Source organism: Ascidia mentula, chromosome 7, assembly GCF_947561715.1.
Source record: "Ascidia mentula chromosome 7, kaAscMent1.1, whole genome shotgun sequence".
Taxonomy (NCBI): domain Eukaryota; kingdom Metazoa; phylum Chordata; class Ascidiacea; order Phlebobranchia; family Ascidiidae; genus Ascidia; species Ascidia mentula.
In genome coordinates, this window is record NC_138572.1 from 5,661,722 (window position 1) to 5,776,461 (window position 114,740).

The 114,740-nt window shown below is 37.1% G+C and overlaps 18 protein-coding genes across 20 annotated transcripts; 8 read left to right on the plus strand and 10 right to left on the minus strand.

Moving 5' to 3' along the window:
- Window positions 1–8,641: 8,641 nt before the first annotated feature.
- LOC145909385 (uncharacterized) lies at window positions 8,642–14,626 on the plus strand. The gene is made up of 9 exons (XM_082996775.1): window positions 8,642–8,819; window positions 9,471–9,632; window positions 10,114–10,302; window positions 10,752–10,819; window positions 11,840–11,956; window positions 12,204–12,341; window positions 13,340–13,426; window positions 14,082–14,271; window positions 14,502–14,626. Exons 1-9 carry the CDS (start codon window positions 8,642–8,644, stop codon window positions 14,624–14,626), a joined length of 1,254 nt encoding a protein of 417 aa, XP_082852901.1.
- Window positions 14,627–17,734: 3,108 nt separating this feature from the next.
- Window positions 17,735–27,493, plus strand: LOC145908304 (uncharacterized). Its single transcript, XM_082995555.1, has 12 exons — window positions 17,735–17,934; window positions 18,247–18,475; window positions 18,533–18,679; window positions 18,770–19,180; window positions 19,306–19,395; window positions 19,578–19,721; window positions 20,109–20,235; window positions 23,703–23,762; window positions 24,181–24,346; window positions 25,153–25,366; window positions 25,695–25,877; window positions 26,288–27,493. Exons 1-12 carry the CDS (start codon window positions 17,798–17,800, stop codon window positions 26,576–26,578), a joined length of 2,199 nt encoding a protein of 732 aa, XP_082851681.1. The 5' UTR covers window positions 17,735–17,797; the 3' UTR covers window positions 26,579–27,493.
- A 481-nt stretch (window positions 27,494–27,974) lies between these two features.
- Window positions 27,975–32,012, minus strand: LOC145907901 (clathrin light chain B-like). Of its 2 annotated transcripts, XM_082995003.1 has the most exons (6): window positions 31,856–32,012; window positions 31,451–31,546; window positions 30,983–31,189; window positions 30,783–30,894; window positions 30,387–30,416; window positions 27,975–29,201 (listed from the first exon to the last, which is right to left on the minus strand). In XM_082995003.1, the coding sequence occupies exons 1-6, from the start codon at window positions 31,962–31,964 to the stop codon at window positions 29,006–29,008; spliced, it is 750 nt and encodes a 249-aa protein (XP_082851129.1). In that variant the 5' UTR covers window positions 31,965–32,012; the 3' UTR covers window positions 27,975–29,005. The 2 variants fall into 2 exon arrangements, with proteins under 2 accessions (XP_082851129.1, XP_082851130.1); XM_082995004.1 differs by lacking the exon at window positions 30,387–30,416.
- Window positions 32,013–32,707: 695 nt separating this feature from the next.
- Window positions 32,708–34,638, plus strand: LOC145908156 (large ribosomal subunit protein uL24-like). The gene is made up of 4 exons (XM_082995353.1): window positions 32,708–32,746; window positions 32,944–33,111; window positions 34,144–34,284; window positions 34,464–34,638. The coding sequence occupies exons 2-4, from the start codon at window positions 32,944–32,946 to the stop codon at window positions 34,590–34,592; spliced, it is 438 nt and encodes a 145-aa protein (XP_082851479.1). The 5' UTR covers window positions 32,708–32,746; the 3' UTR covers window positions 34,593–34,638.
- Window positions 34,639–35,095: 457 nt separating this feature from the next.
- Window positions 35,096–38,236, plus strand: LOC145908476 (uncharacterized). The gene is made up of 9 exons (XM_082995770.1): window positions 35,096–35,856; window positions 36,163–36,285; window positions 36,344–36,498; window positions 36,558–36,720; window positions 36,809–37,038; window positions 37,323–37,437; window positions 37,511–37,634; window positions 37,892–38,024; window positions 38,095–38,236. Exons 1-9 carry the CDS (start codon window positions 35,140–35,142, stop codon window positions 38,210–38,212), a joined length of 1,878 nt encoding a protein of 625 aa, XP_082851896.1. The 5' UTR covers window positions 35,096–35,139; the 3' UTR covers window positions 38,213–38,236.
- Window positions 38,237–38,499: 263 nt separating this feature from the next.
- LOC145908477 (monocarboxylate transporter 12-like) lies at window positions 38,500–42,056 on the minus strand. The gene is made up of 8 exons (XM_082995771.1): window positions 41,834–42,056; window positions 41,342–41,485; window positions 40,724–40,902; window positions 40,544–40,654; window positions 39,902–40,070; window positions 39,621–39,748; window positions 39,028–39,256; window positions 38,500–38,670 (listed from the first exon to the last, which is right to left on the minus strand). The coding sequence occupies exons 1-8, from the start codon at window positions 42,018–42,020 to the stop codon at window positions 38,522–38,524; spliced, it is 1,296 nt and encodes a 431-aa protein (XP_082851897.1). The 5' UTR covers window positions 42,021–42,056; the 3' UTR covers window positions 38,500–38,521.
- Window positions 42,057–42,464: 408 nt separating this feature from the next.
- On the minus strand, window positions 42,465–47,743 carry LOC145908651 (monocarboxylate transporter 12-like). Its single transcript, XM_082995969.1, has 8 exons — window positions 47,417–47,743; window positions 46,720–46,863; window positions 46,255–46,433; window positions 46,084–46,194; window positions 45,595–45,763; window positions 44,993–45,120; window positions 44,288–44,516; window positions 42,465–43,829 (listed from the first exon to the last, which is right to left on the minus strand). The coding sequence occupies exons 1-8, from the start codon at window positions 47,601–47,603 to the stop codon at window positions 43,675–43,677; spliced, it is 1,302 nt and encodes a 433-aa protein (XP_082852095.1). The 5' UTR covers window positions 47,604–47,743; the 3' UTR covers window positions 42,465–43,674.
- A 2,957-nt stretch (window positions 47,744–50,700) lies between these two features.
- Window positions 50,701–54,210, minus strand: LOC145909386 (monocarboxylate transporter 2-like). Its single transcript, XM_082996776.1, has 8 exons — window positions 54,126–54,210; window positions 53,609–53,752; window positions 53,305–53,483; window positions 53,125–53,235; window positions 52,528–52,696; window positions 51,987–52,114; window positions 51,167–51,395; window positions 50,701–50,855 (listed from the first exon to the last, which is right to left on the minus strand). Exons 1-8 carry the CDS (start codon window positions 54,208–54,210, stop codon window positions 50,701–50,703), a joined length of 1,200 nt encoding a protein of 399 aa, XP_082852902.1.
- Window positions 54,211–55,537: 1,327 nt separating this feature from the next.
- Window positions 55,538–58,743, minus strand: LOC145909387 (monocarboxylate transporter 12-like). Its single transcript, XM_082996777.1, has 8 exons — window positions 58,557–58,743; window positions 57,805–57,948; window positions 57,567–57,745; window positions 57,216–57,341; window positions 56,657–56,828; window positions 56,378–56,505; window positions 55,935–56,163; window positions 55,538–55,692 (listed from the first exon to the last, which is right to left on the minus strand). The coding sequence occupies exons 1-8, from the start codon at window positions 58,741–58,743 to the stop codon at window positions 55,538–55,540; spliced, it is 1,320 nt and encodes a 439-aa protein (XP_082852903.1).
- Window positions 58,744–61,165: 2,422 nt separating this feature from the next.
- Window positions 61,166–64,874, minus strand: LOC145909389 (monocarboxylate transporter 12-like). The gene is made up of 8 exons (XM_082996778.1): window positions 64,688–64,874; window positions 64,145–64,288; window positions 63,497–63,675; window positions 62,963–63,088; window positions 62,390–62,561; window positions 62,163–62,290; window positions 61,539–61,767; window positions 61,166–61,353 (listed from the first exon to the last, which is right to left on the minus strand). The coding sequence occupies exons 1-8, from the start codon at window positions 64,872–64,874 to the stop codon at window positions 61,166–61,168; spliced, it is 1,353 nt and encodes a 450-aa protein (XP_082852904.1).
- A 1,890-nt stretch (window positions 64,875–66,764) lies between these two features.
- LOC145909390 (choline/ethanolamine transporter flvcr2a-like) lies at window positions 66,765–68,201 on the minus strand. Its single transcript, XM_082996779.1, has one exon. The coding sequence runs from the start codon at window positions 68,199–68,201 to the stop codon at window positions 66,765–66,767; it is 1,437 nt and encodes a 478-aa protein (XP_082852905.1).
- Window positions 68,202–70,920: 2,719 nt separating this feature from the next.
- Window positions 70,921–79,040, plus strand: LOC145908083 (melanotransferrin-like). The gene is made up of 17 exons (XM_082995260.1): window positions 70,921–71,269; window positions 71,493–71,610; window positions 71,973–72,230; window positions 72,584–72,736; window positions 72,953–73,109; window positions 73,906–74,014; window positions 74,379–74,534; window positions 74,799–74,918; window positions 75,222–75,333; window positions 75,512–75,622; window positions 75,969–76,103; window positions 76,380–76,535; window positions 76,887–77,067; window positions 77,487–77,628; window positions 78,045–78,128; window positions 78,207–78,260; window positions 78,373–79,040. The coding sequence occupies exons 1-17, from the start codon at window positions 71,246–71,248 to the stop codon at window positions 78,529–78,531; spliced, it is 2,229 nt and encodes a 742-aa protein (XP_082851386.1). The 5' UTR covers window positions 70,921–71,245; the 3' UTR covers window positions 78,532–79,040.
- An 86-nt stretch (window positions 79,041–79,126) lies between these two features.
- LOC145908084 (cytoplasmic 60S subunit biogenesis factor ZNF622-like) lies at window positions 79,127–82,792 on the minus strand. The gene is made up of 10 exons (XM_082995261.1): window positions 82,494–82,792; window positions 82,120–82,306; window positions 81,763–81,889; window positions 81,407–81,546; window positions 81,163–81,235; window positions 80,803–81,011; window positions 80,390–80,552; window positions 80,060–80,206; window positions 79,460–79,572; window positions 79,127–79,324 (listed from the first exon to the last, which is right to left on the minus strand). Exons 1-10 carry the CDS (start codon window positions 82,668–82,670, stop codon window positions 79,191–79,193), a joined length of 1,470 nt encoding a protein of 489 aa, XP_082851387.1. The 5' UTR covers window positions 82,671–82,792; the 3' UTR covers window positions 79,127–79,190.
- Window positions 82,793–83,072: 280 nt separating this feature from the next.
- Window positions 83,073–85,050, plus strand: LOC145907860 (UPF0193 protein EVG1-like). The gene is made up of 5 exons (XM_082994945.1): window positions 83,073–83,249; window positions 83,314–83,376; window positions 83,601–83,786; window positions 83,972–84,112; window positions 84,344–85,050. The coding sequence occupies exons 1-5, from the start codon at window positions 83,159–83,161 to the stop codon at window positions 84,523–84,525; spliced, it is 663 nt and encodes a 220-aa protein (XP_082851071.1). The 5' UTR covers window positions 83,073–83,158; the 3' UTR covers window positions 84,526–85,050.
- Window positions 85,051–85,199: 149 nt separating this feature from the next.
- On the minus strand, window positions 85,200–91,751 carry LOC145907859 (MICAL-like protein 1). 2 transcript variants are annotated; one of them, XM_082994944.1, is made up of 13 exons: window positions 91,561–91,751; window positions 91,131–91,395; window positions 90,824–90,957; window positions 89,953–90,762; window positions 89,460–89,752; window positions 89,093–89,390; window positions 88,952–89,019; window positions 88,531–88,625; window positions 88,326–88,449; window positions 87,643–87,745; window positions 87,441–87,514; window positions 87,038–87,152; window positions 85,200–86,659 (listed from the first exon to the last, which is right to left on the minus strand). In XM_082994944.1, the coding sequence occupies exons 1-13, from the start codon at window positions 91,704–91,706 to the stop codon at window positions 86,341–86,343; spliced, it is 2,844 nt and encodes a 947-aa protein (XP_082851070.1). In that variant the 5' UTR covers window positions 91,707–91,751; the 3' UTR covers window positions 85,200–86,340. The 2 variants fall into 2 exon arrangements, with proteins under 2 accessions (XP_082851070.1, XP_082851069.1); XM_082994943.1 differs by having other exon boundaries at window positions 89,093–89,752.
- A 718-nt stretch (window positions 91,752–92,469) lies between these two features.
- LOC145909029 (uncharacterized) lies at window positions 92,470–93,460 on the plus strand. Its single transcript, XM_082996349.1, has 3 exons — window positions 92,470–92,641; window positions 92,706–92,834; window positions 92,948–93,460. Exons 1-3 carry the CDS (start codon window positions 92,470–92,472, stop codon window positions 93,169–93,171), a joined length of 525 nt encoding a protein of 174 aa, XP_082852475.1. The 3' UTR covers window positions 93,172–93,460.
- A 651-nt stretch (window positions 93,461–94,111) lies between these two features.
- LOC145909062 (structural maintenance of chromosomes protein 3-like) lies at window positions 94,112–109,133 on the plus strand. The gene is made up of 30 exons (XM_082996384.1): window positions 94,112–94,269; window positions 94,433–94,547; window positions 94,814–94,881; window positions 94,982–95,053; window positions 95,354–95,433; window positions 95,504–95,582; window positions 95,651–95,761; window positions 96,336–96,518; window positions 96,715–96,897; window positions 97,045–97,229; window positions 97,478–97,691; window positions 98,273–98,401; window positions 98,637–98,711; window positions 98,922–99,062; window positions 99,352–99,480; window positions 99,729–99,817; window positions 100,025–100,116; window positions 100,449–100,606; window positions 101,038–101,181; window positions 101,641–101,790; window positions 102,325–102,441; window positions 102,805–102,913; window positions 103,549–103,691; window positions 104,017–104,121; window positions 104,380–104,515; window positions 104,747–104,823; window positions 106,132–106,278; window positions 106,829–106,992; window positions 107,667–107,787; window positions 108,578–109,133. Exons 1-30 carry the CDS (start codon window positions 94,255–94,257, stop codon window positions 108,647–108,649), a joined length of 3,603 nt encoding a protein of 1,200 aa, XP_082852510.1. The 5' UTR covers window positions 94,112–94,254; the 3' UTR covers window positions 108,650–109,133.
- Window positions 109,134–109,732: 599 nt separating this feature from the next.
- LOC145908629 (toll-like receptor 6) lies at window positions 109,733–113,430 on the minus strand. The gene is made up of 5 exons (XM_082995947.1): window positions 113,135–113,430; window positions 112,319–112,477; window positions 111,565–111,708; window positions 111,009–111,176; window positions 109,733–110,567 (listed from the first exon to the last, which is right to left on the minus strand). Exons 1-5 carry the CDS (start codon window positions 113,355–113,357, stop codon window positions 110,497–110,499), a joined length of 765 nt encoding a protein of 254 aa, XP_082852073.1. The 5' UTR covers window positions 113,358–113,430; the 3' UTR covers window positions 109,733–110,496.
- Between the last annotated feature and the right edge of the window lie 1,310 nt (window positions 113,431–114,740).

Genomic DNA, 114,740 nt, shown 5'->3' on the forward strand with positions numbered 1-114,740 from the left:
TTTGGTTTGAGAAGAGAAAGAGTTGAGGCGAAATACGTTTGAGACCGTCAGAAAAAGCATCAGATGTATGAAATCTGTACCCGTTTGCCCTTGAGATAACGACACTTAGTTCCCACTTGTTCTGTCACGTAACGTTTTGAAGGGAAGGAAGGTTAAACGCCTTTGGGTAATTCTTTGGTAAAACGAAAACAACATATCGTAGGTTATGGGTTGTATTTCAATATTATCACCTATTTCTAACACCAAAGTATATCTAGTATTCAAACAAGTGTTTCTAAAAAGGGGCAGGCTTAGAAAAGTTTTAAAGATTGTGGTAATGCGTTTTTTGAAACGAGGGCAGGTACATGATCTAAAATATCACAAGTCGCATATCACAAGTTTGAACATACGAAGACAGGAGAAGTTAACAAATCTTCGTAAAACAACATTTCAAATACAACAATCATTGCAAGATAAGTTATACTGACTTCAAAGTTCCAACGCCTCGTCTGAACTGATGCCAAAGGACAGAAAATACAGGCTGTTAATGTTGACCTTATTTGTAGCGCAACCCCGGCAATTTAGGGCGAAACCTTGAAAGGTCAGCAGGGCGTTACCTTCCACGAGTTGCCTCCAACCGATAGTTAATGTTTGCTGTGACGTGGCAAGTACAAAGTTGACATGCGACGACCTTCAAACGCTGGGAAAAAAGGCATACATGAGCCCACAGGACTGATGATCCACGAGCCAATAAAGATCGTTAAACATTTTTGAAATACATATATAGCAGTCATCCCAGTTTTCAAATAAAGCAATTTAAAATTGTGTGGGCGCATCATTATCGTATGTTACGTACTTTTGTATACGAAGACTTTTCTCCGCATAACGCGATCGTTACAGGTCAAATTGGCATTGGCATGAGGTATTGCATGCGAAACCACAATGGTCATTTTCCAAGCGAATACGTTTCCTTCGGTACAGACGTCATTACTTTGATACCATTTTTGTCTTGACGTGTCAAAAAATGCTGGTTAAGCGTTCTGATTTGGAAATGTCGCAATGCTTAGCAGGATGTTTTAGAACAGGATTGTCATTGAAATGATATGTGTAAGCATAAATCAATATGATATAACCTACAATTATAATTGGATATGTCATGCTGTACCCTTGTAAATCACTAAGACTTTGTGTGATAAGCAAAGTGGAGCCAATAATATGAATTGTGTATAAGCTTCATCTGCATGCAACTTGCACAATTTGTGTGATAAGTTTGCAACAAACAAAACCAGTAGGACAACAATTTCGTTGGTTTGACATATGCTTATATTTCGATACACACCAGCGATAACGGAAGACCGTTAACTTCCTGTGTGTGAGTGTGTGTGTATGTGTGCAATCATTTTGTTTACATTTCTAATCGGCTAACTTTGTATTTATATGACAAACCCAATTTAGTGCACGAACTGCAGTGCTGTTGACGAAGTATGATAAGGTCCACAATGCTTTGTGGTCCATATTGGACCATTAATCCGAAGTACACCGATACACACATGCTATGGGTCACAGCGAATTGACAGTGTGTCAAAACTTCGAAATACTAAGTACTCTTGGTTGGACAATAACTGACCATTCCAATCCTGTATATTGCTTCTCTTTGCGGTTTACGTTTTTTGTACCCAACCACGTAAAAGTATAATCTACACATGCTCACATGTTTTACAGCAAATTGACAACGAATGTGTGGTCGTTGATTCATGGAAAACCACCCAACTGTTTCGATCCTAACGATACTAAAAAAACGAAGACTTAATTAAACTGGCCATATTTCGAGCATCAAAGTCAACTACTAAAAATTCGACATACGCACCAAAATCCGGGATGTTGTTTTAGAAGGTTTTCCGCTTGAAATGTTGCGCCACAATGACCGTAACGCAAGGAAATGTCAGTTGAAATAAAATCCTCTTTACCCTTTTTGGAAAACCAGCAGCAATGAGTTACATTTTGATTGACAGCTGCGACAACGAGGCAATATATTAAAATACGAAGACCTTTCTTTGAAAACATTTTCTGCCCCGTGCATCGTTTAAATAAGGTTCAATGGCTACGATGTGAGTGAACCTAACGATTGAAATACGATAACTGAGTAGTAAGGGGCTTCGCAATAGGGCGATCTCGCCTTGTCATGCGATAGCGTAAAACACTTGCGTCGTTTAACTAAACAACACAAATCGACAAAAAGACTCGTTTACAAGAGAAATGTGGTCACTGATGGTATTTTTCAACACGTGTAGCATTTATCGGTGTAAACATCTCAATTTATCAGCGACATAGAGCTTTTTGTGGGACGTAACATGTACGGGTAAAGTCACCAACAAAAATTAGGCTATTTTATTCATGAAGAATTTGCAATAAGCTTTTCGAAACTACTTCGGAAATAAATAGGAAATTGATTTCGTGTGAAAGCGACTTGCTCTATGCTTTGGAATGGCTCCAGCGGAGTAAAGAAGATTGTCCATTAAATGATGAACCCTGTATGGAAGTTTTATTTAGTAATGCTGACATAAAACCTTGTTAAAGGTACATGCATATATATAGATATTATGCAGGCATCAGAAAAATTTGTATGGCACTTAACGTCACATCAATGTTATTTATAGCTGCCCTGACAGACACGACCTATAATTAATGCAGTGCTGCACGATGATTGTACGTTTAAATTAAAAGTTTCTGGAGCCATGACATGACCCCAGAAATACATGTGATTCCTGTGGCACTGCGGGGTATATTTTGAATTTGTTTATCCGACATTTCTTTGACATGCCCCTGCCATCTAGGAAACTGCAATTCACTTCAAACGCAAGATTCGCAATGTGGTTACCTACGTTATTTTGTCAGCCAAATTACGCCAACAAGATTCATTTCTATTGGTTTGAAGGATATACGACCAATAATCCATTGCGTGGGAGGGCAATCTCAGTATGGTTGGCGGGGCGCCCGACTGTTTTAGTGGACAAGCTCGAATGGCTTACAAACACGAAATTCCGCTGCTTTGGCTGTGTACAAAAGCCAACTCGTATTTGCCCATACAATTAACGAAGGTGGCAAGTTTGCACCGGCTCACAGGTTTGATAGGTGGGTGTAGATTTGTGCTGTGAGCAACACGTTTGTGTGTATTTGTAAACTGCACACTTTAAAATATGCAAACGTAAACGTCTGAGGTCTTATTTGCCATTAATTATTCAGTGTACTGCTGATGGATCGACCAAAAAACGATAGTAAAGCAAGGCGCTTCTGGTTCGTCTGTGATGGGACGTGAGTGTCACGGTTTAAAACATCCAGCACAAGGAAAACGAGTCGTTTGTGGAGACGCGTTTGGCCTTGCGCTTGACGCGGGGAGTGTGTACAAGCAAAAGTAACAACCCATAACGCCGTCATGCCACGAAGGTCGGTCACGTGACGCAGATTAAACGAGCGCTCAACGGCAGCGAAGGAAAAACGCAGTGGCGGGTGGAGCTATGACAGGAAAGCGCAAAAAGAAGAGAAAAGAAGGATGAGTGAGAAGCGTCAACAAGGTATTGTGTGTGCGTGCGCGCGACGCCCTATGGGTAAAATGTCCTTCGTACTAAGAGAGAACCCTGTAAAGAACAATACATAGCTCCAGTAATTGAAACTGCGCACTCCTTGGTGAAATAACAAGCCTATCGTCGCTAGGAGATCCTAACGACGCCGATGTTGCCTCCGATGTTTTTGTAACAACAACTGAGATTTTGTTTCATTTTACAATACAACACATGTGATATATGCTGTCGAAGAAGTCATACCAGTTTCTCTAGTGTTCGGTTGTAAATGCAAACCACAACGGTTTACTTTTACGACCGTTGGTAAAAATATTTTAAACGGAACAGTTTTGCCGATTAAATAAAACGTTTGGTCGTTTCTTTAATCCGGAGCAATGAAATATACCGTGGGCAGATTTTATTTGAATTTTTTTATTGGCAACAGCTTTTGAGACTTCGTTACAAACATCTATTATGTATCGCACCAAAAGCCCAACTTTTAACAATGCGACAAAAAGGGCACTTTGGAGCACCAACAATATAACGGATTCGCTAATTATGGACGCGCATAGTGTATTGTAACGTTTCACGCCGTGCAAATTTCCATTCAATCGTTTTACAAGCCCAATGATGAATAGTTTATGTTCGTGTTCACCGAGTCACCAAACAGTGAGACGAATCATGCGTGCAGCTTATAGTCGACAGTGCAACACAAGCAGCTTGAGCTGTAGTTTCGTTTTATTCGACAACAATGGCGCATATGGGTGCAGACCGAAGTGGGCGTTTTGGTGGCAACGTTCAACCATTGTTTGGCGACCCAAGAACCCGAAGGTCATCGAGAGCGCCAGCAAAGTGAAAACTAGCGTGCAGTTGGGTGCACACTTCGGTTACACCAGACCTGGACAACTACGAATCATTATCAGCAACGGCATATATTAAGGCCAACGTATCTTTGATGTTGATTTAAATCGTGTGGTTTCTGCAAACAATAACACCGTTTTTAATAACAGAATTGGCCCTTTCTCCGTATAAATCCAAAAGGTAGCGTAACAACATGTTTCAATAGAAGTCTGAACACACTTGTGACAACTAACACTATACGGGGTGTGTACACGCACTGTTTCGACCTGTAAGGTCTCATCAGTGCAGCTGTTGACAGTGGACAGTGCAGCTCTCCAATATTATGGCTTTTTTTGCACATATAACACTATACAGTTTTCACACATGATAGCGTTACTGGATTTGAATCCGTATATGACTGTGTTCCACATCGTGCTGCGTAGCTGGTTTGTTAGCTTTCGCAAGTGATAAAACGAAGTAACGCTAAAATATGAACGTCAAGGGAGAATTGCGCTCGCCGTTTTAAAGTTAAATACGAAACTGTGCACCGTCTTGACACTTCGTGTGGTTGCGTGACCGGGAACCACTCTCAGGGCACACTTTGTCTGTGTCAGCACTTTCAGAAAAGTAAAGCGTTGTTTCGAAGATATTCGCATCAATATCGCAACTCGAAAATTATTTGTCATTCAGACAACCCCGAAATAAATACCGAAAGAATAAAAGTCGCTTTGCTTTGATATTTCCTTTGTGCCAGACCCCTTTTGTGTATAGGACAAACAAAGTGACAAAGTTAAGCGTCAGCAGTAAAATTTAAGCAAATCGGTTGTTCGTCCTAATGTAGGAAAAAACTGTACAACGAATGAAACCCTGACGTCAATATTATAATTCAATTTTCAATAAAAGCAGTGCACAAGCAAGCATATAGTCAATATTATATTGAGCTTTTATTTTAACGTTGTTTCAGACCATAAGCTATGGGATTTTTTTCAGAACTATAGGCATGACCACACAATCAGTGCGGCGCACCACGGTTCCATAGATATCGAAATAATACCATAATTTCCGTCGTACACGATTTCCATGGCACTTGCTTTCAAATGCTTACAATCTCATGTGATCACCAAAACATGTTTTTCGCACCGGCAATTTTTTCCCGCTCAACGGCCTTGGTAAAAACGCATTAAACTGAAGTTATAAGACGAACAGCAGTAAGGGAAAGTGTTGCGCGGTTTCGAAGAGATCTGAAACAGACGGCAACGCAACGATATCAGTAGAAAGTTTCTGTCAGAACAATTCCCGCTTTGTTATCAGCACATGTTTGCGAAAAAAGACGAATTATTCTAGAAATATGAACCCAGCAGAAGTGCCTTTCAAATACACGACAAATATTTAACTAATCAGAACCTAACCTGTAGTTTCGACAACTTGCCGCAAATTAAAGGATATTTAACACGTTTTTGAAAACGCAACATAAATGTTTGAATGATGAGGTAAAGTGTTATCCACATAACAGTTTGTTCTGTGGCCACAGTTTTATCTCAAGATCAAGATAAAATACTAAGAACTGTTTTGCCAGCACTAACAACAGACACGGTCCGAATTGTTTGTCAAAAATGTGGTCGGATCCGAGCAAACAGTGGTTAATAAGTACCAGAAACTGTTGCAGATCGTTGCGTGTTGGTTGTCACAAAATCACTCAGCGAGGACAAAATGTCTCCAGCAGGTTGGTGAGTAAACAATCTGACAAACATCGGGATTTGAACCATAGCTTAAACTACAGGATTAAATTCAACGTAGGTGCATCGTTGAAACTTGGGTTGAGAAAGAGTACAATACAGAGGTGTAAAAACAAACAAAATACGCTACAGCTGCCAACTGCGTTAACAAAATATCGTGACCGTGGAACACGTGTTACAATTTCAAGGTCATGTGATTAGGACCGCTACAAGTTCTAAGTTTGTTAAAAAAATTACATGTTGGACAACTGGTGCTGTAATTTAACCTATGGTGTCGCCAGGGAGTGGTGAAAAAGAGCCTTGTCCCTCCATCATTTAACTAATGAGTTTATTCAAATGTACAATTAGTGGCCCTAACACCTTGTCGTAAGCAGCCTTAATCGTTTCTGATGTCTTAGTCTTAGACTCTCATTGTCAATTATACCCCAAAATTATTTGGCTTCTACCAAAAGTTAGGGAGTGGCTGAATGCCATAGATTTTCAGCACGCTAATTTGGTTAAGGTGTGACTGTAGGATTAAGTTTTGTATGTTTTATACGAGTCTCGCATCTCCACTTAAGCGTTAACCTATATCCTTATTATGTGGGTATAAGTTTAGAATATACTCTCTACACCAGTGGCCCTCAAACACTTTCGCGTGTGACGCATTTGGAAAAATTCACCCTACCAATCACACATCTACATTCTTTTTCGGTACTTACAATGCTCTTCCCCAATTTTTTCAAAACCATTTACATTTAATGACAGCTGCAGACAGGTGTACACACTGTTTCGACCTGTAAGGTCTCATCAATGCAACTGGTGACTGAGGCACAGGCTAGCTGGTAGATTTCCACTTTGTGGTACCTTTCGGTCAATCGTCGATCCGTTGGGTACCAAACTAGGTGGCAATGAACAGAGAGGAACCACTCATTAATTATTATGCCATGGCTCTATTGCATTTTCATTTGGTTTATTTAAATTGTTTATCTACGCCGTTGGAACTCAAAACAAAGCACGTGGCGACGCACAGTTCAAGAAATCTTCCGCTGTACACAATTATAGACACGTAAAGTAAGTTGCAGTAATTCTGATTTTCGTATTCCGTACAAATCTTTCATGTATAGAAGCAAACTAACTAAAGCAAACAAGTTTAAAAGGGGAAAGCTGCGCTTGTCTCCATAAAGAATGTCACAACAGTTCATCAGTCATTGTTGTCTAGTAATGACATGCACAGTATAGTGTTGGAAACTTCTGGGTATATTATTTTTTACCAGCAGCGTAATAACCCAAGCTCTGACATATAAACATCCAGTTTTTTGGTTTCCTTTCACAAATCTCATTACAAAAAGTATTGGAGTTGATGTTGATGCCGCCACACAAATTTCATCAGGTTTGTTACGACAAAAAACAGCACACTGCTACTTTTGAGCCTGTACTTTTTGAGCCTGGATTATGGATAGTGATGCCTTGTAAAGGTTCCTATTGCAGGCTAATCGCTTTAACCTGAGGCTTAACCCATGTGTTTTTTGTGGCAAGGGTTATAAACATTTGAAATGCATAGTTTCAGCTCCTAGTTTATTGCATTGCTTAAGTAATTTTTTCACATGAAAAAAAATGTTTTACAATTCTCAACGAAATGTGGAAATCAGGAGTTCCCATAACTGTGAGCAAATGATCCAGCACTACTCTCCAAAGACATTACTGGTAAGCTTTAGGCTCGAAAGCTGTGTATATAGGGTTGAAACAGTTCAATATGAGTGACATAATCAGGGATTGTGTCTAATCAAGCATTGTAACCCCAGATAGAGCTGAGCCCCTAAGTTGAAACATACGTTTCCGAATTACGTAGATGTGCTTATTTTAGACAAGCTTTATCGCCACAAAAATAACTCACAGCATGAAATACAGAATTGTATCGCCACAACCAAAGTGCATTTGGCGAATCCAATTTGAATCGCCATATCCTTGTTCTAGCTGAGGACACCAATGCTTTCTTGATCATTTAAGTCGTTTTATGAGCCACAAAATCTGTTGTTCCTATTATTTCTTAACTGGAAGTTCCGATATGAATACACCCTACACTAAAACGCCATGACGTTAGCTCTGTTGAAACTGTTTGATAATGTCACTCTGTATTTCTTGTGTACACTTTGGAAAACAAATATAAAAATGGAGTTCCTTGAAGTTTCGCTTTGCTTAGCATTATTTTGTTTGGGTTTGGCAGAAGTATGGGTTTGTATAGAGAGTTGGCTAAATAATTTGTCTCTTGCAGCAATTTTGAAAGCTGTTTTGAGGATTTCTATGAAAACAAAGCTCAAAACTAATTAAATGCAAATTAATTCGAACTAAAGAAAAAAGATGGTTGTCCGTTTCCAGAAAATTAGGGCACAGCATTGTATTTGCCAAACAATTTGTTTATATTTTGGGGCGAATAAATGTTACAGAGCTCTATTGTGATGTCATACTTGCCAAGATTACGTCATAAAGCAGTATCTTACCAAAAGAGTGCTGAAGCTGGAAGTTCAGGAATGTTGCAAAACGAATAGCATGGCGCGAAAAAATAAGGACGGTAAAGTTAAAAAGGAAAAACGTAAAACCAACTCGAGTGAGGAAATTGACATTCAAGCCGGATTGAGGAACCAATTACAACTCATAATTGAAGATGTACAAAATGAAAATAATGCAGAAGAAATGAAATTTGAGAAAATTATGTTTCCACTTACAAGTGAGCTTAGCTTTTATTTTTGTTAGTATTTTTGACAAATAAAGTTGGTCATAATGTAATGGAATATCCGCTGACAAAACGGATACCTGTCTGTAACTAACATTTGGTGCATGTACAAGGGTTGGTCCTTACATCAAAAACTAAAAAGTGGAATCTAGCAAAATTTTATCCTTACTGCAGCAACATTTTTACATATACTTAGGCCTCCATTTTGTGTTTATATTCACAAAAAGTTTTGTCAATCACTCACTGAACAAATTTTTGTTCAAAAACAACAACGAAAAAATAATCTTTGTTGTAATTGTAAGTAGTGATGCACCGAAACAGCATTTTTTTTATTCGGCCGAAACCGAATTAACCGCAACTAATTTTGGTATCTATCTTTTTTTTTTTTTTTGGTACGCAATAAATTTAAACAAAACATGTGCAGTATTGGATGTAATCCTATCATACAGCCTTTTGTTGGCACTTAAAAAATAACCTCGACTGCTGTACCGACCGCTCAAAGTTGATTTTCATCATGTCTGTGAAAATAAACAAATAAAACGAACGCATGCGTGCACTTTGAACAATGATTCCAATCGTTACATGCAGTAAAAAAGTTTCGGTATAACCGAATAATTATAAAAACTTTCGATTCGCAATTTTCAGGATGCACCAGTTTGCCAATAGTCCATGCAGAACCGATGCGACAATCCCTATTCTGGGACGATTCCAAAAGTGTGGATTTTGGGTTTGAACCAAACCCAAAAGTTCCAGATGCTGATGTCGTTTTGGATAAAAATCCCAACAAAATGCTGAAGTCCGTAAAAAGTATGTAAAACTGTTGTCTTCTCGTTAAAAATATGTTTAGTTGTATGTCATCTTCGCAATGGCTATACACATACTTTTGGCTAAACTTTCTAGGCACCTTTTTATTTAATTTGGTCTCAAATAAATTCGGCACCAATGAAAAAATATGTTTCGTTACAGGTAGTTGTGTTCACAGTTACGATCACTAAAAACGCATAAGGGCTTAGCAGGGGTCCAGTCATGCATAATTATGTACAAAAACTACTCACTTGTGTTTTTGTTGTAAATGCTACAATTTCTCAAACCTTGTCATCACGTCAGTATTGGAAAAAAACACATTTGTTTCGAAAACTTTGCATGCAGATTATGGTAAACTTAAATATTTCGTTATGTCAGCTTAAACAAATATTTTGAAACGTTGAAGCCCAGTGCAGCGGGAAAATAAAAATTAGAAAGTTTAAGTACAGCTCAGAAGTAAACAGCAAAATATTGGTTTTTGCAGAGGGCCTTCAACTGTCCAAAAGTAAGCTTTCGTTCATGAAAAGCAATGTTCCCGACGATAAACTTCTTGACGGCGTAAAAACAAAAGGCAGAACCGACTTCCTGAGGACCAGAGTGGGTGAGAAAAACATGGATGCAATCTTAAACCATCTACGAGTCGAAATTGATGAATCACTTTTACCCTCAAGGAGTAAGTAGTAAGTGTTCTTGGAGTTTGGACATGAACAGGTAAAGTGTCTTAAAATATAAAAGTCTTCTTCGACCTGTATATATTTTATTTACGGTCAAAACATAATTTTAATGCAAATACTGCCCTGGCAAATAATCAACTAACCCGTTTTTTTGTGCCACAAGTGTTTGAGTCTTTAAAACTTAAGATTTTCCAATGAATGAATCAATTTTCGAAAGGAAGAAGACATATATTTGACAAGGACGGGCACATAAAATATGTACATTAGCAGTATTTTTTTACTAGCGTTTTCAGGATAAAGTAAAAGTTTAATTTCTTACAAGTGACAAATAAATTTACCTTTATTATACCAAGTTGCTGATACTGCCAAATATATGAATACTGTTCAATAACATTTAGTGTCAGACCCCATTTGAACGAGACTTGTTTTGATTAAATATATATTTTAGACCGAAACCAAAGAATTCTGTGGCTCATCTTTGGATTATGCGCTATGGCAAGTGTTTTAGCAATAACGGTATGTATTGTTGTATCTCTATGATATAAATAATCTGCAAATTGCTTCCTGCTTTCACGAAGTAGCCGAATTAGAAAAATGTGTATAATAAAATCTCACAATACAACGATTTAAAAAGAGCATATTCCAAATGGTTTAGTTCAGGTATTTTGTTTCCACATTAAAACTTGTCGTAAATCAAAATATCTGAATGTTTACTCCTCAATTAAAAGATTATTCTTAATAATTCTCAACTATAAGGTATTTGTGGTGAAAGAGTTAAATTAAAATATTTACTGTGTGGTTTTTAACCCTGTAAGCTCCATGTCACCCTACTGTAACGAGTAAGCCCGTGGCCCCCTGCTAATAAAAAAAGCACAGCTACGACAAACCAGCCAAACAAACCATTTTTAACATATTATGACGCAATCAATGCAACCTCCATCAGCCCATAGGCTACAATTGTAAAACCCTGGTGCAAACATACGTACAATATACATCCTATATGGTTAATTATTGATTTCTGTTAGGACAAAGACACCTGTTACCTTTTTACAATTGCCTGCGTCAATGCCTAGGTCATGGTGTGAGGCTATCCAGCCCAGCGATTGTTCAGGATCTGAAAATATTTCGTACTGCTAAAGCTGTAATTAAAACTTTTGTATTATAAACAGTGGTAAAAGTGAAGAAATGTTCGGGAAAACGGCTAAATTTACAAGAACGATTGAACCATAGTGTTTTCGTATACCAGGGGTGATTTCTTTAATAAGTGAATAAACCTACAACACAAACAAAATAGCCAATGCAATAGTCGAGAATTTCATGACACAGGCGTTTCGATAGTTGTACTAAAATCATTGCATTGTATATTTTGTTTGCATTGAAGATTTACAAAAACCGTCAGTAATGTTCCTATGATTAAATCTTATTTTAGTTTCTCATAAGTATTTGGGACACACCAGCCGTTGAATTCTTACCGGGGTACCGGATAACTTTTACTACTGATTACACAAGTTTATTTTCCCATTCGTTTCATTACAGTTGTCAACGGCAACCGGAGGAACCAATGAAGTACCGGCGCCAGAAACACCCCGAGAAGTTCCAACAGTTAAGTGGATTATGACCTTTTTCTCGACAAATCTAATTTATCTCGCTATGGTTTATTAAGACCAGTATTTGTGATGGTAAAAATAAATGGCAAAAGAAGGCCCATCACACCATCGTTTGCTTTAAAACTACAGGATTTTTTTTCCTAACGTCTGGGTTCCACCTATTATTCTACGTGATAATGAAAAGTTTTTTTCTCTCCAGGGATCCTGACCGATTAGATTTCTCACTTTTTCTGTGCCAAAGCTTCCAGCTTCCAATTGTTTGTTGCCTAAATTTTTCGTTGTTGTTTTATTAGGTGCCTGAAGATAGCATGCCTTTCGAATACATACCACCTGGAAAAGATCTAGGCACCAGAATAAGTGTGATTGATTTCAAACTAGATTGTCAATATAATGAAACCAAACCTTACAGAGTTTCGGACCTAGAATCTCATGTAAGTGTACGATGTTATTTATTAGGAACGTTTGCTGATTTTTTGTAAAGCTAAACTTCTAAGAGGTAGCCTAAAATAATATCACCAATGCAGCATTTTTTTCCCATGTTCAATAAATTGAATCTATTTATGAATGTAACACATCAGGGTTTTATAAATATGGGACTATGGACCCGGCTCTTAGGGCCCTAAGAGTCTACAGCGCCCCACCGGGTTTGTCCACTTTAAAACTGTCACCCACAGACTCGAAACAGAAACCCTGACAAAAATCAGCATGATAATTTGAGGGCGATCCTGCCTTGCTATGCGGAAGCATGGTGTTGCTTCTGCGTTGGCGTGTTATATTGTTGATTTTTCTTATATACGTATGTGTAGATTAGCTGCCAAAAATTAATTTGTTAATTAAAAATCAAGTTCAGTTCTTATCCATTTTTGTTAACATTAGTTGTATTACGCATTTTGGGAAAAAATAAGTATCCCACGCATTTACCTATATTATAAGTGATAGTAGGTCAATTTTTGTACACGTATTGTGATTAAAGTATTATATGAGTATTAAATGATTTTTTTAAAATAATTTGTTTCACAAACCAATCTGAAGGCAAAACAAACGCTATAAAACCTACATCAGCTAAGTTTATGATATTTACGTATGTATTCAAAAACCCAAAAAAAGCTTCACTGTAATTATCTCAGTAATGTATTTCTGTAGTTATTGTACTGTACACCCCATAAGGTCTGTACATGTGTTTAGTGGCGTAGACAGCGCCAAATTTAGGTTGGGGCCATAAATTTATAGCATAAAGTTGCTGACTGTGCCAACTAAACGAAAAAAAACGATTAGGCAGGTTTTTTAATCAAATATTTAACCGCGAAGTGTAAATTTTGAAAAACGCACACTAACTTACAATTTCTTATCTATAAGTTCTTTGTCAACGCAAATGATGTGGGCCTGTCGTAATGCTAGTAGTATGCTGGTTTAACACATGTTTTTGTAGGTGTTGTATGGGTTGGCGATAGCAGGAGTGAATCCGCTCAATGGCTATACGTTAGATGAGCTATCCATAAAAGGCTTCAGAGCGGTAGTGAGTATTTATCAAACCAGCATAGCAGACGTTGTTTTTCCACGTTTTAGGAAATTAAGCCAACATACAAACTGCAGCAGTGGCAGAAAACAAATTTGTGCTGTTTAAAAACACTAAATATGAGCAAAGTGGAGCCAATAATATGTAATTCTGTGGGCTGCATACAGATGGCCACTGTTTGTTTTTATTAGGTCTCATCAGCGCAGATTGGTGTGGCTCCTGTAGAGGATCTTGCCGACCAACCGGTAATACGCAGACCAAATATATCTAAGTGAAAACAGAGACTTTGTGACTGACAATAGGTTTCTAATTAAAATTTGTCGAAAGAAATCGTAAAGTCTTTATTTTTCATAAAGTTGACCCGGGATTACGATAACTAATTTTTCTTTACATATTAAGCTTGAGACCTAATTAGGCCTACGTCGAAACTGTGGCCCTGTAAGCAGATCACTTAATATTTTCATATATTTCCGAATAACAATTATCATCAATTCTGTGACCTGCATACGGATGACCACTGTTTCGATCTATCAGGTCTCCACCAGTGTAACTACGGCCATGCAAAGAATTCCACCTATGTAGGCTATCTGTATGTAGCTCTCAGAATACATATTACCGACTCCATGCTTATTTAAACAATCATTTTGTTTACCAGAGCAACCACACGATCATAATTGGTTATTTGGAAACGATTCCGGTTTTGTTGTGGTACGGCATGGAGTTCTGCGACCAATCAGTATCTGGGCTACAAATGCAGATTTACATATTGCTCAGAGATATTGTGTTCCCGATATTTTTGAAACGTTTTAACATCAACTGCCAAACCGAATTGAACTCCATTAGTGGTATGTAAAAAGTGAATATTTTATTAATAAGTGCAAGTTCTTCGGGTGCACAGTTTGGTGTTTAAAATATCTTCATTGGTATATCATGCTATAACAGCAGATTCCGAGCTTTGGCACTTAGGCTATATTCGAGATACTTATCTATGGTTTTCCCTGTACAATATTTTATTTTTAAAATTATTTAGGAAAAGATATTTTGTAATCAAAACAACTTATTTTTCATTTGAAAGGACATCTTGAATTACTACTGGAGGTTGGAAAACAGTACCAAAAATCAGTTCCTCCAAATCATCCTCCGGGCATCAGTGATGATCTAAAAGGTGCCATAAAAAGGACGTTCAAAGAGTTAAATTAGTTAGAAGGTGTGCTTCAATTGAAGCTAAATTCTTGTTAGTCTGAAACGTTTTTATTGGGGGTGAGTAATTGACATGGCACCAGTTTATTAGAAATACGGAATAAAAAGGTACGTTGTTTATCAATTCTCTTTTGCAAAAGTGTGATTTTTCGTGAGTCTTGCAATACCGTTATTTCTGCGTCTGTCGCGAGCCAAACTTAAAGTGGAGTCTGGTCTCCTTATACCGCCTCCAAGAGTTGCTAGTAACTGTATGTCAGGGGCACACGACACGCCATTGATCGAAAAAGGCGCGCGGGCTGATTTTGATCAAGGATGTCAAAAAATATTTATTATTTTTTTCTCATCAAACACTGTTTTAAATCCAACAACGGTAACATGTTTAGCCCCACCTACTGGTCACTAATTATTACAAAATAATTATTCAACTGCTTTAACAAAAAAAATGAGCTATTTAAATACGTTCGAAAGGAGAGTTGCTTTCTTTACCACAATAATAACGGCTGTTGATAAATTACTGTGCATGTCGATACTTACGTAATAGTTTTTACAGGAATATGTCACGTTAGAACTGCACGAGGGTCAAGTTTGGTGCCAGTTGGCGCGTATACGCTTTTCCAAGCATGGCAGGTATACAAAACAAATCGAAATTAGCCTAACCCGGACCCTCGGAAAGAAAAAAAGTGGCCGCGCACTGTTTTAACAAAAAGCAGTAATTTTACAAACCAGCCTTCAGGTGCAGCAAATATATATTACAGGACTAAACTATAAATGTAAGGAGCATGCAGGTTACAACTTTCCATGATCAATAAAAGCTTGAACTTAATATTGATTAGGCGAGCAACCTGTTGTGGTGAACGCTCGAAATATGGCCAATGATTTATAATAACCGTACCGAACGGAAACAAAAGTCTTTAAAAAAAAAAATTAGATTTACAATCCAATTGTATTCAGTCCTGCAAATTAAGCGGTAGGGCAGACAAGAGTGAAAGTTTCCGCTACAATTTCATACAATGTACTGCTGTCTTTCAAACAACCAACAGATAATAAAACTTTTCCCGCTGCTGAAGTGTTGAAAATACAGTTGCAGCTTCCGCACGAGGTTCAACTCCACTTCAGGGTCAGATTAAGCGCAAATTATGATTTGTCCCTAAGCAATACCTTTCTATGTTATGATGACAAAACAAGCAAAAAGTCAAGAAAAATATTCCGACCTTCAGGCACGTTCATACATGCGAGGAAAGTTTATTTTTTGCTAACCCTGTCCAAAAAGCAGTTCCTCAGCCTCAAGTTCACCTTTTCGTGAGATCAGAATGATATCTTACCTTTTTGAATATTGTAGAAACGTAGTGTGTTGTTGAAGTGCATTTATACTAAAAAGGTTTATTGGTACGAACCATATTGTAGAAAAGATTTTTTCAGTTCCATCGATATTATATTTGCACACATGTAGTAATCCACTGAAACTAAGCGGTCAATTCCACAACTTTTTAAAGAAACAAACAGAAACCTTTCACAAAGCTGTTTCAAAGTGACAAGAAACATTATACAAACAACAAAATAACATTTTAGGAATAAATATAGGATTTTTTTAGGTAACTTACATGCAATGTCATTTGGTGGTTGAGCTTCACATATTGAAAACAAATTTGTTTGATTCCAGAGAACATTTATGCCCTCAACAACATCCTTGAAATCTAGAAGTTTCTGCAGACAGACTGGAACAACGTTTTACTTGTATTTTGTTATATGTCACTACTCCCTGTGGGGAATTGATTTCCATTCATAATGAATTGCAAAATAGGAAAAATTACTTTAATCAAACAATTGATGTTACACTTTTAGTACTCTATAAAATGTTGATCCCATATAGTGAGTAGTGCTGTGGCATTGAAGTGAAGAAGGTTCTTTTCTGATTGGAGATACAAGACCCATATAGTTAGTTACAAACATATATAGGTATCATACATGCACACATATAATAGTTTATATGTACATACCTTATTGAGGTTTCAAAGCATCTGTTTTGATCTAGATTGCATTTTCAAATTTATGTGATTGCTATTTCTTGTATAACAGGAAAGTCTTCAATCTGCAACGGAAAACAGTTGGCCAAAAGAAATGTGCAGTGTTCAGGTTTCACATTCAAGTACAGCATAATTATCCACTATCTACTATAAAAATTACACCGTGCATTCAGAATACTTACTTCCAAATGATAATTTAGCTTACAAAGTCCACTAACATGGCAGAAACCGAAGACTTACCTACGAGAAAAGTTGCGACAAACTGTTTTTTGACATAAATATTAAATATTTGCGCCAAAATTGAGCAATCCCCGCAAAATGGCGCTGTTGTAAAATTTTTTTGGGAAATGTTTTGCATTAAGTCCTGTGGGTTAAGAAGAAATTTACTATAATAACCTTTTAAGTATACAATAATATTTTTGTGTAACATTACACATTTATCACGAAACTGATTACATAAAAAAACAAAAAAAAAACGATTACTGGGTTCACCTTACTACCCTTTTGTTGTGTGGATAACTTTTCAAAACCGTAAACAGCAAAACATTTTAATACCTATATCAGATTATTTAATTTAATACAACACATCCTTTATTTTTGTTATGTTGCGTAAATAGTACTACGTTTTTCAAACGACTCTCTGTAATATCCGGTGTACAACGTTTTTAAATATTAGAGACCGCAAGGTGTCGCATCTTAAGCGTGTGGTCCTTGGCGACAAATGTGTGCTTTTAGATTTGGTCAAAAAGAATTGTCGAGGAGAAGGTGATTTGCGCATGACGCACTAACAGTCGTGGCTGAATATGTTTGAACTTAATCATCGCATTCAGTCGTATTCGCGATTTCGGTTTTGGATGTAATAAGCTCAAATGTAAATTTATGGTAGGTTAGGCCTACTTACTTTGCCCAACTTCTTGAAAAAAGTTATAGGCTATTTGTTTGAGTTATTAAATAAGTCTTTTCTGTAGCTTTAAATACAAGTATTCGTAGTGTTTTGTGGGTAATGTTGTTGTAAGGCTTTTTGTGTCCTAAAAGTATAAACATATAGTTGTTTTTATATATTTTATAATTGTTTCTCAGTTGCAAAATTTACTATGAAGTAGCAAAACTTTTTTCTTGTTTGTGTTATTTTTCACTGTGAATAAACATGAGCATTGTGGGTGATCCCCTCGCCCCTGGGAACAACAATATCCGCCCTCCTTCTAGAATGAGGAGAGACAAGTCAAGATCAAGTTCAAAGCTCAGGTGGAACAATGTATCCAGTGGTCCAGACAATGGGCCAATGTAAGTAATATTACAATATTGACTGGAATGCTTTAGTCAACACAAAACCATTTGGAGAACATTATCACCTCAGGATAAAAGATTATGAAAGTTGTGCCTTGGCATGTATTGTGCACAAATGTTATCTAATGATGTCAAAAAATAAAATATTGCTACTCAAAAGTTACTTAGTCTTGTGTACATATTTAATGCAATCTTATGTCACTATAGTTTGTACTTCTTTCCAGATTTAATTGTTATGTATATCACCTATAGCTAGAATCATCATTGAGCCTAATTGCATTGTTACATGCAAAAAACTTTTCATTGTAGAAGTAATCCAAGCCTAAAAGTCCAAGACTACGACCCAGGCTATGCATTGCGCAAAATCGCTCTCCACTATGAAAAGAACGAAAACGAAGAGATTGCAGTGTTAATCAACAAGCTCTCCGAAGCAACATTGACCAAAATATATCCAGAATTTCCAATAGACATGTTCATTGATGGCTTACCCCACACTTTGTGCATCATCCACAATCTTTATTCCCGTGTGTTTCTGTTGGTATGTCATGAATTGTATTAATGTGGAGCCAATCCATAACATTGTTGTTGATTACAGAGTCCAAAAACTTTTCCTACTGATAAGTTACCCTTTGGTCGGCTTGTAATGCAAATAGTTAAGCTTCATGCTCGAAGCCTGTCAAAGGATTTACCGAAGTTGAGGGATTGGGATAGACAATCAGGTCAATGCAAAAATGTGCTCAAGGTATGATGTTGAATGATTTAAATGTTTTATAGAGTTATCATTGTATGTATAAAGTGTCCATTTTTCTTCATATATAATGTATTCTTGCAGGTGATAGCTTGTGTTGATGGGGTATCCATCCTCAAAATGCTTCGTCATAGAAAAAGATGCCTTAACCGAGCTTTACAAGGACTGGGAGAGCATGGGATGGTTGAGGTGGAAACAACTCCGATTGGAGATGAAGAAATCAGAAGTGAACTTATGCCAATGTCCTCTGCACTAAGAGTTGAACTCGACCGAATGGTCTCAAACTGTAAGAAGTCAATGCAAAAACTTCACCGCACAAACCGCACTCTGTCAGAGCAAGAACCAAATGATGCTTCCCCTGTATCACCGGTTGGAAAAATGTCGAGTCTGTTTAACTCCTTTGATTCCAATAAGTCCGACAGAAGTGCAACCTTGGAGTTGCCAACGCAATGCAACCATCAAAGGCTAATGCAGCTCACTTCTTCCAACATACAAGTAATAGCTACTTTCAGTCAATTACTATAAGTTCATATTTTTCTGATATTTTTCAACCACTTTTTTGGCTACTGATTTGTAAATCCCTCATATTTAATTTCTAAAAATATAATGCATTTTTTCAGGACCGTTTGTACAAAAACAAGGCTGTGTTAAATGTAATTGAACCCACCATGCATTATGCTCAGCTACCAAGGCTGGTGTCTGTTCTCCAAGTAAGAGTGTACTCTCAGAATTATATATTTAAAAAGTTATGTTAGTATTATGAAAGGTGATGCAAGACATTACTATATATTGTAAGTTATTATAAAAGGCAGATGTAAGCCATTATTTCTGCCAGTAATAAAAAAAAATAGGTAATTAAATACCAATCAATGAGTGTATGTGTTAATTATAGGAAAGAATAGAAAAAGACAAAGACCTGCTTTTGACATTTTCACAATTACGCAAAGAGATTATTTCTGTCCCGTTGGATGCTAAACTGGCTCCTTCAATGAATCACTACTCAGAGGCATTTGGTTCTGTTATAGATGTCCTAAAGGTATTTTATACGAATTGCTATTTGTGATAATTCTCCAAAGTCACATACATTATTATTTATTTAGTAAGTTCAAACTAGGATTTAAAAATATATTATTTGTTTGCTAAAAATACCAGAAGGCAAAATTTCCTTTTTGCAAAATATTTGCAAAAAAGTCATGATAATCAATGGGAGTTGCAAACAGGTGTACACACTGTTTCGACCTGTAAGGTCTCATCAGTGCAGCTATTAGAGTTAAATATGAAACGTTTTGAGTTAATGCAACCATTTTGTTTAATGGTTAACTTTAGTCAAGTCATGTGGAGAGACCGACTATATGCCATCTTTCCATCACTAAATATATCATCACACTGCTAAAAATAACACAAATGTTTAACAAAAAACAAGGAATTTGTGCCTGATGATCCTGGAACACCAGAAACATTTTCAACGAGTGAATTTCGGAGTGAATCAGGTTCAAATTTAAGCCCGACAAAGTCAAAAGGATCTTCTCAGGCTTCACCAAGCCACAATGGTCAGTAATGTTGTTATCAGCTTTGGTTTCCTTTTACGTGTACAGCAGACATCATTCTTGTGTTAAGTTATGAAACATGCCAAAGAATGGTATCATAAACACAAGTTTTATTGTAACATTTCCAAAGTACTACAACATCTGGGCTTTAGGAAATGATAATATTACCAATTTCCAATATTAGAAGAGATGACAACTGGGCTACATTTTGTGTTGAGAATAACATGGTATTATAAAGAACATTATATTGACACAATAGTATATATATTGGGAATAAAGCACTTGGGACAATATTGAATTATATTACTACTCTTTTCAAGAACATGTAATTACTTGCACCTATTATCAGATTATTTCATTTTCAAACAATTGGCAATGGCATATAAATTACTTGTGTATTACATATATTCGTTGTGAATAGCTCAAGTTGTTTATATATTTTCTAGTTGTTTTTTTCAGTCAATGCTATTTATGCCAGCACTGACCTAGTGCCTTAAATGTTTTGAGAAAAGGCCGCAATTACCAACAGGGCAAGTGCTTTAGTCATGGTACTTCACTTTTAATCACCTCCGCTGGCCCAATGGTGGCCAACGAAAAGCTGAAACCTACTAAATCACAGCAAAGCTTATTACAGCACAGCAGGGTGCCGGCACACTTAATAGCACTTGAAATATTAGAATTAGGAGCTGTTCCGTTGTGTCCTCATTCCCCTATCGTGTTGGAGGCCTGAAACCAACCACAACTCAAGCGTAGAGGGGACTTAAGCCTAAACTTGTGGTACCAAATGGTTTTTAATCCCGCTCCTGCAAATATATATTTGGCATTGATGAATTTTAAACTGTTTTAAAGTTTCAACTCCCATTCTTTGGTGCTTTAAGTGGTTCATACAGTACTTTTGTACTCCCCCTGTTTAAATTGCATATTCAAACCCACATATGTCAAGTACAGGCAAGCCCAATGTATATGTTGTGTATTTATACCAAGGGTCCAAAACTATGTGTTTTGTTTGTTGAAGTGTTTAAATTGACATATTTAAAAAGATCAAATAATGTTTTTCTGTGGATTTTAGTTAACAGAATTAAAAACAAAGTAGATCTAAATGTCATTAGGAAATTAATGGTAAATTCCATTGATTGTAGAAATGATTCCAGAATTGAAAAATATTTTGTGTTAATTAAATGCATGGCCGAGAGTTTACTGCACAACACTGGTATTGCCCCCACAAACTCTGCGCTTTAACAAAAGTATGTTGACAAAAACACAGCGGACCTCCCATGATTGTCCCGAGCTATTTATTTGACCTCTGTGATGTCAATTTTGTGACCTGATGGGTTTAGTCGACATTTTCCCGAGATGATATCGTTTCATCTGAGCCTCTTGCCAGAATCCGACTGAACAAAAGTAGCTTTGTGTCCTGCCTCAGTTATTCAATATGCTCCTCATTGTCTGAGCCTCATTCGACAAGTTTAAATGGACGCTTCTGAGGCAAGCCACACATTGGAATGTAAGGTACCTCATCTTTACAAAGGACAAAAAACTTAGGCGATTGTCACAACAGATTAAAATAGTTCTTATCGCGTGCGCAGGAATTGAAGGCATACACAGACCTTTGTTTAAATTGAAACTAAATCAAACACCTTTAAGTGGTGAAATAGTAGTAATTGCCCTGATAGAAATGTTTGCAACATCATGCAATCAATATCAATTCACTGCATGACTTACAGCATTTAATATGTATGTTAATACATGCAAAAAGTGCAACACTTAATGCAATAATTTAATTTGTAATGCAAAACCAATGCCATGTTTTCTAGAAGAGAAATTGATGTGTTACAATGCTTATTATTATGCCAAAAGACAGCCTTTATTGCCAAACTTTACATATACTTCCCGCTTTTTAATGTTGACAATAGCATTACATCCAAACCTTGATCAAACCACAAAACTTTAATGTTCTTAGTGTTGTGAAACTGAATTTACAGAGTAATAATGTTGTAGGTATATATAGGTTGGCACTGGGAACTCATTGACAAAATGGTGTGTTTGTTGTCTCTGTTGTGGTAACACCCATCATTTTGTGGCGTTCTTTTGTGAGAGGTATTCACGTTGTATGACATAATCGATGCCTGTGTCAACTCAGACCATTGACATGCCCTTAAAACTCTTAGGTTTATTTGTGAAAGGGATTTCAAGTTGTAACAAGTTGTGGAATCTTAGGTATTTGCCAACTGCTTGATGCTCTCTATTTCAACATATATGTGTGAATCCAACATACATACAACAAAACTATTAATCCTGTATTCTGTACATTTAAATTTGGATACAGTTGAGCTCCAAAATGATAAAATTAGGAACTAAAATTAGGCAAATATATATCAGGGTGTGCACTGTAATGCAATACAGCTTATAATGATAAATGTCCCTACTAAGTTTGTAATGTTGACCAACTTGTTGCAGTCAGGTTTTATTTGTATCATTATTTCATTGGTACTGATCAGTTACAATGAGTTTAATTCCCTTTGTAATTGAGCCAGAGAAAAAGTGTGTTGGACAGTTAGGAATAATAGCTTAAGTTCTGAGACTTCCGTTCATAAGATTGTGTTTACTACAGCAAGCTATTGTTGATCAGACACTCAGCAAACTTAGGCGGGACTTTAAAGCAAACAATAACTTTGTAAGCATCAAAAGCAATTGGTCAGCTGTCACAAATAAAATTGATGCCCTACTGACGATTTCACATCCGTTTGAACTATGATGAATGCTGTTGATTAAAAATAAAACTGATTAATAATACAGAAAATTTATTTCCAACAATTAATTAGTAATCATTGCTTGTTGTAAGTGGCATTACACAAAATAACAGAATTAACATACATGTTGGATCATTGTGATACTGAAGCTGTAGGAAAAACCCTCCAATACTATGATGCATAGTATCCCTAAATTTGATGTGTGACTTTTCAAGTGTAGAACTGTTATTTATTGCCAGTTTATAGGTTTAAATTGGTCCTTTCTCTGCGTCAGTTTATCCAAAGTAAACAGAGTTTCGCTGGTTTTGTGTTTGAACAGTCACTCGAAGCAAACAATGAAACTTTTCAGAGTACGTCACCCTTACAAAACATTTGAAAATCAGTGGAAATGACCCAATGTTTTTCACAAACAACTACCGAAATGGTTTATGATCACTTGAAACTAATTGACGTCACTTTTAGTAATGTTGGAGGAAAGTTCCTCCCTGAAAGTTTGGTTCTGTTGATCCAAACACTCCCTCTTTAATGTCCTCGATCAAAACTTATTGTTTCAACTTTGCATTATTTATGTTTTCCGTTACTTAAACCAGGGACACTTTGAAACATTTTTTACCAAACCTATTATATTTGTTTATTCAGACTATGATCTGAAATAATTTCACAAACTTGCTTCTATTTAAAATGTACCAAACAAAAACATAATAATGATTACTTTTACAGGTTCAATGGAATTTGATGTGGATGTTCGCAAAAGAGTATCAGCTCCAGATTTGTCCCAAGGTATGTGACTCATTCCAAGCACTGTGTGTCATTTGTATACTCTTAAATGTGGCAAGGGAACTCTTGAGTTTAATCTCATATTCTTTTAAATCCTTGTTGTTAAAATCAAAGTTTGTTAATTTTTTAAGTTTAGTAAGAAATGTGTGCTTAGTTGTGGATCCCACTCTTAAATATGTCAAGGAAATGATTTCAATCTTGTTGTTAAAACATAAAAACAGGGATCATGTAATTGTGTTAGCACAATAAGAAATGTCTGCCAACTTGTGGTTCCCACACAAAAACTATTGTAACAGAAAATGAACAAATAATTGACAAGAACAATAGTTATGATAAATTTGCTTTTAATTTTAAAGCTCTTTGTCCCACCGTGTCCTCTGTAAACCCCTGATTGTATTAAAGTGTGAGATTTTGTGGTTAGAAAATGGCACAAGCAACTCGAATGCAAGAACGCCACCCAAATCCCTGCCTAGTTTTGAAACCGTCGCTCATCTTCGCAAAGAATGTGACAAGCTGAGGCATGAACTTCATCGGTCCCAAAAAGCCATGGACAAACTCAGAGAAAGAGAAAGGGATCTTGTAGGAAGGTATGAATCATTTTTCAGCTACTGCCTTTATGATTGTGATGTCCAACACAACATGCTATTATATAAAAACATCTTGGGCATGATCAAACTTGCCTTTTAAACCCAAACATTAATGATATCTTATTGTGTGTGGGCCGATAAGATCAAATTTGTTTAATCTGATGTATTAAAAGCGTCAATCTGTGAAAGCCAACAAATTATAAAACATCCGTACTGACAGCTAGTTTAAATGGTACTTTTTTAATATCCTGGTCTATGCCATTTGTAAGCACAGTATCAGTCTTTGAAGTTATTTAGCTTTATATATAAGCTGTATGGGCCAGTGATACACCATAAACACTTTACCACATGACTTTCACACAGCTTTTGATTTGATGACATACACACAGAGTTTGATTGAAAAATTTATTGCTAGTATTTAAAGAAATAATAATTTGAAAACCACCATTTAGTATTTGCTTGTGCTATCCACTTGGCTGGAAAAAACTTGTCCAAAACTAAAACACTGATCATTCCCTTGCCAAAAGAGCTTTGAATTGCCTAATTATACCTGCTTGTGATGAAAGTTGGTTGTGATGTCCAGATTTGTCAAATTAGTTACGATGGTGGGGAATGAATTCATGTTAACTGATTCCAGGAATCAGTCCCCATTCTATCCCTGTTGCCACATGTTGTTCCATTTTTGCTAAAGACCACTTTTACAGAAATATGTTATCCAAGGTGGCAGAAATCTGTTGGCCGTAAAAACGTGATTTGCTGGGTTAAAATTAGTCGGAATTTATGAATAATTGCATCAACGATACCAGGTTATCAAAACAAGCGCAGCGATCATTCGACGGTGGAAGCGGTGACAGTTTTGAGGATATTAGCGATGGACATACCAGACCCAGTGAACTTGCAAGAAATTACAGAAGTTTGTACAGTGATGGAAGACTGCAAGCTCTTGACGCACTTGATGCTTCGTGGAACAGCGGCGATAATGACAGCGTAAAATCCAAGCTACTCTTTTCAGTAATGGTGGTAAGTCAATAGGTACCCATTAATCGACCTGTCATATTCATTAAATTGTGGTTCCCACCAACTGTTGCCATTTCTATGGGCTTGTTTTAATTTAAAAACCAAATTTGTCTAACTGACAAAGTAGACATAAAGTCAACATGAGGTAATCAAAAATGGGAAAGAGTAATAGTTACTTTCTTAATTAGTGGATACATTTCTTGTAAGCTATATATACACATAGGGGTGATATTAAAAATGTACAAGTTTGAAGCTGTAATTTTAATTGAAGTTTATATTACGCATCTACAACTGAAAGATATACATTCTGTAAACACTGATTTATTTGCAGCTAAGTTTCCGATCAGCTTCAGACACTTTGGACAAGATTCGTCATCAGCTGAGAAACATCATGTGTGCATCCCAGGTGCTCAAGGACCCCAAAAAGGAGTTTGTGGTGACAGAAGTTGAGAACACGTTCAATGTGTTTTTAAGAAAAACCACACAGTCGTATGACTTGAGTGTCAACGTCAAGGTGTGTACTAGACTTTTTTTTCTAAATTTAACTTGATTTTATAAAGTATGAACTTACTTACGTATGTTTGCCATGTTTCTTAACAATCATAAACAATTCAAAAAGTTATCTCAATGAAGTGTTTATACGTAAGTGCCTATAATCACTTGAACTAAATTATCTTGGTTTTGGCACTCTTTCAGACTGACTTTTGTATTCTAAAGTTCACAGAAGCCCTCGCTTCATCAGGTGTAAATAAACACAATGTGATACAAAAAAACAAGTGCAAAAGGGAATCACTTGTTAACCAACTAGAATTGTTTAAACTACTTTTGAAACAATTTCATAAACACAGAAGAAAAACACGTGCATCCAAAAAAATATTTATGTTTCAACAAACGACTGAACCGTACATTTTTCTCTCTATTTAGGATGTACTTGATCAGATCTGCCAAGCTCTGTACGATCGGCCTGGTCTCGCAGATTCCAGAGAGTTTCGTGATTACATTTCTGAATGTGTACAACTTTCTTGGTCTATAATTGTCCAAATTCCGTTATTAACACTTGAATACGATGCAACAATGTTTGATGGAACAAAACATGAGCGCTTCCATACATCAGATAGGGCATCTGATCAAATTGTTTCGTATCTCTGGCCTTCGTTGTTGGAAAGGCAGTCAGGAAGGTGTGTTGCCAAAGGGGTTGTTATCACTGGGGTTTAAAAATGCCAAACAAACTGACTGACTTGCAATACCACAGCATGCGGACAATTGGTTGTTCTTCCAGTATGAAACTAAAAGCATTTAATCAGTTTTTGTATTAGCTTGTGTTGTTTCACTACCTTAAACGGTGTGTCTTTGTGAATGAGATTGCAAACCTGTTTCATGACATTTTTTGGATACAATTGTTCTTTCGTACTTCAGTGGGTGACTTTATTTTGTAAAATTTTTACTACTGTTTATACTTTTGTACTAAATAGGTTACTGACATAGTATTAAGTTTATTTATGTATAAATGGTAGCTATAGTGTGGGCCCTTGCAAACTCGCGCATTGCCAAATGAAAGTACAACTTATCAGTTGACCTCTTCCATTCTATTCTTGTTTACATTGAGAACTTTTTATGTGAATGTAATCTTGATGACTGTTTTTGCGTTTATGAAGTTTCATCTTGGTATGAAACTATCCTTAAATATATTCTTTAGATGATTAACTTGTGTTTATCGAATTAGAAATTCATACCTTTATAAAATCACTGGCGCACTTTTGCAACCACTGCTAGCACATAATATGTTGATTGTTTTTCCATTGAAGAATACATTGGTTTGATTTTTAATGTCTCTACAAACCCTAAATAAAACCTGAATGGGAAAAAGAGAAGGTCCAGCCAAAATAAAACCCAGAACTTTGTATTTTTTATTGTGACATATGGTCTTGCTCCTGTGAACATTCCTGTCTCACAATTTCTTCCTCATCTTACATGACTTCATTTGTGTTGTTTCTGCATTGATGTTTTAAAGCTGGCGATTGCACTGTTTCTTCAACATCACTGTAATTTTTTAAAGGGACAATCTTAGTTCACTGCTTTGTAAACTTTTTTCACCATGCTTTGCACTGTTGCTCTGTAAATAAATTTTATTGCCGTGTTTGTGTGTTTTTTATGACAGCAAAGAATCTGCTACTGGTGGTCATCAGCGAATGCGGACTGCATGGACAGATCTTGGTGCTGCAAGAGATGCTAAATGGTAGTGTAAAAAGGAACAGTCCACAAAGTATATTAAAATCCTAATTAAAAATCTTTACAAAAACAATTTGTTTGGATTTTTAAATACAATTTAAATTGTTTCATGGAGGTATTATAATATTTTGTTTGGGCCAGTTACTTCAGTAATCCCAATTTTCTGCTTAATTCTGCGGTCCTGAATGCCTACAACATGGGTCATCCTGTTCTGGTGTGTTGAAAGGAAAATTCGCCTCTTGTGCTTAGACTTGTATTATTTGATGTCGGTAAAAGCTAACAAATTTTTCAATTTGCTTGTAACTAAAGTGACACAGAAGTATCTGTGCTACTTTCTTCAAACCTTTTGAACATTGATCATTCACAAATAATACAAGTAGAATATGATACTTATATGTATTGACATTAATCTACACAGAAAGGTGCTACACTCCATGTGTGAAAATTTTGCCATAATAATGAAAGAAATCCAAGGCCCACTAACTGGTGGAGCAAGTGGTTAGAAATTGGTGTTTCAATTGGCAGCTCAATAAATAGCAATCACTAGGGACAAACGATCATACACACACAGGAACAAGGTCATTTGGACATTGGTGGGCACCAATCAATAAGTTCTAATTAACCTGCAACTTTATGTAAAAGGCAAACATAGCACAATCATGATCTTCTGGTTTTGCGGTACCCTTGGGCCTAACTGGGCAAAAGTGTCTGCTATTTGAAAAGAACATCAAGCTTTGGTTTAATTGGGCAACAAAATCTTGCAGGATTTTAATCAGCAAGAATGATAGAATATATAGGTATGCATGTAATTTGAACAAGCAAGTACAGTTTTTTTGCTGACTGTGGGACCCAAAGTGAATAGAATGGGCTTACATGAGGAATGAGTACATGGAATTGCACAAGAGAAATATGGACCAAAACTTTCGTGTCATGCTTGACACCAAGTCCAGTGTTGCTAAGGTGACATCACGTTATTAATAAGCATTGCAAATCAATCCAATTAGTTGGTTTAACTAATTTACTAAGCTCCTATGTTATACTCAACAAACACATAATAAAACACGAGTATAGAAATCATCCACAACAGTTACGTGAAATCCAATGAGAGGCCAGCAACCAAGAAGAGATGCCACCTTATTTGCAAAGTAATGATTTAAAAGGGGGCGTAAAAATTATGAAAAGTTGACTCATATATTCATAAACGTGTAAACATAAGCAGTATTCAAAACTTTACCAGTCAACAAAATATATTGTTTGCTTGAAAGGAAATTTTACACAAAGCTTGCAATTGAAAGAGTATATTTAAAAAGACAATCATATTCAATTACCATTTTTTTGGACAACATGTGAAGCCATCCCAGTGAAAAAAATTCACTCAAATGAGTAAAGTTGATCTTTCTAGTTCAGTTTGTGTCAATTTGCGTTGGCCTCGGGAACGGTGACAGGCCGTGGGTTCTGTTTCAGGTGCAAGAGAGATGAACGCATTCGTGAGACGTCTTTATTTCCTTTCGCCACTTTGGGATTAAAATCGCAAAGTTTTGAAACCCGTTCCCACTCCGAGCCAGGGTTTGCCTGGTCTCGCTCCTTTACAAATTGCTCCTCTGCTTTCCTGTTTCCAGAAAAAAATAGTTTTTTTGCTTTGGTAATTTAATGAAAAAACATCTCCAAAACATGAAAACTATAATTAAAGAATAAGGTGTCAAGAAAGAGAAAATATACAAGATTAGAAAAAGTATTATTAAAGTTGGAGATGAAAACTAGTTCTTAACAACCGAGCAAAATGTTTTAATAAGTTACAGATACTGGGTATCTTTTGTCAATACCAATGGCTTACAATGAATATATAAGAGCAATGACATTACATTACATATGTGGAATTTTCATGTATTGCCAATAATTAAATATAAACAGTTTAATAAGGTTCTTGATTTAGGCATGCAAACGATTCAATAACAAAACAAAAATTATACAAGAAACTAAAATAACCAAAATTTTAAAAAAATGCTCAAAATCTTGTGACCAATTAAATATTTTTGTTAAGCCATTGTGAGTAATCACTGAAAAATTAAACTTCTTTACATTTAAAGCACAAAAACTAACATCATTGAGCACTTTTTTTTAACAAACTGCTCACAGAAAAATGCCTGATTAAGTAAACACAGCAAGCCACAAATGCATGCATAAATGATTGACAAGAAAAGTGCACCTGCCACCAAACAACAGGACACAACTGCCTCTATCTACCTATGGAGTTTGAAAGCCTAAATAATTAGCGTAGCTAAGGACAGACATTGTAAAATAACCTCAACAAACGCAAAATTTTGATCTTGGATGCAATTGTGTACAACCATTACAGCTGTTATGGTGTTAAAGAAACTTTTTTGGTACTTATCGCTAATTTTTGTTTGTTTTCTATTTGTATGTCTGATTCTATATAAAATAAACTGAGCTAACTTGTAAATTAGCATCTACTTATGGAAAACAGGAATTATAATTCTATTTTGTTACAATTCCAACACGAACTAAGCAAGTATTAAAACTATAATCTTACATGTGAAAAGTCAGTCTTTTCAAAAGAGTGCCAAATCAAAAGAATTCAGTATGTGAAATGTCTTATGTTCTAAACCTCTTACATCGCATATAGTTTTCTGTGCAACCACCACATTTTAATGTCACCATAAATCACAACCCAGTGCAGAACTGGTATAATTTACACTTGCAAGCCTAGTACAGGAATCACCCACCAAAGACTACACCACATCTAAAGCAAAATAAATTCACTAGCGTTTGGTACCTTTCTTTGATGAAAGCTTCATTGGCAATTCTGTGGAGAGGATTGATTGAAAAGAAACAATATGTAAACAATTGTAACAAATAATCAAAAAAAAAATCAGACATGCATTTCAATGGAGGAACACCCAATTGGAACCATTTAGGTTTAGAGACATGCAGTTGGAATGGAAAATCTTAGGAACAAATTCAAGAAAAACATTTGTATTTTCTTGAAATCAAAACTTACTTCATTGGACATTGTGTACATAAAATAAGTGCGATAATTAATTCTGTCACAGTCAGGAGAACTGCATTTTGTATATGTAAACTTTTGTAATCACCTCAAAATGTGTTTGGTTATCAAATACTACATAATAAGCTAATTAACAACAATAGAGGGTTTTGATTGTCATCAAACCTGTTGCTTTCTTTAGTCTTTTCAAGCTGTTCAAGACGGTTTCTTTCCCATTCTTTAAGTTCCTTTTCAGCTTGTGCAAGCCATTCTTTTTGCCTCTGTTCTGATTCAAGGTCTGTGGAGGTATGTAATATTGATTATCTTAAAACACTTCCAACTACATTATCCATATGTTGCCATAATGCAAAAGTTGTGTATCTCACCTTTCTCAGCCAACAGTATGGTATTTTCCTCTCTCCATTGGCGAATTTTTTCTGGTTCTGCACGTAGCTGGTCTAGCCTGGCATCTGCTGCAGCAATAGCAGCATAAGCTTGTGAGGGGTCCATCCTTTCAGCTTCATTGTTGAACTCATCCAAACCATTTGTCATTGGTTGTTCTTGGTTGGCAGGAGGGTTAAAAAAATCATCATCTGAAACGTTTAACATGATTCAAATCTTTCCTTGGTATAAGGTTATAATGAAGGACAATTGTAAATTCCAGATTCCTTACATATAAAAAGAATGTTCTATACCAGTGTTTTTAGGAAATAAAATAGCATCAATAAATTTGAAGCTTGATTAGTTACATTATATATCATATATAATGTATAAATATGGTATTATCATTTAAAGATACGTATATATGAAGTTGATTATGACAGTGAAAAAAGTCAAAAATTAGTTCTGTTCACCATTTGCAGGTGCATTGCCACCCATAATATCTTCTTCAAATCCATTTACAACTGGCTGGGCAACTGGTTGGTCTCCAAGAACTTCACTTTCTAACCCTGCACCATGAAATGTGATGACATGAAGAATTTAATTGTTGATCAAACATGTTTAAAACTATATCTTCATAAAAACTAATCAACTGACGTTGCCAAAATAAGTTACTTGTTACATATATGTGACCATCAATCATGCTGGCTGTATAGATTTGGTAAAAAGATTGTTGTAAAAAAAGGACTAAATAAGCACATTTTATTTGGTCTACAGATTCAATCGTATGCCAGATTGGAAAATGCATAAATTGTCATTCTTTGCAAATAAGAACACAATGTTTTTTTATATTATTTTCAAAAGACCAGAATAAACACCTGCGATTTCATCTTGCTGTTGGGCAAGAAAGGCCGCAGCTGGATCTTCTTCTTGCTGTGCCGGAGCAGCTGGCTGCTGAGTAAAATCTTCACCAAAAATGTCAGTCATATTAATTATATATATATTTACAGTTCTTTAGATGACAACGATTTAGATCTCACTGCAGTATAAAATACTTTGGTTAATATATTTAAACCAATACATACTTCCGAACTAAATAGTGTTTGAAGAAATTTCTAGACACAAATGGTTACAGTTACAATCTAATCGTTATCAACATTACACACCACATTTTCTCAACGTTTGAACTTGTTGAAAACAACACAGCACTAATAAATACATCTAGAGCATAAATTGTAAGATATTACACCATTTTTATTCGAATAATAGTCCGACAGGAAACTGATTGTTAAGAAGGTGCCTGGCACGGGACACAGAACAAATGAAGCTAAGTAAATGGAACGTTGCGTTCAGTGAAGCGTTTTGTGACAAATCGATCCAAAACGCCCAGACTAGTTTGGAAAATTAATTTTGTGATAATGTTCTGTTTAGTTGTGATCAGTGTTACGAATGGTTACAATATCTTTAACTGCAGTTTAAATATTCCGAGGCAACGTAAGAAACAGAATTTTGTTGCTTCTAAAAAGTGTAGGGGAACAATTTTTCAGAAATACCTTAACATGTCGGCAAAGTTCAATTTATAGCCTCTTAGCTTAAATTTTATTGCATTTATAGCAAAATATGTGGAAAATCTCGACAAAACTTTCAAGTCTACCAGTCGGCCAAATAATTCAATAAGTTGAAAATAATGCTGAGTCAACAGAGTGACAGGGCATGTGTGCAGTCCCGGATGTAGCGAAGTTACCGGCCTTTTCAAGACGAGAGGCAAGGTACTAGCACTATGCATTTGTTTACAATCACTTATCCCACAAAATCGAAATGAATATTAGCAAATAACAGCAGCTTTGGCCATAGAACAAAACAGTTATCATCATACTGCCTTGAAATGTCACTAGTAAACTGTGTGTGTCCAGTGTATGTATATTAATTGGTTATGCTGTTACCCTCGAACTATATGCTTTCACAGATGAAGTTCAATAAATTGAAGACGTCATCTCGCCGGAAAAATAGGAAGGAGTACTTCAATGCCCCTTCACACATAAGAAGGAAGTTTATGGGGTCTCCTCTGTCAAAAGAACTGAGACAAAAGTACAGTGTACGGAGTATGCCCATCAGAAAAGACGACGAAGTCCAGGTGAATATGCGAAAACCATTAGTTAAGACTTAAATACAAATAAAGAAGAGATACTTTAATACTAGCTTACATACCTGTGATTTCTTGACCATTATTGTCAGTTTTATTTACAAAAATTAGGCCCCTGTTAAATTGGATAGATTGTAAATTGTGCAGAGGATTTTTTTTCTGTGAATGTTGATAGCGAAGACAAATCAGCTTTTATTTGTATCCCTCTGCAATCTGAGACCTGTGTTTTTTTGAAGTTTCGTAAAATTTTTACATTCTTAAAACAGTCTGATGCAAGTAAAAGAGTTGTAGACTAGATGTTCGCAAATGCTGGTACTTCTTAGATATGACAAATTAACCTAAATCACTGAGATTTACATATAGGTTGTTTGAATATATATATGTATATTTTTGCAAGGGCGAACGTAACGTTTTTTGTATGTTAATAAATTAACTCATTAATATTGCGCGGACACAACATTTTTTCCTATCTGGGCTCTTTGCATAGACAGTTAAATCCATATTTCTTGGAAGGTTATCATATGTGGAAATTCTGTCAGTTCTGATAATATTTTCTGTATATGCATTCTTAAATTGATTTAAACTGATCATTGAAATTCCCTAACTTTTGTTGAAAGATAGTTTCCTAAAAACGAGTGAAACAACAAACGGTAAATATTAAAAAAAAAGTTATTTGCGTATATTGCTAAATTGTAATATGTTAGGTACTTTTGGGTGCAAAGTATCTGGAGGTAAGTAGTCTAAATAAAAAAGCCAAAGTTATAATGCTGGTAAACGTTTCGAACTCATACAGGGTTCATCATCAGTACTTTGAGTATTATGATGAACAGCTTTGGCTTTTTTATTTAGATTAGTTACTTTTGATATGGGGAAACTCAACTATGCCATTGGCAGTACAAGATAATGAAATGAGTTGGTGGGGATTATCAGCTTTTTCCTTTATTGTAAAAACCATAGATCACTGTTAGTTGCATTAAAATTTTTGTTTGATATACTTCTATTGACCTAATTTATATTTTCTAGATTGTGCGTGGCCATTTCAAGGGACAGCAAATCGGAAAAGTTATCCAAGTTTACCGCAAAAAGTATGTGATTCACATCGAGCGAATCCAACGTGAAAAAGCCAATGGTGCCACAGTTCATGTCGGTATTCATCCAAGCAAGGTATTTTGAGAAAATACATAAATAATAGACCAACATAGCCTGCTTAGTTATTGCATGCTGCTGCATTTAGCCATTGTCAAATTTGCTGCATTAAGGGACTGAGTATTGAAAAAAAAATTGTTGTACAATAAATCTGCAGCAACAAATATTGCAAAACTAAGCATTTAATATTTTATTAGGTTGTGATCACAAAGCTTAAACTTGACAAGGACCGCAAGCGCATTCTGGAACATAAAGCTCGTTCCCGCCGAGTCGATTTGGAAAAGGGCAAACACACTGAAGAATCCATTCAGCAAATGGAATCATGAGCAGATTCTAAATAAACAAAAAAACTCCTTCTGCACTTTTGGTATTTTGAGTGAAAGCTTAGGCCTGTTTCGGAAAAGTTATGTATGTTTTTCTGTAAGCAACAGACATTTAGTGAAAAAAAGTAGCGTGGAATGTCCATATATTGACACAAACCAGGTGTGTAAGCAAATGGCTTACTTTGTACGAATGCCATAAAAACAAGAATTTCGCGTTTTCGGAAATTATTACGATATATTTTTGAAGTTCAATACATTTGTTGCTTGTGCGAAGAAGTGTAACTGGAATTTCATAGAATATATACTGACAGCATTGATCTGGACACAAATCAAGCAGAAAATATACGTAGCTTTGATAAGCTGGGGCCTAATCCAGTTTGGAAAAAAGTCACCCGTCGGAAAAAAATTGTGCCTGTTCATGCGTAACCACAACCGGGAAACTCGAAAATCTTGTTTTTTCTAAAAACTATTTATTTGTTGTTGGTATGTTTTCTTGTACAGTGTAATAACAAGAAGTTTATTTGGCAAGATACAAACTTACATTATTACAATGTCGGAGTCAAAGATGATTGTGAACGATTTGCTTACTTGGGCAAAAGATGAAATGAAATTAAGTTGCGGTGAAAAATATCGAAATTCGATTTCTCATCAAAGTGAACTTGTTCAAAATGCGCCCTTAAAAAAACTTTGGAGCCATTTAACTGAAAACGTAAAGAGTGGGGAAAATATTGAAATACTGAGAGGCAACATAGAATTGCATGATATAAAGCTTGAAACCAAGGAATTGGAAACGTCTTGTACTGAGACTCGCAAACAACTTTTAACTTTGGAATCTCAAATTCACGTTCTTGAGGATCAGTTAAAGACATGCAAAAGTTCCTGTTTGCAATCTGAGCTGAGTATAACTCGATTGGAACATGCAGCTCAAATTTCTGATGACAAAACTACTTTTCACAAGGCTCATGTCAAAAAGAGACAAGCTGATTTATCCACTATTAGTCCCTTGAAAGATAATTTGCACCAAAAAAACACTGTCATGCGAAACAGAAACTTGGCTCTTGACAAGTCAGCGACACATCCTTCTTGTATAATTGATGTTAATGAGATAGTGTCAAAAATTGTTGATTGCTATTGTGGTGGACTAAACAAGACCCAGTGCATAGACAGCACAGAACTTTGGAAAGGTGTTGTTAATATTCTCAGCAAATACACCGGTGACACTGTATTAAAAGTTCTCAAACTGATTACAAAAGAAGAGACTGACAAGGTATACATGTTTTTATTAATAAATTTTAAATAACTGCTTGCTCCCAGACGTTTGTTTGCATGTACAGTGACTGGCTAACAATTGTTTAATTGGTGAAATCATTATATATATAGGCGCCTGACTCGATAACCCTTATGGTTTCATCAGTACGCATGCCATTTTGTTTTGCATATTAGTTGTTCAAAAATGTTTAGGTTCTTTTTGTGCACGACAAAATTGAATTGAATAATTTTTGGAATGTGTGATTGTGAATTGGAGTGTTGTACACTGGTAAACTTGGATGCTTTAATTTAAATTATGTTGCAGGTCATAAAATGTGAAAAGGCAGCATGTCCTGAAAAAGAAATGTCAGCAATAGAAAACTCTCTTTTCCTGGAGGACAGCACTGCAGGACAAAATCCTGCATCTACCATAAAAAAAATGCTGGAGGTAAGAACAACAGTTTTCAAAAATTATGTTCAACTTTTATCGTTTTTTTCCATTGTAGTTGCATGACATAGAAAGTGCACAGGAGTTTTTGGACATTAAAGGAAAAAGAGAAATGTGTGTGGTTAAAGAAAAACAAAATCAAGCAATGAAACTTCAACTTCAAAGCATGATTAAGGCCAAATTCCCTGATGCGGACGAACAGCAGAGAGCTTTGTAGATAAGAGAACATGTTGAGATCAATATTTTTTAAACAACCATGTTATTCTATTTAGACAAACACTTGATGCTGAAATTGAGCTGTCCTCCCTGTCGGCTACGTTGGAATCTCTTCAGTATTCTGCAAGTGAATTACAAAAGGATTTTGACAAAAAGGAATCCGATGATAAACACATTCAGTCTGTGTTAAAAGAAATTAAAAACTTCAAATCTGAACTGGTTGGTTACCTCTTTGGATTTGCCACAAACAACCTCAGTTTAAGTCAAAGGGAGTTCAATCAAGTATATTAAATTTCATGTAATTTAGATGGAAAATAAGCGTCAGATGTTGGCAGCAGCGGAACAAAACCTAAAATTCAGATCATCATTAAATGCTCAACAGCACCAAGCACTGGCAGAGACGCAAGCAATGACACAAAACACTAATGTAGACTTGCAGCAATCCAAACGCGATATGCAGAACTCGTTGGATAACGAAGTTGCTTCCTTCGAGCAAGCAGACATGTCCAAGTTAACGAGAATTCATCTCGACACGGCGTAAGTGATTATCTTGCTATGTTTTACTGTATCATTAACTAAACCCAAACATTTTACTAGCATTCGGCTATAAAACCTATGAGTTTCTAAACTTTCTGGCCTTAAAAGTTTTGAAATCGTCAGGGCATCACCATCAGTAGAGTGTAAGTTTTGTTTTCGCCGCAAAAAAATGTTTGAGTTTTCAACAAAATGGACTCGAAATTTTCACAAAGATACCGAAGAAACCACTGCAGGGTTATCCAATTAATGTGACGCTCGATTGTGACCCGTTATTTTCCATGCAGAAAAACAGTTCCAATTTACGACATGCTGATTCACCGACCGACGAGGACAGACCACAATAGCGGAGGGACAGCTTACCACAAACTTACCTCATCTTTTGATACCATGCACTTGGTTGTACGTCTTATATCGATTCCAACTCTTGCTCAAAACCTTCCCTGCTTAACACAAATTGTGTATTTTGTCTCAGTGTCCTTGCGACCTTCTGCAAATATCGCACGAACGCAAAACAAACACAAGATTACAGGAATCTCTTGGTAAACCCACCCAACATAACGAAGAGAAAAATCATGGTTCAGCATCTAAGCTGCAGAGTAAGTTACACATGTTGCACAACGTCGGGTACTTATCCGGTGGACACAGACAGGTTTTATCAATTCAGACGACGCACTAGGCACAGCATGCTCAGAAAATGGGAAAGTGTTTGCATATATTGTTAGTTTAATCTATTCACTCATCCCGTTGGCATAGTCTACGTGACTGAACTCACTTTTGTTTTTAATGCACTTTCTGAGTTAAAATCATTTTGTTGTTGAGTCGCCCTTGAAATGAAAACTGGATTTTATTTCAGATCTCCACACACAAGTGCGCGCGTTTTCGAAGGAGCAGAAGAACGACCTGATGCCACAAATTAACAAGGGGATGAAAGCGATCGACGCCTTCCGTAAAGAAACCGATAAATTCGAGAAAACTCTTGGAGAGTGGTAAAGCATCACCTACGTATTTCTAAAGTTTTATTAAATTTCACATTGACTTACATTTTATACTTGACAGGTGGAATGAACCAGCCCAAGATAGCGTGCCATGGTTGAAGTTTGACGACATGACTCTTGCCGAATTGAAAGAAAACGTTAAGTTTCAACAACAATCTAAGCTGGTCACTGAATTTTAAAACCACCTATGTTGTGATATCGACTTTCTTTTACCGCATATTAGCAAACAGTCTTCAACGTGTTGATGAAATGAACTGTAAGGGCTATCCGTCTGACGTAGTGTTTCAACACCTTTTCGATGAAATTCTGGCATTTCTTAACAATCAACTATATCTGTATAACGACTTAATAGTTGCGTGTTCGAGTTATCGAAAAAAGCATAAGTAGGCCTATATTATTACCAGCAATACAGGATTACAATCTCCGGCACGGCCAAGTGTAAAAATGTATGAGGCATAAGAACAACCAACATGCTGAACGAAATAGGACTAGTCGATGATTTCTGGAGTCGCTTTGCTTTTTCTTAATTTGCGTTGCTGGAAATGGAGCAGGAGCAGACCGGACGACGAAAGAATGAACATGGAACCAGCGATGTAGAAGGCGTTGCCCAGTTGTCCTGATATATCCACTACAGCGCCTGAAAGAATATGTTGTAATGTTAAGCAATTGCCCTCAAACCCATATAAGATGTGGCAGGAAGAACGTATGCTTGTAACTATTGTTGAGGACTTGCATGTAAAACTCGCAACCCCAAACTGTGCATCGTGACTCCCAGGTGTCGTAACAAAACAAATTGAGTTATTTTAGATAAGAATGGAGTCGACAGAAGTCAGCCTTTTGCGAAAACAATTTTAAAGATTGTAACAAATCGTCCTGAAAGATTTATGATTGGTGCCGTGAGTCTTTTCAAAGTGCGTTGACACGGAAAAGTATGACAACAACTGCCGTAGAGGTAGGAGGCTATACAGCTTATAGAGCTCTGAATATAACTTACCAGCCAACAGATTAACTGCACACAACAGCGAATAACCGACTACATTGCAATAGGAGTTGATGGCTGCGAAATACTTTTCCGGAAAAAGTTCGGCGCAATAATTGACCATAATGCCGTCTGTAGCGCCCTCTAGCAGACCGAAGACAGCGCAGATCACCAACGCAGGGATATATGTGTGCACAGACGGAAGGACAAAAAGCAACATGGCGGCGACCACGAACCCTGCTCCCTGTTTAAGAATAAACAAACTCGATCCTTATGTGTTTACAATCATACACATAAACTAGTTCCTCAAACTATACAACATGATGCCTTGAATATATATAGACTGGTTTGGCACTGTTTAAAGAGACTGGTTTTTATTTTCAAAAACACACTATCTTTCCCGGGGTCCTTTAGCTTCATCAGACCAATCTCCTTTAAACAGTGCCAAACCAGAAAAGTACAGCTCGGTTTCAAAAAACTGAAGGCTTATTATATAATTTCGAATAAGTTTATTTGGGCAAGTTAAATTAACTTCAGTTAATAAATGCATCGACGTGACCTTATGTTAACAACACCACCAGTCAGCCATGGGCGGACTTATCCTTTACCACAAAAAGTTTTCGACAGGATTCGGTAAGTTTTGGGAACAACAGCGCCACCACTAGTTTTGCGAACACTTCTCCGACTGCAATCGCAGAAGGTAAAAACGATGCTTGTAGCTCAGTAAGTCCCACACCTAAAACAGCGTAAATCAATCAGATTTGGATACAACAGGCCTGACAATTGCCTACCAATATTCGCCGGATTAAGTCACTTTACGAGCAAAACGTGAACACCGCACTTTATCTGCATTTTGTATGCAATAAATTGTGGATAGAATCTATCTTACCCCTTACTCCAAACGGTATTATGTATGACGCAGTCACGAAAAGGCCGCACGTAAAACTACTATAGAACAACAAAATAACGTAGGTTTGTGGAAGATAGAACAGGCCGACGTCAACGTATGTGTGAAGTGACCGCAAAAACTTTGATCCGCAACAGCGAGGTACGTCTTCCTGTAAAACATAACTCAATAAGCTTAAACAAATCTGCCCATTATATTGCCCACTCCAACCGCTGAGCTCACGTATGTAAATCGGCAGAGCATCAGTAGCCGGTTTATATTTATCGTTGTTTGAAGTTATTTAGATTTTATGCTTTCCTTGCACTATACAGACTTGACAACATCAAGAACTATTACTACACAAAGTTAAACGCATTTGACTCTTTTCTTTGGACACTTTTTTGCTGATGCATTTATTAGGAATGTTTCTAAAATATATTCCGATATTCTTACTTTGGAGAAACAAGAAACCCCATTGGTCAATCCCTAATTAGAAGAGCAAAAACGGTGATGTAATAACTACGATATTGTGCGATTTTGAAAATGTAATACGTTAATAACGTGACATCAGAAAAAGCATCATATTGCAACCACTTTTATTGGAGATTACTTCCACAGAATACATAAAACTTTTTTAAGTTGCACCTTTTCGTCTATGGATGATTCAACCGAGGTTGTTTCTTTCGTCTTCTCAGATTTGGGCCCAACCGTCAGAGCGCCGATCAACACAGTTTGGAAATACACAGAGGAAATAATCTAAAAGAGAAATGAACCGATATGCCATGTGCAATACGCCGTAGAGCGTAAGAATTACATTGGTTGTACCAGCACTGCGCCACTCCAAGTGTAGTTGTCGATAAGCAACTGCCAGGCAGGGCAGGCAAGGAAAGGTCCAACAGCACACCCGAAGTAGAGAAATTGAAGTGCTCCAATTCTTCGCTCTGCTGGAATGACGACTGACAAAGCTTTCAAGAAGACGATGACTTGAAAGCCAAAACAATATCCTGGAACAACATAAAGACATCAACATATTTCGGAACATACCACGGGGAAATCACTTCACTATAGGAAGATCTTTCGTTGATGTTTTAAGTTTTAAGGTCAACTGTAACATATAACAGAACCTCATATAGCATCATGATACAGACAAGCATGTTAAAAAAATACAGACAAGCGGCCCCGAAAATCACGCTAGGCTGGGTGCGCTGTGACCCAAAAAAATTTTTAAACCTCAGCTCTAGTAAGGTAAATATTCAGACCGATTTGTAGGTAAGAGATCCATACGAAAAAACAGCATTAAATATCGTGTTTTTTCACAAAAGGAAACCTTTACATGCTTTTAACGTGATGATAAAAGCAAATTGTCTAATCACCAGCTTCTCCTGATGAAGTTTATATTTGTTTTAAGTTAGCGGCAATGCATGGCCCCAAATTCTCACATACCAGGAATTCCCCCAAATAGGACAGCCACGCACCAAAATGGGACTTCCAAAAATGCGGTTGCAGTTGACACGGTTGAAATTATGCCACACAACAGCATCCATTTCCTCAGGGACCAACGTTTCATTGCAGTTGGAGCGAGCAGGCCTGTTTCCATAAAATCATGAAAAAACAAGGGCTAAGGTGCCCTTAACAATCCCAGTAATTTCAGTACAAAAATATCCCACTATTTTAAGTTGTGCAAGTCTTAAAGAGCTTCGCTTGTGCTCTGGGCTATATGTAATGTAACTAATGCGAATTAAAATGCGTAGCAAATGCACAGCTTTCTATGTTCTTTGTGTGCCCATTAAATTCAGAGATCCAAAACCCAACACATAAAAAGCCCTGTTTGATTTTGTCACACCCCTCAAATTTTGTCAAACAAAATAACATTCTTAGAAAAAAGATACATCAAGAAAACGATTATGTCACATCGCTAACATGGCAAGTATATACCGTTGATGACGTAGCCAATATAGAAAGCCCCGACCACTGTAGAAACTTCTGCATATTCCACATTGTAATGACGCATCCAGGCCATGTAGAAGGGTGGCAGACAACGGTCGGCACTTGCCCGTATTGCATGAAATATAAACCCTGCAACCAACAGCACCCAAGGCCACCACGGTTTGTTCGTAAGCATCCTAAACTACAAAAGAGCTTATAATTAACACCTGAAATAAACTATCCAGCAGACTCTGTACAGAAGTTCTCATAAAAATCATACTGCTCAGAATGCAGGGTTTTGCTGTTTCAACATCTGATGTTTCGTAGACTATGCACAGAAAAATATGTAAACATCCATCCAGGAAATATTTTGTTGACAATTATTAAAGCGTAAAAATCGACTTCCCCAAATGCCCTGCATGTCTGACGTTCGTAGTCTGCACTATGCTACTAAAAGCTATGGTTTTCTATGCTAACTGCCGCCAAAATCGTTGCTCAATAATTTTATCACGTATGGTTTTAACAGGTCTCTCGTCGCCGCCTACTTTTAATTCTATTTGGCAATTTGTATTGATAATTTGGCAGACAAAAGTTAAACGAATTAACGATTTGAACAGAACAATGTAGACGGATTGCACAGGTTACAAATTACTACTATTGTATTTTTTCATTAACAGTCTTATGGGCAACGGAGACTTGCCAGCCTTACGAATCCAGGTAAGCTATCCCCTTAAGGACGCATATTGGTATTTCTATGAAAATAGATTTTGGTGCTGGGAAATGCCCAACGTGAAGACCTGTGTCACAACGGAAATTCATGCATTACCGAGCAAAGCAGTGATGCATTTAAGTAAAATTTACGGTTAAATGAGCGCACAAGTGCGTGTTGTTGTCATGGCGAATTTTAGGGTGTTTGGGGCAGTTTTGGTGGGTTTTTGGGCTATTTCAATTAGGTAGTTTCTTGCTGGTGGGTGCTGCTGAAAATTATGTTGAAAATTGAGCAAAAAATTCAGGCTGTATTTGTGGAAAAATGAATCGTTTAAGTTGCCGATCATTCTTGATTTTATGAAAGATCCATCCCATATCTACAAATTTTGATCAAAATTAGTCTCCGAAAAAATGGTTTAGCCACCCCCCCTAGGGCCATTTGCCCCCGTGGTTACTCAGTATTTTGGTAAAAAGAGCAACAAAAAATGGAACCGAATTGCAGAAAATTAAATCGTTTAACTGCCTACTCATTTGCGTTTTTGTGTAAGTCCCAACTCTTCTCTATGCAATGGCATCAAAGTTAATTGCTGAAAATGTGCCTAAGGAACCCCCCAGGGCTGTTTATGACCCCCCTGTTGGTCATATGATCTTCCAGGAGGCCCAACAAGTCCTTGCTCTGTACAGTTTCATCCAGGAGCAACAATTTTTTTTAACTTTGAAGAATATTAGGTCCCTATGTAAGTCACAAGACCCATCAACGGTCATTGGGAAAGAAGTGGAACAGTCGCCAGGTGCATTATTGCAGAGGGCCTTGAAAACAGGATTTGCCCAATTTAATACCCATATAGGTCCTTAACGCTGTAAACCCTAGGCGATTGCGTTATTCGCTTAGTGGACGCATAAGGCCTGAATGCCAATTCTGTTGGGAAACGAAGCCATACAACCAACACATGCGTGAGGGCAACCGACCACTTCCTAATACGTTTTGACTTCTCTTTATCAAATACGTTCAATAAATAATTAAATTTGTATGGAGGCGTAAAAAGGCATTATTGCCAGCAATAAAAGAGCATTGGATTGTTTAGGTCACAGCAAAATAAAAATAGATGTGAAGAATACGAACAACCATATGCGAATTCGTGTCATTCGACGACTCCTTGTTGCGATTTGACAGCCCTCTGTTCTACTTTACGGTGCTGGAAATGGAGCAAGAGCATCCCGGAAGACGATAAAACGAACATGGAACCAGCGATGTAAAAAGCGTTGCCCAGTTGTCCCGTCGTATCCACTACATAACCTAAAAGAGTATGTTGTTACTTTATGTTAACGCTACCTGACATAATATTTGCTCAGTTTTAAAGCAATTGTGGTAAAGGAAAAAAGTGCTATGATTGATTTTCTTCACAGAAGAGCTTTAAAATTGACTGAATATGTTGTAATTTACCAATCGCCCACAAATCAACACGAGGTTGCAGTGAAGTTGTTTCATGACAAGTCTCAGGACACTCATGTTAAACTCAGTACCGCGTTGAAAACGCAGGTGCAAAATTATGTAAGCTTAGGCCGGGTCCACACTCACGCTTTGCGCTGGCGGATTCTTTGTTTGTTTCATTATACGCCGGCGTGCGGGTATACGCTCGGGACATTGAAACAAACAAAGATTCCGCCGGCGCAAAGCGTGAGTGTGGACCCGGCATTACATTGTTTACTACCGATGGGTAAATTCTACTGATAGAATTTAATCCATTGACTCACCAGCCAACAGATTAACGGCAAACAACAGCGAATATCCAATTACATTACAGTAGGAGTTGATGGCTGCGAAATATTTCCCCGGAAAGAGCTCGACGAAATAATTAACCACGATCCCGTCTGTTGCGCCCTCTAGCAGACCGAAGACAGCGCAAACCACCAACGCAGGGATATATGTGTGCACAGAGGGTAGAACAAAAAGCAACATGGCGGCGACCACGAACCCTGCACCCTGTTTAGTATATTGAAGGTGGTAAAGCAAGATTTCAAAGGGTGTTCAACGTTTAATAGGTTTTTATCTTTTGATTAATATATAAACACACATAAACGTGGAAACTATTTGAACAAGAAACTGAGGATACCCGTACTGGAAAAATCAATTTGTGTATGCATTGTAATCAACCAGATGACTTCAAAATGAAACGTTATGCTTCAAATTATTATTTTTTCTACCCCCAATAAAATTATGTCGCTGGTAGACAGACAATGCCCAGTAGAGGGCTGGAATCAGGTAAAATTAAGAAACATGTGTTATAAACACATACACGCGGAAACTAAACACCTATAGACGCAAGACACGTCATCAAAAAATTATGTCTCTAATAAATCTCAGCATATTGGCAAAGTTAGCTCTATTGCGTATAACAATTGCGTTTATTTGACCCTAAATTACACTTCACCAGTCAGCTATGGACAGTAACCACTTACCACGAAAAGTTTGCGACAGGATTCTCCAAGTTTTGGGAACAAAAGCGCGACCAATAGTTTTGCGAACACCTCTCCGACTGCAATCGCAGAGGGTAAGAAGGATGCCTGCAGCTCAGTAAGTCCAATACCTAAAACAATGTAAATAATTTTTGTGTAGGTTGGAGAACGTTTTACAATTTGCCTGATGTTAACCGAACAAAAATCGTATATTGAAAAACCATTTAATTTAAAAAGATATACAAAAAAAAATTAAAAAGAAATTCACCCTATTTAGTGTAAATATAGTAAACACTGATGACATGTTTATTATTTTTACATTAATGAATCCCGAAGTGGATTTCACGGCATTTTGGGATTCCAAAACAAAGCAAGTTATGGAGGATTCCATGAGCTACTATCTATCAGTGTCATTTTGGCAAATATTGCCCGTGAAGACTTTGGGCAATAAATGAGTAGAAAACCAAAAGAAAACAAAACCAACAGTTTGTCGTTTCCAACGTTTCGCCTTTTCAACCTAAATACCCTTGCAAGGTTCCACAAACATATAAAAAGATGGGAAACACTGTGATACGAACATTTAAAGAAGAATGCTAACTTCTTACTCTGAACTCCGAACGGAATTATGTATGACGCAGTCACGAAAAGACCGCACGCAAAACCTCCAAAGAACAACAAAATAATGTAGGTTTGTGGAAGGCGAAATAAGCCGACATCAATGGAAATGTAAAGTGACCGCAATAACTTTGATCCGCAACAGTGAGGTACGTCTTCCTGTAAAAACAATATTAAATGTCTCGGGTTTTATGTTAGTAAGATGCAGACAAGGCAATTGTTTCGATATAATAAGTCTCATCAATGCAGCTTTGGCGACCATCTTACTAAACTGCCAAGCACTTTCACTTTGTGGTGACTACAACGTCAATCGTTGGGCACCGAACTAAGTGCAAACCTTCTATATGGCGGTTTTGGCATCACACCTTTACTGAACCTTAATTAAGAGAATTACAATGGCAATGATATTGTCATGGTAACATTCAATTTTGTGTAGCAGATTACTTCCACATACAAAATATAGCTTTTTTAAATTGCACCTGTTCGTCAATGGACGATTTAACCGCCGTTATTTCTTTCGCCTTCTCAGATTTGGGCCCCACCAACAACACACCAAGAAACACAGTTTGAAAATACACGGAGGATATAATCTAAAAGAAAAATGAAAACATATGCCATATGTCATAAGATGGAGTTTGTAAAAATTGTACCAGCACTGCGCCACTCCAAGTGTAGTTATCAATAAGCAACTGCCAGGCAGGGCAGGCAAGGAAAGGTCCAACAGCACATCCGAAGTAGAGAAATTGAAATGCTCCAATTCTTCGTTCTTCTGGAATGACGACTGACAAAGCCTTTAAGAAGACGATGACTTGAAAACCAAAGCAATATCCTGGAACAAAACATAAAGACATCAACATGTTTCAGAACATACCAAGGGGAAATCCCAACACTATGAAGACCTTTCATTGACGTTGTGAATTTCAAGGTCAACTGCAACATGTAACAGAACCTCTTATAGCCTCAAGGACGTTTTGGCACACACTGCAGTCGGGATATGTTGGGTAAAAGTACGATAGACAAATATACCCATGCAAGCTTGTCGGCGCAGTTTATTAATATTTGAAGTTATTTAGTCAAAATTCGGACAGAAAACGAACAACATATTAACTACGTACCGGGAATTCCCCCAAACAGGACAGCCACGAACCAAAACGGAACTTTCAAAAATGTGGTTGCAGTCGACAAAGTGGAAATCACGCCACACAGTAGCATCCATTTCCTCCACGACCAACGTTTCATCGCAGCTGGGCCAGTCAAGCCTGTCATAAGTATATAATCACAACATGTGTATTTTGCACAAAAAAAACAACGTCGCAGATGATCAATACACAAAAGAAATAGAATGTCAGGGGCACCAATAAAACCAAGATTGTCAAGTCAGGCGCCCCTTTAAAGGTGATTTCCCGTCTACTTCAGGATTGCAGTCTGTCGCATAAATAATCGAGGTAAGTTTGCAGAGAAATATGCTGTAGTGGTCCACGGTATAATTAATTTTACGCACTATCGCGCACTTTCATAATAAGTGGGTATACTGAGTATAAATAGACTGGCCCATATTGTTATTAACACTGTCATGTTAATAACAATATGGGCCAGTCTATTTATACTCAGCATTATGAGAAAACCCGTGAGTTGTGTTCCTAAGTGGGTATAAGTATGATGAACAATTTTTGGGTCACGCTTTCTTAAGATTTCGCACAAAATATAACGTTTTTACCATCCACGTATAGAAATCTATATTCAGCACTTTATGAGTCAGCCCAGCAACTGCTTTAGTTGCACAGCTATGCTGAGTATTAACACATAATTTACCGGCAATGGCTTCCCCAATGTAAAACGCTCCGAGCACTGTAGAAACTTCTGCATATTCCACATTGTAATGACGCATCCAGGCCATGTAAAAGGCTGGCAGACAACGGTTGGCACTCGCCCGTATTGCAAGAAATATAAACCCTGCAACCAAAAGCACCCAAAGCCACCATGTTCTATTCACTAGCATCCTAATTAGGGTGGTACCTACACAGATACCTTGTATTCAACACCTGAAAGGCGAACCAACTTGCTGTGTTGATTGAAACACTCCTAAATTATATAACATCCATATCATTTTTATATGTATTGGGTACAATCCAATGCACTTTCGCAAGCTGAATGATACTCAAACAACTGCTCTACCACCAGTTGCTACTGTTAATTGTGTCAAAAGTGCTTGTCTTTCGACCGTCTACACAAAACCAAGTGGAAAAATCTCACTGTTTACGATGAGTACCGAGACAATTTAACAGAGTGCGTGACTGTTACTGCTGCTCTTATTGCAACAATTTTATTATATCAACGTTTCGGCAACCATACAGCAGCCGTCATCAGGATGTAAAAATGTGAATAACACAACGTGGACAATGTGAAGGCCCACAAACTGAGAAAAACGCTAGAGTCGAAAAAAAAGAACGATAGGGATATATATATAAAATAAATCCAGAATACATATCTGCAAATGGTAAACTTCTGCATCACAAATGTAGCTCTCTGCAAGAATGTTGCCACATTTATCTATGAATATCTGTTGCTTCCTGATGACCAATACACTTGTTACATACAGTTACTTATAACTTTAAAAAATCTAATTAAAGAACACTTGAAATTGTTCAAAACAACACACCTTATCCCAAAACAGCACTATCTCGAACATCTTCCAACAAACATTCTAGAGGTAGGACCAGTCGTACACATGTCAAGCATGCGATTTGAAGCAAAGCAAAGTATTTCATAAGTTTAGGATATGGTGCAAGCTTCAAAAACATTCTACAGTCCTTAACACTAACAGACTGTTTTGTTGATAGAAGTTTAGCTTAGACTTGTTGAAAAAGGATATTTTTGTTGATAAGTTAGAAGTTGGACCACATATTGTAGATAAAGAACACATTAATGTGCCATCTACCCATTACAATGCCATGGAAATCTTTGTAAAATGGATCAATGCTAATGGTGTCCTCTATAAACCAAGTTGTTTTGTGAAGCAATCTCACAATAACAATCTGCCTTTGTTTGGAAAAGTGTGTTCTATTTCATACTGCAACAAATTGTGCTGGGAAAACATATCACTTAATTTGGAATTGTATAATACCATATGCTGGTGTAAAGATCTGGATGCATTTGAAATTACATCCACAAAACAACATAAAGTTATGAAACTTGCCAATTGCCATGGCGTACCATGCTCCATGTATTGCATTGATTGCAAATATTACTTCCTGTAATGTGCTTGACAACCCTTTTAAAATAAAGAACCAATGAATGCATTTGTGTTGTGTAAATGTAACTGTTAAATCAGAGTTAAAGTCAGCCTGTTTATCATCAACACACTTATGAGTTATTTTGCCTATTAACATAGTCACATAAATTAATAATAAACATACTTAAACATATTACAGTAATAGCCTAATTTAACAACATTTGTAAATTATATTTAATAGTTAACTGCCTTAAGACAAGCATACCTAAATTAAGTAAGCCAGCGCATTTCAAATGAGAACATTGAAATTAGGTCCAAAACATGCCAAGTGTGCATATTATTGGATTGTTTTTTTAATAAGACAACATTTTTTCCAGTGTAGGCGGGGCGAATTTATCTGCACTACAATTGTCGGCATCCACGGTTATACAACCACGGCATACACAGGGGAAACAGGCCGTGCGCTGTGAACGAGGTTAAAATAACTGCAGCGGGATTGTGGTTTTCGATAGTTGTAGTGCAGATGTATTCGCTTCGCCTTTCCTTGTCGTTCTCCTTTTTCGGCTCGTTGCATTATTTGCATTTTTTACCTCGTGACGAAGGCTGCTGCATAGTTGCCGAAACGTTGATATAATAAAATTATTGCCAGAAAAGCCGTATACAGTCTGTACTATACATTTAAAGATCAAAACGCTTTGGTGCATGTTGAGCAAACGTTTAGCAAACAACAGTTCTTTTTTCTTTTTAAAAAAGTTGGCGGCAATACCGCAGTTGCATAGATGGCCAGTGCAATTCCACTTTGCACCCTGAGTAAGTTTCAATGGTTTCTCCCTGTTTTCCAACCCATTTCGACAATAAAAGCAATGTCTTTCTATGTTAACTGCCGCCAAAATTGTTGTTCAATTTCAATAATGTCAAAGATAACATGCTTTTTACCAAACTGTTCAAACCAAACTTATCCTGGACAAGAATCCCGATTAGGTTTACTACATTCTTTTCTTGGCCTTACGAAACCAGGTAAGTTATCCTCTTAACGCTGCAAAGCCTAGGCGATTGCCTAATTCGCTTAGTGGCCCTATAAGTCCTGTTTGCGAATTCTGGAACACTTTCTACACAAAGCATTTTCAAGAAACCAACTTGGAGCCTTTCTGGCGAAACCTTGTATACGGTGAAATGCTTCCCCTTTCGTTACTATTAAGATCCATGAATCAACAAAATGTCTCCGAACCGGCCTTCAAGGTAACGCACGATCAGACGCGTTACACTGAAGCTTCCATACACACTTGTACTCGCACCTTAGGCCGTCACGCTCTACCGGATCACAGAGCAACTGCTGACATTATTGCTTTGTAGGAAACAACCGTCATATCAGTTTTTACTCACATTGCACTTTATGTAGAAGTATTGTAACGCAATGCTCATACCTTGCCTAAGACCGGCTTCATTTTATCACGTATGGTTTTAATAGGTCTCTCGTAAAACGAATTGAACTGAATAATGTCAACGGATTGCATAAGTTACAAATAACTTCTACTCTTAGTACTCTTTGATAAATTATCAAAATCAACAAACAGTCTTATATGGGCAACAAAGACTTTCCAGTTATATGAGAAACAACTTGTTGAAGTTTTTGGAATGTTGGGAAACGAAGCCATGTAACCAACACATGCGTGGGAGCAACCGACCACTTCCTAATACAATTTGACTTCTCTTTATCAAATACGTTTAATAAATAATTAAATCTGTTTTACGAGTGGAGGCGAAAAAAAACATTATTGCCAGCAATAAAAGAGCATTGGATTGTTAAGGTCACAGCAAAAAAGTATATATGTGAAGAATACGAACAACCATATGCAAATTCGTGTCATTCGACAACTCCTTGTTGCGATTTGACAGCCCTCTGTTCTACTTTACGGTGCTGGAAATGGAGCAAGAGCATCCCGGAAGACGATAAAACGAACATGGAGCCAGCGATGTAGAAAGCGTTGCTCAGTTGTCCCGTCGTATCCACCACAAAACCTGAAAGAGTATGTTGTAGCATTATGCTACCTGGCATAATATTTGTTCAATTTTTTGAAGAACTTCTGGTACAAGAAAAAAGAGCTATGATTAAGCTTCAAAATTGAATAAATATGTTGCAATTTTTAACAATCGCCCACAAATTAATACGAGGATGATGTAAACTTGTTTCATGGCAAGAAGACCGTGTGTTTGTAAGTCTTAGGACACGCATGTTAAATTCAGGATTGCGTTGAAAATGTAGGTGCAAAATTACAATGTTTTCTACCTATGGGTAAACTCTACCGATGGAATTTAATCCACTGACTCACCAGCCAACATATTAACTGCACACAACAGCGAATATCCGATCACATTACAATAGGAGTTGATGGCTGCGAAATATTTCTCCGGAATGAGCTCGACGAAATAATTGACCAGGATCCCGTCTGTAGCGCCCTCTAGCAGACCGAAGACAGCGCAGATTGCTAACGCAGGGATATATGTGTGCACAGAGGGAAGAATAAAAAGTAACATCGCGGCGACCACGAACCCTGCGCCCTGTTTAAGGTGGTAAAGTAAGAAGTCGTAAATAAAATTTAAACTGTGTATAAGCTGCAGACAGATGGCCACTGTTTCGACCTAAAAGGTCTCATCAGTGCAGCTGGTGTGACTATAAGACGACTCTGCTGACCAAACGGCCAAGCAAAGACTTTCACTTTGTGGTAGGTAGGTAAAATTTAAACTGTTGGTAAATATCTAAACACACATACACGTGGGAGTTATTTAAACAAGGATGCCGATGGAGGCAAAATCGATTTGGATATGAATTGAAATGAACCAGATGACTTCAAAATGAAACGCTTTGCTTCAAATTAATAATTTTTCTACCCCTATAAAATTATGTTGCTGGTAAAAAGACAATGCCCAGTAGAGAGCTGGAATCTGGTAAAATTTAGAAATATGTGTTATAGACACAAAAAACTAAGTGGAAACTAAGCAATTATAGACGCAAGACACGTGATCAAAATAATGTTGTCTTGCAGACATTTCCAGATATCGGCTAGGTTAACTCTGTTGCGTATTACAATTGCGTTTATGTGACCCTAAATTATATACTTCACCAGTCAGCCCTGGAAAGTAACCACTTACCACGAAAAGTTTTCGACAGGATTCGGGAAGTTTTGGGAACAACAGCGCCACCACTAGTTTTGCGAACACCTCTCCGACTGCCATCGCAGAAGGTAGAAACGATGCTTGTAGCTCAGTAAGTCCCACACCTAAAACAATGTGAATCGATCAGATGAATATGTGGATACATGATTTGTGTATATTGGCTAACGTTTTTTCATTTGCCTGATGCTTACCGAACAAAATTCACATTTGAAAAAAAAAATAATAAAAAGAAATTCACACCTGTTCGGAAAAATATATAGTAAACAATAATGATATCTTCATTATTTTAGTTTAGAATTCCTGAAGTGCGATTCCAGAACAAGTTATGCAATGAACAAAGTATACAAACGCATCAGAAGAAAACCAAAAGAAAACAAAACAACCGACAGTTTGTCGTTTCCAACGTTTTTCCTTTACAACCTAAATACCCTTGCAAGGTTCCACAAACATATAAAAAGTTGGGAAACACTGTGATATGAACATTTAAATAAGAACGCTAACGGTGAGCGTTTCTTACTCTGTACTCCGAACGGAATTATGTATGACGTAGTCACGAAAAGACCGCACACAAAACCACCATAGAACAACAAAATAATGTAGGTTTGTGGAAGGCGAAATAAGCCGACATCAATGGAAATGTAAAGTGACCGCAATAACTTTGATCCGCAACAGTGAGGTACGTCTTCCTGTAAAAACAATATTAAATGTCTCGGGTTTATATCAGTAAGATGCAGACAAGGCCATTGTTTCGATATAATAAGTCTCATCAATGCAGCTTTGGCGACTCACTGCCATCTTACTAAACTGCCAAGCACTTTCACTTTGTGGTGACTAAAACACCAAACTATAGGTGTTGGGCACCAAACTATAGGTGCAACCCGAAATTTTTTTTGATAATACATGTATTTAGTGCAGAAAAAAGGACTGCATACGGACTTTTTTACAATCAATCATTCTTTGTAACTTAGGCTTACAGCTGTTTTGAAATCACACCTTTACTTAACCTTAATTAAAAGAGTTCTAATGGCAATGATATTGTCGAGGCAACATTACATTTTGTGTGCACTGTTGGAGATTACTTCCACAGAAACAATATAGCTTTTACAAGTTGCACCTGTTCGTCTTTGGACGATCCAACCTCCGTTATTTCTTTCGCCTTCTCAGATTCAGGCCCAACCAACAACACACCAATCAACACAGTTTGAAAATACACAGAGGAAATAATCTAAAAGAGAAATGAACCGATATGCCATGTGGAATACGCCGTAGAGCGTAAAAAACACATTGGTTGTACCAGCACTGCGCCACTCCAAGTGTAATTATTGATAAGGAACTGCCAGGCAGGACAGGCAAGGAAAGGCCCAACTGCACACCCGAAATAGAGAAACTGAAGTGCTCCAATTCTTCGTTCTTCTGGAATGATGACTGACAAAGCTTTCAAAAAGACGATAATTTGAAATCCAAAGCAATATCCTGGAACAAAACGCAAAAGTACGATAGACAAATATACCCATGCAAGCGTGTGTGCTCAATATTGATTATTTCAAGTTATTTAGTCGAAAACCTTACAGAAAACGAACAACACATTTACCACGTACCGGGAATTCCCCCAAACAGGACAGCCACACACCAAAACGGAACTTCCAAAAATGCGGTTGCAGTCGACAAAGTGGAAATCACGCCACACAAAAGCATCCATTTTCTCAGCGACCAACGTTTCATCGCAGCTGGGCCAGTCAAGCCTGCCATAAATATATAATCAAAACACGTGTATTATGCGCCAAACCAAATACACAGATGAATAATACACAAAAGAAATAGATCGTCATATGGGTACCGATAAAATCATAAAGGTTATCAAATCAGGCGTCCTTGTAACGGATAGCAGCCAGTCGCACAAATAATCGAGGTAATTTTCCAGCGAAAATGCTGTAGTTGTATTTTTTTATTTATTTTACGCACTATTGCGCACGTGGCTTTATAGTAAGTGGGTATATGTGTGATGAACAATTTTAAGGTCACGCTTAAAATTACAATCTACATTCAGGACTATATGAATCAGTCCAGCAACTGCTTTAGTTACACAGCTATGCTGAGTATTAACATATAATTTACCGGCAATGACTTGCCCAATGTAAAACGCTCCGAGCACTGTAGAAACTTCTGCATATTCCACATTGTAATGACGCATCCAGGCCATGTAGAAGGCTGGCAGACAACGGTCGGCACTTGCCCGTATTGCAAGGAATATAAATCCTGCAACCAAAAGCACCCAAAGCCACCATGTTCTATTCACTAGCATCCTAATTGGTATGATACCTATACAAATACCTTGTGTTCAACACCTAAAAGGCGAACCAACTTACTTTAATGATTGAAACCATTTATTGGAACACTAAAAGTATAACATTCATATCATTTTCATGTATTGGGTCCAACCCAATGCACTTTTGCACGCTGGATGATACTCAAACAATCGCTGATTTGAGAACCCCTATGCAAAAAGTTACATCTACTACCAGTTGCTACTGTTAATTTTGTCAGAAGTGCTTATCTGCACCTCGTTCGCTCCAAAAACAATCATAACCCGTGGTTGCCAATAATTGTAGTGCAGATGTATTCGCTTCGCCCCTTTTCTCCTTTTCATCTCGTTGTGTTATTCACATTTGTTATGTCCTGATGAAGGCTGCTGCATGGTTGCCGAAACGTTGATATAGTAAAATTATTGCCAGAAGAGCCGTATAGCATCAATAAAACATAGCAGAAAGTAGTAATTTGTTTACTGTTTACTGTTGCACGATCTGTTTGCCTTAATATTTCATCTTTTGTAAAAAGCTGATATCAAACTAAGCCTGCATGCTGCTATCGTGATGATGCTATCAGCTGCACAGACAGGATACAGAGAAGTTTGTTTTGATATCAGCTTGTGTCTAACGAACGAAGGATGTATATAATGTTGCTAGTGACGTCAAACCCAAAATTTTGAAGAGCGCAACATAATTTACGGATATGGGCGGGTTGGTTTGGATCCTCGCCTCACGGAACAGAAAATGACTTAACGGCAAATTATATCATAAAAATTAGGTCACAAATTGGATATTTCAAAAAAAAACACATGTCTTTAACTTAGATATGTTACAGGTGGGGGCGTGACCCCTTTGGCTGCTTCCTGGCTACGGCAATGTGTTGCAAAAAAATAAATCGGAATAACATGAACGGCCCTGAGCTCGCACCCAGGCTTCTGGGCGATTGCTACACAATGTGAAATCGTATTTTTGAACTTTATCACGTACTAATGTGGTGACTTTTTTAATCACTTTGGCACACTCCGTATCAAATTTCAAGAACTATTTGTCAGGCCAATGAAAAAGTACACGAGGTAAAAACAACAAAAAAGCAATGTGTTTTTTCAACGTATGCATATACGCACAAAAACAACCGCGGATAACTTGACGCATCTCAATCGTTTAAAGGCATCGTGATTCCCGTGAAAACTCCATCACTTACTCGTGTTTCTCTTACGGTGTTTAGTTGGGATTTCGCATTACTGTATCATTAGACCTGCTTTCGTGTGGCAGATACTTAACCAGCAATAAAAGCATCATAAAGGCGGCAAGAGTGAACATGCCAGCTCCGACGTAAAACACGTTTCCTACATTTCCCGTTTGGTCAACGATGATGCCTTAAAAATAATATGGGATGTTACGTTGTATTGCGCGTTGAAGAACATTTCAACAGTACATCTTAACATTCAAACAACTAAGACATGTTACAAATGCATGGCAAACAAATGCTTTTTGAATGCATGCATTTATTTCACTAAGTTAATTGCTGGCTTATATTGACAGGAAGCTGTCTTTTTACACAAATTAGTTTAAAACTTGCCCTTCACTTAAACACCTTTCTTACGGTTAAATGTCCTACCCGATATCAGGTTGATCAACGCCACGAAGACGAAGCCAAACACGTTTAGGTAAGAGTTAATCGCAGCGAAGTATTTTGTGGGAAGAAGCACAGTAAAAAAATTAACTATAATTCCATCCGTTGATCCTTCTAGCAAACCGAATACTGTGCACAGAACCAGCGCAGCAACGTAACTTTGTAGGTGTGGAAGAATCAACAACACAACAGCGGCTAAGATAAACTCCACAGTCTGTAGGAAACAAAATACGCCTGTGTTTACAAAGACTCACATGAGCTGTTTGAAACTGTTAAAATTTAGTGTTGCAAAAATAGGAATAACTGTTTTTGTTGAATAAAGCTTTAAATGAAAATGAGGAAAAATACAGTATTTGTTTTTTAATTTTCGAACGTTGCTTTCGCATTAATATTTATTGATGTTTGATGTGCATGACCTAATTGCTCACCACAAAACATTTACGACCCGTCGATGGAAGTTTTTGAAAGAACATTCCCACAAGCAGTTTCGCGCCTATCTCACCAGCAGCCACCGCAGATGGAAGAAATGAAGCTTCCAGTTGGGTTAATCCCAGATCTAAAAAAACATAATTTGTCAGTGGTGGATATTGCTCTTTCGAGGAGGCACCCACCAAAATATTATGGCACTGAAAAAATTTACATAATAGTTGGGGCTTTCAACCGCATTACCAAGTTGGGAAGCCTATTTTTTTGAAAAAAATACGTACTTTTAAGTCCGAACGGGACAATGTATGAAGCTGATACGCTGTGACCAGACACGAATCCAAGATAGAACAACAAAAACAGGTAGGTTTGCGGAAGAAGAAACATCCCCAGATCAAGAGAATGATAAATTGATTGCAAGAAATTTGAACCAAAACAATTAGGAACATCGTTGTCCTGAAATGATAAAAAGGAAAACTTAAGAAGTGCAGAAAATTAGCGTCGGTATGACGCGAAACAGAACTATTTATTTCGCATAGGAAGGCACCGTCAGTTTCTATCGTATTAAACTAAGATCCTTGACCAGTGTGGGGGAAATGTCACAAAGACACCGGAAATCAGCTTGTTCTGCTTGTTGCTGCCGACGGGTCAGTTTTCACTGGTCAGAATACGTATATGTCGTTTAAGCGAAATTAATATTTCTGTATGTTTTATAATAAAAGATCGCACTAGCGCTGATCGTTCGCCACTCCTGTAAGTGATTTGGGACAATTTATGTATGCTTTTTTTAAAGCAAAAGCACCCAAATGAAAGTAAATGATAAGCAGCGGTGACCTGGCTAACTTCATCAACAGTAAATTTGCTTGAGTCTTCCTCTCCTTCTTCTTCTCGGATGCTTTTCGCCGTCTTAGCTCCAAGACTCATAACGGCCCCGATCAAAGCAATTTGAAGAAAGGTGGACGAAATAATCTGTTGACAACACAACAACCTGATCTTTGCGACGTAAAGACAAAACTTGATTGCCAAAATTTTAAAGTTTTTGCAATAACTTCGAGGAAGGAAGTAAATTGAAAAAAAAACTTCAAATTTCGGCAATTTTCTTCAAAACAAGGCAATTTTACGTTATAAAATTCACTGGCAGTCGCAAATTCTATGCGTCATAATAAACAATAATACATTCTGAAATAGACTTACAAGCATCGCTCCATTCCACGTGTACTCGGAAATCAGAACCTGCCAGAGCGGACAAGCCAGAAACGGACCAACGGCGTAACCCATGAAAACGAGTTGAAAAGCGAGAACTCTTCGTTCTGACGTCACAGCGTTAGCAATCACTTGCAGCACCAAAGGAATGTGCATACCGAAACAAAATCCTACAATACACTAATGTATTATTAAATAAACTTTCTGTTTATTCAGTTATAAAGCGCACCTGGAACGGCACCAAATAGCATGACGACACCCCCGAAAGGGACATTCATGGAAGCAAGGGTTGCACTAACAGCTGATATAATACTGAACAAGGTGATCCATCTTCCGAAAGACCATCGCTTTATTACAACCGGGACGACGAGACCTGGACAAAAAAATCATATTTCCATTACAGAGACAGGGCACTTCGATCGAACAAAAATGGGCTATAGCGAAAAGATGGTGACAAGCCTTTACGGCAGAAATTCCCCAGTTCCAAAGCAGGCAATAGTATTTACGGGTCTTATGATATTCATGTCCCCCTGGAGGGGAGTTGCTTGGGAAATTAATAAACGATCACAGAAAAGCAAAAGTAAATATGTTAATAATAGAAAAGCCGACGTTTTGATCACTGTTCTTTAAATTTAACACCTCCGACCATCATTTAAAGTTGAGGAAAGCTCTAAACCTCCCATCCAGGGACAAACATTCGTAACACCTATGCTTGCACAGCAGCCAGGCAAATCGTCACTGCGGTGGACTTTCGAGGGTAGTTGTTGTCACGTGATGTGTTTGAGTTATGTTGATTTGCTCGTATTCGCAGTAGCCTGCCCGATTCTGTGCGCGCTTGTTGCATTTTAACTACCTTAAAGAAGTGTTCGAAAACATTTGCTCTTATGCTATGATTTGCGTATTAGCTCAGACTTTCCATTTCGTATAGTTAACTCCAAGTTTTTCGCATCCAATAAATACTGGTAAAACGATTTTACGAACCAGCAAAAGCGTAAGCCACGTACCAAGTGCCAAGCACTGCCGACACTTGGGCGTACTCCACGTCGTAGTGTTGCATCCAAAACATATAGAATACAGAGAGGCATCGTTCGGCGCTCGCTCGTATGGAAGTACATACGAATGAGGCGATGACAAGCGCCCACGGCCACCATGGCTTGTCTGTCAACATTTTACAAACACTGTGTATTTCACCTAACCTGTTCCTGTTTAAAAAATAGGTGTTGTGGACAATGAAGCGTTTATTTTATAGTGAGCTGCAGGCAAGACCGTTGCTTTGATCTGATCAGTCTCATTTGTGCAGCTGTGGTGAATAATCTACGATTTTGCCAGCTAGTTAAATGACAAACCTTCGGGGATGACTGTGTAGTGTGAAGTAATGAAATCTTCATCCCATTATGTAAGCTGCATACAGATGGCCACTGTTTCGACCTATAAAGTCTCATCAGTGCAGCTGGTGTGACTATCAGACGTCTTTGCTGACCAACCGGCCAAGCAAAGACCAGCTGCACTGATGAGACCTTATAGGTCGAAACAGTGGCCATTAGCTTACACAATTCATATTATTGGCTCCACTTTGCTTATCTTTATCATATGACTGTTGGCTGAAAGGTTTGACTCATATTCCTGATTAGTTGCTGACAAATGTACGACAATTCGGTTGTGGGCTGTTGAATTTACTTCCAAACAAACCAATGTTTGTCCACAGTATAGTACAAACAAAACGGGCAAAGTCCAAGTGGTGTTAACTTACACCTGATGCTCCTGTGCTCGATTAACCATTAGACAAAGTATGTACGCGGTTGGCGTATGAAAGAAATGGTGATCTCGGATTCGTCACAACGCGATACTAAGAAAACCATTATATTTGAAGTAACCGCAAATATTGTTTTCTCGCACACTGTTAGATCTTTATAAGTTTGATGGTTACAATTTTGTAATGTTGATTGCTTATGTTTAAAATTACACAAACGTGGGGCAACTATGTCCCAACTGCACGGGGTCTTGTTGAATCCGGCCCGGTTAGCTTCACTCATACAGGTATGTTACCCAACATACGTTTGCTCAATGACCAACGCAAAAACAACAATAACCCTGGGGAAGCCTAGCTATTATTCTCCCAGTGTACCGAGACTAAAATGTTATAACCTATTACTTCCGTGAACCAGAACGACAGCTTAAATATCCCGGTTCAATTAAACCTGCAACAGCTTTTTCTGTGACACGTTATGGCTAAACCTCAGCGCATTATTTCTTGGTACCTGTAGCTGAAGCCTACGCGGACTGGTTTGCGCCTTTAAAACAAACAAAAAATGTCTCGTTCGCCACACAACAGAGTATTCACTTCCAAACCAGTCGTGTGTGTAATGTACACAATGACACAGGTTTTTGCAAGCAACGCTGTTATGCTCATTTCTATTACATAGGCAACACGAACCCGTGCGTGTATTTGAACAACATATCAATATATGATATATTTCGCAAAGCGTGCTCGCTGATTTAGTGATGCGACACAGCCAGATTATTCGTGATAATGTGGACATTCGAGATTGTAGTAGTTCCAAAAGCTTTGTTGTAAGTGTTGTTTGGGCTTCAAGGGGCACTTTCAGTGTATAAGTGCCTAAACTGAAACTTGTGATAAAGTGTGTGTTAGAAGTTTTGGTACATTGGCAGAACCGCCCCCTGTCAGCCCTATACTGTTCTTTTGTTCCCTAAATGCCAATTCCATACTGCTTTCCTGAATGTGATTAATTCTGTGCAAGTCTGTACACAGATTACATAATAATACATGCACTGTGACCCAAGCGACTGGAGTGCAGTTGCGAATTCCTGACATATTGTTGCTATCCTTATAGGCACACCAAGAGCAGACCTATGTGTGACAATAAATCATTAAACTTTGGCTGACATAAGAAATCAATAGGACGGTATACAAATCCGACCATACCTTACAATCTTACACGAACAGGAAGATACGGAACTATAAATTTACGAATTATAGCTGAGGATGAGTGGTCATATAACGTGTCAAGGCTACAGAAACTTCTTTTTTCTGTGTATCAACAGTATTACAGTTAAACATTATCTGCTTATACTGCACGGCGTTGTTTGGGGACGTAACAGGCAATGACACTTACGAACTTCCTTCATAACCTGTAACTTCCTTAATGCAGACTGTTTATATTGCCCCGTTTTGAAAGTATCACTGCTACTGCTAAGTTTCAGGATCAAATCCAACTTCGTTTGCACATCTACTATTTTCAAGTCTATGTTTAAAATTTTATCGCAAACTCGCCATGTTTTTTCTGTTGAAAGCAAAAACGTAGGATTTATTTGCCGTTTCCGACAATTTTTATATACAATCAGTAAGAGTGTAGAATACTTATTTCAGTTTGCTAACTCCTTTCAGCAAACCCCGAATCGAAATCCAATCACATCCCACATCAAACCTAATAATAGTCTTGCAACTTCTTGTCGAACTAGTAAAAAAATCCACAAAGGCAAAAAATAATGTATTTCCCTAAAACGCATGAGCGCAAGCAAGATAAACGCAGATAAAACATCTTAAAGAAAGTTTCAGGAGTTCTTACCGCTTACTCATGCAGCTCTTGAAACGATACCACAGGATTTTGTCTTGTACTGTTAGTTCTGCTTGTAGACCTGGTTTCGTGTGGCAGATACTTAACCAGCAATATAAGCATCATAAAAGCGGCAAGAGTGAACATACCAGCTCCGACATAAAACACGTTTCCTACATTTCCCGTTTGGTCAACGATTATACCTTTAAAATAATATGAGCTGTTTAGTGATGACATTGCGTGTGCTTTGCAATACACTTACATCACTTTGTTTTTAAATATATGGCGGTCACAGAAATTTGTGGTCAACTAGTAACGTAGCTCTGGATTTATAGGAAAGGTGCAAAGTCTTTTACCGAAAAGTCAAAATTACGGTGAAATGTCCTACCCGATATCAAGTTGATCAACGCCACGAAAACGAAGCCAAAAACGTTTAGGTAGGAGTTGATCGCAGCGAAGTATTTTGTAGGAATGAGCACAGTTAGATAATTGACCAAGATTCCATCTGTCGATCCCTCCAGTAAACCAAATACTGTGCACAGAATGAGCGCAGCCACATAACTTTGGATGTGTGGAAAAATCAACAACACAACAGCGGCCAAAAGAAACTCAACACTCTGTTTAAAAAAAACGTACGTGATCTCAGATAGAAAAACTCACATGACCTGTTTAAATAATTTCAATTTTCAGTTCGAAAACACCAAAGTTTTACGTATTCTGATTAGTTTAACTCGTTATGTAAGTCTCGTATATTTTTTGCCGCTAAACGAAACAGCAGGTTTCAAAACAAGTTGAAAAAATCAGTGGACTCCTCAAATTTTCATACGCAAATTTGTTTTTTGTTAAACTTCAATTTGCCTTTTGTACTTTTGTATGCGTCAGTATATGTATTAAACCATTATACAATTGTTAAAATAGTATATATCATGTATCATATCAACATATTTTATTTTAGAATGTAATAATATCCACAGTAATATATTTGTCGATTGGTTGTTGCATGTTCGCTCACCACAAAGCATTTACGACCCGTCGATGGAAGTGTTTGAAAGAATATTCCCACAAGCAGTTTCGCGCCCATCTCACCAGCCGCCACCGCAGATGGTAGAAATGAAGCTTCCAGTTGGCTTAAACTTAGATCTAAAAATTTTTTCCAAGTTTAAATTGTAAATCTAACGTCTCATACATATTTGTAACAAACGTGATAAAACACAATTCCAGAAAATCTTACTGTCCTACTTTTAAGTCCGAAAGGAACAATGTATGAAGCTGATACGCTGAGACCAGACACGAATCCAAGAAAGAAAAGCAAAACCAGGTAGGTTTGGGGAAGAAGAAACATCCCCAGATCAAGGGAATTATAAATTGATTGCAAGAAATTTGAACCAAAACAATTAGGAACATCGTTGTTCTAAAATAATAAAAAGGTACCTTAATTTATGAACACGGCAAAGACATAAGTTAATTTATTATTGACTTACAGGGCTTTATGCAAGTGGATCTGCGATCACAACTATACAACAGGGTCAGACAATCACTGCCCTTTTAGTGCCAATACACTCACAATTAAACTACTTTAAACAGAATCAAGGCGGGCGTTATACAGAAATAAATTTCCTTAACCTGTTCGTACCCTGTAAGGATGCAAAAACTATTCCTTGGGGGTTGGTTTTATGAATATTTCATTACATTTATATCCAATGAGGAAATTGAAATATTTTATATCAATTGAGGAAAGATGATAAAATTACAATTGCGAAAATTTGTCGACAAAGCGGTATATGTTGTTTGTTAGTTCATTTTGAGTCTAACCTCAACACTTGTAACTTTGCTGGTATCTTCCTCTTGTGCAATTCTCTTTTGAGGATTCGTCTCTGCTCGTCCCAGATTCATGACGGCCCCGATTAATGCAACGTGAAGAAAAATTGAAGAAATAATCTAACAACAAAGCTCCTCGTTTATTGTAGCATGATCCCACAGCTAAATTAAAAACTTCCCAAATAAAACCAAGTTATACCTCAATCTATACCTATAGTAATTCCTGGTGCACTGTTTTAATAAGAGACTTACTGATAAACAATTCTATTTGCACGAGATTTCGCGAGTTTAATCTCGCTTCCTCGGGTGCTGCAAAAACAGTCAGCCTCTTATCAAAACAGTCCACCAGCTGCCCAGCAAGTAATAATATTTATAGACCAGAGACTGCATGACACGGCGCATTATAGAAACTAATTCTATAGTTTTTTTGCATAACGGTCTACGGTTTAGACATGGCAAAACTCTAGTCATTTGGCAGATCACATAAAATCCTTACGAATTCCATTCGTAATTAAGCGATAGACTTACCAGCATCGCTCCATTCCAAGTGTACTCGGAAATGAGAACCTGCCAGAGCGGACAAGCCAAAAACGGACCGACGGCGTAACCCATAAAAACAAGTTGAAACGCGAGAACTCTTCGTTCTGACGACACAGCGTCCGCCACCACCTGCAGCACCAAAGGAATCTGCATCCCGAAACAAAAACCTAAAAGACATACAGTTTTCTGTCTATTGGTCAAACTATACAGAATAAATAAATATGTTTCATAGCTTTTTAGCAAGTCTTATATTTGCTGCATTGGCTAAGTCCAGTGAGCTTCATCGAAATAGAGCACTGTTGCTGTTAAACCAGTTTCAATTACCTTGAAATAACTATTTTGCATTCACTTTAATCGTCACATTAGTGGACCAATTTTGCTCGAAGTTCTGGTGTACACTTATTTTGATAAACAATGATGGGAAACACAAATAATTAGAAAATTTAGTAAGATGTTCTCACTTGTTCACAAATTAAGCAGGGAATTCTTGTGAAAGTACTAAAGGTCATTCTGGCGTCAATATTTGGAGAAATTAAAAAAAATCTATTTGCAAACATCTGCTCAAGTGCCCCCAAAAGGTACCGATTTTACAGCACTAGTTTTTCTTGTGCGTTTAGGTATTAATCTGCAACGCACCCGGAACGGCACCAAATAGAATGACGACACCCTCGAAAGGGACATTCATGGAAGCAAGGGCTGCACTAACGGCTGATATAATACTGAACAAGGTGATCCATCTTGCAATTGACCATCGCTTTATAACAACTGGGACGACGAGACCTGGACAAGAAAACATACCTTTCACAGAAATACGTAATAAACTTGAAGTCAACTCTTGCATTGTGTTTAGTGGCAGTACAAACCATAAAAGTAAAAAAACTACAAGCATACGAAGTTGTGAATTTAGGTTAGGAGCCATTACAAAGAGTTTGGTGAATTATGCAGCGCTGGTCAAAGAACAGCTTACGAGTATTTTTTTCGGCTACGCCGTGATTTGGACCCAGAAGAAAATATCCTGACCCGGTATACCAATCAGGTTTCCTTATTGGCATATTGGTCGAGCGCCTTACGAAACGCAGGTAACTTAAGCGTACACGCAAGTGCTTTCAATGAGAAATGCGAAAACTGGGTTTTCAAACGAAATTAAATAAAAAATCATTCAGAAACGACAACACGCACCTGCAAAAGCGTAAGCCACGTACAAAGCACTAAGCACTGCCGAAACTTGGGCGTAATCCACATGGTAGTGTTGCATCCAAAACATGTAGAACACAGAAAGGCATCGGTCGGCGCTCGCTCGTATGGAAGTGAACATAAACGAGGCGATGACAAGTGCCCACGGCCACCATGGCTTGTCTGCCAGCATTTTATAACCACTGTGTATCTTACACCCGAACCTACACCTGTCCATGGTTTAAATTTGAACGATTATGTGATGTAGCAAACTACAACCCGTATTGGCTAATTGGTGAAGTAATTAGCATGTATATTCTTTCTTCGATAATAACACCAGCAAAACGATTGGGGGAGACCTTCAACATGCGTAACCCGTTAGAAAATATCCCACATCAAATGTGTTATATTGCTGAAGTTGGATTAACTGCAAGGCTTTTCAATGGTTTTACCGGTTATACAACTAGGACAGACATTTTTGCTTAGGCCTGTAACCCGATCTGCTTGTAGTGAGGCGATGCCGGAGATTTGTTACATGTAAGTTGGCTTGTCCAACACTTCGACCTATGCTGACTATAGTTGAGTTGAGAGCAGTGTAATCGATAAACAACAAACTACAGGAAGTCGTTAACTCTAGGACCTGAAACATAGTAGTGATTTGTATGGCGGTCCAATAAGACTGTACAGCAACTAAATACTCTCTTTACTTGTCAGTTAATTCAGCTGAAAACCAGGGATTTCATAACACAAAAATCCCACACTAAAGTATACGTATTGGATTTGCAACTTTCAAATCAAACATTCAAACTTTGGGGAATGGGTAAGCACGTTATTCTGTCCGTTTTCTGAAGCGAAAATGTTGCAACCTCGAACTACAGCAGTGACTCTAAACCACTTATGTCGACATGCTTCACCAGTTATCGCAACCCTTTCTGATGTAGATGTAACGAAGCATTCATTTCACCAACCAAAGTTTCGGCCTTTTACTAACTCTGGTACAATATCATTGCAATATGGCAAATCTGAACGTCAACTCTCAGCCTGACATATTACTTCCAGCATGAACCGTCAACTAGCAACCAGCGCTTCCTAAAAATTGAACACGTTTATGTGGGCGCATTTTTTCGCAGTGTAAGCACCAGACTGACCAGAGGTCTGACGTTAAGAGGTTTGCGGCGCCATTCACTGACAGGACAACGTCCGTAAGTACAAAAATGTATTTCACGAAACCAAAGGCATTACCAAACAAGATTTGACTTTTCTAATAAAGTGCACAGCCCAATTTGGTTAATTGCGACGAAGGAAACGGCCCTGCGAACAGGGCAAGAATTGTGTATGTAAAGTTTAAAAGAAATTAGCGATATATGGTAATGTCTTGCGACATAGTTATGTAGGCTAGTTCTATTCCAGCTTCCGCGGTCAATAAGGCTTTAAACCTAAACCTAAGAGAAGGTGCAACAAATAATTGCTATTTTCTTGTGCAATTCCGTTTGATTGCACATAAACGCCCCAGGTCATAAGATAGGTATTTGTCACGGGTAAAAAGCAAGGAATTTTACGTTGTCGCAGGTAAACGACCTACATGAAATCCTGCCCAAACAACATAAATATCCTAAGTAAATTCAGGTACGCTTGTATATTTAACACCACATTTCATTTAAGTCTTTCTTGTCAGTCTTAACCTGTCCCGGTGTTTTTTACTTTTCCTGAGAGTAGAAAAGTAAGATTGATTTTACCGCGTCATTGATTTTTGTCGCTGTCGCGTTGCCCATGTTTCGCTGTTGTAAGATTTCTATGATAAATCTAATTGACGTCTTAAAATTAAATGCAGCATTGCTCTAACTTCTAGAACTAAATGCTCCAAATCAAATCAATAAAACTATTGCTCAAATTTTCAGAGTTATTGCCCAAGGATTCTTTGATTTAATATTTTTGAAATTAATTGCTGGAGCTCTCAAAAACAGCAATTGAAGCCACATTCTTCTCGAACAGTGGTTTTATGTCTTACTGGTGATTGTTCGTGGGTGCAACGTACATTTACAATATAACAACAGAGTAAAACTTTCAATATATTAATGACAGGTTAATTGCGAATCAATGGGGTTCCCTCGTGTCCATTTCCATTTGAAACCGGTTTTTCAATAATTTCCAAACGCTTATTCGTCTGCTGCACGAACAACAGCAAAACTACACCCATACAGCAACATAAGCATTGGAATATTAACACGGCTAGAGCACCCCACAGGTTAAATACTATCCTCCCAATAACTCCAAAACACATAGCAACCAAACTTTGAGCCTCAGTCATCCAAGTGCTGGCAATTGTTTCGTCAACAGGGTACGTTTGTTGCGTCACCATTTCCAAAAGCACCACGAGGCTGGCAAAGCTAAAGAAACCGAACATGGCATTGAAAGTAAACAACATGGCGGCTGATTTGACCACAAAACCCACTGCAAATGCACCAGTGGCAATGGCCATCATTGCAACGTTGATGATCGCCAGCAACTTGTAATTCTTGTATCTGTCGACTATCTTGCCGCATGCAAGTGTTCCGAAGCCACCAGAGAAGCTGTACACACTTGCAACGTATCCACTGGTAATCCCAGGGTATAGTTTAGGGAACAAACTGCGTCGTATGAAACGAATAATTTGTGCCAGGAACATGCTCTCGATGAGGAATATCTGCAAACATATCCCCGCTACTAAGCAGGTTAGCACGTAAGACCAGTTTGTGAAAAGTGCTTTCGTGTCGTCCAGAAACACACGCAGCGTCCTCTTGCCGTAATGCAAATCATTCTTTAACGCCTGAGCTCTGGTAGGCGGGGTCGGAGGTTTATCTGCAGCAAAAGCGAAAAACATCCCAGTTGTAATGGCGGATATGAGAAACAGGGTCCCGTAGAAAATGATCAAAGAACGCTGTCCATGCCGCATGCTGTCGCTGCTAAGCAGCAAGTTAGTCGCGTTGCTGTCGTTCCAAGAAGAGTACACAAGGTTCGGAGGAAATACGTCGCCTGTTACGTCACCGATGGAATATCCGAGGCAACTCAAGGCTATTGCCGTCCCTACTTCATGTTCTGGGAACCATAAAACGGCCAGTATTGAAGGGACAGCGATGCCAAAAGTCTCTGAGAGACCGGACATGAGCTGGCCTGCAAGGATCACCATTATAAACGATCGCCTGGTCAGGGATATTGTCACAAGGAGAAGACCAAGGGTGGAACAGACGCTGACTAGAAGCAGCATGAAGCGGAGTCTCACGTGACCTGTGAACATAAACCAGACGAGGACTGGAATCACGAAAACACCCCCGACGTTCCGGGCATTGGTGATCCAATCGACCTCTGAGTGAGAGGCGTTGAAGAACTGTACGTAAAAACTACTGATGTGGCCGTAGCTTGTGAAAGAGACACCGGCGAAGATTTGCATAATCACGAAACCGAATAAAAATGCCCATCTTCGGGTGTAAAGTTGAATCCCACTCTGCTCTTCGTCTTTGGGCTCTTTTAAGTGCAACATCATCCGGACCGATCAATTCAAGTACTTTAATATTTTGTTTAGTGCTGTTTTGGAGGCTCGTGTGTATCCCGTATCATATGCACAAATGTCTGCCAAGTATAATATAGATTATGGAATAACTTTTGCGCTGATTTCTGCAAAACGGGTTTTACTATACTTAATGCTTTAAAAGAAATATGCAAATTACGCCAATAGTCATTTAAATAACGCTTCCTTGCTGATTTAAGTCATAATAGTTAATTCGCTTAACATCTCAAAGCTAAATATACCCCTTTTGATTTTGCGTAACGTTTTACGAGCACGAAAGCTGAAACAAGTCATTAGCACCTGAATAAAAACTTCACAAATTTTAAAAATGCGCACCTGAATTCATTCAGGAATTATCTCGTGAGCCCTTCATGCAGTTCTTGTAATGATCCTTGCTATAGCAAAACAGCCGCAAGCGCGTCCATAACAACGATAAAGGTTTCCCATCAAACGTACAATCCCACGAAGCTTGTGGAAATCCCTTTCCACGTGGAAACAATATTACTTCCACTTAAAGTTAATTGCCTAAAAAATTCTGCGAATAATCTTGCAAAAGTCCGTAGAGTTTTTTGTTTGAAATGTGTAGTCCGGACATTTAAATATTTTTTGTTAGGACAACCAATATAGTCCATCTATCTGACGTGAAATTTATCAGCCTACGTTTTGATCCTATATCAATAATAATTGTCAATACAAAATGTATGCAGGTGGACAAAATGGAAAGGTGAAGTAAATTTTGTCTACATTTTACTACTGTTTGTCCCTAATGATTTACAATGCCGTATTGCTAATGGTCAAGAAATCCATCTATCCTTTACTATATCCACCCCGGAGTAAATGTAGGCTTTGTTATGCAGAATAAACAAGAGTATTTTGTCACGGTCTAAGGCACGAGTGATCATGAAGTTCCACTTCACTTGGAAACTAAAGAAACTTGAATAAACAAACGATGCCACACCTTCCGCAAAGCCCAAAGAATGCTTAAAATAACCGTGAAAATATGAATATATTTCTCCATGAAAAGGGTATGGAAAAATACAAGCTAGTTTTGTATGACAACAATCCTGTCAACAAGTTTACTTCCTGCTTCGTTGTTGGAAACCGACTCCTAATAGCCGGATTGTGGTCAAGTGTTTCGTGGAAGTTTTACGTAGCATTCCTGTGACCACACTTTCAAAAGCAATTTAGATGACTGCACTCCTTTATTGCCAAGCTGTGGCAAAAAGCACGCATTCCATAATGTTAGACTGGCCCTTTGTTCATGCTCCCGGTATTTTTTAAAATGTAAACTATTTAATGTAATGAACGGAACACATTGATTTAAAGGACATTTTTTAGGGGAAATGCATGCGCACTTCTAAACAGAAGAAATCCATTTTACGTGAAAAAAATTTAGATTGTGGAACCGGTGAGAAAATTAACGCCGACTGGCGGTTGAGAATCACTGTGTAGACAACCTCGTATCAAATTCCTATCTTTCTTCGGTCTACTGCGGTTTTGTACATCGACGACGGGGGCTTGGTACATCCTTTGTTACTGGGATTTTATTTCGCGCGTCGTCGCTTTTCTTGTGTGTTTTCGAGAGCCAGAGACAGGTCCGTACATACAGACCAATGTACCACGTGAAACGGTGAAAGTGGTATGCCGCAGCATAGGAAAGATTTTTAAGAGAATTTGCATTTGTTATTAGCATCAAATAATAGCAAAAGATGCATAATAATATTCTCGCTCGAGACATACCTATAAGGCCTCATCAGTACAGCAGGTTGCTGTAGCACTGATGGGGAGCGCACTATGGCAAAACAACTACTTGGTATCCAATACTGCTAAAGGCCCGAGTGTTACCCGAGTCATAAAAAAAACACAAGTGCCATAAAAATCATCGATTATTGACATTAATTTGCAGCTTCCCGGATTGAAATGATATCAGCATTTTGCTAAGAATATTATAGCTATAAGGGCCAGAGAAGCTGCAAGCTGCAAAAAATATTTCGACACGCTTTGGAAGCTGTCCAGTTTCAATCGCGTGACGACTTTCGTAATTTTATTTCCGTGCTCTGGCTCGTCTTCATACTGCGCTGTCAGGCCAACTTTGAAGTTCAAAAAGAGCAGCCACGCGTAAACGTTTTTCCTTGAGCCCAATGTTTCTTTTAATTAACATACGGGCACACAAAAATGCGTATGGTGCATTTATGATATGTGCAAATTTTTGGGTGACGCCAAATTGAAATAAGAACGTTAAAGTCTCTTCTTAAGAAGCAAGTTACGCAGAGAAGTGCTCACTTCAGTTTGGAGTGCTGCGAGCGCTTTTGGCAAACCGTTGCAGCGAAAACAATTCCGGAAAGGTCGATTCATGGTATTGTCCTTGATCATTATCGTTTTTTTGGTGCGGTTACTCGTGATGTGCGTTAGGAACCACTCCGGCAAAGGAATGACCGCATGAATCGTGTAAAACGCGTTGCAAAATGGCGCAGTGATGAAAAATTACCTCAGGGCAAAGCATTTGAAACGAATCGGCTTTTTCAGTCAGCGCCTCAGCAACCCATGCTTGGCGAAACGCAGCAGGCAGAACACTTGAGACCAAAAGGCGTTTATTTTTTAAGCGAGTTACCTTATGCGTGACTAGAGATGATTCGCTTTATTGCTTTCGCTGTTTTTTGGAGCCTTTCTTCAGGCTTCTTCGCCATTTATACGAATCTTCAGATCACGTAGGTGACACGTGTTTTGCAGAGCGCGGAAATGCCAGGAATAATATACAAAAAGATGCAAATTATAATTAAATTTGACAGACATTTTTGAAGTTTAAAGCAATTTGTTTGTTTAAAACTGATCAAAATATAAATTAAATGCATTCTTATCTTGTGACGTAATAGCCAGTGATTGGTTAGATTATTTGCGCGTGTTGTGAGGCGGCAAAATTGCAAACACGTTTTTTCTGCATTGTTCATTCTGTAAAATAAATAACTGCTTTGTAATTGTAAGGGGACAGATCTACGAATTGTCTGCTGTAGTTTTGCAAAATGCCCATTGATTTCAAGAATATGGTGAGTTTTTCTTCGAGCTAATATACTAAATACAAGTACATTTGTGATAAAAATCACAAATAAATGTTTGCAGTTTTTTTTCCGTTTTAATAATAGCAAATGCCTGCAAAGATAAGGTATGTACACCTAATCTAACTAAATTGATTTTTGTATGCATGTCTGGCATATATGCTTAGTGTCATTAATTGCAAGGGGTATTGATATTTACTCACAATGCTTATAGAATGGAGATGGAGGTGCAAGAAGCTCATCAAGCAGATGTTTAATTGGATGGTTGGTGATTTCCATCATACTGATTATTGGTTTGTCAATCGGCCTCATTGTAACAAGAAATCATCTTGGTATGCAGCACTTCCTTATTATTGCAATGCAAAGTATACCTTTTTATTAAATTTTGAACTCATTTTTAATAAGACGTGGAGTTCTTATTAAGTTAAGTATCACACTATTTAAAATATATGATTCATTTCGTAATGTAATTTTATTGTAAAAGCAGGAATATTGATATATCTATGTTATTTGGACACAGTTTAAATAATCATCACATTGTAGAAAATACATATACAAAATACAAAATATTGGAAATAATGTAAAAAACCTTTACAATAATTCTGTATTTATAAAATTATAATTGTAATACACCAGTTTTTTTTACCACAGAAATGGCCTGAAACATCTTATTTTTTTTCTTATTGCTTCACAGCCAATAAAACCCTGGAATTGCAAGTGGTACGATGGTGCACAATAAGCCCAGATGAAATGAAGAAATGTGAGGATCTGCAACAAATACTTATTGGCGACCAAGTACAGCCAACAGTTCACTGCATTCCCCGTGCTTCAGTGGAAGATTGTGTATTGGCAATTGAGACCGGAGGTGCTGATGCCATGACGACTGATGGTGGTCACATGTTCACTCACAGAGGCAAACTTAGACCTGTAATGGCCGAAGATTATGGGGAAGGTAAAACAAGCACATTTTTTTCAACTTAGCTTGTTGCAACAAATTTTAAATATTAAAGAATATTTTTAATATAAAAAAAAATTAACTACCAAAGGAAAGAGTCTAATAAAACAAAATTAAATGAATTTTTAAACACAAATAAATCATTTGTTGAAGGATTACAGTAACAAGCACAAAATAAATTGTTTGAGTAATTTCTCTGTTGTAATAATCTGGTCAGGAAAGAGAAACCGACTTTATTGCTTATATTTTATAACATGTTTGATGGGATGTATAAAGTAGTATGGTGTTGAAACATTGTGCATGGTAATTATCAAATCTTTGCAGTGTAATAACATTGTCAATCAACGTAGGTGATGCAACATACTGGGCAGTTGCGGTGGTTAAAAAATCAGATGGAACAACATTCTTTACTGAGAGTGGCTTGCGTAATAAGATATCTTGTCACACTGGCATTAATAAAACAGCTGGATGGGTTATGCCTGTTGGTGCCCTGAAAGAAAAAGGTGAATTTGCAATTTCGCTTTTAAAGTTGTTGTGGTCAACTATATTACAGACTGTGGCAACATTGGAAAATAATCAAATCCATTTTCATTTTTAACAAAAGACGAATAATTAATAAACTGCAAAAATAAATAAGGCATGGACAGTAATAAAAACCATGAGGATTAATAAGTCGGGGGCTATCAAAAAAATAAGATAAATGTAAATGACTGTTTTAGGTATTCTTACTGGCTGCAATGTGGCAAAGGGTGTTGCAACGCTATTTTCTGAAGTCTGTGCTCCTGGTGGAGGTGTAAGTTTATGTTCTGCTTGCGCCGGCACCTGCAACCGGAATTGTCAAGATGAAAACTTCTGTGGATACTCCGGAGCATTCAGGTTTGAACGTGGTGATCTTTATTTAACCTAATGTAATTTTAAACTAATGTAAGTATTTTCTAGGTTCTGTATTACTTTGTTTAAAAAATACAATTTAAAATAGTCGCAAAAAATTAAAAAAGGTAGTAATTTTAAGTTGTTTCATGTGGTACATATTCTTGTAACCAGGGGCGTATCCAAGAATTTTTAAAGGGGGGGGTCCAAATGTTTTAGGGATTTCCCCGATTTTCAGGTATAAACTAAGGTTAATTGTGGCGAGAATCGCAAAATACGAACGCCGGTGTTCGCGCCAATCGTCACATAAACGGTGGCTTTCTGGCTTGCGCAATTGTGTAACGCTATGGAAAGTTTAACAACTCAACTAATTGACTTTCACGCAAGTAAACCGCTTGTCATTACAGCGTGGCCACTGAAAAACGACGTTTCGTCCGTGAACTGACGAAAAATGACACTTGTTTCGTAACAATGCAACATGTTTGGTAACAATACCAAGTGTTCGGTAACAATGCTCCCGTTTGGAAACAATGGCGAACACAAGCACGATGCGGTTTTTAGGTCAACGTCAAAGAAAATTTCTGGTTTTCACGCGGATTTTGACAAAAAAATACAGTGGCGTTTGTTTAGTTATCAAAAAAGACCAAAATATTTCATAAAAGGGGGGGGGGTCCGGACCCCTCGGACCCCCCCCTGGATACGCCCATGCTTGTAACCAATGAAACCAATAATGTGGTGAACGTGTTGATGTTTAGCTTAAAATGAAAATATTTACAACATTGGCACTTTTCTGATTTTTCAGGTGTCTCGCTCAAGGATCTGGAAATGTGGCATTTGTTAAACACACAACTGTGACTGACAACACTGATGGTCATTCAACTGCGACTTGGACTAGTGGATTACTTTCATCAGTAAGCAGTGTGGAAAATGGTGTTTTAAGGGTTTTTTCTTCCGATTACCTAAAAACAAACGAGCAAATTAAAAAATGCATTCATTCATTGATTTGTTTATTTTTGCCCAAACCTAGCAGTAGAAACTATACACTGAGTGAAAGAGATAGACAATGTGTAAGTGTGGACAGGGAGATGCTGGAATATTCCGTTTCAATGACGAGCATCACGAAAAGTCTAATTTCTTACCAATGTAAAATTAAAACAAAAACATTACTGCTTTCCAAAAAAATATTTTGCGTGAAAATTTTTCAAACACACAAAAAATATTTAAAATATAAACAATGCAAAGTATATAATGAATATATGGCTTTTTCTGCTGCAGAACTATGAGCTTCTTTGTGTTGATGGAACACGGGCTCCAGTATCTGCATTTAAGTCTTGCAACCTTGGAAAGGTGCCATCTCATGCTGTTGTGGTTGCCATAGATGCTGACCTGACAATTGCTACTAGAGTAGTACAGATGATGGAAGTTGCACAAGTAAGAGGACAACAAAAAAAATAAATCTCACTTTTCAATGTTTTTTTAAACTCCATTTTGTTTGCTTCTGTCTCTACTGTTATAAAAGTTAAAGAAATTTTTCAAAATATTTTATTTAAATATTAGGAATCTATTTGCTTTGTGTTGGTTGATCTGATGATACATATTCAGAAGGGATTTGTTGCAACCATGTTTTGGTTAAAATTTTATTAACTACACATTGCATGATCTGTAAGCATTTAGTGTTTTGTGCTGTGCATTTAGTTAAGATATGGACCCCACACATCGGGAAGTTTCAAGTTGTTTGGTGGGTCAACACCTGATTTGTTATTCAAGTCATCAACTCAACAACTTCTACCATTGCTTGCCACCTGCACAATTGAGGTAAAAATATTGCCGCTAAAAACATCGAACTTACTGATTTTTATATTTATGATGTATTTGAAAATTGGTGTATTTATCATTATATATGTATTCTTTGACTGAATACTGCTCTTCTGGCAAACTTTATTTTAAGCGTTTCTCAAAGTTTCGGCTGTTATGCAGCAGCCTTCAGACTATTCAGCAATAAAATATACCTGGCAACGTCTTGGCGGCATCCACTAGACTGTATAAAAAAGCATAATGGCAAAATTAGCTTTCTTTCTTTCTTTTTGATTTAATGCATTTTAAACCTGGGTAATACAGGACTTTCTTGGACAAAATTACCTGAATGCTCAAGCAACCGTAAAATGTTCCCCGCCAGCCACTGCGAACAATTCACGCTCTTGTCTTCTACCACAGCATGTAACATCCACAGGTATGTAATATCATCAGTGTGTAAGATGTGGTGTTATCAATGTGTAAAATAAACTGCAGTATGCTTTTTTCTCTATTTTTCTGTTTTGCATCAGTTAAGATTTTGCTAGAAAAATTAGATAATTTTTGTCTGAAAGTTGCTTTTGTAACACATTATATATATGTTTTTTGGTTTCCAGAGAACGTTATACGATGGTGTGTAGTGGGTGCTGCAGAGTTTGCAAAGTGTGGAAGCATTGCAACTGCAATAACCAACTTGTATCCGGAGATGACAGTCACATGTTTACAAGGTGCGTGTATCGTAAGACTTCAATTTTCCCTATGGTTGCTCCCTGTGTATAGAGTTTCCATATATATCCTAATATTTCTATTTATTTTTTCTCGTGATTTTCTCTTTATAATTAACATGAAGTATAACACTGGTAATTTGTGAGACCATTTGTTCGCACTAATGTATATACGTTGTGGTATCTTGACACTGCAAGCATGTCAAAAGAAACTTGTTGACAACTAAATTAAATTATATTTCATTTTTCAGTGACTAAAAATTGTAAAAACTCATAAAAGCTTTTTACTCAAAAATTGGGGATTTTAGGGAGCCAAGCTTTTTAATTATCCTTATATCCTTAATTGCAGAAGCATCAATTAATGTTTGTGCATCATTAATTAATCTTAAATCTGCTGACATAACTACCATGGATGGTGGAGAGATTTACAATGCTGGAGTCAAACACCGATTGCAGCCAATAGTTGCTGAACATTATGGTGGAGGTGAACTAACATTTTGGTTTTATGTTGCTTTGTATTTCTTGACAAAAAATTTCTTGTTGTAAGAAGTGTTGTGTATGACATGTTAAAGCTTTCATTGTTAAGTGCTACGGGACCAGAGGCATTTGACAGGCATTGTAGTACAACAATACAAATGTAGTTATGGGCCTCTAACGTGTAATTCTTAAACTGTTTGCAAAACTGATTCCATGTTTTTACCTCAACCACTTTATAACTTTTTTAAACCATTTTGTTATTTTTTCACCATTTTTTGTGCAGGAATCACACCTTCATATTATGCTGTAGCAGCCATTCGAGCATCTGATTCCACCACTAACTTTACAAGGGCAGGTTTGCAAAATAAACGAACTTGCCATACTGGATATCAGAAAACTGCTGGATGGAATGTACCAGTTGGAACTATGGAAAACCAAGGTGACAAAAACTATTGTTTTTAAATGTTAATGAAGGTTTTAGGTTTCAGCAGTTTATAATTGTTAAAGTAGCGACATATTTTTATACAAATTGTAATATCTGTGCAATTGCTAATGTTGTTTTGTTTGGCAAACATAAAATCCAAAAAGCTAAATGAACATCCAATAAAAAAAGCAGCCACAGGTTTATTACCAAATCAAATTATGTTTTTTTTGCGAAAAAAGCAACTACGCAAAGAACAATATACAAGGAAATGAAATGGCATGGGTACCGATAAAATCATAAAGGTTACCAGGAAAATATGTTCTGATTTTAACATTATTTTAAAGAAAATCTATATTTTTAACATAGGTATACTGGTCAGTGATGGATGCAATCTTCCCACAGCTCTGGCCAATTTGGTCAGTGGTGCTTGTGTGCCTGGAATTGCTGAGTCTGGCGCAGGGCCAAACATAATAAGTAAACTGTGTCAAACTTGCAAAGGTGGTTGTTTGAGAAACAGCACTTACCAGAGTTATGCTGGTGCTTTTAGGTAATGTCAATGGGTTAGGTATTTATAGCAAAAAATAGAATAAAACCATATTTTATTTTTCAAAATATCTTAATTCTTCATAAAAGTTGCTCTTTATCTTATAGCAACTGGGTATTAATACATTGTACACAATTTCTTCAAGTTATTTGAAATAAACATAGAAAGCTAATGGTTCAACAAATGTAATGTTTAGGAGTATCCACAATTGCTCACAAAGAGTGATTGAAGATCAGCATCAGTGTGTTTCATAAAAGATTGCGTTGGCGCTGATCGTCAATCACTCTGAGTAATTTCGGATACCTGACAAGATAAGACAGATCCATCGGTACCACCCAGCAAGAACAGGGGGATTCCTGTTGTATAAGTGACATTGTTCTTTTATGTTCAGAGGATTTAGGAATGTGTATGTATTTTTTTAGTTGTTTGCAAAATGGTGACGGGGACGTGGCGTTCATCAAACATACCACAATTAGTTCGACTGAGGCATCCCAGTACAAACTTCTTTGTTTAGACGGTACCACTGCACCACCACAAAACTACGTGAATTGTCATTTGGCACAGGTACATATGTCTGCTCTTAATTTGTTCTGAAAGGTATAGACTAATACATTGAGATGTGTAAGAAATGTGGTGATACTAAAAATATTATTATGTCACCTTTCAAGGAATTTCAAAATTTGGGGTGCTAGGTTTTGTGTTACGTTTTATGTGAACTTTTAGTACACTTGTTTTCACAAAATTTTGTAGTTACTCCCAAATATGGGTGACAGGTTTTATTGTAATGTATATGAAAAGCAATTTGCCATACTACTTTTTGCTTCTTAAAGCTTCAGTTATAAATATTTTTCCAGTTAAATAACATTTCCACTTATAAATGACATTTCCAATACATTTTATAAAATCATAAATAACAAAGGCAGTAATATTTTGGGGAATTCCTCAAGATCTAAATGTAACAGCAAACTTTATTTTTAAAGGTGCCACCACATGCAGTTGTCACTTCACAATTTCACTCCTATGCCTATCGCAACAAAATCTGGGAAATTCTCAATAGATTGCAGGTAAAAGAGCAGAAAACAATGTTTTTAACTACTTTAAAAATGAAAAAAATCTTGAATAAATGCATTTGTTTCTTTCAGGCAAGCAGGAATCCGTTGTTCACCAACACCGGAGGTTCTAACCTAATTTTCAAGGTAAGCCTTTATTTATTATTCGCTACAACATGCAATGGTGACATGTGAATCTGGAAAAACATGAAGTGTTTTTGAGTGGGCTTAAATTTTGTTCATACTTTCTCTTGTATAGGATTCCACCGTGTGTCTTGTAAAAGTTCCCATCAACTGTCAGTGGCGTAATTTCCTTGGTAACGAATACGCCAAGGCAGTGGATGGTTTGCAGTGCAATAATGCCCAAAGCCCAGATGTTCAACCTTGTACATACCAGTCATCATGTGGTGGAAAATAGAATATTTTACACTTAAAGATTTAAGCAGACTTTATACTTGATTCGTGTCTGTAATTAAAGCATATTGCAGCATTTTACACATTTTGTAGCATAATTCAGTGAAGTTACTTTAGTAATAGCAAAATTTGTTACATAGGTGTAGTTTTTTTGTGTATTTCGAAACTTGTAAATATTTCCTACCTAAAGTTCTAATCGAACAGCTCACAGCCTATTTTACCCTTGAGAATGTACATGTGGCTCTCTGATTCCCTACAGAGTATGTTTCAAAAAAACGTTGCTCTGACTAATTTTTTAGCAGTCCATCCTTCTGTATTTCTAAACTGTTCCCATACCAGTGCAATAAGTGCGAGACCAGTGTGCCTTCATTTAATGTGCTTCCATTATAATTATTTGACACTGTGCAAGGCCAGTGAGTCTTCCAGTGCCATTTGAACGAACTCCAGACCTATCTTCATTGCCTTTCCATGTTAGATTTGTGTGATGTGTAAAAAATAAACTAACCATAATGATGTCAGTGTGCTGTTGTGAAAATGTTGACCAGCTTTTAGGATGTAACTGCTTCTAAACACTTGGCAACGAAACCAGATTTGATTCCTCTTGTTTTATGTCACATTTATTACCAGATCATGATTGCAAAAAAAAATCACCAACAACCAAAGCTAAAACCCAAACTGGCATCGGAAATGTTTCATCATAGTTTTGTTGTTGGACGTCGTTAACTTCTGTTGATATTTTGATTTCATTTGTCGGAGATATTTTAAATCACGATCATGAAGCTTGAGCAGTGTTGTACCTGAAACACAGGATAGTAATGAGAATAGGCAATAAAAATTTTGATTTCGGTAACCACTAAATTTCCTGATTTGTTCCATGATAAAAATAGTACAAATATTAAGACAGACGTATGTGGCATGTATACATAACTTACCTGAAGAACCATGCCAACCAATAGCTTTATACTGTGCCATAAGTCTGTCAATTCGTTTTCTGCCTGTTCGTTGGTTAGGTCTTTCCACAGTTGGAAAACTCTGTTTGTAATACCTGCAGTAACCATATTACTTTTATTATGATACTCAAGTGCAAATTTAGATGTTATAATCATTGTGTATAAGCCGCAGACAGATGGCCACTGTTTCGACCTAAAAGGTCTCATCAGTGCAGCTGGTGTGACTATAAGACGACTTTGCTGACCAAACGCCAAGCAAAGACTTCCACTTTGTGGTGACTATACAATCACCGTCATCTGTCTGCAGCTTATACACAATTCATATTATTGGCTCCACTTTGCTTTGTTATACTTATTGTTGTACAAAACTTGTGCACATTAACAAGTTACTTCTATATTAATTAACACTCAAACAGTGATTTTGAATTTAAGAAACAGCGCACATTGCACTTATCTTTTAGAATCTGAAAACAGAGTCATAAAGCTCCATTGCTAAATACTAAAGTTTTGTCTAACAAAATACACAAAGAAAAATAGGAATCATAAGGCATTTTGTTATTTGGTCTTTGATTTCTTGCTGACCTCATTAAACTTCTGTGTCCAACACGAGCACCAGAAGGAAGAACCAACTCCATCTCATCCCCAGGAACTTCCTCTTCTCTCACTTCAGCAATACTTAACTCCTCGTCATCACTACCAGCATCAGGATCGTAGTCTGGGTAACTCGATCTGTGAAGATGGAAATTACAATTTTTTGAAAAGCCCTTAATGCTAACAGCTGACTGGTGAGGTTTACAAATATTAAAGCAATCTGTTGGGCTCAGAACATAGCAACCATAAAAGAAACTCAGTACAGGTAAATTTTCAAGAATGTCAATTTAAAATGGCTGCACACTAATAGCATGATTTTACCTAAAATCATAGAAATCTGCATATTCCAAAGCAGCGTCACTGTCTGTAAACATCTTACAGTGTCCTTTGTCCTTCATGTGCGTTCGAACAGCCTTCAAGGAGTAAAAAGCATGACCTTTTTCATTGCACCAGAGACACACATTTCCAACCCCAACCTTTTCACCTGCAATTGCATGTTGAGTTGGTCACCTTAACATACTATATAAAAGTGCATTGTTTTTGTCTTAATATAAAAATAAAAAATCTAATACATGTTTTTAATGAAAATTTACAAAGACTTATGGATACAAAACCAATGTGCTAGGTTTGGGAACTTCGTAGGGGGTCGATCCTGCCTTGTCAGTTGATATCATCATGGCATACTTTTGAGTCACACAAAACCAAAAAATAAGATTGTACAAGCAAAAAATCACCTAAATACACTAAAAGACCTTCCAAATCCGTGAGGTATTTCAACTCGGGAATAAAGAAGCCATGCACTCTTGACATATGAGAAACACTATTCTCCACATCTGAGGATTTTTTGGGGCAGAATAAACAATCTTTTACACCCAATAACGACTGATTTGGTCCTGTTTCAGAGGAGATGGATTCAATATCAGCATCAGAGTCGATTTTTATCCTGTATGAATGAAGTGGATTTTAAATGGATGGCGACATAGCTGTCTCTTAAAATAGAGTGAGCTCATACAATAGTTTTAGCTTGGAAACTAGATTAAGTATATCTACACAAACAACAATTCTACTATGTTTTTTATGTGACAAAGAATTACCTGGACATGACCCCAGCTAACGAGGATGTTTCAGTTGTCGTAGATTCTGGATGAGATTCAGTTTCAGAATCACCTGAAACAGACACAAGAAATCACGGCATTAAGGTCAGCACCACCACATTCTTATATGAACTTAAATATACAATTTCCCAGCTATTTGGCATATACAATACTAGATGTACTAAGTTCCTCTCCCATCCTAGAATTATCACTTTGGTTTTCCATGGATTTGTTTAGTTCTTACCGATTGTTTCCTCGTCACTGAGTTCTTCCCATTCCTCGTCATCTTCTCCTGCTTCCTCCTCATCCTCCCCTTCTGTATGTTTCAATTGCTTCATTTGTTTTAAGTACCATCGCATTCTTGGGTTATCCCCTTTACCAAACCTTTGGAGATAAAGTAATGTTAGCGACTCATCTGGGTGTGAAAATAACATTAGATTACTTATATTTCAAAGTTCTAATATGCTTCTTCAAATAGTTTAATGACAAAACCTACAAAAAGTTGAGCAGTCTAAACTTACCATATGTGTAGGTCAGAACACACGTTATATGGCGAGTGTTAGTAAGTACAGAACACTCAACAATTATGAAGGAACCTACTGTTTTTCCACTTGTTTGGTTTCATCGTTTCGAAGTATCTTAGGTTGCTGCAAGTTGTGTTTGGCCTCAGTTAACGCTTTGATGACAGCGTTTTGTTCAAGAGTCTCATCCTCACTCTCATCTACACCTGTATAAAGTTCGTACAACTAAGTACAAACAGAAGTTTCACCGGAAGTGTGAAATTGGACTTAAGCAGAAAACCTAAAAGCCACTGATGATTAACACAACATTTTGTTTTTGGTTACACATTCCAATTACAGCATTATAAGAATTAGAGAATTATTATTATTTATAAATACAAACCTATGGACAAAATTCACAATTTTAACAATATTGACAGTTGTTACACAGTCATACTTTTTTCATGGTGTGCTTGTTGCCCTTTTTCAAGCTTTTGTTTAACACTTTCAATTTCTCGTTGTTCAGCTTCTTTGTGCTTTTTGGATTTAAGATGATTGTTATATGAATTAAATGAGTTGAATCTTCGCTGACAGACCTTGCAAGCAATTCCAACTATGTTTTCCTGTGACTTGTTGGTGGCAGCCTACAAAAATAAACCCATTCTATTTAAATCATCCTTTTTACACAAATGAAAATAAATAGTCAGTGAAATTAATTCTTCTTGATTGCTAATATGTGAATTTTAGGTGGCTAGCTGTTTTTCTTTGCGTTCTCTTTACGCTGTGTCACATTACAAATGTTTCTGTTGTTATTTACAAAGAAATACGCACCAGATTTTGTTGGGCTATCACTTTCTCCTGAAAGTCTTGTGCAGTCACAGGTGGCAAAGACACGACCTTCCTCTTCAAGTTGTAGCGGTGCCAGTCCGTTTTGTAGTGAGTCCGCTGGATATCAGCATCCGTGAATGCGACATGGCAAGTTATACAAGTGAATACGGATTGTGACATTTTCTGCGAAACCAACGATTTTGTTAATGGCTACAGTTGTTGGAAGATGTTAGAACAAAATCATGGCCGGTGTGGAACGGCCAAAACGTATATATCCCGTCTGTTGACTTTTCTTGCACAACTCCAAGAAATGTGGGGTCAACGTGGTTTGACGTCACAGCTTGTTTACAGCCACTACTAAACTTTTTTCAGAAGGCCCAAGTTTGACATTCTATTTTTAATTGCCAAAAATGCAATTTATAGAAATATGTCTGTCAAATCTTGTAAGCTTAACTACAAAAAGTTTTAACATGAAACACATTTTACACGTTTCTGTAAATTACTTTTTCTATGTGGAGTTGTGTCACGGTTCATTGCGTTTACTGTTATGGTAACAATTGTAAATTCCCTCATCACTTAGAATTAGTTTGTTGTTTAGACTTGTTTAACTACTGTTGTTCAAAGTATAGATCTGTGCATACCATCACGCCTAAAAACAACATCCAAAGATGAAATCGAGACAGGCTGTGGCCCAAGGAGGGATGTTTGGTGCCACCAACCCACCACCATTGAGCAGACAAACTCAAGATTTGCTCAAAGGTATCGTGTTTGATAATTTAGCAATATTTTCCAATGGTAACGTTTATGTCGATTTATTGTTAAGTGATGATGGAAGAATCAAAGCTTACTAGCTTTCAAAGAAGAAAACTCAAAGAAACTGTTGGAAGTAAGTGTATCAATGGTAGCCTACTGATTGTTGCAATCGTTTTTCAGAAATTAAAATGGATCTGTTTAATTTTAAAAGTATGGGACCGGTTTGCATCACTAGCATTTTATTAATGTTATTCACAAGTTAACAATATAACAGCAGTCATGAGTCATATAGCGATAGCCAAAGTCGTTGAACAAGTTATTGTTGCCATTTTGTACAAATAATTTTGACACTTTTAGAGGGACAAGGTCTTCCACTGAAAATGGCACCAACATGCAGTGAAAAAGTGATGGAACCTGAAAGTTTTCCTCCCCCACAAAAAGCTTTTAGCATGCGAGGGGTTCCATCACCATCCATTCGGTCACGTTCAGACATTGAAGAGAGTGGGGCTTACAAACGCGATCAATTTGTTCCCAAGCCTGTCAGTAAGTAGAACCCCAACAAACAGCTTAATATCACCATGTTGCATTGGCTAAGTTTTGGATTTTATTATTCATACTTAGTAAGTATGGGACACATGCACATAACAAAACTATGTTACATGTCATAGCTTGCAAAAGTTTGCATTTTAGTCATTTATATTCAACTGTCATAAAACCTTCTTTTTCAGAGTCTTTGGATAAGGAAAAAGAGAGGCTTTCAAATATAATGGCTTTTGGAGAAGACGTCAAACCCAAGTCAAAGGAAGATAAACTGAAACAACTGCGACATAAGGCAAGCCAAGTCAAGAAAGTCGACAGATTTGATGAAAGTAAGTGCAAGTTTTTTCATTACAAAATTATTTCAAGTTTTCTTGAAACCTGTAAGTATTATTAGTTTTGCTTCTTCCCTGTCCTGTTTTTAAAACAGCAGTCCTGTTTGCAAAGGAAATTGATATGATTTAAGTTTTTCAAAAAAATTATGTGATAAGGTTTTTTTTATGCATTTATGTGAGTAATAAGCCAAAATAGTAGTATTAAAAAAAACCCTTCTTTTCATGCAGTTCAATCTGAGATTGAAGAAAGGCAAGGTTTTCTCGAAGAGATGGAAAAGCTCGGCCAGGGCAAAAAATATCGTCCAATCATCGCTTCACAAATTTCAATATTAATTCGCGAGATGGAGGTCATTGACAAGGACAGAACTGCTAAACTCCAAAAGGCTCTACAGACTGTGGAGGAGACTTGAAACAGAAATGTGAACTGGTTTGAAGTATCACTTGTCCACCAACCAGACCATGAGATAACACTTGTTTGGTTCTTGGGTTTGTAAGTACAATGGAATGGGTTTTGTGCTGCTGTTTATTTCCACATCCCTTACCCCTAAACTTTAGTCTGTTTTTTTTTTTGTAATCGAGGATTTGCAAAGCTCTGTGTTAATGTTATAATTAAAATAGTTTGTTTTGCCAGTGTGTAGATTTCCGCAAGCTTAATATTTCATTAACATTATGCTACAGAGACCTGCATATCAAATAATGGCATTCGACTTGTCCCTATCCAATCTTGCATTTACTAGAAACTTTCTATTTTTCCACAGTACGAAGTTGCTCAAAAATTTTAGTATGACACTTTAGCTTCCATTTTTACCTTCTAGAAATGACCACAGTCTTTGAAAACTTTGCATTGTTATATTTATGTAATACATAAGGGCGACATGCATGTGGTACACAATCATGCAAGTGAAACTCATAATACAAAAAAGGATTATTTCGGATGTCCCAGAATTGAATATGTGCAGCACTAATAACATAATTGCACGCAGGGGCAACAACTAAAAGCAACAAAGGAATTTTTAGCCTAAGTGCAAAATTGAAGGAGTGAAACTCGTTTTTTTCGGGGAGTTGGCTTTGAGGCTGTGAATAGAATTGAAGTTGTTAGCAGTAAAAAGAGAAGTAAGAAACTGCAGCTGTTGCTTATTTGGTTGTAGATTCAAAGTAATATTTAAATTATGTCATAAATATGTCTGTGGACAAATAAAGTGTATCAGCATTTGTAAAAAATATAAAGTCTTGAGAAACAGGTGCAAAAAACAAGAAAATATCCTATTGCCTTTAGTGTTAAAACTTAGGCTAAAAATCTCCAGTTAAAACACAACAAAACTCCCAACATTTCAATATGGTATCTGGATAGGTAAACGTATGTGCACCTAATAATCTTTCAGAAATCTTGATCAGCTTAAAATAACATATTAAGCTAGAGCATGTTTACTGCATTCACTGCAATGCATCAATACACAGAAGGCAGCCTTTTTGGATGCGTTGCATACAATGTATACATATATAACACTTTGCCAGCAAAGAGCAACTACCATTGGGTCAATGAAAATTAAGGCACAAACAAAAACAGGATTGGCAAGGTTTGTACAGTTACAGAAGTTAAAATTAGATCAAGTAACAACAATGTACATATTTGTCAGCCATGTTTGTGTTTTGACATGTATTGGTTTATGGCTTTGCAATCACATCTTTAATCACAAAAAAATAGTAAAATTAATGTGAAGCCTATTCAGTAAAATGAATGCAAGTGCATGTAAACACTTACTGTAAAACAAGCCATGGTGGTACATGTGAAATACACAGAAATAAAACATGAACAACAATGGTTTTGCCAAAGGGTGGGTTTACCAAATATTCAAAATACATCAATGGCATTAGTGTGTAGTACTACATCAACACTGACAGAAGAACACAGTGTCTTAACACTTTACTACAGCAATAAAATTGACACTAATTATTTGTTATTAAGTTCATTATTCGGAGAAAAACATTGTTGAAATTGTTGTACGTCCACAATTTGTATTTCAAGCACTTATTTTTTTCCAAGAGAAGTTGTGCATCTTTGCTTACAAAACTATTATACATCAATGGGAAGTACAGTGCACTAAACCATTGGAAAATACCATCATTACTATCCAATAAAGTAACACCATGACACTTGTAAGTGTGTTCATATGGGACCAATATGAAGTTTGTTTATCAGTTTTGGCTTTTTGTCCCCATCTAGATTAGCTTTTGGTTGCTTTAGGCGAAGGCTTCCCAGTTTCTTCTTTATTTTTGTTTTCTTTCTGCTCTGCTTTAGGGGATACCTTGCCCTTGTCTTTTTTCGGTTTTGGCTCCGGCGGCGGTGAACTCTTACTTTTCTCCTTTTTTGTTTTTTCCTTGGGTTCTGATCCAGATGATGTTGCCTGAGGCTTCTCTTTCTTCCTTTTACTGAACATCTTCTTCACTTTGTTCTTTTTCTTCTTTTTAGTATTGTCTGAGTCGTTCGGGTTGTCACGCTGCATTTTCTTCATCACGTCAAATGCGGCGTCTTCTTCTTCTTCTCTGAAGAGTCAAACAACACAAGATGTTTGTGAAATAGGAAATTAAATCTTGTGACATTATATTCAACTCAATTCTTATCAAAAAACGTTTTACAATTAAAGCTAATGCTGTTTATGCTTGAACCCAATACAAAACATATAGTAATCAAACAAAGTTTATCTCAGAAAGAGTCAATATTGGCAAATGACATTGTTATTGTCACTACATGGTGTACAGGAACACAATTTATGGTGTCAGGGTACATAAACAAAACAGGACTAATTCAACCAACTGATTAATAGTTCAGGAAATATCCCTGACTCAAAACTAAAGTTTGAGGTTTGCATCATGGTTTGTGTAAAAAAACAGTTTTATTTTATTTTTTTAAGAGGAACTTACTTTATTCTCTCTTCTTCAATGGAGTTAATGATTGTGTTCCTCTTCTCCACAATCTTCACCAGCTCCTCCACCAACTTAGCTTCTTCTTCTTTTTCTTCCTCAGTCTTCTCATTGTCTGTTAAAAACAGGAGAACTTGCCTGTTGACTACAGCACACTTATTGTCATTACTAACAAAAACATGGTGGTTTGGTAACAAAGTGATTTTCATTAATAATTGTATTTGAATCCAAAATTACTGAAATAGTGGCAGACAATCAGCATCAGTCCAACTTTCTTTTTATAAAGCACACAGAAATAGTTTTGCCTAAATGGCACATCAGTTTCTGCAATTATTCGATAAATGGCATTTGTAAATACATTGGGATTCTCAGCATCCATGGATGTTAAAAGTATTTTAAATACCTGGCTTATTAAGAAGCTTACGGATTTGAAATTCCACATCAGCATGTTGCTGTTCAAGCCTCTGTTGCTGCATTCTGTAATTTATTGATGTTCAATCTGCACTTATCACTACAATATGCACTTTAACAAACTAAAAATGACCCAAATACACCTATTTTACAATTAAAACAATATCATGATTTGATACATACGCAACACTTACAGATAGACAAGGTCTGTTTCACGCCTGACCAACTTGTTTTTCTCATGTACAAGATCAAACCATTCACTGAGCAACTGGTCACTTTCTGGTTTCAGGTCGTTACCTATGCAGGAAATTTGAAGGGAAACACTTGTTTAGTACACAAGCAAACTACCCAAGCATTTCAAAGAAACTATGCATAACATTGCGCGATCATGTAACCACTTCTTTGAAATTGTTGTCAAAATTGTTGCGTTGATAATGTCAGTTTATGCTGTGTGTGCAAGGATACAGAACACACTAAAGGAACTTCACCAGTATTGTTGCCACAAACGGATGCACACATACAACACATTAAGGAAGAGATGTCAGATACAACAAACAGCCCCAGACACATTGTCAATAAGCTGTCAACACCTATAATCACTCATAGCTCTCATTTAACATGAGGGAAGTAGTTTCACTGAAAATGACCTGTAGTGTCTATATCAGACATGGGCCAAATCTGGCCTGTTTGATCTTTCAATCTGGCTTGTCAGGAAAGTACATATTGTAGTTGAATGTATTTTTTGCATTTAGGTTATATAAGTTATATAAGTTAGTTCAAAACCTGAAGTGTAAACATCTTTCAGTTCTCTTTTTAAACAAGTGGCCCACCCTTGGTTTATATGCAGAAGAGTCAATTGACTGGAATTAAGAAATACCTGTATCCATGTCATCGCGTAACACCTCCTCTAGTTTCACCCCTTTCTTTTCCAAGTCCTTCAACTGAACGTCAAGCACCTTCATTTCATTTGCTATTTCCTCTTCAGTCATTTGGCTTTTCACCTGCAGCCACATCAAATCAAATCATCTATCAGGATTCAAATCAGAAAATTGACGGCTTGTGTAAAGCATAGTTTAATGTACCTTTCTCTTAACCAAAGGGAAACCAAACCCAGGTGCTTGCCGTCCTGGTTTATACGATTGCTTGGTTGGACTGTTTCGGTTTTTATGAGATAGACCTTTCAAAAAAGCAAAGAGTTCATTTTAAAAACGGTTTCAGACAAAGAGGTAAATTTACCAATGCTCCAGAAAGTGTTAAATGAAAATTGTGCACTTAATTCCACCTAGACTAGGCTATTTACACAAAATACTTCCTGAATTGAACTTGTGCAAATATCCCCAGGTCTGCCATACATTTATTAAGTTACTACTAACCCATGCATCAGACATTAAATAATACAAGCCAAGGGCTAAATATAAGTGTGAACTTCAATAACAACAGGAAAAACTATATGATGTACATACAATGTACAATATTATGCATAACCTAAAGCTAATTTCTTACTTTGTGTTGCTTGTTTTTGAGTTCCAGTTGATGGGGTGGGTGACTTAGTGGGAGTTTTGTTCACATACCTAAATAAAGTGTGACAACATTTAGCTAAAGAAACGAAACACGTAAACAAAGCTGAATTTCAAAATTATCAACCTTGTGTCAGTTTTATTTGCATCGTTTAGTTGCTCCATCTTTTTTTCCATTTCACTCTTCCACTTTGGGGCCGTTCGTTTGTGTCGACGTTCAGGTGGGGTAACAACAGTACTGGGTGATGCCACTGGTACCTTGACAACAGTAGATGGTGTCTTGCCAGGGGTGTTTTGTGTCTCCACTTTAGGAGCCGGTGGTTTTGGTGGTGGGGGAGCGTGGGCCTTGCGCCGTGCAGGGGGTTTAGGGGCTGAAGTTTTCATTTCTGTTGATGCTTTGGATTCTTTTTTATGTTCGTATTCGTCTGTAAATGGATTGAATCTATTCTCATTGGGGCCTGTGACATTCAATGTCTTTTTGCCATTATCAGTACCATTGTTAAGCTCTGTATGCTTTTCAACATACATTTCCTCATCTTCTCCGAAGGGATTTCCCCCTTCACTTGATTCTTCATCACTCATTGCTTCCTCTTCATCTCCAAATGGGTTTAAAGGTTCATCCGAATCAGCTTTAGGGTCTGCATTGGTTTCAGAATCTGACTCTTGGAATGGGTTAATTTCTGGCTGGTGATCCACTTCATCATAGTTTAAATCTGAATGTGTGTCTGATCCTTTGCTTGAACGCGGTCGAGGAGTGGGCTTGGGACTAACAACTTGTATTTCCGCCCTTAAAACAGACAAGTAAATAGAAATAATACTATTGCTGCCTAGCAATTTTACACAGTGAAGCACCAAAAAACTGGTGTATCTACTCAAATATACTTTAAAAAGCACCAGTGTAAAAACTCTCTGGTATTCAAACCTCTAATAGTTAAGACACAGCCACATTATCACAAAACTTATTTTTCACAATGTTAGGCAACTTACTTTGGTTGTTTCAAACTTTTTGGGAGTTCACTTATGAGCGGAGCAGATGTACTGGAAGGAGATGGGGTGTCTCCTCCAGATATAAACTGTGCTTTATCATTCTCCTTCTGACTTTTAACATCTGCAAGGGACTTTAGTAGGGATGGTAGCATGTGTTTTGTTGGTGATTCTGTAACACTGTTCGAGTTGTTGTCATCGGAATGTGCTTTTACAGTTTCATTTTCATGATTTTCCTTTAAATCCAATGGTTTAGGTTCAGGTTTTTTATCTGTTTTTGTTCTTGTTTCCTCAAAAGGATTTAAGTCTTGTTTGGAATTAACACTTTCTGCGCTATTGCTTTTACTTGATTTCGAGGTTGGTGTACCTACAGGTGTCCAAGTATGCTTTGGCGTACTACTGCTAGACTTTGATTTTGTGTCTGAACCAGTTTCGAAAGGATTGCCTGTAAAGTCTCCACTGTCAGTACTTTTTCTTTTGTTGGAGTCAATGCTAGGAGTGCCAGAATGTCTCTTTGTGGGTGACCACGACGATTTTGGTTTGTTGTCCGAAAATTTGGACGCCATATCAGCGACGTGAAATTTTTGTGGTGACTTCTTTTCAACATTTTCTTTTCCGTTTGTGACATCTTTGGGTGGAGTTGGTTTGCTGATTGTTAATGGTGATGGCTTCAATTTCTTCTCAGCCTCAATTTGAGCTTTGAAAGGATTTATTTCCTCACTTTTCTGCTTGTCAGGCGATTTCACACTTTCCATGTAGTTGTGCATTGCCGCAGATCCTTCCCGCCTGTACATCCCGCTTAGTGACTTAGTTCTATTTGAACAAAAAATCAGAGTTTTAAACGTTATTTAGAACACTAGAATATCAATCTTACCTATGACAGTGGCGATGATAAACCTTGCCTTCATCAATATACCTTTCAACTAAATGGACCTTCTTTTTGCAAATCTCGCAAGTGCTAAATTTCTGGACTTTTTCAGTTAAAACAGGTCTAGGTTCTTCGGTCGCCTGAAAAACATTGTTGAAGTTGTAAATAAAATTTAATACAAAAAAGTCAGTTATTCCTTTAGATTATAAAACCAATAAATTTACAATGCCTCATTGAAATTTGACATGTAGGGCACACAACTTAACATTACTGTGCACTTAATTATCACATGAGTTTGCATAGTTTTGCATACCTTGTTTGTGCGCTTCACATCAGCCTTTACATTTGGTGGTGAAGCAGCTCGTTTCATAGAGGCAACCTTCGGACCTGGTTGCATCTTATTCAAAATGTTATAGTACTGCGAAACATAGGTTATGACACTGAGCTTGTCTGGAACTTTCATTGCCACCATGTCTTCAGCATCAAGAAGTGCAGCGATTCCTAACTCATTTTCAGCAATTTGAAAGGCCATCTGGTTGTTGTGAAGAACATTTTCTTTGGATAGTGCATCAAAGTCACTAAAAGGTTTGCATAAAAATGAATCAATGCATTTGATTGTTAAATAGTGAAGGTGGCCTACAAGTGATTTGCTTAAATATGGTGAAAGTAATATTTCACTTACCCACAGAGTTACTATAGTGTATTAGTTTTTTTATTAAATGGAAATGACAAACAGGACTTACATCAGATCTGGTCGATAATGGTGTATGAGTGCACAGAATGCCATTCCATCCCTCCATGATGTTGTCATGTTGGTAACATTAACATCTCTATATCCCTTGGTCTTCTGTTGGCACCATGTTTGTAGTGCCTTCATCTTAGAGGCCATTGCCTATATGCTTTGTAAATAGCTAACTAATGCCTTGTTAAATCTACTTCTGCAATGAAATCCCGATAATTTTATTACTACGTTTTTCAATGCTTTAAACAATACGTGTCTATACAGGTGGCTCAGAAACCTGAGAGAATTAAGGTTTTACACATGAACTTGGGCTACAACATACAACAAATGCAGAATTCTGTTACCACACCACGGCGCCAACCTAGCGAAAGTGACTAACGCATTTCTCAAATATTTATTCCGCTGTTAACACTTGACCTCTGACGTTGTTTGAACATTACATGAACCAACTCAGCAGAACGAAAACCTTTTGCGAATATAACTTTTGTAACCAGGTTTGCTTAGAAACAACAGGGAGGGAACCGGCCGTCAACATTCTGACGTCATTTGTTTATGATCTGCTCTGTTTAGTTATTTAATTGTTACAATTATTTTAGCAAACATCGACTAAAAGAAACACAAATTGTTAACATTGAAAGTCGCCTTGGGAGATTCTGAAATGATCCTTTTTGGGGGGCAAAATGTCCTCAACTTGCAGAATTACTTTTGGAAATAATTTGGATAATCGAAGTTTGATATCTATGTTTTTCCCGCCAAACATATTCACCTCAAAAGTAAACACCTTGCATGGTGCAAACAAATGAATGGATTTTGTTTAAAGATTTGTTCTGTGACAAAACAAAAACTCGATACGTATGTGTAAAAACATGACTTATAACAGTTTACATGTGTATCTGCCTTTTTGTAGGTCATGCCGTACCGCATTAAAGATGTAGACGAAGATGGCATGTTAGTGAGATCTGTTCTTTTTATTGGTGATTCAAGTGGAAACTTGGGCAAATTTGCCACAATTTTTTTACACAATTCGGACCGTTTGAAACAAACGGTAAAGGTCTACACTGCTGACAGATTACCACTAACAGGTTGATAATTTAAACCGTGTTTTTCCATTTAGCATTATGTGTTGTATTATTAAATTCTTTTCAGAAAGTGATGTAGTTACATCAATCATTGTGGTGATTGTTGACCTCGGCAATAAGGAGACTTTGACCACCTGCAAATATTTCATTCAGTTTATTCCACCAAAGTTTTTTATGGGACAACTTTTATTTGTTGGTATGTTCCTCTACTTAAGAATTAAACCATTTGGTTTTCTTTCACAAAGCTGCAGTAGGATGAGAAAATATATTACATACTTAAGGCAATAATTTATCTTGTTATGTTTTCAGGCCTAAATATATCAAATGAACAGTCGTGGTGTGTTGAACCGGAAGAGCTTTCTGAGATAGCAAATGAATATGGTTGTCCGATACTGTGGGGTTGCATGGAGAACCCACAAAGCATGTCTGTTTTAACACAACAAATCATGAAAAAACTTGAAATGGTTGTGTCCGGTAAAATGCCTCCATTATTACACACCGGGGTATCAAACATTTCTGACTATTATGTTTGACTGCCTCTATGGAGGTGTTTTGATTTGGACCTTTTGTTTCATGTGTGGGGATACAGACAAAAAAGTGTTGCTCGATACTGTAAACATTGACTAAATCCATAAATATGTGTTAAACATTTGTCATTTAATGCAAAGTATTATAATTATTGCATTTGTGGCCAACCCTGTCCATTTTACCAAATCCAATAAAAACAGAAAAAATGATCCACTAAAAATTGTTTGGCAATGCCTTTATTTCTATTTTCCAAACGGTTTTGATTGTGCGTTCTTTGTTTTGCTATTTTATCATTAAAACAATTTGCCCAAAGTGTCGTTTATGAAGTGTGATTGTGAAATCACAAAACTTCCGAATGTCAGGCATATTAGTAAATTTTCGCAATGAAGATTGTTTAGAAAATCCCGTTTTCTTTTACCACCGGGATTGTTATAGCAACTGATTTTTTCAAAGACCAACAATAGACTTTGTAAAACTCGGGTCAACTGTCATTTGATGTCTTTTGAAATGGGCGTTTGCAGCCCATCGCAACTCCTTGAAGATGACGCACAAAGTGGAAGTGCCATTACAAAAAGTCTCCGCGAAACCATGGAACCCACAAATGTATGTGCGGTTGGAAGGCTAATTGCGATGGCAATGCTCGTACTTAACCGAAAATTTTATTATGCCTTAACAAAATAAATTAATGGGCTGATAAATGCAAATCAGTGCATGACCCCTTCTCGTATGAGTAAAATCAGAGATAGTTGATAATATTACAAAACATATTGACAAGAGAAACATTTTTAAACCGTAAATAGAACAATGGAAATTTCCCGCCTTTTTATTGTGCCAAAAACAGCTAACTTTAACGTGGTATGTTTAGCATGGCCACATGCACAATGGATTGTGCCGACGCGGTACTACTACGTGATGTGCGTTAAATTAAAAATTCAGTTTTGAGCTTTGTAGGTTTTAGATAGAGACGGAAAATTGAAGACAATGTTCTAATGAAGTAAAAGTGCAAGTTTTAAACTGTGTATTAGGCCAAAACCGGGTACCGAATTTGTCAATTCCAAGTGGAAAGGAAAGAAGTACATAGGAATAGGATGCACATTAAAAAGGTAATATTATGGTTTTTGATAATTGCAGAATTTCCTGATTTAAACAAAATCGCGTGCATGTAATACTCCAGAAAAACTTTATTTGCAACAAAACGCAAATGCATTCAGTTTTTTGACTATGTCCATGAAGTTTTGGTTTCAAAGTAAATTTGTCTGGTTACAGGTTAGCATTCAAGGCTTTCGAAGTTACAGGGAGGCGACTGAAATTGAAACTTTTAGTCCCAAGCATAATATTATTGTTGGAAGAAATGGATCTGGGAAAAGTAATTTCTTTTGTGGTAAGTTCAAACTGTTTAAAATGTTGTATGTCAAATTGGAAAGATTATGATTTGCACAGAGCAAATGTTTTTTTGCAAGTTAATGTGTTAGTTAATTGTTTATCAATAACATTTCACAAATGAGGATGCACAAATTGTTTCAGTTTGGTTTTTATGTTTAACTTTGGTAAAATATTTTTTAGGTATGCAGCAAAAAATTACACAATTATTACACTTTTTCCCTTTCATTACTGTGGTAATATTAAAATAAAACCATTTTTTTCCAGCCATACAGTTCGTGTTGAGTGATGAGTACAATAACTTGCGGGCAGAGCAGAGACAACAGCTTCTCCATGTATGTTTGCATTCGTTAAAAATCTAGTTCTATGTTATCTTCTTAATTGAAGTGCTCCTGTAGAATATTTATTTACAATAATGGATTTTCTGTGTTGCAGGAGGGAACAGGGGCCAGAGTTATCTCCGCTTGTGTGGAGATTGTTTTTGACAACTCCGATAATCGACTTCCGGTATATTATTCACTTTTAAGACAAGTGTATTGTATATATTGAAAAAGGATGTGAATGTCACTTGTCAGTAATATGTAAAGTAGAATGATAAGTTCTTGTACTGCTATCCTGTCAAAGTTGTGACTTTCTTTACAAAGATTTAACCCCTGTGTGATTCTACAACACCTGGCCTTAATTGAACAAAAGTTCTGCACTGATTTAACATTGTAGGTCTGTGTGCAGCTCACAGAAAGAAATTCTGTTATTGTCGAAAATTTTTAAAAAGATGAAGTGAAATATATTTTTCCCTGTTAAATACAGATTGATAAAGATGAAGTGACCTTACGTCGTGTTATTGGATCTAAAAAGGATCAATATTTCCTAGACAAGAAGATGGTGACGTAAGATGCGGAAAAATGTATTTAAAACCATATCCCATTGCAATTTTAATCAACATTAATTATGATTCAGAAAAAATGATGTTTTAAACCTCCTGGAGTCCGCAGGCTTTTCAAGAAGTAATCCATACTATATTGTGAAGCAGGGCAAGGTAAGTTCATGTAGTTCTATTTAGATTTTGTCATGTTGCACAAAAAAATACTTTTTTTCGCATGGTAGATCAACCAAATGGCGACAGCACCAGACTCATATCGGCTTCAGTTGTTGCGTGAAGTGGCCGGCACAAGAGTGTATGATGAACGTAAACAAGAGAGCGAACAGCTGATGAAGGTATGCGTTAAGTTTTTCAATCTATAAACTGCTGTTATAACTTTGTATTTGTCGGTGGTATAGTCACTTTTATTGCAAAACACGGTCACACAGTAGCCACTTAAAGATAGTGTGAGTATGATATATAGACAATAAACGTTAAATGTCTCAGTAGCCACCAAAGTGACTCTAACATGAAAGGGTGTACAAAATATAATGTGAAAATATCAATAAAACTTATAATGAAACATGTCTGGCTCACAATAAACTGCAATCTCCAGTGTTTTTTGCATATCTGTACACTTGGATATCTTTGTTTTGTTTCCTTTGTATTATAATTTAAAGCAGACTTGATCAGGTCCTTTGCACATAATTGCACTGGACTTGGAACCTGTTTGCAAAACTAATTGAAACTGTATAAAAAGATGATGTGTTTTCACATTGCCACATGATATAGTTTTCAACAATGAAATTGTCTGACTAAAGACGTATTTATTAATTTGGGCAAAATAAAATATGCAAAAAAATCCTACAAGCTTTGTTGCCCAAAATTTTCATTGTTTTACTCACAAAACTTTTTTATAACAATGCCCAGGAGTCAGATTCTAAAAACAGCAAAATAGAAGAAGTTTTGACGATGATTGAAGATCGTCTCTCGACTCTCCAGGAAGAGAAAGAGGAACTCGCCCAATATCAGACATGGGATAAAACAAGGAGAGCATTGGAATACACTATATATAATCAGGAGCTGAATGAAACTCGCACCAAACTGGACCAGGTAAATTCAGCTTTATATGACCGGAATTGTATGCTTTTTATCTTAAGAAAACATTAGCATTATATGATAAAATATTGTTTTTAAATCTATCTTATATTGTATTTTGTGTTAAACTCATCTGTTTTGGAGCCAAACAGTAACATAGTTGGTTGTTGATTGATAAAAAAAACATGTTTCACTTACTCGTGTGCTGTAGCTTTCCAACAAACGTGAGACAAATTCAGCACAAACGAAGCACTTGCGTGCTCAACAAGATGAAGCTCAGAGAAGAACAAAGGATTTTCAGAAGCAACTTTCACATGTCAACACCAGAATTAAACAACTCACAGAGGAAAAAGAGCAGAGCACATCAGACCGTCAAGAACTAATCAAGAAAAAGGTTTTGTAAAAATTAAAACAAAATTCCTGTCTGAATGTGGTAACATGCAAACATTTCATCTTAATTTGTGACAAAACCTTGCTTTTATACCAAGTATCTTAAATGTAGCAACTGAATAAAAATTACCGATTTTTTTGTTTTTTTTAGGCCCAAATGGAATTGACTTGCAATGATTTGGAGGAGGAGCTCCAGTCTGACCAGCAATCTATGAATCAAGCTCAGTCCGAACTTCAAGATCTTAGAGATAAAATTCTGAGTAAGACAGAGGACAGAGATCGCATTGTTCCCCAGTTTGAAGAAATAGTGACTAAAGAAAAAGATTTTGAAAGAAGGTATTTTTGTTTTCTAGAACCAATACTAATTGCAACTATTTATCAGTGTGTTTCAATTTTTCTCCTTTAAAAGCTGTAAACACAGTATTTTTAACCAGTTTTTACAATGGTTTATCTAAAGTTTTTTTCTTCAAAGGTTGTGCATGTTACTAAAGAGGAGAAATTCCACATATGTATAGAAATAGTAAATTGTAGAAACATTTCAATGGTTGGTGGATCACAAAGGCATAAACTTTCAAATTTCACAGACTTAAGATTTCCGAACAAAGAAGAAAGGAGTTGTACGCCAAGCAGGGACGTGGAAACCAATTTCGCAACCGCGAGGAAAGAGACACCTGGATCCACAGTGAACTAAGAACATTACAACGAGGAATTCAGGACAAGGAAACTCAAATCGTGAATCTGCGTGAAGATATCCTCAGCACAAAGAAAAAGCAACAGGAACTCGAAGCCGAGATTTCAGTATGTTGAGTGTTGTTGTTATTTATGAGTTTGTGAGCAAACTTGATCAGGCTTTTTTGCTTGCGTTGTAGCATCAGGCTTGGAACCAGTTTGCAAAAGTAATATCGAAATTAACTCCATGTATAAACAGATGATGTTTGGTGGTTTAATTTCTACAATTAAAAGCTTGGTTCAGTTTTGTAAAATATAAAAGTTTTAAAAAAAAATGTAGTAAAAAATAAGTATATACATAAAAAAATTTGTTTGCTTACTAAAAGTCGAAAGATATTTTAAGATCCATATACATTTAACTTGGAGTAAAAGAGACTATGTATATAGTGTAAAAGGTGGACATCATTAAGCTGTTTGCAAAATGGGGATTGATTTGGAAATAAATACTTAAAAAGTGTCTTTTATGTAAAATTAGAATATAAAATGACCTTCTGTCATTAATATTGTAATTTTAAATGTGACGTTTCCACCTGTGTCATGCACAAAAAGTGGTGTTGGAATAATGTTTATTTCAGAAAGAAAATATATGTTTTTTAGTGTTTTTCATGTGTCTTTGCAATGTTTGATTTCATATTTTGACTATTTTGCAGGAGAGGACAGTTTCAATTAACGAACACAAAGCAGAAACAGATGCTTTGAGTCGTGAGCTGTTAAACCTGAAGAGACGTAAAGATGAACTCCAAACCAAACGACAACAGTTTTGGAGAACGGAAACCCAGGTCTGGAAACTTTACCATGATATTGTCACTACTGTTTCAACACTGACTTAAATATTTGAGAGTAACTACAAAATTAAAACGCGAACCAAAAGTGTATTGCTCTGAAATTCAAGTTGTAAGATTTTAGTCTTTGGCACAAAAATGTATTGCATTGGTGCAATGTTGTTTGAGTTATTTGTAAAATTATGTAAATTAGCTCAATAATAACAGAATGGTTCATAACATCTGTTATTAGATACAACAAGAAATTGACAACTTTACATCAGAAATCAAAACAAAAGAGCACACTTTAAATTCACTCATTGGAAAAGTGAGTAATTGTTTATTGAAAAGATTAAAAAAATGTTTTTGTACCAACAGTTTGCTCCAAATCATGTAAAGGTCTTTGAATATTTAAAAAATTCACAAGAAAGAATAAACTTATAAGTTATGATTATGTAATTTTTTCACTTGTAACAAAGTTATGAACAAAATTACATACAAGGGTAATTTTAACAAAGGAAATCCTATCTAATTTTAGGCTAGTTTTCATGGCATAGAAAGTATCAACAAAGTGAGGGAACTATTTCGTCAGCGAGGACAAATGGATCTTGTTGACGGTTACAAGGGAATGTTAATTGAAAACTTTCGGTGCTCAAAGAACTTTTTCACATGTGTGGAGGTAAAACTGGTAGCAAGCTGCTTTCTGGCGATTTGCACATTAGTATTTAAAACAATTGTTTTGTAGCTTTAAACATTTGCGTGTTTTTCTTCCTGTGAATTTTCAAGCAAACGTTTTTTACTTTATTAAAGTTTATGTAAATATTACAGTGGTTTTTAACCTTTAATGCTTCGTACCCCGCTTATTGAAATATCGATTTATACAAAATATTGATTTTGTCCCTTATAAACAATAACCTTAAAAAAGTTTCATGGTATTTACCATAGGTTTTTTCTTTGTATAATCCCAGGTCACTGCCGGGGGTAAATTATTCAATCATATCGTTTCAACTGATCGAATCGGCACAAAATATCTAAACGAGATGAATCAGCAGAAGTTGCCTGGTGAGGTCACTTTCCTGCCACTCAACAAACTTGAGGTAAAAAACATTTCATATTGTTCTTCTACATACGCATAAAAATTAATACTAGCCATAAGCTGGTGGAAAATGCATACATTGTAGGTTATAAATGTGCATTTTTTCCGGTGCGAGTGTTAAATTTAAAAATGTATAAACAAAAATCACTGCCATAGGCTTTTTGCATAAATATTTCCTGAACAGCTTAGTAAAAATCTCAATTTTTACCTGTTTACATCGCATGTAAAACAAAAATTTTCTATTTGCAGTCAAGGGAAATTGAATACCCACAGACTGGGGATGCCATTCCTATGATAAGTAAGATGCAGTATACTGAAAACTACGAGGTAGCCATGAGGTAATTTCCAACAAAATCTTTGAAAAAAAACAGTTGCCAAATCAGAACGCTTGTTTTGACATGAAAAAACATCAAATCATGTGTATTTTGTGCAAAAAACAACTTCGTAGATGAACAATACACACAAGAAATAGAATGGCGTGGGCGCCCATGAAATCTAAAAGGTTGTCAAGTCGGGCATTTTTGAATTTTGTATGTTTTGTGTAGATATGTATTTGGGAAAACGCTTATATGTCGATCGATGGAAGTTTCAACACAACTTGCCAGAGCTCATCAACTTGATTGCATCACACTGGAAGGTAAACTCTACAAGATGTTGTTTAGATGCAGGAGCACCATAACTTCCACATCCAAATCTTGTATAATCTTAAATGCAGTTGCGTTGAAACGTTTGTCCTAAAATAAGTTTTGCTTAGCTTAGGTAGGTAAATCTGTTTCATGCGTTTTCCTAATACACAAACTAGGTTCACACATTGGTATAAAAATATTATTTTAGGTCTTTAAGTATTTAAAATGAATACAAAAATTATGTTTAAACGTAGAACAAACTATTAATTTTTCCTAATGCAATATGGCTCTTCTGGCAGCATCAGCAATAATTTAATAACTTTTCCAACATTTACCTTTGTAGGAGATCAGGTTTCACGTAGAGGAGCATTGACGGGTGGTTACGTTGACAACCGTAAGTCGCGTCTCGATCTTTACATCGCGAAGCAGGATTTGCAAACTCAACTCACAGACATGGAAGCTGAACTTTCGAGAAACAAGGAACAGCAGCAGAATCTGGAGGTTGGCAAACATTCTGCGTTAAATAATAGTTAAAAAGTTGATATTGGTTAAGTAAGAGATACCAGTAGTACAAAACGTAATAACTATATGCTTGCTTGTGCACTGCTTTTATAAGAGACTGACTCTTATAAAAGCAGTGCACAAGCAAGCATATAGTCATAGATCAGAGACTGACACGACAAACTGAAGAAATTGAAAAACGTAATAAATAAACGAAGAGCTTGGAAACATAACTCACTCCTTTGTAAATCTCAGCTATATGGGCTGTATAGTTTGTTCGAAACCGGAATATGTAACCAAATCTAAACTCAATCTCCTGCAATTGACATGATGAAAATATTAGCATTTGCTGATACAAACTGTTTTATTTTTTTGTCAGATATTCACAAACAACGTTGTATGGCATTTTTTATTTTGTTGTGGTTCTACAGGCCGAAAGTACGAGGGTTATGGACGAGTTGCAAAAACAAGAGACCAAAAATAAACAGAACAAGGACATCTATGACCGCTATAAGGCAGAACTTCGAATGAAACGGGAACAACTCCAGGCAATTCAGAGAGCTCTGGATCCAAAGGTGTGGGATTTTTTGCTTTTGTGGTCAAAAATATCAAAGAATCTCGTCGTTTTATTGCTTTAAAGATCTGATTAAGGACGTAAAAGGCTAATAGTTAATTTTTAATACAAATCCAAACCAATAAGACGGGTACATTTGTTGAAATATGTCTTCATTTTGTTTCGTTGTACTTCGGAGAAACTCTATAAAGCAGATCTAAGTTTTTTTGTAAGCTGCACTGATACTAGTTAAGAGTATGGTTGAGATAGTGGCGACCGTTTTAACTCTACTATGTCTGGTTTGGGACCCAAAATAAAAAGCGGATTACTTTAAGTGAATATTACAACTTTTTTAACAAAGTTTTTAGATCTATATTTGATTCGAAACTCTATAAAGCACTGATGCTTGTCACTAGTGTAGTTAAAATTTTAGGGACCGGTAAACTTTATCTCAGTTGATTCGCATTGTTAATATTTGTAGGAACGTTCGTTGGCGAGTTTACAAACACACTGTGAGGCGTTGAGGTCAACCAAGTCGTCCCTGGAAGAAGAGATGGGGACAGATTTACTTTCCCAACTCTCGAGCGATGACCAATCGGAGGTGGATCGACTTAACGACGAAATAAAACAGGTACGCCTATCCCTGGTAGCAAATAGCATATTAAGTTTACAAAAGAATAGTGTTTTTCTGCTTTGTTTACCGAGGTAAGAACTAAAGCTTTGAAGTTGTACTGCATGTACGAAATAGGTTTCATTAAAAAGGATGTTATTCACCAACTTGCTTAAAAGTAAATACTTAATGAATGCTTGGGTTTTACACAACTAACTTTACATTATTTTATCACATTCTAATTTAATTTCTCCGTTCTTTTGTTCCCAAATAACTCACAGAGAGCGATGGACGACCAGCGTCAGTGCCAGCTTTTATTTAAAATTACACAGAAATATTAATTTCGCCTTGACGGCATCATCAGTTTCTGTGTAACTTTAAATAAAAAAAATGGCACTGACGCTGATCGTCCATCACTCTTTGTGAGTTATTTGGATGCTTGACAAGTTGGTACCACCTAACAAACAGACTGATTCCTGTGGTCTGAATGACTTTTTTCGCTTCTTTTCCCTTTAAAGACATTTTATTTAATAGCATCATTCTTGATTTTGTCAGTTGACTGTCGACCATAAGAACGCAGTCCAACAACGCGTTCGCCTGGAGAGCAAAAAGACGAGTTTGGAAAATCTCCTCGAGGATAACTTGATCCGCAGACGCGATCAACTCATGCAGGTATGCGTAGTGTAATGCTTCATTGTCTGTTACGCCCCAGTGAACATGACGTCACTTTAATTCGCTATGTAAGCGCGACTAATTGTAATGTAAGGCCTTGGCCGCTTGCACCGATGTACGACAATACGGTATGGAGTAAAATATTTTCCCTTCCGAACGCCAAATTAGGACCTTTTTGTCCTGTAGTCACGGACACGGTAACAGCGTAGTCGTAATGGGATCAAAATCCACTTCCGTGCCACGAATGGTGCAAAGGATGCGATGGAAATACGCTGTTGGTGGGGTTTGAACTCACAACCTGTGTGTTGCGTAAATCACTAAGACGAACATTCTTGGACGTTGAATTTGTTGTTTTGTTTTCAGGAAATGCAAGAACTGTCGGTTGATATTCGTCAGCAAAAATTGTCTCAGTGTCAGAATGACCACAAGTTGGCGGGAGAGCAGTTAGAGTTAACGGACACAAGGCTGAGAGGTGATTTCTGCTATAATATTATTGTAAGAATGTTTCTACACAAAAGAACCAGAATGGAAAAAAATGTATTTGATTCATTGCAACCAAACGCGACATTTTTTTGACGTATCACCGGTTCCATGTGACCATCATAGCGTTCTGCACTAAGTACAAAAATATACGTCCGTAGCCTCTAAATTGTTTTACAAAAAAATTGTGGATTATTTTTACATCAATGCAAGCAACAACTCCAATTTAGCCCGAATGTTGTATTTGTTCTTCTGGCACATAAGTTACGAGTTTTTTTATATTGTAAGTAACGTTTCGTCCACCAGCCGGTGGGACTTCCTCAGGGTTATGTAGCAACGATAAAACGTAATGTGTGGCAGAAGAACAAATATTATCAAGTTGTATTGGTTGTTGACATATAACCTAATATACCATAGCGCATCATCAAAAACTTCCATTTTTACTTCTGTAGACAACTGCCGACAATGTGCTGGCGATCACTGTCCTTTCAGTAACAATAAACACACAAAGCACTTGTTCTTAACCAGAATTAGCCCGGTATAATGTATATAGTAATATATATTTCGCCATTTAGGCTTTATCAGCTCCTTGTTGAAATATAATAATAATAATTTTGTGTCATGTAGAACTTGAACAGGAGATGATGAACTTGGAGCAGGAGCAAGGTAACCTCATCACTAAGGTGGAGGAGTACAGGAGCAAGGAGAGGGAGTGGAGAGAGAAGATCTCTGAGGATGCTCGGGAGCTGGAAAAAGCCACAAACAAACAGGTGTGATTACGACATTACCACATAAACTTCTTCATGTTGTTTTGTGCGTAAATAAATATAAACATGCGTGGATTTGTATTATAGCAAATTTCTTATGATAACACATGTGTAACTACCAAGGATATATTTAAGTGAATTGTCTTTTTAACCTTATTATATTGTTGGGTTTTAAATTTTCAAAAATAGTCTTGACGTCATTCAGACGAAATATGGGTTGCTGCTATCTTGTCTTTTCACTGAGCATTCTTAACTTGGATTTGTAATGAAGTTAGTTGTGGAAAAATGTGATATTAGTCGAGTTTATTTTATATATTTTTGCCACCAGAGCATGCTCATCAAAAAGAAGGAGGAATCGATGAGGAAGATTAGAGATCTTGGATCTCTTCCTCAAGATGCGTTTGACAAATATCAAGGATTAAGTCACAGAGCTGTGAGTATTTTGAGAGTAAATGTTGACAATGCGCTTGTGAATGTTTAATCAAGACTGTTTTTTTTGGTACATTACACCAATTGGGGTTGCGCCAGGAAACGGGCTGTGCTTGAAAAAGTTGGTCACTTAGTATTTATTTATTCTAAAAAGAAGGTTTTGGGTCAACTCAGTCGACCAACATGAGTTACTTTCATAATACAAAGTTAGGTTACAAAAAATCTGTTTCTTTCGAAAGGTTACGAAAAATCTGTTTCTTAGTTGATGAAACGATTGGACGAATGCAACCAAGAATTAAAGAAATATTCTCATGTGAATAAGAAAGCCCTGGAACAATTTGTTTCATTCTCGGAACAGAAGGAGAAGCTGTTGGGCAGGAAGGATGAAATATACAGAGGTATGTGTTGCTGTGAATACCTCTGCTTGTTTGCGATTGGTTTAAAGTAGATAACATGGCATTATTTACGTCCCTTTGAACAAATCCAAAATTTAAACGTCGTGTTATCATTTATGGAGATTACAAAATTCAAAGAATAGATATTCAAAACACGAGTCTTGAGTTTTTTAAACTCCTACTATAAAAGGCGTGCAAAAACCGGTGTGTGCAAGTAACTGTTTTTGTTTTCAGGCAAGACGGCCATTCTAAACCTTATGGAGCATCTTGAACACGAAAAGTATGAAGCCATCCAGTTTACGTTTAGACAGGTGTGTTAAGTTCAATCCTAAACACGACATTGTAGTTACGGATGTTATATTAGTCAGTTACATAAATCTAGAATTACGAAATATGAACCCTATCCCGTTTTTGCCTTATTGCCAAAACAATACGTTACTTTTACATGCCAAGCACAAATGTGTGGCGTTTTAAATGGTTAAAGGTGTATTGTAAACCTGTGTTTTCCAAACTTTTATGCCCGTGGAACACTACAACGTTATTTGTTAGTTAACAATAAACCTCCGAAACCAGTTTTTTTAATCTAAATTTCTGTCATTTTTTCTTTTGTTTTTTTTTATCTCAATTTCTTATGCGTTTCTTGCCCAAACGTTCACCCATGTTTGCCAAGAACTAGACATTGGCATTTTGTATTGGAAAAAAATTGAGGAATTGCGGTCGTGAGCGTTTGGAAGTTTTTTATTATTGTTAATTATTTTACTTCTGCGAAATTTTCGGCCTATTCAGTTGCTGCTGGGTCTAAATATATCCACATGAATGACAAGAAACACGATTTGCGTTGCTCCTGTCTGGTTGTTTGCTCCGTTTACATCACGAACACAATACCCAATGGTTTATCCATAAAAAACAAACCATATTAAGTTACATCGTTGAACTGTTTATTAAATTAATGAAATTGCACTATAAAAACACTAGAGAAATTGTCTAAATTGGTTTCCCTAATGCACACTAGAAATATACGCACTTTTTTCAGTTTGTCGTATAGTTAGTTTTAAGTTGTGCCTATATTTTCCTTGATTTTATATCTTAAATTCCTGTAACTGTTCTTATAACACAAATAACCCCTAACGTTTACAAGTTCACGCTTCGATAAAGTAGATTTTTCGGAAACAAATTTTGACGCAATTAAACGGAATATGACGTCATTATCCACGCGAGCCTTATCTACGATCTGTGACGTCAGTCTGATTAGCTGAATATAACTGTGGAGCCAGAACAACCACGCTATTTTTAACTGAATAGATAAATAAAAAATGGTAATGTTTTCAGCAAGACGGACCAGTATCTTTACTCTTAGAACTAAACCGAATACTTAAAACAAACAATATAGTCCATGTGACTACTACGAAATTAATTTTACAGACGTTTCGTAGCATTTTACAGACTTCACTGCACCATTTTGTTCGCTTACCTGCATTTCACATCCAGAATGAATTTAGTAGCACTTGCATTGGTTGTACTGTTTGTCTTTGAAGATTTATAAAACTGTGGGCTATGTTCCTAAACTGAGTACGTTCTCTATGTTTCTTGTTACCATGGAAACCTTTCCATTCTCGCAGGTGTCGAAGAATTTCAGCGACGTGTTCGTGAAGTTGGTGCCAGGGGGCAAAGCGACTCTCATCATGAAACGAGGAAATGCGCCACAAGAGGGCGACTCGCAGTCTAGCGAGATTTCCGTTGACCAGTTTGTCGGTGTTGGAATAAAGGTAACAGTTACAGACAAAGGTTACGATAAGACTATGTGCATTTGTGATCATTCTTTGTATCTTATTGGACGTTGTTTGGTTGTAGAGTTTATACACATTAGCTGCTTTTAGAGTTGGGCTTTTTCATTGTATAGTTTTTAACTTACGCGACGTTTCTTTCATAAATTTTGATAGCTAAGGTACAAGAAAAATGGGGGTACGCGTTTGCGAATGATTTTAGAGTTGTCCACTTTGCTATCGGATACTTAATTTGGTATTGATAGTCTTACACTATAGTTTCGAATTTGCGCAATGGCCCGTTTCGGCTTATTTGTCAATTATGTTGGTTTCTTTCCTTTAGCACTCCATGTGAACATTACTAATTGCATAAAATCTCCAACTAGGTTTCTTGTAGAGTTGCTTAATTTTCAATCGAATAGGTGAATTGGTATTGATATTTGCAAAGTTTTGAACTTGTGCAAGTGCCCCTCAAAACGTTTTTTTAGACAATTTTGTTTCTTTCCTTCAACGCCCAATACAAACGAGTCATTAAAATCTCCTTAATTTTCAGGTTTCTTTCTCCGGGAAAGCGGCGGAGACGCGAGAAATGCAGCAACTTAGTGGAGGACAGAAATCCCTCGTTGCACTTGCTCTTATATTTGCAATTCAAAAATGTGACCCGGCTCCCTTTTATCTGTTCGACGAAATCGACCAAGCCCTCGACCCAGCGCATAGGTTAGTTGTAAACTAAATGGTTGGATTCTAAATTTATAGTAACTGAACAGGTGCTAACTTTTAAATTCAGAAACACAACTATACAAAATGTATGTTGTTTTACGCAGTTAGCGATCAATTTATCTTTGGTGCAAATGAATGGGAGCGTTTAAGTCTCAATGAAACATGCCAGGGTTATAAATTTTTCAAATGGAATGGAGTCAGTTATGTGCATAGAAAATGTACGCAGTGTGCGTCTAAACCATTTACTATGTCACAAGTTATTCAGCAAATTTATGGCTCAGTGTAAAAACGTAGTAATGCTGTATTATATGTGACGAATCGATGTACTAAATTGAGTGCTGCAGACACGGCGTACACACTGTTTCGACCTGTAAGTTCTCATCAATGCAGCTGTTGACTGTGACACTGGGCTAGCTTTTACACTAGAAGGCACACAAACTTCCACTTTGTGGTACCTTTCATTCGACGTCGATCCGTCGGGTACCAAACTGGGTACGAAACAACAGAGATGTATTAAACTTTTACAAAAAGCCAATAATTAGAAAAACGCACTTCACACAAAAAATCTTCTTCCATTTCACTTGGATTAGGTAGTATAATTATCACCAGAAGAGCCCGTACCATGGATAGCATTTCTGGTAGCCAATGTATTACATATTGATTTCCTGTAGAACCTCCGTTGCCAACATGCTGAAGGAACTGAGTTCAACTGCACAGTTTATCACAACCACATTTAGACCCGAACTTCTGGAGGCCGCTGACAAGTTTTACGGGGTCATATACAGAAACAAGGTAGGGATTATGACTTGTACCTAACCACTGTAGAAGTGGTCTTATTTACCTTGGTTTCATCGTCGGTACACCATAACATTGCTGTTTGCAAACATGTAACACTAAGAATAGCAGCTATTACTTCGGACACTTGTGTTGTAATATAATAATTCACACCGGTTGCTTATGTGATTCACTTTAGTGACTCATTCCACGTCTAGATAAAAATATTAAACAGTGTTTTGATCAGGAAGGTCCAAAAGGCGGAACTTCTTGAGACAGAACCCTTATTATCCGCGTTATAGTCACGCTGGACTTTCGAAAGTGTGACTATCGCGTAGCAGTTAAAACGAAAATAGACCATAGGATTTGCTCTGTGGGATTTTTCTTCCACTTATGCGACTTCCTTTCACTTAACACTTCTTCCTGTATCTGCTTCTCAAATTACATATTCCAAGCAACGATTCTTTAGGTATCCCATCGAGCATTTTGGCGCAACCATTTGTCCAGCTTATACCAGAATTTGTTAATTAGGATTTTAAAGGTGTTTGGGCTGTAATATTTAAACAGCACCGAGTGTGCGTTAAATCACACGTTGTGCAACTCTGCTTTCTCAAATCTGTTAACTTGTAATGAATATTAGTTTTTGATAGACTCTGTTAAAAATTTGCCTAATCTACCTATTCCACGTGCTATACTTTACATTAAACGATATATACACACCAACATAACATACATATCAACGTTTGCAAGGTTTTTTTCCAAGGAGTTCTTCGACTCGAATCTGGTTTCACACCTGTTTCTCGTGCAGGTGTCAATGATACGAACAATCACCATCGACGAAGCGAGAGAATTCGTGGAGGACGATCAAGTTCACAGTTAAAACGTGATCCGTTGTTCGCGGAAACGCCCCTTACACTGCCACTCTGCACATTGTACATATATATATAAGAATGATACGTTGCTCTTGTGCAAACTTTGAATTGTTGCCCTAAAGTCAACGCTGTTACATAGGGGGTGTCCCCGCCGCGTTTGCGACTCGTGGTTTTCAGTGAGGCGAATTTTTTAATTCCATTTGTTTCCAATGACTGTAAAGCTACGTGCGATTCGGCCGAAAAACTGCCATTGTTTCGCTGGAAGTTGCCAAAGATCTTCGGGTGCTCCATGACCAAACCACGTGTACAAGTACAGGGGAATTCCCCGGTGTCGAGATTACGAAACAAGTGATATTTGAGCAGGACATCGCGTCAACCCCAACTTGCAGAAAGATCGTGATTTTGATGTTTTTCAGTTTTTTTTTTACTGCTTTAACATTTGGATTTGTCCAATTTGCGTTCGAAAGTTTTTGAATACATGTTCTTAGTCCAGTTTGTGTGTATTTTTCAACTCGGAAAATGGAAGTCCGTATTATTTTGCTGTTAAATGAGCCACCTTTTGTCCAACCAATGAGGAATTACCCGTTATTGATGTGGGACTAAACACAACTCTGACCCACGTACATCGGTGACAAAAAACGTCCGTACATGAGGGGAAATTGGGGATCAGGATACATTGTGACTCAACAAAAATTTTCTAGTCGTTTTAATGTCCAGCTCATCTTCACTCGTGCAATCGTGACCTAATGCATAATAGAGGGTTGTCCGGAAGTGATGTAAAGCTATTGGGTAAAAACTTTCCTATGATCGAAACTGCTGGTGAGCTTAGTCGTACATAATGTGGTTTCGTAGGCCTTGTAGCGAAGCCTTACAAATGCGAGCCGCGTAATTGTGTAAAGTTATAGCATTTGGTATCCCACATGTACGTTTCCTGCTTCTGATTGTCTTGACCACGAAAAATGGCAATGTTGGTGGTTCAGCGTCAAAGTTGGGTAATGGTGGTGTATCTTATCACCACAACCTCCCGAGTCTATGCGTGACAACAAAGTCTGCACATAAATCCAACACAAACATTGCACACTTGTCTGAAAGTGATTTATTCGGCATTTTAATTCACGTACGGGAATCAAAAACATGGACCTCATTCGTACGCTTTGCCAACAAGTCGCATGATGTTGGATTAGCGAAAGTATCCAATAAGGAAACGATTTGGGCGCAAGAGCGATTGACGTCACGAACAAATTGCACCAAACGGTTGTCGTAAGTTCGCTTCAAAAGTGCGTCACGGGGTGCTTATTTTTGCAACAATAGCAGTTCTTGCCAAGCCTACACGTTTAGTCTGCAACGTGGCAGAAAAAAAAGTTGTGGGTGCCATCGCCCCGCTTACAAACTTTCATAGCACTCTTATTAACGTGCATAGATATTTTAAAAAAGGGACATGATTGGCAGGATTGCCCACTGCACAGGTCCTTACTTGGTGATCACAGCTATTGGATCGAGGTCATGCTATTACAGGCTTCGCGTCACAGGTATTGCACCCTAGCTGTACCAGCAGTCACTTTTTACCGTGGGAGCGAGATCAGAAAAAATCAAGCTCCCGGTGAGGTTTGAACTCACGACCCTGAGCTAACCAGGCCCAACGCTCTTCCAACTGAGATACAGCAGCTCGACGGTATCGGGGTATATTGTGGCCAAAGGACACAGGTTAAGCAATTGTGAATTGCCGACTGAAGGTCTCGCCGAAAATGCTTCAGTTTGTCTTCAGACAATCCATTCCTCCTGATTAACCTCGTTGCAACCTCCTATACTTCATCTTTATCACTGGTTTGACTTCGTGGTTTTGTTTCAGAACATGTCAGGCAACTTTCGCACGTGAGTTGCTCGATTTCGTTACGTCTTTTGTCACGTTTTTGTCTCTTGCGTCGCCTGAAAGAGAAATGCTTACATTGGGTTGGTTGACAATTGCACGCGCCAGCCGTTTGTTCTATTAATAATTCTGTGGTCTATATAGTTAGCCGACGAAACTAAATTTTGTTTTGGGTTGAATTTCGACGTTCGGTTTAACGTAGCGTTGTTTTTAAATGCTGCCAAAAGTTTGGTTCAAAAGAATAACATGATAAGGAAGCGTTTGTTTGCCACGGGTAAAATTAAAACAATGGCTCTACCTGGTCCACATTTTATCCAAATCGATTTGTAATTCTCCAAACACTGTTAATTGTCTTTGTCGTAGGTTTTAAAGCAATAATTGCAATCGAAATCCCCACAACGTGCAGAATGAATGACTTTTTAGTGTCATTTGGAGAATAGCATGTCTATTACGTTATTCAGACTTCTCGCTATACAATTATATAGCTGCATGGTGCTTACCGATAGAGTTGGTTGACGTAGGAGACATAAAGCTTTCGTCGACTTGCAGTGATCGCAAGAGTCGTATCCAGAAAAATCGCTTTCTCATTTTTGTACGGGAAGCTGCCGGGTCCCCTGTCGGCCATTGTAAAGAACTCAGTCCAATGAGTTGCAAAGGAATTTCACAATCTGGAGGAAAACAGCAAAAAAGATAACATTCCTTTTCTCAAAACAGCTGAAATTTTGAATGAAAGCCTGGTTTACTTTGAAAAATCTCAAATTTTTAAAGCTATAAAACGGGGGTATAATTTATTACATTCTGCATGAACTCGTTTATAATTCCCTTCACAATTTTGAATTTTCGGAACGGACAAGGCCCAATTTGCATATAGGCTACTGTTCAAAATACTTTATTTGGTAATTTTTCTATTCTAACGCACCAAATATTTCACACTATTCGTTGCGTAATTTATGATCGTGCGGTTTACTATTTCATGATCTGTGTCATAAATGCATCCCATGCAGTATACCAGTAATGTCTGTGAGTATTTCATATTACTCGTAACGGCAAACTTACCGTCAAGCACAATCGGGATGATTCTGTTTTTAAGTCCGTTCGGGTCAATGTGATGCGCCAGGAGTATCTCGTATTGTTTCCATGACGACGTGACGTATTCGTGACTGAGACAAACGATTGTCCTTCTGGAGTTTAACACCGATGCTAAATATAAAGATGGCGACATTAAAACCGTTGCTCGCATCGTATTATACTCCATTTAGATACAATAGTTATCACCAAGTTCTAATATAGTTTGTAACCTAAGTATTTCGTTTGTTCGTACTTAAAACCATCATTAGGTTCGCAGGCAAAACAGCCAAATAACTTCAACGGTCTAACCCAGTGCTTCCCAACCTTTTTTAGTTCGCGACCCACTTTTAATGCAAGTTTTATTGTGCGACCCACAATAAGATATGACCAAACGAATGTTATGTAATAACAATGCAATAATTTTGTGATCTAATAGAAAACTGTAACATTTAGAAATAGCTTTCGCGACCCACTGGTTGGGAAGAACTGGTCTAACCCATTATATCACAGTTTAACACAAATTAATTTAAAGACATGAGAAGTAATGTTTCGTAAGTTATTCAGGTTGCATTTTATAAATCGCGTCTTTCATGCTAAAGCAATCACCGCAATAAATAACACTCTGTTTTCTGCCTTATCCGGTGGTTTTTGTACAATGGAACACAAGGACTTTTTAACTGGGGCACAAAGCTACTTAAAAATATTATGTAGTTTGGTAACACTGTCCTATGCGCAACCATACCTTGTATTGTCTGTGAGGGACTCAGTCCTGCGGGTCTGTCTCGTTCATAGAGGAAACAGTTAAGGTTGAGTTTGTTTTCCAACAAGGAAAGAAGGTTGTTTTCCACCCAGTCGAGATTTTCCTCATGACAGGAAATGTTCACATCGTAGATATGTGTTTCTACACAGATAACGATAAAGGGTCAAATTTAATATCTTACGAGTTTCTTGTTGCATTTTAAATACAAAAAACAAGATATACAACAAATAAATTGTTACTGATGCTGCCAGGCATATTTATTGCTTAATACTGCTCTTCTGGCAAACTTTATTGTATTTACGTTTCTCGAGTATTAAGATATACAACATTTGAAGGCCTGTAAAACTTTCCCTATTACTACTATTCACGTTCTTTCAAAATGCGTGGAAGCAGCAATGCATACTTTCGTACGCCAAGACATGATCGCTCCATCGCGAGTGCTTATATATCGGTGATCTCAACTGTAGAGTGGGATATTATACATTGATAACATATTGGACCTATGTACTCACCCAACGGCCTAATCGGTGGCCATTATATATACGGTTTGTAATCTTTTTTAACCATTTAGTTTCTAATACATTGTTCATAACCAATATAAACAACTGGGGGATTTGAATCACGATGGTTTAAACAGAAAGGCCTAATATTCTAGCCATCGAGCAGACGTTTCGAACACCACTGAGTTCACCTTTAGTGCTAACTAAGAGTGAGTTGCAACTCGGAGGTGAATTATGTTACATCTCCAATGTTTTCAACCAACTTACAAATTTTCAAGAATTCAGCACCAATTTTTACCTTTGTTAATTTCTTCCATATGGGATACCTTCTCATACGGACAATTGAAATTACAATGCTTGGCGCTTGAGTTATCGACAGATTTCAGTTTGTCCTCGGAATCCAAACTTGATTGCAACCAACGGCTGTTGGAACGCTTCTTGCGGCTCTCGCGTTGTTTGTTCCTCAGTTTTTGTCCAGATATTCTACAGCCCATAGTAGCCAGTATAGTTTGACGACACATCAATAACGCACGAACTTTTTCTGTTGTTTCTTTTTGTTGTAATTTGCACTTAGCTACTCATCTGGTCAGTACAAATGGTACAAAACATGTTAAAGCTGAAATATCTACAAATTTTGTATCTAAATTTTACAAATCATTGACTCAATTTCCCCAACTAATACCTGATTGTATTTAACAAAAATAATTATCATAATACGGTTAGTTAAACGTGTAGTAGGCTACCGCCTATTGGTAACTCTGGCCTCTGCTGAAATATCTTCCACACACACAAGCGGCAGTTTTTCGACTGCTTATGATTTGTTCGGGCATTTGCACCAAGTACTTTCCCAATCTGTTAGGATGTGACGCAATTTTGCGGAAGACGCGCGCAAATCGTGCATTACAGCGCGTGATTTACTTCACGGTTCGCCCTTTCAAACCAAAACAGCACACTGTAATCTACCTTTCTTTTCCATGATAAATAATGTTTCCTTTACTGCACCCGTCTAAAGACTTCCTGTAGTGCATGTAATGATGTCATGAACGTGGCGTGTGATCAAATATCATATATCCGCCCATTGTAGAATGTTGCAAAGGGCACGTTCAAGAATATAAGCCTATAATCGCAGGAACTTTATTAGTAGTGACGTCAAACAAAACACGTAGGCTATACGCTGCTTCACAATGACGGCAATATTTTGAAAATGTTCATAATAAGTACTGCAGCCTACTTGTAACTTCACCTACCGATTGAAATTTATGTCTTGTTTTGTTTTTCGAAACAATTTATCCAAATATGTCTGATTATCTTGGTTTCTATTTTTACTTTTTGCGCCAACGCAAAGTGACTTGTATCACATATTAAACCTCCATTTATGAACCTTTCATAGATTTACATTTATTAACCATAATCCTTATGTTGCCTTTGTTCATTTCCAAACTAGTACGCAATCGTTTAATTTTTTGTGAAAGAAAATATTCATTTTATTTTTTTATGTTTATGGATGTGTGACCCTGACGTCAGTGGAAACTGGAAAGTCCCTACCTGTACTTCTCGATTGTGTACAAAACCAAAGGTTCGGTGTTTTCCGTGACACGGTTGGCTTCTTCTACGGTTCCAGAAACTGCTTTTTAACAATGTTTTACAAGAAACAGAATGACAGCTGCCGAAACCGAATTATATGCACTTGCCAGATGTATATAGTTTCAGATTCCGAAGTACTTATACGATAACTTCCAAGGTTGTATCCTAACCGCTTGCGCGTATTGTTCATTTATTGTTGTTGTATTTCGTGTAGAAAATATACGCATCTGTAAGCTCGTTTAAAGTATGTCCGTGTGCTTTTCCAGTGCTTACAAAAGCATGCACATGTCTCTATGTTGCAATATTTGATTTTATCCGAA

Bases quoted from the DNA above. Each gene is read 5' to 3' on its own strand.
- LOC145909385 (XM_082996775.1), top strand. From the start codon at position 8,642: ATGGCGCGAAAAAATAAGGACGGTAAAGTTAAAAAGGAAAAACGTAAA. The intron at 9,633-10,113 runs GTATGTAAAACT...TGGTTTTTGCAG, and splicing joins AATGCTGAAGTCCGTAAAAA to AGGGCCTTCAACTGTCCAAA. The intron at 12,342-13,339 runs GTAAGTGTACGA...ATGTTTTTGTAG, and splicing joins TTTCGGACCTAGAATCTCAT to GTGTTGTATGGGTTGGCGAT.
- LOC145908304 (XM_082995555.1), top strand. From the start codon at position 17,798: ATGAGCATTGTGGGTGATCCCCTCGCCCCTGGGAACAACAATATCCGC. The intron at 18,680-18,769 runs GTATGATGTTGA...GTATTCTTGCAG, and splicing joins AATGCAAAAATGTGCTCAAG to GTGATAGCTTGTGTTGATGG. The intron at 23,763-24,180 runs GTATGTGACTCA...TTTTGTGGTTAG, and splicing joins AGCTCCAGATTTGTCCCAAG to AAAATGGCACAAGCAACTCG.
- LOC145907901 (XM_082995003.1), bottom strand. From the start codon at position 31,964: ATGACTGACATTTTTGGTGAAGATTTTACTCAGCAGCCAGCTGCTCCG. The intron at 30,417-30,782 runs GTTTGATGACAA...TCCTCTCCACAG, and splicing joins AAGACTAAAGAAAGCAACAG to AATTGCCAATGAAGCTTTCA. The intron at 29,202-30,386 runs GTACCAAACGCT...TTCTGGAAACAG, and splicing joins GAAGCTTTCATCAAAGAAAG to GAAAGCAGAGGAGCAATTTG.
- LOC145908156 (XM_082995353.1), top strand. From the start codon at position 32,944: ATGAAGTTCAATAAATTGAAGACGTCATCTCGCCGGAAAAATAGGAAG. The intron at 33,112-34,143 runs GTGAATATGCGA...TATATTTTCTAG, and splicing joins GAAAAGACGACGAAGTCCAG to ATTGTGCGTGGCCATTTCAA. The intron at 34,285-34,463 runs GTATTTTGAGAA...ATATTTTATTAG, and splicing joins TCGGTATTCATCCAAGCAAG to GTTGTGATCACAAAGCTTAA.
- LOC145908476 (XM_082995770.1), top strand. From the start codon at position 35,140: ATGTCGGAGTCAAAGATGATTGTGAACGATTTGCTTACTTGGGCAAAA. The intron at 36,286-36,343 runs GTAAGAACAACA...TTTCCATTGTAG, and splicing joins CCATAAAAAAAATGCTGGAG to TTGCATGACATAGAAAGTGC. The intron at 37,438-37,510 runs GTACGTCTTATA...ATTTTGTCTCAG, and splicing joins TTGATACCATGCACTTGGTT to TGTCCTTGCGACCTTCTGCA.
- LOC145908477 (XM_082995771.1), bottom strand. From the start codon at position 42,020: ATGCTTACGAACAAACCGTGGTGGCCTTGGGTGCTGTTGGTTGCAGGG. The intron at 39,749-39,901 runs GTAAGATAGATT...ACGCTGTTTTAG, and splicing joins AATACCGTTTGGAGTAAGGG to GTGTGGGACTTACTGAGCTA. The intron at 38,671-39,027 runs GTAAGTTATATT...ATATTCTTTCAG, and splicing joins TGCAGTTAATCTGTTGGCTG to GCGCTGTAGTGGATATATCA.
- LOC145908651 (XM_082995969.1), bottom strand. From the start codon at position 47,603: ATGCTAGTGAATAGAACATGGTGGCTTTGGGTGCTTTTGGTTGCAGGG. The intron at 46,434-46,719 runs GTACGTAGTTAA...GTTTTGTTCCAG, and splicing joins CCTGTTTGGGGGAATTCCCG to GATATTGCTTTGGTTTTCAA. The intron at 43,830-44,287 runs GTGAGTCAATGG...ATACTCTTTTAG, and splicing joins TGCCGTTAATCTGTTGGCTG to GTTATGTAGTGGATACGACG.
- LOC145909386 (XM_082996776.1), bottom strand. From the start codon at position 54,210: ATGGCCTGGATGCGTCATTACAATGTGGAATATGCAGAAGTTTCTACA. The intron at 53,753-54,125 runs GTAAATTATATG...TATTTATGGCAG, and splicing joins CATTGGGCAAGTCATTGCCG to GCTTGACTGGCCCAGCTGCG. The intron at 52,115-52,527 runs GTAAGAAACGCT...ACATTGTTTTAG, and splicing joins AATTCCGTTCGGAGTACAGA to GTGTGGGACTTACTGAGCTA.
- LOC145909387 (XM_082996777.1), bottom strand. From the start codon at position 58,743: ATGTTGACAGACAAGCCATGGTGGCCGTGGGCGCTTGTCATCGCCTCA. The intron at 56,829-57,215 runs GTTAGCCAGGTC...TTATCATTTCAG, and splicing joins GCAAATTTACTGTTGATGAA to GACAACGATGTTCCTAATTG. The intron at 56,164-56,377 runs GTGAGCAATTAG...TGTTTCCTACAG, and splicing joins CGGGTCGTAAATGTTTTGTG to ACTGTGGAGTTTATCTTAGC.
- LOC145909389 (XM_082996778.1), bottom strand. From the start codon at position 64,874: ATGCTGGCAGACAAGCCATGGTGGCCGTGGGCACTTGTCATCGCCTCG. The intron at 63,676-64,144 runs GTGCGTTGCAGA...TATGTCTTTTAG, and splicing joins TCTATTTGGTGCCGTTCCGG to GTTTTTGTTTCGGGATGCAG. The intron at 63,089-63,496 runs GTAAGTCTATCG...CTTTGTTGTTAG, and splicing joins CTTGGAATGGAGCGATGCTG to ATTATTTCTTCAATTTTTCT.
- LOC145909390 (XM_082996779.1), bottom strand. From the start codon at position 68,201: ATGATGTTGCACTTAAAAGAGCCCAAAGACGAAGAGCAGAGTGGGATT.
- LOC145908083 (XM_082995260.1), top strand. From the start codon at position 71,246: ATGCCCATTGATTTCAAGAATATG. The intron at 76,104-76,379 runs GTGAACTAACAT...TTTTTTGTGCAG, and splicing joins TGCTGAACATTATGGTGGAG to GAATCACACCTTCATATTAT. The intron at 78,129-78,206 runs GTAAAAGAGCAG...TGTTTCTTTCAG, and splicing joins AAATTCTCAATAGATTGCAG to GCAAGCAGGAATCCGTTGTT.
- LOC145908084 (XM_082995261.1), bottom strand. From the start codon at position 82,670: ATGTCACAATCCGTATTCACTTGTATAACTTGCCATGTCGCATTCACG. The intron at 82,307-82,493 runs GTGCGTATTTCT...TTATTTTTGTAG, and splicing joins TGATAGCCCAACAAAATCTG to GCTGCCACCAACAAGTCACA. The intron at 81,547-81,762 runs GTAGGTTCCTTC...TTATCTCCAAAG, and splicing joins ACCAAACAAGTGGAAAAACA to GTTTGGTAAAGGGGATAACC.
- LOC145907860 (XM_082994945.1), top strand. From the start codon at position 83,159: ATGAAATCGAGACAGGCTGTGGCCCAAGGAGGGATGTTTGGTGCCACC. The intron at 83,250-83,313 runs GTATCGTGTTTG...TTTATTGTTAAG, and splicing joins AACTCAAGATTTGCTCAAAG to TGATGATGGAAGAATCAAAG. The intron at 84,113-84,343 runs GTAAGTGCAAGT...CTTTTCATGCAG, and splicing joins AGTCGACAGATTTGATGAAA to TTCAATCTGAGATTGAAGAA.
- LOC145907859 (XM_082994943.1), bottom strand. From the start codon at position 91,706: ATGGCCTCTAAGATGAAGGCACTACAAACATGGTGCCAACAGAAGACC. The intron at 88,626-88,951 runs GTAAGAAATTAG...CTTTTTTGAAAG, and splicing joins TCAAAAACAAGCAACACAAA to GTCTATCTCATAAAAACCGA. The intron at 87,515-87,642 runs GTAAGTGTTGCG...AATAAATTACAG, and splicing joins GAAACAGACCTTGTCTATCT to AATGCAGCAACAGAGGCTTG.
- LOC145909029 (XM_082996349.1), top strand. From the start codon at position 92,470: ATGCCGTACCGCATTAAAGATGTAGACGAAGATGGCATGTTAGTGAGA. The intron at 92,642-92,705 runs GTTGATAATTTA...AATTCTTTTCAG, and splicing joins TGACAGATTACCACTAACAG to AAAGTGATGTAGTTACATCA. The intron at 92,835-92,947 runs GTATGTTCCTCT...TTATGTTTTCAG, and splicing joins GGGACAACTTTTATTTGTTG to GCCTAAATATATCAAATGAA.
- LOC145909062 (XM_082996384.1), top strand. The intron at 95,434-95,503 runs GTAAGATGCGGA...ATTATGATTCAG, and splicing joins CTAGACAAGAAGATGGTGAC to AAAAAATGATGTTTTAAACC. The intron at 95,583-95,650 runs GTAAGTTCATGT...TTCGCATGGTAG, and splicing joins ATATTGTGAAGCAGGGCAAG to ATCAACCAAATGGCGACAGC.
- LOC145908629 (XM_082995947.1), bottom strand. From the start codon at position 113,357: ATGTGTCGTCAAACTATACTGGCTACTATGGGCTGTAGAATATCTGGA. The intron at 111,709-112,318 runs GTATGGTTGCGC...CTTTATATTTAG, and splicing joins TCCCTCACAGACAATACAAG to CATCGGTGTTAAACTCCAGA. The intron at 111,177-111,564 runs GTAAGTTTGCCG...GTTTTCCTCCAG, and splicing joins CATCCCGATTGTGCTTGACG to ATTGTGAAATTCCTTTGCAA.